Source organism: Panicum virgatum, chromosome 3K, assembly GCF_016808335.1.
Source record: "Panicum virgatum strain AP13 chromosome 3K, P.virgatum_v5, whole genome shotgun sequence".
NCBI lineage: Eukaryota > Viridiplantae > Streptophyta > Magnoliopsida > Poales > Poaceae > Panicum > Panicum virgatum.
This window is the reverse complement of record NC_053138.1, coordinates 215,864-336,831: the sequence shown is the minus strand read 5'-3', so window position 1 is coordinate 336,831 and position 120,968 is coordinate 215,864. Positions and strand designations below refer to the sequence as shown.

Below are 120,968 nucleotides of genomic sequence, written 5' to 3'. Positions count from 1 at the left end.
AGGAGAGGGCGCGACGCTAGAAGGAGGCGGATGACGAGGAGGCGGAGAGGCGGTGGAAGGAGTTGAACCGGTAGATCGCATCTCAAAAGGCGCTCTCCGTCATCCTACGACGCGAGGCCACCAAGGCCGTCCTCGACAAGCGCAAGCCCAGCAAAGGGACCCGCCGCCGCCTCCCCCGCATCATCCTCAAGACCCTCCACGACCATGTCGCCGCCCTCCGCTGGGATTCCTCCCTCAGGGTCCTGCTCCGGCCGGGGGGGGGGAGGGGGGAGGGGCTGGCTGCGGCCGGTGGCGGCCGGTCAGCTGGAGCCGGGCCGAGACCGGCAGGGCGAGCTTGGGAGAGCAGGATGAACACGAGAGAGATGAGAACATGGGAGAGAGCCGAACAGAGAAGGGGAACAGATCCAATCGGTCCAAAAAGATAGGGTGATGGTAGAACAGAAACTTTATGTGCCCAAAAAAGAGAGAACATAAATGAAATTTGTGAAATCACACAAATGAGCCGAAATCATAGGTTTTGAAAAAATTCGCATGCTCGGTGTCATATTTTGAAAAACCTGCGAATTTAATGTCAAAAGAGGTGAAGCCTGCGTATTCGATATCAAATATTGAAATTCATCGTTGGATTCGGGAAGAACAAAGAAAAACAACCTTTGAGAGCATGAATTCTTCTAGTTCCTCAAAACAAAGAAGCCAACCCGCACAAATCATCAGGCTGCTTCTGCTTCAGTGAACATCCATCCATACATCTCTATATTTATTGGTCTGCTCAAGCTCAACAGGTGCAGGGAGTACACGCATGGATTATTCTTGTTCCTCAAAGCAAAAGCAGCCATATTTATTAGATCAAAAGGGTGCACAATCTTTTCATCTCCATGCATGGACTTGAGCAGTTCAACTCTAGCTTGTTCATGTACTAATAAAGAGTTTAAATCAACACTTTTGTTGTATGAAGGGATTGTGGTACTAATTTTGGCTGTTGCTGTTGCTAGTACTTGTACTAGTCAAAGAGGAACAGTGCCTTATATGATCGTTCGTACCAGATTTACCTTTTCTTTATCATGCTCACTATATTTTTTTTTGAAGAATAATCTTACTATTACTAATTGGAGGCTCGTTTTGAAGCCTTCAGGTGAAGCCACCTAAGATCCTAGGTGGACAGTCTAAAAAATAGAGAAATCCTACAAATTCTCACAAAAATCAGAAACATCTGGCCATCAATTCGGCAACTCTAATCATAATAGCCATTGGATCTATTATCTTTTTTCATAAATTACCCAACTTTGCCATTATGAAAATAGACTAAAGTAACCCTCTAAACATGTATCTAAATTACCCACCTCTGCCATTATAAAAATAATCTAAAGTAACCCCCTAATGTTTATATAAATTATGCACTTATGCCATTATAAAATAATATCAAATAACCCCTAAATTTTCATATATATTATCCAATGATAAGATAATAAAAGTTAAAATCAACCCCAAATCTGAAACAAAATTATGTTATTATAATAAAATCTTAAAGCGCATCAATATAAAATTCTAAATTACTATTCATATCATTATTAATACATTATTTATGTTATTATTTGTATAAACATATATACTAATCATGAGGTGTTTGCTGCCATATATTCATGTACAAGAGAAGAGATAAGAATACCAATTTTCATGTTGTTCACATAGCTCAAACAAAGTGTTCAATTAAACACATATCAAACTTCAAACATATATGGAGGTGTGATGCAAAGTGAGAAAAATTGTTAGTAACTAAACCTATAATATTTATTACAATTATATAATGATAAATCTGTATCTTTTGTAGTACTGGATTAGAATATTTAATTGATTAAAGAGAACGTGAGATAGATAATTATTAAATATATCTAACTAGCCCGTGTGGGAGCACGGATTGATAGACTAGTAATGCAAATGCTTGCTGAGCATGTACCGCTAGCTAGAAGACATGGATATGCAGATGTGTGCCAAGGCTGTCAACCATGGCAGTGTACAGCCAACTGCCGCAGCACAGAGAGAGAGAGAGGTGGGCAACGAAAAAAAGAGAAGAAAATTGGAATTTTGTCCATATGGGAAACGGATTTTTCTATAGTGCCATAAAAATTGTGGACTTAGCTGGAATACCTTTACGAACGTTGTTCTTCATGCTATAATGTCATTTCAGCTCATTTAACCATTTTTTGAGCTGTACACTTTTGCCCCTACCTCATCTCTCTTATCCTCTACTTATCCGTCGGGAGCTGCTATTCTTCTTGTTTCCTCGACGCGTGCCGCCTCACGGAGCAGTTGGCCAGTGCCCCCCCACCCGCCACCCCTGCTGCCAGCGACCTCCGTCCCTGCTGCGCCGCCATCCCTATTGTGTCGCCCCTGCTACCCGTGGCTGCCACCCCAGGAGCCGCCGTCCCTGTTGCCCTGTCTTGCTGCGTCGCCGTCGGCCATGGGGGTAATGGAGTAACATGAGTTAACGAGAGGAGAGGATAAGAGAGATAGAGGCAGAGGCAAATAGCGTCCATGTAGATCAATAAATTGAGATGCAGATTTTGTGAAATGGTCAAATGAGCTGAAATGACGTTATAGCATGGAGGACAACCTTCATAAAGGCATTCCAGTGAAACCCGCTTCCCATAAGGGCAAAATTCCAATTTTCTCGTAGCTCTTGTGTTGAGTTGGCAGCACCAACTCTTGCTTTGCATGACACAGGTCAAGTCTGTTTATGAAAATTTATTGTGGAGTTCAAACAGAGAAGAGTAGGTCCAGTTCTATTCTGGATCATTATATTTTTAATTTATATTTGGAAAACTGTTGGTTTGTATCACCATTTTTGTTTTTGTTCGATGTTTTAAGTTGGCAGCTTGGTGTGAGGGCTATATATTGTTTTAGGTGCACACAGATTGAGTGGAAATATATTATTTTTTGTTTCGATTCTCAATGAAACAATCCTGGTTTTTGTGCTTACTTTGATTTCTAGGTGTAGAAACAGTACCAACGGTAAATTTTAATGTTGAGAAACTAATCTCAGATGCACAAACTGCTGTGATGTGTGTGACAGATGGATTATTCTACAGAAAAGATATGATGGTTAGAGGAGGATTAATGTGAGCTGTACCACCTATTGCTACCATTGCATTTCTTAAGGTACGGTGATAACTTAGTAAAATTGGGATCTTGAAAAATAAAATAAACATTGATCCATTCGGACAGAAATAAAGAATATTGTCACTTGATATTACTTTGATATTTGAAGAGTGTTGACGCAAGTAAGGAAATTTGATTCTTTCTTCAATAAACTCAAGCGATGAATTTGATCAGTTATGGAGCTGTTCTCTAGCCTATGGAATATCAAGCTTGGTACCGTAATTATTCCATCAAGAAAGATGCATGATCAGTGGATGAAAAAAAAAGACAACTATGGAGAACTGAGTGTAGCTTAGCTGGTAAGGTTCCATGTGGTGAAACCTACCCACCAGGGTTCAAGTCCTCAACTCAGTGCTGGTGCTTGCATTTTTATTTTTGATTCATTCTGTGATTAATCAATGCTATTCTTTCAGTGGTAGGTGACATATCTGTCGATAGCGAGCCACCAGTGGTGACTTTGTCAATTTTGAGGATCTTTGTAAGCGTCTGCGTTTCTACTGTGTTTCGCAAAGAGAAAACAACTAGGGTTCACACTCATCTTTGTTGATAGCGGCATCCCCAGAGGGTGTGTTTTCGGTGTGTGCGGTCTTCGAATTCAACATAGCAGTGTGGAGGACGCTTCATGCTCTAGAACTTACACATCATTGTCCCTGCTTGAGAGATGATCTTCTTGATGGTCTTTCTTTAATAAGATGGTATGATCCCTACCCTACTAGCTCGAGCAACAAGGGGTGACAGAGGGGAAAGGGGTTGATGGGAATCTAGCCCTCCTATGCTAGATATATCCTCATTAGTGCACATGATTTTTCCCCGTACAATAAAAAAATAAGTTTGGTACCATCATGGTATTTTTCTGGCTTTCCCTTTTCAAGAGATAAATCCCACAATGGTACTTTTGCTGGCACTAAACATGCATTGGTTCTGCCAATATGATCTGTGATAGTAACATATTTATCCAGGGCTAATCTTTTCAGCTAGCTAAAATTTAGATATAGTTGATCCAAACAAGAGGGCTGTACATGAACTAAAAATTAGCTAACCGTCAAACTAAAGTTCATTTCATTAGCTTCGTGGTGGAGTACATAAGTGGGACATACACATGGATAGCTTGGTACATACACAATGAGTCCTGACTAGACCATTACCATGCCCCTCACATGGTGCGGTCGATGCATAACTTGTCGTTTTTCAATAAAAATATTCGAGATAAGGATAGCTCCAGAGTCCCTCAATAGTGGCTCCGAAATTCCAGACGGAGACTCCCCCTCCCCCTAGGCCCTAGTCATCTTTTGGCGAGTGTTCGACCATGAGTGCGGCAATGTGTTTTTCTATTAGAGGATATTATTACCTCTTGGAAAATTTCTTTCTAAACTGCTCATCTACTCTCTCCGTTCTGAAATATAAGGTATTTTGATTTGTCGTAAGTCAAAGTAGTCTATGTTTGACCACATTTATAGAGAAGGATACTAACATCTCACACATCAAACAAGTAAATTTTAAAAATATATTTTGTAATAAATCTAACCGTTCTCATTTGATATTCAAACTATTATTACTTTTCTATGAAGTTGGTCAAAGTTTGAACCATTTGACTTAGAACAAACCAAAATACCAGTATGTCTTATCCTTTTGGAACCACACATTATGCTTATATCCTAACTTTGTCCTTTAGCATGTATGGCCTTGTATTGTAATTGATAAGAAAAATTGCATAAGTTAATTTAATGATACTTTTGATGATTTAAACACACACCTACTAGTTTTTAGTTTATTATTTAACCATTCTCATGCTGGATAAGAAAAGTTTCTACTGGTAAACTTGATGGATACAATCGTAAGGATTTCTTAAGCATTATATTAGATCGTCAATTTAAATATCAGTTATTACTATTATTATAACTATTTATTTTATATTATATATTTTCATGAATTTGGCTACATGATAGCAGTGAAATCATAATTTGAAGGGACGGGTTGGTTCAAGACTTCAAGTATATATCCTAGAAATACGTATGTATGTGCATGTGTTGCTAGGATGATAAGAAGCAAAGGAAAAATATCTCAAACGCCATAACAACATGCTAATACCTGCTATTGATAAGGGCATTCCTGTTTTTAACCCGAAAAAAAGTCTGATAAAATATTCTTATGTCTAGCACTGCACATGCATGCAAAGAAAATAAGAGAGAAAAAATATATATAGTCATTTTCTGTGTACCACGCATGCATGCAAACATGATTTTTTTTTCAGAAGATATATTGCAAATGCAAAAGTTCACAAAAGATTCCATGGTCTCCCCTATATGTGGGAGTTTGCATGTTAGTTCTGGTGGTGTTAGGGATGCCAATCGTTTTAGATCTAGATGTACCTTCAGATCTTGGAAGACTTAGATCCTTCACCGAATACATAGGTGCATGTGGCTAATTCAAGATCATTTTTTTGCTAGTTTCAATCTACAAGTAACTAACTGTTAGTTCAAGTTGAAATAGTCCAAGCACTTGTGCGGCTGCGTCATTCTATATTCTATTATTAGCACTTCCATCCTCTATAAATGCAAATACTCCTAGTCATTTGTCACTTACTTGCTACAAAGTATATTCTACGCTATCTAAGTTCAATTATGGATGCAAGATATGTTTCTCTGTGCTTCTTCTTAGTCCTTGTCTTACATGGAAATCCTACTTTGGCAGGTTTGTGTTCCTTGGATCTTTGTATTTACTTTTTCATCATATTCATGTATATTTGATAATACATTGATGCATGATAGACTTCCATCGATTGGGTTCTTTAATCTAACTTGTGCTTAGTCATTTATTCTCTCTTTTTTTTAAAAAAAACTTGGTGTTGAATGCTGCTATCTATTCAATTGCTACATTGTTTTCATCAAAGTGAAGTGTGATTATCGACTAATGTGTAGATATATTTCTTTCAGAAACTTGCAGGCAATTTGTTAAAGTGCATCCATTCTGCTTTAAGGCATATTGCAAGGCAAATTGTTTTATTCAGGGCAAATACACTGATGGTTCCTATGTAAAGGGATACAGATGTGAAGGAAACATATTCCAGTCCGTGTGTGTTTGCCTTCTGTGCAAACATTAGTTATCTCAAGAATTGAAGACATCATCTCGTACTCTAGTCCATCTTCAAGTAGTGTTGTCAAAATAATTATATGGTAGCATAGGTAACTAGTTAGCTTTCTTCTAGCAATAGATAGTACAAGTTAACTAGTTGTTGTTTTTTTCTAAATGTGTCATCTCTATTTGGTTTGATAGTTCTTTGTTAAGAAACACATGTGCTTTAGTTGCCGGACATTGTAATAATTTCTCTCTTTTTAATTTTTTTTAAAAAAATTTGGTGGTTCTCACCTTTTATTCTTGTCACCTCAGCCAAATGATGAGTCACATTGACCTTAACTCTATGTGAAATTAATCCGTGTAGTTTCCTTTATTTTACCTAGAGTTGTGTGTATATTTTGATAGTTTATTGATACCGTTGGCTTCGACCTATCACTACCCAAATTTATCCGTGTAGTTTCCTTTATTTTACCTACAAATACACCACTGCACTCATCACTACCCAAATTCTATTTACTGTGATCCCTTCCTTTCAACTATTTCAACTATGAATTAAATGATCTCTTATTTATGTGGCATTTTGAAAACATCAATATGAAATCCCTCACTGAGAATGGCCTAACAAAGTGAGGAATGAGCAGTACTCACTCCTAGCATGGATGAGTGAATTGTCAACCGTGCGGTGTGATCATGTGCTTGGTCTTTGGTTGCAGGTACATGGGTGTCGAGTGTCGACGGTGAGCTGCCGTGGAGGTGCTGTGGCCAATGGACCGTGCGGTGGACGGCGGTGAAGGGCAGCCGGGACCGGAGCTCGGGCCAGGCGGCAGCTGTGGCGTCCACTCCTAAATCGAGGGCGCAAGCACCTGTGGATGGCGGGTTTCTTGGTTTGCGCCACAAAACCAAGCTGGCGGACGGCGGTTGAAGACGCCAAGTCGTGGAGGCACGGGCGTCGGTCTCGGGACTGGCGGAGGAACGGGCGTCGACGGCGTCTAGGGCCTCACTGCGGGCGAGGAGGTGACAGGCGTCGGGCGGCGTCTAGGGCCATCAGAAGGCCGAGGCGGGAACGGCGTCCAGGGCCACGACGTGGAGGCGGGAATCTTCCCGCGCGTGGAGTTTTTGCGGTTTTCTCAAAACCGGCCACCTCACCGGATTTCGCGGACCCCTCAAAACCGCGGATCAGATCTGCATCGACGTGGCGGCATCGCGGAGAAGGCTTTGAGTCGAAGAAAGAAACTCCGCCGTCGGATGAGATCTTGTACCCTTTCCGGTTTTGCCCCTACGGGTGTTTTAGTGTACGAGTCAGGGTGGAGGTCATTTCTGGGAAGGGACCGGTCTGACCGGTCTGTGAGACCGGTCTGACCGATCGGCCCCGAGATGGTATAAATACCTCTCACCTGCCCCCTTGGATAGGTGAGCCTCCAAGTCACGAGTCTTTTTCTGTTTTTCCTTGCTCCTCTCTCTGTTCTAGGGTTAGGCCGAGGTATCCATGGCAAAGTGGTCTAGATTATAGTTAGGTCCACAAATTTGAGAGGGTGGATGAATGGGTGGAGGTCTAGCTCTTGTATAGGTGAATTCCTCTGTAAATCACGATGAATTTGAATGAAATAGAGGACCCTTTTGAGCAGCTCTCTTGTGTTCCCGTTCATCTTTTGTTCTTGGATTGATTTCCTCTCTTTTGGTGGTTTTTGAGATTAAAGCTTTCTCTTGGTGGGTTTAGAGACTCCGTGATTTGCTTCTCGGCCATCTAGCCTAGAACTAAACCCTCGAGAATCACGAGTCCCTCGAATTGAGGTTTTTAGAGTTTTTGGAAAACCCTCTTTTACCTCTTTCCCCCACGAAATTCTTGTGATCTTTTGCGTTTTGGGTTGCCTTTTGTGGAGAGGTTCGTCTCTATCCCAGGAACCTCCTTGCAAATTTTGAGACCATTTGGTGATGATTTGAACGAGTAATCTTGAAATCACCTTGAGTTCGCGGGCTGGAATTCTGTTCTGGGCAGAAGCGGTCTGACCGGTCGGAGCAACCGGTCTGACCGGTCTAGAATTTCAAATCCAGCCCGACCGGTCTGACCGCCCAGAGCAAGCGGTATGACTGGTCCCTGACTGCTAGATCTGCAGTTTTTCTCGATCGCTTCTGTGCTTTCTCTCGCTCGTTCCTAGGGGTGATTTGTGTTGGTTTAGCTCTTCTATAGCTACTCCACACCTCATCTAGGATTTGAGGGTTTGTGGTGATTTTCGGGATATAGGCCGACGGATCGATTTCAAAAGAAATTTTGATCGGCTCCCATTCACCCCCCTCTGGTCGCCAGTTTCGGTCCCTCAATTGATATCAGAGCTTGGTTGAGGTTTTCAGTACCTTAACCGGTTCGAAAACCACTTGGCGACCATGGCGAGTCTTGGTAAGATCCCAGTGTTTTCTGACGAGGACCATGCTTATTGGAAGGTTCGCATGCGTGCCTTCTTGCAAAGCATGGGAGCCGAGGTCTGGGATATCACCAATAACCAGGCGTACGAGGTGCTTGCCGTTCGGACCACTCCTCTTCAGGTGTCCGAGCACGAGGTGAACGCCAAGGCTGTAAATGCCTTGTTCGCTGGTGTTTCTCGTGCGGAGTTCTCACGCGTCCAGGGTTTTCAGGAAGCCCACAAAGTCTAGACGTGCCTTGAGAACTACCACGAGGGCACACCGCAGGTGAAGGCTAGACTGTTCGAGACTCACCGGCGTGAATATGAGAACTTAACACAGGGGCCGGGTGAGAGCATTGGCGATATGTTCAGTCGATTTCAATCGATTGTGAACAAAGTCAATGCGAACAGATCTACTGATGCCCTTGACTACACAGAGCACGAGAAGGCCCTCAAGTTGCTCTATGTACTTGACCGCTCTGTGTGGGATCTCAAGGTGAACACGATCATCGAGTCTGCAGGCTATGAGACTTTGACCGTGAATGAGCTTTTCAGGAAGCTCAAGGCCACGGAGGTGGATAACCAGACACGAGCCAAGCTCAATGGTGCCCCTCCTTCCAAGATCATCGCTCTTATGACTGGCCCAGGTGGATCGAGCTCTAACGCTAACTCTGCTCTTGGCTTCTCTCTTGCCTCTTTGCCTTCTGTTACAGATGAATAGTTAGAGACGCTGGGCGACGACGACTTGTGCCTCCTCATCAACAAGTTCCAGTGTGTCTACCACAACAGGCAGAGGAAGAAGAACCCCGGGTGCTACCACTGCGACGATCCGAACCACTTCGTCGCCGACTGCCCCAAGAAGTCCGGCGGTGGCCAGAACAACAACCTTGACTACTACCACCACCACGACCGCGACGAGGGAGGCTCCAACAAGGAGCGTCGGCGCCACAAGCACCGCAGTCATGACCGGGACAAGGGAGGACGCTTCGACAAGGAGTCGCTCAAGAAGCGCTTTCAGTACAAGGACAAAAAGCGGGAGAAGGCTTTCCTGGCGCAGCTCAGCGACCTCGACAAGAGCTCCGACACCGACCGCTCTTCTTCACCGACCTATGACAACGACGACAAGAAGAAGATGAAGTGGGACAAGGATGCCACCGGCTTCATCGGCCTTTGCTTGGCGGCCGGTCGGCGCAAGGGTTTCTGCACCATGGCGGGTGAGGCCAATGGTGCTCGTGCATCTCCAGGTGGACATGCTACACCGACGCATAATGGCTCTTCTCCTGGATCCGAGAGTGATTCAGAGGTCAACTCAACTATTGACCTGCTTGATACTGAGGTTAGGGAGTTGTACGCCGCTCTCGACAACCAGAACTGGCTGCTTAAGGAAGCAGCTAGAGAGCGTAGAAAGCTTAGGGCTGAGCTGGCTTGTGCTAGAGAGAAATCTAGTGAGGATGAGTGCGCTGGCTACATATCTCACATGAATGATCTTGTTGCTCTCCGTGCGAAGCATGATGAGAACATCGCGAACTTAGATGTTGCTAAGACTTCGCTTGCTGACGTGTCTCGCGAGCTAGCCAAGACCAAGCATGAGCTTGAACTGGTCAAGGACGCTCCCATAGTTAGTGATGTGCTTGAATGTGATGAGTGTCCCATCTTTAAGTCTGATCTAGCTGCTTTGCAATCTAAATTTGCTACTGTTGTGTGCGAGATAGAGGAGATGAAGTCTAGGCCAGTTTTGCTTGGTGTGTGTAAGTTTTGTCCCACGCTTAGGTCGGATCTAGATGGGAAGAACGCCTTGATTAAGTCTTTGGGGAAGACTAAGGTCGTGGAGTCTAGCCCACCTATTGATTGCCATGTTTGCCCTGGTCTGATTTCTGATTTGGATAATCTTGCGGTAGAGAAAGCCAACTTGGAGAATGAGAACATATATCTTAGGGCGATTCTGAGTTGGGTTTCTAGCAGTGAGCCGCAGTTGGGTATGATGATCAAGCAGTTTAAGCGTGGTGATGGTTTTGGGGTCGGTTACACATACACGAAGTCAGACTTTGACAAGTTGTATGGTAAGATCGGCAAGGATGCTGGAGTTTCAAGTGCTCTAAACACTGCTAGCACGAGCACGCATTCTTCGCTTGTTGACCACGTGGATGGTGTGCTGAAAGAACAACAAAAAGCAACTCCACAGAAGCAGGTTTGGGTTCCAAAGCCCAATGAGCTGAGGAATCCCCTCGATACGCTCCCTGCTGCCGCAGCCCAAGTTGCCCCGAAGAAGGGGGCCGCTCCTCCCCATCCAAAGGCGGGGCCTCCACCTCCCAAGAGAGAAGTGAGGTACCACTGTGAGTTCTGTGACAGAGATGGTCACTTGGAGGAGTTTTGCTTCAGGAGGAAGCGAGCTATGAGGCATGAGCAGGAGAGACGCAACTCGGACATGTACTCCGCTCGGGTGCATGGTCCTCCTCGGCGTGGTGGTAGGCAAGATGCTAGGGCACGCCGTGTAGGTGGAGGACAGGGAGACGGTGGAGGTTACCGTGCTCCAGCGGATGGTCGCTTTGCCGGTCGTGCTCCTGGTCGTCCTCAGTACGGCTATGGACCACGAGACCGAGGCTTTGGAGGAGGTTATGATGCACCACGCTTTCCTCGCGGTGGTGGTCGTCAGCCTTGCGGTAGACTGGACGGGGGATACGCTTTTCCTGAGTTTGCTAACCCCTCTGTAGAGCAAATGGCTCGACACTGGTTTGCTTCACACTTTGCTAACCCCCAGTGTTGAGACATTTGCTCACCCTTTGTCTCACTACTGATGTGCAGGTTGGAGGCTTGAAGAATAGGTGGATCATGGACTCCGGTTGTTCGCATCATATGACTAGGAATGACAAATGGTTCTCCAGCCTCACCCCAATGCGCCACAAAGAATACATCATATTTGGGGATAATGGTAAGGGCAAGGTACGTGGTGTTGGCGCTGTTAGAGTTTCTGATCGCTTCACCCTGAGAGAGGTTGCTTTGGTTTCGAATCTTGGCTTTAATTTGCTTTCGGTTTCGCAACTTCTTGAGGATGGGTTTGAAGTTCGCTTCAAGGAGGGTTGTTCTCGTGTTTTGGATTCCAGAGGAGACCTGGTTTGCCGGATCGTTCCTCGTGACCGAGTTTTCTTGGTCGATTTCTCTGAACTCCTTTTGGCCTTTCTCGCTGCTTGTTGGCTGGTCCTTCTTCTGATCTGTGGAAGTGGCATAGTAGGCTTGGACATCTGAGCTTTGACTTATTGTCGAGACTTAGCTCACTTGGCCTGATCCGAGGATTGCCCAAATTGAAGTTTGAAAAGGACCTTGTTTGCCACCCGTGTCGCCACGGGAAGATGGTTGCCACCTCCCATCCGTCTGTTAATCAAGTGATGACCACTCACCCTGGAGAGTTGCTACATATGGACACAGTCGGTCCTTCTCGGGTGATGTCGGTTGGTGGGAAGTGGTACGTTCTTGTGATCATGGATGACTTTTCTCGCAATTCTTGGGTCTTTTTCATGAGAACCAAGGATGAGGCTTTCGAGTTTGTTCGGGACTTGATCTTGAGGTTGAAAAATGAGCTACCCCAGGCCATGAGAGTGATTCGCAGTGACAATGGCACAGAATTCAAAAATGCTCATTTTGACACCTTTTGCAGTGATCAAGGTCTTGAACACTAGTATTCTTCGCCCTACACTCCATAGCAGAATGGGGTTGTAGAGCGGAAGAATCGGACGCTGGTGGAGATGGCTAGGACGATGCTCGATGAGCATATGACTCCTAGAAAGTACTTGGCTGAGGCGGTTAACACAGCTTGTTATGTGTCCAACCATATTTTCTTGCGTGCTTTCATGCACAAGACTTCTTATGAGTTGCAATTTGGACGCCAGCCCCGTGTTGACCATCTCAGAGTTTTCGGTTGTTGGTGCTTTGTGCTGAAGGAAGGAAATCTTGATAAGTTTGAGTCTCGATCGTCTGACGGTATTTTTATCGGTTATGCTTCTCACTCTAGAGCTTACCGTGTGCTGATTATTGATACTAACATCGTCAGAGAGACTTGTGAAGTCACTTTCGACGAGACTGCACCGTGCAATTCTTCTGTCTTTGAGGTTGCAGGAGATGATGAGCTCGGCACCCCCATCTTTGAAGATGAGGAGGAAGAAGCTGCAGAGGGTGATGCTGAGGCTACCACGCGTGCTGTGGACCCAGCCGCCTCCGCCACGAGCTCGGACGATGATGACGGCCCCGACCCGACTACATCCATTTCCCGGGGGCCGATCGAGCAGGTGACTCAGCCTTCCCCAGCCGCACATGAGGAGACACCAGCTTTGGTTGAGGAGGAGGTGACTTTGACAAGGGAAGCACCGCGACACATTCAGTGTTGTCACCCACCTCAACAGATGCTAGGTGACCTCAACGAGCGAGTCACACGGTCCAAGGTAACAAGTATCGCTGGCTTTGCTCATTCGGCATTTGTTGCCTCTTTTGAGCCCAAAGATGTTGGACACGCTCTTTCTGACTCCAATTGGGTCAATGTCATGCATGAGGAACTCGAAAATTTTGAAAGGAATCAGGTTTGGGTTTTGGATGAGCCTCCGCCTGCTTGTAATCCCATTGGAACCAAATGGGTTTTCAAGAACAAGCAAGGTGAAGATGGGTTGGTAGTGCGGAACAAGGCTCGGCTTGTAGCCCAGGATTTTTACCAAAAAGAGGGTATTGATTATGAGGAAACTTTTGCCCCATTAGCACGCTTAGAGGTGATTCGAATCATTCTTGCATTTTCTGCTTTCAAGGGTTTTAAAGTTTTCCAAATGGATGTGAAATCAGCCTTCTTGAATGATTTTATTGAAGAGGAAGTTTATGTGAAACAACCCCCTGGAATTGAAAATCCCAAGTTTCCAAACCGAGTTTCCAAACTCCAGAATGCTCTTTACGGTTTGAAACAGGCGCCTAGAGCTTGGTATGATAGACTGAAAACCTTTTTGCTGGCTCAGGGTTTTAAAATGGGATGTGTGGATAAAACTTTGTTCCTCATGCGATCTGGCACTGATTTTTTGTTAGTTCAGATATACGTGGATGGTATTATCTTTGGTGGCTCTTCTCACGCTCTTGTCTCCAAGTTTTCTGAGCAGATGTCCAAGGAGTTCGAGATGAGCATGATGGGTGAGCTGCAGTTCTTTCTCGGGCTGTAGATCAAGCAAACTCCTCAGGGCATGTTCATTCATCAAGCCAAGTACACTAGGGACGGACTTGCTGCGGAAGTTCGACATGAGTGACTTGTCTCCTCAGCCGACTCCGATCAGCACTTCGATGGCGCTTGATGAGGACTTGGACGGTGAGGCGATGGACCAGAAGGAGTACAGGAGCATGATCGGCTCTCTCTTGTACTTGATGGCGACGCGGCCGGACATTCAGTTCGGCGTCGGCCTCTGTGCACGGTATCAGGCTTCGCCGCGCACCTCCCACAGGCAGGTGGTGAAACGCATCTTCAGATATCTGAAATTCACCCCTGAATTTGGTCTTTGGTACTCTGCGGACTCTTCTCTGGTTTTGGTGGGTTTTTCTGATGCCGATTTCGGTGGGTGTCGTTTGGATCGCAAGTCCACATCCGGCACTTGTCAATTTCTCGGTACATCTTTGGTGTCTTGGTCCTCTCGCAAGCAAGCTAGCGTAGCGCTTTCTTCCACAGAAACTGCGTATGTTGCCGCTGCAAGCTGCTGCTCCCATATCCTTTGGATGAGACAAACCTTGCAGGATTTTGGACTGAGTTATGATAGGGTTCCCTTTTTCATAGACAACATGTCTGCTATTAGCATTGCAAAGAACCCTGTTCTACACTCCAGAACCAAACACATAGATATCCAGTTCCATTTCCTGCGAGACAATCATGAGAGAGGCCACATAGACTTGATCCATGTCCCTTCAGAGAGGCAAACCACAGATATCCTAACCAAACCGCTAGAGCAGGACACCTTTGCTCGCTTGCGAGGGGAGCTTGGGGTTTGTTACCCCTTTTGATCGCTGACTTTTTTTTTGTTAGCTTTGTAGGTCTTGTTTGCTCTTCTTTTTGTTTTCTAGGTTTGGTAGTTGCATTGTGCATATGCATTGTACATGTTTACATTTTGTATTGCCTCACTTGCACTAGCATTCTTGTATACATTGTTATGATCTTCTAGTGTTTGCTAGTGTGAGTTGATAAACTTGATCATGTATAGCTTGCTCCACTGTGTATATAACATTATCTGAGTTAAGCTATTTTGATTTGAAAATCTGAAAACATGATCATCCTATTTTGGCTACTAGCATGTTAGGGCGTGTTGATATGCTTTGCTATCTTATTCATGCTAGTGTAGCTTTTTCGTTCAGCAATTCATACTTGAAATGATCTAAATTTGTTAAAATTGCTTGAACTGTTCTTGAAATGGATTGAAAAGATCCAGGTGGGATTGCTTGTCGCACTGATCGAGTTTTCGGGACGGCTTACTTTGCACTTGTGAGAACCCGAGCAAGGCTGTGCATGACTGAAACGAGTGTCTTAAGCTTCTGATTGTCTTTGGCATAGGCTTGGCCTCGTTGCTAAGTAAAGCATAACAAGCTTTCAACCCCTGGCATTAAGAATTGCTTGATATAATTTGATTGAAAAATGAATGTTTGCACCATGCTTTGGCAGTTTTGGCTCACCTGTATGAGTATGATTAGCACTGTTTTCTTTTCCCTACTTGTTAGTGCTAGATCATGGGTGGTGCTTTTATTTCTCCTAAACTGAACTTGTCTAGCTCTAGACTGATTTGATATACCCTATGAGCTAGATGCAGGTCTTATTTATGGATGCACACGTGCTTGTGACTAGATGTTGCTCATATCCTTGTATCTCTGAATGCTTTCACTTACACCTCCTGCATTGCATTCATTGCATAGCATTTGTTCAGGGGGAGTCTCAGCTTCAGGGGGAGCTTGATGTGTGCATGTGCCAACAAGGGGGAGAATTTTGGGAGAAGTGATCGAACAAGGGGGAGACTTGTTTGATTTTTGAAAAACTTATTGTGCACAGGTCTTTGAGAGTGCATCATTTTTGGAGAGTTGCACTTGTGGGAGGGAAAAGCTTTGGTTTGTGAGTATCTGCTTTGTTTTTGGCTCCTGGTTTTCCTCGTTTTCCTACCACTTCCAGCATGACTGCGTCGAGCGTTACCTCTGTCTTTGAGGAGTCATATTTTGGCTTTTGATCGATTGCGTCGAGCCGTTGCCCTTGTCTTAGGGAATCGATTTGTACTTGAGTAAGTGACAAGTCTTGACTTTCTGAGCTTTTTGTTACTTGCTTGAGTTCTTCACTTTCTTGTTTCTATTTTATCACTTCTCTGTTTTCAGGTGGTGTGTTGACAATGCACTCATCAAGGGGGAGATTGAGGAACGAGAGTACTCTATCCTGCCTGTGATGAGTGAATTGTCAACCGTGCGGTGTGATCGTGCGCTTGGTCTTTGGATTGCAGGTACACAGGCGTCGAGTGTTGACGGAGAGTTACCGTGGAGGAGCTCAGGCCGGGCGTCAGCTGTGGCGTCCGCTCCTGGATCGAGGATGCAAGCGGCGACGGAAGGCGGGTTTCTTGGTTTGCGCCACAAAACCAAGCAGGCGGACGGCGGTTGAAGACGCCAAGTCGTGGAGGCACGGGCGTCGATCTCGGGACTGACGGAGGTGACGGGCGTCGACGGCGTCTAGGGCCTCGCTGCGGGCGAGGAGGTGACAGGCGTCGGGCGGCGTCTAGGGTCGTCAGAAGGCCGAGGCGGGAACGGCGTCTAGGGCCATGGCGTGGAGGCGGGAATCTTCCCGCGCGATGAGCTTTGGCGGTTTTCTCAAAACCGGCCACCTACCCGGGTTTCACGGACCCCTTCAAAACCGTGGACCGGAACTTCGTCGACGTGGCGGCATCGCAGCAAAGAATTCGAGTCGAAGAAAGAAACTCCGCCGTCGATTGAGTCTGTACAGCGAGCTACTACAGACTCGACCAGTCTGTCCGGTCTGGCCGCAGCAGCTGGGTATAAATACCCCTACCAGCCCGTGGCTGGTTGAGTCTCTTGAGTCTTTTTGTATTCTCTTCGTTTTTCCTTTTCCCTGCCCCTGCTCCAGGTTAGGGCCAAGGACTCCAACGCAATAGAGGGTTAGTGTTTAGCTAATCTCTCAATTTTAGTGGGTAGGATGACGGGCGGATGGCTCTAGCTTTGTATAGGTGAATTCCTCTGAAATTTATGAATGAAATCTTGTTGAGATCATCTATGTGTGCTGAGTATTCGTTCTCCCCTTCCTCTCTTGCGTTTTGGGTTTGATTTCTCCTCTTTTGGGATGCTTCGTGTTTAGAGGAATCGAGCCCTTGGATTCGTGCTTTGTTGAACTCGTTGTAACGATTCCGATGCATCTAGCCTAGTGCCAAACCCCCTGGAATCGCGAGTTCTCACAAATTGGAGGTTTTGTGTTCTTGAGAAAATCCCAATCCACTTTGATTTTCCCCCGAATAATCAAGATCCTTTAATCTTTTGGGAGAGATCTCTTGGGGATATGTTCACGGGACAGGTGTGAAGGTATCCTCCAAGTTTCGTTGGATTTAGACTTCGTTTGCTCAAGATTTGCCATTTGGAACTTTGGTTGCGGACTGTCTGGGAGAGACCGGTCTGACCGGTCTGACTCATCTGAGCTGCTGTTTGGGGAGTTTTCCGTATTGCTTCCGTTTCTCTTCCTAGGAGTTTTTGCTTAGAGATAGTCCATAGCTTTTTTTTAACCTAGGTTCGAGGGCTTGTGGTGATTTTCGGGATATAGGCCAACGGATCGATTTCGAGAGAAATTTTAATCGGCTCTCATTCACCCCCTCTGATCGCCAGTTTCGGTCCCTCGGACCATGGCACCGGAGCGCCGCCGCCACATTCGCCGCCGCGTTCGCCGGCCACATAGGATCGAGTTCGAGGAAGTCGTGAGCAGTAACGACGACATAGCTAGGCCGCCACCTTCGCCGGTGAACGTCGGCGGCAGGAACGATGATGTGCATGCAGCAGGATCATCATCAACAAGACTTGCGGCCTGCGCTACTGCCGCTGCCGGACGACGACGCGTACCAGGAGCAGGAGGCGCAACTGGTGGACGATGAGGCGGCTTACAACAAGAAAGCTCATCTTATTTTTTTCTGTGCGTGCATGTAACATTCATAACGTTTCTAGCTTTCTTGTATATGATATACACTCATCGATCCATGCAGTAAATGATATCAGCATATATTCTGGTGGGTGCACTCGATCGATCAATCCGGCCCCTTTTAATTTCGTAAACGTCCTACATTTGTATATGCAAGTATGCTGAGACCAACTCTTAATTTATGATGTAGAAAGAAGGTAAGTAGACAAGGACAAGATGCACATGCAGTGAAGCTGTTGCTGCTTCGGCAAACAGCTTTAACTCAAAAGGACAAAGCTCAGCAGAAAGAGTCAACAAGAACACCATTACATAATACCAAATATCCATTCATTCAGTTTAGTACCGATTCCGATTCACATCCCATGTTTGCTGCATCATCCATCCAGACAACACAAACAACTCAAAGTTTTACGATGCATCTCCGAATAAGAAGAGTGCCTACAGCTGTCAGTTCATCCTAATAAAGAAGAGACTTCCAAGTCTCAACTGTTTCATGGTCACTTGATTGTCAGAAGCTACGTCAATCCACCATGTCAATATACTTCTAGACGGTCAGTCACGTGATCCACGTACTAAACTTTAGTCTCTGTCACATTAAAAAGAATTTTACAATTTAAAAATATTAAATAAAGTCACATTACAAAATTAATTGCAGAACTTGGGGCTAAACTACGAGATGAATCTAATAAGGTACATTAATTCATAATTAGCGAATGGTTACTGTAGCATAACTCTTATAAATTATGAATTAATTAGGCTCATTAGATTCGTCTAGCGAATTAGCACTCATCTGTATTTAATACTCTTAAATAACAAGATTCTCTTTGATATAATGAGTACTAAATTTTAATTCTCAAGAAACAAACAGGAATTCTCATGCTGCCCACCCCAACAGGCCGGCGGCTACGTGTGCAGTGCAGTGATAGGAAGGAGGCAGAGCCACAGCACGTCTCCCCTTATTCCCTGTCCTTCCTTGACTTCTCCTCTCTTTGGATGTAACGTAACTACCTGGCTCCACTTAGACCTGTTATTTTTTTAAGAGGCAGAGCCACAGCACGTCTCCCCTTATTCCCTGTCCTTCCTTGACTTCTCCTCTCTTTGGATGTAACGTAACTACTTGGCTCCACTTAGACCTGTTATTTTTTTAAGGACGTAGTGGTTATATTAAAATATGCGCGTTATTATGGAGGTAGAATGAGAAGTTATAGAAAAATGGTGGTAATATTATATTTTTAGCAATTTAAGATGTTATTTTGCACTTTGAATTTAAAAAACTTTGCTATATATTAATAAAGTTGTAGATTTTGAAATTCTAGGCAACTTTTGTATTGATCATTTTTTGATTTGAAGACGTTTTGATATTCAAATTGTTGGTGCAACGGGCCGTATGCAAACATTTGTGCAATGAATTACGAAAACATTTTGAATTTTAAAATTTCACTCTATAATGAAGTTGTAGTTTTTGAATTATTAATCAAATTCTACGTTGAGCAACTTTTGATTCCAATATGTTTTGGTGTTCAAATTGTACGTATAATGTTGCTCGTGTAGAAATAACGGATGTAACATATTGTGATTTGATTTAATTAAAATCCGAGGGTTTTTTTCTGAAAACATCACGACAGAGGACAGAACGGCGGGTTGATTTTATGAAAAGTTAAGATTTTATTTGCGAATTTTCTTATACCTGCATTGTTGGACTGTGGGTTGATTTTGAGAAAAGTTGAGGGCTTCTTTGTAAAATTTCCTTAGAGAGGAGGCCGGACCGTAGGTTGATTTCTATAGAGTCTGAGGACTTTTTTGTAAAATGGTCAGAAAACGCAAGATCCGGACCGTCCGCTTGGCCGTTGGGCCGGTGATGTGGCCACACTGGGGTGCAGAAATCATATATAGAGATTATTATAATACTAAAAAGCTCATAAGGGCAAAAAAGACTTTCTTGGGCACGTATGGAAAGGACCTACTCCTAAGATTTCACTGCTCCTCTCTCCAACCATATAAAGATAAGAGTTGCCAGCGTCTCAAGTGATTTACTGCTCCTCTCTCTCCAGTCCTAAATGGCCCAACAGCAATATGACAGTAATCGATGGAAGTAAATATCAATGATTTGCATGCAGCTGATAATAAACGATTAGTTTGGTTTTTGCCCACGCATCAAAACTCAGAATCAGAAAGAAAGCGAATAGAGACAATAGTGAGTCTGTCAATAGAGACAATAGTGATACTCCCTCCGATTTTTTTTAAATGACGTTGGGACATCAAACTTTAGTTTATTTGTAGTGTAAAGTTTTGTCTGAAACGTCAAATATTAAGGTACGGAGGTAGTATATGAGTTGATCAAACCAATTGGCGAATTATTAGTTGACTGCCTATATAGGAGAAGCAGCATATCAATCTTAATTATAGTACAGGACAGGAACACTATTAATTATATTGCTCGTACATAATACAGACAGCACAAACACTTGCCCTGTGGAGGAAGCAAGTGAATTGAAGAGCAGGTTAATACTAATTTTCTGCTACGCCTGAGCCGCTGACGCCTGGCCCTGGCTATGGCGAGGTGAAGGGTCCTCGTACAAGTCTAAACGTTCCCGAAGAACACATAACGCAATCATAAAGATGAAGATGACCAAAGAGAAAACCAGCTCCAGGTAGTCCCCGACACTTGACGCCATAGCAGGATCGAAGAGGTGGCCATAGCTACAGTTGAGGAGGTCGAGATGGAGGAAGAAGAAGAAGGGAGAGGAGGTTAATTTGGAGGATTAACTATATATAAACAAAATTTCCATGGCTGCAGACAGACACAAACAAGGTTTGTCGAGTGATGGCTTATCTCGAACCAGAAAGTTCCTTCTGAAATGGAGTTGATACCTTTTCTATATCCAAAAGCAAGCAGAAGACCGGCCGGAAAAGCCGACAACATGGCCGTTAAGGGAATACTAGCGTAAAGCATCTTCATTCATGTTATGTCATTCACATTGATTCGATCTCAGAAGCTACGTCAATTCACCATGTCAATATAAGGTCAGTGAACAATGGCGGAGCAGTAGCATCTCTTCCCAATTGACTTCAGACCAGTAGTCACCCAGCCACAGCCTTCCTTGTATCGCTCCACCTGTCCACAATTGTATTGCCCCAACAAGAATCAGAAAAACGAAATGATAAAAAATGGTGTTTTTTTATCATTGCTCAACCTATCCACAATTGTATCACCACAATTGTTCTACGAATCATTGCTCAGTGTTCCAATGAAATGCAGCAGACACTTCAATGCGAGACTGATATGGTAACAGATCACATATGCAGTAGAAGAGACAAGAATAATGAAACTAAGTGCTTAATGAACCCAACAATCCATGTCCATCTGAAGCTGATGCAAGCTGATACGATAATAAACGATATATGCAGCCGATGCAGGGAAACCCTTGACAAGTACTCGTTCAGTGTCTGCCTCACAATCAAAAACATGCAATTAAATACAAGGATTTTCATATTTGATTCTTGGTGCCAAATTAGTTGAGTAATTAATGCAACACCAACAGCAAAATGGACATGCTAAGAAATTTGTCTCTAGGAGTAGGTACCTACCACATCCAAGATTGTATCTCCTTCACCTTTCACCCCGCCAAATGTGAATATTGAGCCACCAAGCACAGCTGAAGAATGGTATCCTCTGGTGTAGCTCATGGGTTCAACCATCACCCATGAAGGCATCCTTGGCTCGTACATCTCAACGGTAGCTACCATTGCTTTAGCCCCAGTATCATAACCACCAATCGAGAATCTACAAGAAAATACAAGACCAAATTACTTCAACAAAAGATATACCCCCTGATGCACATCTGCATTTGATTTGACAGGTACAAGTTCTATAACATTTTTTTTAAAAAAAAGGCACATTCAACGTATCTTCAGTTCATTGTTTTAACGTACTATAAAGAATCAGCTACTAACTTACATCTTCTCATTAAGCACTGCAAGCGTATGACAGCCCCTTCTTGCACTCATCATTGGGAGCATTTTCCAGTTAGGCTCTCGAGGATCAAGCCTCTCAGCAGAGCTGGTGACACACATCACAATGTTAGTAGAAAAGTTTTCTTGCGTTCCTCTCACTTCAAATAAGTAATAATTTCGCTGCCATGACAGATCAAAACTGAACCAATCAAGTACTAAGTACAGGCAGGAAAAGGACAGTACCTCAGATATTGAGCACCATTGAAGCCACCAACTGCATAAATCACACCATTAAGTGCTACACCAGCTAGAGAAAAGCGCTGAAAAACAAGGTGACAAAAGTCAAGCAAATTAAAGAATTCATCATATTATGGAGAGTGTCCATCAGCAAATATTTTTTCCAAAAAAAGAATGACAGTACAGGAAACTGAAATGGAATCAGGAATAGTTTTGCATCATCATAGAATTACACACTTTTCTTTTTTGAGGAAATGCTTATTATGTCCCCTAGTTATTTATATCTTAGGATAATATGTGCACATTCCACTAAATGCTTCAGTAGTGTACTAATGTATCAGGAAAAAAACATTCCAAGTATAGAGTATAGACCAAATGAACACCAGGAAAGTGATCCTGATACCTTTTCTAGCATAGGCTGATTCTTTATCCACTTTCCATGAGGAGGATCAAATATCTCAACGTCAGAGAAACACTGACTTCCATCTCCACCACCAAAAGCATAGATTCTCCCATTAACACTAACCCCAGCAAGGCTCCCCTTGTCACGAGTCAATGATGGGCATGTGGTCCAATCATCACGGCTTCGGTCATAACAGTCAACTTCATGCAAAAGATAAATGCAAAATCAGGACAGAAATTGCAATATGAGAGCTCAGGATGGAATTAAAATTAGAAATCAATTACCAACCTGTATCAAACCAGCAAGCACCATCACCACCACCGAGAACAAATACCTTGCCATCTAATGCAACAGTTGAAGCATATGACTTCCCAACAGGCATTGGTTTGAGAGGTGTTAGTATATCCAATGAAGGGGAAAAGGAGTCTAGTGATGGCAGAAATGAGAAGCCATCAAAACCACCAACTAGATAAATGACATCTTCTGAGCCCAAATATTGCTCAACAAACTGGTTAAGTGAATCATCTAGGGTTAAAGGGTTTATTTTTGAATTCAATGTCTTCACTGTGCCCTTTAGTTCCACAATTCTTTTCAGTAACCTCTCATTCACCCCTTGTAAGTGTTGGACCTCTTTGTTGGACCAAGCCTGCATTTCGAACATAAATTAGATCTGACCCTTGTAAGAATTTTCGAGGACTTCCACGCTTTAGTCAAGAACATATGATATTCCTCACCAGAATTAAGAAACTTAAATTTGAAGTATAATCATCAGGTAAACCAATTTATGACTATGCCTCTGTTTATATAGAACCAGCTTCTAACAACCTAATAATTGTCCTAACAAACCAACTTACTGATCTAATATCTCTCCTAATCCTTATTTCTTGACTTAAAGGATAGATGGGCTGGTCCTCCGGCCACCCATAACAGAAGAATAATTTAAAAAAATCATTTAATTTATCCTGCCTTATTCTTCGATTTCTAGTAAGCAAGTAGGTGTGATGCCACTTTCTTTATTCACTTGTTCCTACTTTTAGTGCCTTTTCATGCTAAGGTATATCAGGACATCTGTTATGAAGTGCAATTGCTGGTTTACATTGTGCATATAACAGGTCATAATTTAAGCTTGCATGGCCCGGTATAACAAATGTAAGGCATTTCAACAGGTTATAGCATATCAGAAGAGACCTGCTTCTTCTCCATCAGCTCTATGCGCCCAGATAACTCTTTAACTACATCTATCAGCTGCATAAACAAAATTTGTGTGAGAAATTTGGAAAATATAGACCAGTAAGCATTTTAGCAAGACAAAATGAACTTATTCACAAAACAAGGATGAGAACATGAGATGCAGCTATAAGCTAAGTCCAGAGTTCTAACCTTGGCTTCTGTACATGATTCAGAGTCTAATAGTTGCACCAGCAAATTAGAAGGGCCCATGGAGAGCTGATTAGCTTCAACATCTAAGGTTTCTGGCAAATTAGAGTGTCCATCCAGAATTGCACATTTGACCTCCTGGGCATACTTGAAGCTATATGCATCATTGTCTTCAGTCTCAGTAGCATTGGCATACAAATCAGGATTACACTGCTGCACAGGCAAAGCTGCATGCCCTTCTAACACTTGGTTGAAACTAAGCACATTTGTCTTCTTATCAGAGTGTCGCTGTTGTTTCATTTCAACCTCCTGATCTGATAATGCACACCCCTCTCTCTCCGTTGCTGTGTCTCCACAATCCAGATCATCAAAACCATTAGAAGATTCATTATCTGAACTCGCATGTTCCTCATCCACATCTCCTTTCACGACTTCCTCAAATTTGTTCTTCTTTACCATGTCTGCATATGAGTTTGCAACCTTTCCTGGTTTGACCTTCGCTTCATGCTTTGGTGCCCATACAGGTGACGATACTAACTCTCTCACATGCTCATCAGCTGGTGTTGCAACAGGGGGCATCCAAACATTGTTGGGAGGAGGAGATGGAGTAAACATATCCATCAAAACACGTGTCTGAGCATGATCCAATTCAAATTGAAAAAAATGCAGCTTCTTGCCAGGGACACTAGTGGGTGTGTTCTGATAGTAGTTGGCTACAATAGCATTTCTGAACTGATTCTCTGCTAGCGGAAAACACCACACCCTTACCCGCATCGCAACCTAAATAAACAAAAGGGCATTACATGCACTTAGGTTTTCACTGAGAGTCGGTAAGAAGATGGCATTCATAGATACAAAAGCAAGGGATTGTACCTGGGCAGGAAAACTTGTCTTTCCCTGGCCATCATTTGACCATGCATTTGATTCAGGACAGAACTTACCACTGCCTGCAGCTTCATATATGCCATACAATCTGCGATCATCATAATTGAATAGGAAGAGACGCAGTCCTTCCTTAATGTTTCGTACATAGGAGATATGCGCTCTTGGCAAGCCTGAAATACCACATGAATGGTTACTAAGTCAGCGGATTACCTAACAAATTGCTATACTTTGGTATGCATGGCATATATTCCCCTTGGAGGAAAATAAAACAAATGCACTAAAGGAGTAGCTTAGTTCTGCAAATACAAAATTTAGAGAATAGTCGTGGTTAAGAGAAATACCGAAAAGTTGCCATGAGTGACACTCTGCAATGGTATTGTTTGTGCAACCAAATATCACAGCTCCAAGATCTTGTGGTTGGAGGTTTCTTGCGGAAATGGACATGTTTGTCGGCCTGGTACTTTTCACAACCTGGCTCCACAAGGATTTGCTCTTCGCCTTTGTGCTGGTGCTAGCAAGATGAGAAACAAAAGGAACCAAATAGTGTCAACAATGTCTCAATGAAGCTTAACCCTGTGAAATATGCCAGGTGCATTATATGGTCAGGGCCTCAGCGCAGTAATAAAGTGCAGCAACAAATGCAATTGTCCCTCTTTCCTGACTGCTGATATGTACTAGCACATGGAGATAAATAAAGCAAGAAACAAATGAAAGGTGGAGTGAAGCAAGAGGTACAGTTGCATTGCATTTTTTTGGAATTGGAACGGAGTACCAAAATCAGTTGAGTGAATGCCTCAGTACTAGATGGAATTGTTACAGTAATTTCCCAGTCCAAGCACAAGATAAGATTTTTCACGTGGGTCTGCGGGGCAAAATCAATGAAGAAAGCAAACAAGTTGGACATGAAGTCACTAATAATTATGACAGGAAGAGACATGCTGAATTCATGAACAATCAGAATTAGGGGGAACAACCTAGACGGCAGTTGATGAACCGCAATCCCCAGCAAACCCTGCTCTGTTGTGGAATCAGAATCAGTGGCCTACATACACTAGATACGGCTGACGGGTACATTGCATTGCATTATCGGAAAGGAGAAGTAGTGAAATCCCATCTAGAATCATGAGCATATATATAAGCACAAGAGAGAAGGATTTGGGTGGTGAGCGGGGCAAAAGCAAGAAAGAAGTGGGGGTTCGAAATGCAGATGGGGTATACAGACAGTGGTACCTTGAAATCGGAGGAGGAAGAGGAACGGGGCGGTCACACTGCAGTGCACTGAAATCTCGGCCACTTGGGGTGAGTCCAAGAATTCCGGACCTCGTTTCCTCCTCCGCTTGCGCTTGCAGAGGAGGGGTGGGGCTTAGCGAGTTGGCGTGGGGCTTGCAGAGGAAAGAAGGAAGAGGATGGGTAAAAGTAAAGTGAAATGGCAGAGAGGTGGGTGGGTGCCGTCATGTTGTATGCGTGTCTCAGTGTGTATGATAACTCTGTTCGGCAGCTCCAGCAGCCTCCAGCCCAACAATTTTTTTTTTCATCCAGCTCCAGCATCAGCTTCCAGCCACCAGCCAGTCAACAGTATTTTTCTCTCACACCACTCCAGCCACCAGCTCCAGTTCCAATCCAGCGAACAGAGTGAATGTCAGTAGATACAGAAGAAGACGCTGCTATGGCCGGCCCATGGGAATGGGATGGGAGCCCAACAAAACTTTGGACGGATTAAATTGGCAATGTTTATGTCTTGATTGATGCCCAGAGCTAGGCTGTGATTTGTAATAAATAATCCTGTGAATTGTTACAGTAGGAATATTCCAAATAATTAATCAGCATCAGGCAATAAGCAGACGAGATGAATCTGAAACTGTTAATGCTGGCTCATTCAGCAGAGCGGGAGGTCCGGTGGAGGTGCCTCGAGAGACTGCAGCTCCCCGACGCCGTCCTCGACGAGGAAGGCCATGGCGAGGCCCCAGGTGATGTGCACGTCCAGATGGCAGTGCATCAGCCACACCCCCGGGTTGTCCGCCACGAACCGGATCACCGCCCACCCGTTCACCGGCACGCCCACCGTGTTCCTCATCGGCGGGTCCTCCAGGTTCAGCCTGCCCGTGTCCCTGGCGGCGTTGAAGTTGCCGAACCCCTCGCCCAGGATGTAGAAGTCGTAGCCGTGGAGGTGGATGGGGTGGTTCTCGCCGGCCAAGATGCTGGTGCCCTGCAGCACCACCTGCACGGCGGCGCCGTACCTGAGCCTGTACACCTTGGTGCCAGGTGCCGGCTGCCACAGCGCGCGGCTCACGTTCTGCGCCGTGTAGTCGAACTGCACCGGCGGGGTGCCGGGGAAGTCAGCGCTGAACACGCCGCCGCCGCCGCCTTGGTAGCGCGCCGCCTGCAGGATGGACAGGGTGGACGGCAGCACGAAGGAGACGTTGTTGATGCTCGCCGCGAACCGCGTGTTGTTGGGCCCGCCGCAGCTCTGCTGGCCCGCCGCCGAGCAGTTGATGAGCCCCACGCCCACGGTGAAGAAGAGGTTCTCGTCCATGCGCGACGGGAGCTCCGCCTTGCGCAGGCCGCGCAGGCTCGTCGTGAACGCCGTCGCCGTGCCCGTGTCGTTGTAGGCCGGGAGCGTCGGCATCGCGGGGCTGCCGCTGCCGCTGCCGCCGCCGTAGTCGAAGATGGCGGTGCTGGTGGTGTTGTCGAAGGGGACGCCCTGGGCGCTGGCGTAGGCGCGGGCGGCGAGGTAGTACCGGCCGGGCGGCTGGTCGAAGGTGACGAGGACGTCGGTGGTCTGGCCGGGCGCGATCATGAGCACCGACGTGGCGTGGGGCTTGGTGTAGGAGGCGTCGGCGCCGACGACGGTCATGGTGTGGCCGGCGAGGGAGACGAAGAGCTCCGTGTTGAGCGCGGCGTTGATGAAGCGCAGCAGGTTGGTCTCGCCGGACCTGACGGGGAACGTGGTGGTGTCCTTGGAGGAGCACCTGTAGAGGTCGCCGGGCTGGCCGTTGACGGTGAGGGCGTCGGAGATGTTGGGCGCGGCGCCGGTGCGGGTGGCGGTGCGGACCACGTCCATGGGGTTCATGTCCCACCATTCCCCTGCATTCCCATCAACACTCTTTCTTGTCAATAAATTAATTAAAGTTGCAATCCCGATTAGTACCTCCGAATTTTTCTACACCAATTTCATTAGGATTTTAATTGACAAATAGACAATGGCTAAAATTCTGTTTGTTTCTTTTCCTTCTTCCGGAGGACTAGTGAGTCAGTCTAGCTTGTTCATCAACACCTAAGCTGTAGGACGGCGTGCCTACTGTGGAACGAATGTGGGCCGCAATAACAGCCCAAATAAATAAAAGAAGCATCCTGCTAATGATGCAATTTTGATTATGGAGCTTGAAAAGTGATGATGGTACACTATAACCCTAGATATAGATTAATTTAGTATACAAATTAATCCTTTCTGCTTCCAGACAACTGAAGCTACTCTGCTTCCACAGGGAATAACTCTGAAACCAGTTGTTTGGCTTTGGGAATGCTTTTTTTTTTCGAGAATACGCATATAAAAAAAATATTAGCACAGACAGAGTGAGTTGTCCTTATACAGTAATACATTGATCTAATGACCCACTATATATGTTATACTTTTCCTTTCAGAGAACACAGTTTTTATGTATGAGGGTTGTTGGACCCACAAGTCAGTGGCATGGCTCTGAGTATGTAACAAAATTAAGAAGACCGAGCAGCAGTCGATGACGCTTCAAGTGTAAAGGTGTGTTTACTTTTAATTTTGTGATAGATCCAACATGATGACGATGCGTGTTTGACTCTCATGTGTGCAGCAGCTAGGGTAGTAAGCTATAATGAGCAAGCTGGTATCAACCAACAACTAACAGAATGATAACACTGACTAACATGCGTGAAAAGTGAAAAAGAAATGCTAATCATGCATCGTCTCTATTCTCTAATATATTTTCTAGCTCTGGCCCACACCACGTACACTTGCATTGCGAAACCTGGCCAATCAAATGGCTGCATGCTTGCTTCCACAAGCTAATAAGCTTGTTAGGTTAGTTGGTGGGAGAAGCTTTCAGCTCCTAGGTTGAAGCCTAATTTTCAACTCCAACTTCAGGGTGTGTCATTTGTCAGCATCAAAGTTATATAATGCTGTTGATCCAAGTTTTTCCTTGTTAATTTGGGGATCGGAAGAAATAAAAAGGATACATTAATCATTTGTGCGTGCAAGAATTTGTCAGAAAATCAATGTCATTAGCTAGCTAGTAGCAGGTTGTACCGAGCAGGATGGGGATCTCCCTGGCGGGTGGCTTGCCGGCGTTGAAGGGGTAAGGGACGCCGGAGCGGGGGCGGATGATGAGGGCGCCGTGTACGGTAGCCCGGAGCCAGGAGCTGTGGGCGTGCCACCACAGGGTGCCCTCCTGCCCGGCGACGGTGAAGCGGTAGGTGAAGCTCTGGCCAGGGCGGATGGGGCACTGCGTCACGTACTCGGGCCCGTCCGACCACCCCGTCCGCATCTGCCGGACGCCGTGCCAGTGCACCGTCACGTTGTAGCCGCCCCGGTTGATGACCCTCACGATCAGGGAGTCGCCCTCGCTCACCTCCAACGCCGGCCCCGGGAACTGCCCGTTCACCGTCATGATGCTGTGCTTCCGGCACAACCTCGTCACCGCCGCCTCCTGGACCTGCAGCAGCCGCATGCCATTGCCATTCAGATCAGATGGATCACCAAACAGTAATTACTCCTATCATCTATATTGGTAATTACCACGAACTCATGGTACTGCTCCTTGGCAACTACTGTCTGCTGCAGCAGCCAGCAGAGGAGAAGAGCAGCAACCTGCAGGGTCATCAGGAGCACTGAGGACGTTGACATGCCGGATGCTTGCTTGCTCCTCTCTTCTGCTTCAGTATTGATTAGAATTGCTTATGCAAGGGTCTCTTTATATAGGAGCAGCAGTAGCAGGTGGTGGTGGAGGTGCAGAGCAGAAAGCAGGGGGGATACAGAGATCATGTTACAAAGAAAAAGAAGATCCTGCATTCCTGCTAGCTAGCTACAAAGTCATTAGACAGCGGTGGTTTTGTGGTTGGCATACATGACCAATGCATCCTCCTATGGTGGTGAACCAATGCATGGAACGATGATGGCACGCATCATCTTTTGACACTCACATTTGCTTTCTCTTACTTTCTGCTTCTAGCCTTGTAGGACGAGTAGTACAGTACACAGCAGCAACGCTTCACTTGCTTCACGCATGCATGCACTCCGTTATTCAATGTGCATGCCAATGACAGTAACAACCACACTCCAGTTGGTCGGGACAACCACTGCTGCACCATATGTATGTGCTTCCATTTCAACCTCACAAAGAAACAGGCTTCTCCGTCCCAGTGCTAACTTGGCTAACTCATCACCTCCTTTCTCGGCCAGCTAATAACTAGCTACAAGTCTATTGCATTTTCCTCTGCGTATATGAAGATCGATGAAGCTCCTCAGAGGACAGTTTATAACTAACAGGGCTTTCCAAAGACTAAATAATGCGTGTGGATTTGTATTACTCGGCAGGTCTTTTCCGAAAAGGAAACAAATTACAAAGACATACATGACCTTATCATCTATGGCTGGATACTTTCATCATACATAATGTTTTGGCTAGGTAACTCCTGTGATCATGCTTCCATAACTAGCTTTAGCTTTCCTCTCTCAAGGACTGACTGAAACATCATCATAATAAGATAGAGCCTACCTTCCAAGATCAATGAGAGTATGGCATTGGTCAGCAGATCTTATCCTACAAGGAAACCTACAAAGGACATAATCCCCCTATCAGCATCATGGGTTGCCTCCAATGTTCACATGTGTGCATACCCAAATTACATATTTGTGTACATGGATGATAACTGTCCACCGTACGTCGATGGAATTTTATTACTTCATTATTTATCACTTGATAGCTGAATCAGGTCCAGAACCAACACGCATCAACTTCACCATTTGGAGTTTATGCAATATCTCAAATCAAATGAAACAGGCTAAGTACCTAAACGTTTATTCAAAACGAAACAGAGAAAGAGCTTTAATGCTCATTTGATAATCAAGCAGAGCTCTAAAAGCCAAATGTTTAGGCAGACTCCAAAAGCAGACTCATGGTCAGAAGCATTGCAATATTTCGATTCATCAGAAAAGTAAATGCATATCCTAACCAAGGGTCACATGCATAGACCTGTCTGCAACTTGCATTTTACCATTACCATTGTTGCAGCACATGCTCTTTTATCATGAGTTATCCCGAGCATGTTTCCATTAGAAGAATCATTATGCATGAATTAAGGAATCATGGCCAGTGGGGCCACTATTCCCACAAATGTTTCCACTTGCAACAAAGATTCCTTAGCTTTTGTTTCATTTTATTAGAACTAAATACTTCATTCCTAATTCTTCCCTTCGTCAACCTTTTTCGCATCCGAAATCCCATGAAGACAGTGAGATCACTATTCAGTAGCAACTTTCTTTCGTCCTTTTGACTGCCGAATCTCTTTGTATCCATTTTTTTTCCGGACATGACTAACTGAATCTTTACTTTGGCTGTTTGGCACAGGTTGTTAATCTTGCACTGCCAAATTTCAAATGGAAGCATAACTACACTGTTTGACCATAACGACCTGTCTTTGTTGCTAGGATCAAAAGCGCATCACTGCATATAGATTGTCTCCTTTTTGTTGCTTGCACCACAGAACAAAGTACTTGTTCTATCAAATGATTCATGCCCACGAGCTGTGGTTGGCAAAAGTACAGCAAGAAGCGTGCTGTGTGCTAACCACCAAATACTGTTCATTGATTCAGTAGGCAAGTACCCAATCTGTTCTAGCTTCAGACGGTTTCTTGCAATTCAAGGCAGTCTAAAGTCAAACAGAAAGAACAGCAAGAATCTTGAAGAAGAAGGAAGAAATGCAATTTGGCATAAAAGGGAGAGATTTGCTTGGTGGCAAAGGGCTCAAAGATATTTTAATAGGCTGGGATGTAGCACGATGCTAATTTGGAGGCATCTAACAACTCTTGTGCTCCATTGCTTGTCCTTCAAAAACTGAAACAAGGAACCATGGTTTTCTTCAACTTCCATCCATAATTCAAAACAAAAAGGAACAGATTTCATGGCGTGGGATTGCTACTTCTTGGATAAAGCACTTCTTGGATAAAGCTCAAGAACTGTGATATGATTTCTCATGTCCAGAATGACCAAGCTTAAATCTGAACATTGTTGGCGATGCAATGAATGTTTGACATGTCAGAAAAATCTCGATAAACAAAGAATATGTTGGAACAAATGCCCATAGTCCCAATGAAATAGTGCTTGTGATTAGTTGAAACACCAGAAAACTTAATATACTGAGTTGCATGTTTAGCATGAAGTAGGGAGCCAAAGAGATTCTGCAATTGTGCAACCAACAACTTCCAGTGCAACGAACAAGCTGATGGTGCCATGCATTTGAGAGTACTAATTAGCAAAATATACCTTTGTTATGAACCTTTTTAATTGGAAATAATTGAAGCAAAAGAATCTTTAAATAGCATTTGTAAAGTATAATTTGTATGATTTTAAAATTCTGATGCAATGATATTGCCCCACTTCTTTGAACCTGTGATCGGCTGGCAATGTCATTCTGCGACTAAAAGCCTGTTTGCATTGGTATGATCACAAAAATAGTGTAGCTTTAGGGCCGTGCGAAGTGACTGGTATAAGCTGATTGATATAACTGAACTGACGATGTATTATTTTCAGTATATGCGTCTACTTTGCTACCTTTTGTAGAATGTGCGAACACAGTAACTCAGCTGCAAACTAGACACAGTGCCAATCAGTTTTTTTTTTGATGAAGACAGTGCCAATCAGCGACCGTTAGATTCTCAGAGTTGTTGATGTTGGGTCTCCATCTGGTTGAACCAAAAGTGTGGTTGGATAGTTTTGTCGTTTTGTGGCATGCAGGTTGGTATACTCAGGCTGGAGCATGGTTACTTATTTACCAAAGGTTGTTGCAGTAAAATGTTTTGTTACATGCTGATGGTGATTCCTATTCTTCCTCTCATTGACTAGCAGTTAGCAGGTGCTTTGTTTGTTGCACCCCAAAGTTCTCCCTCCACCTGTTGTTCCAGGGACAATACATTACATTTACAGCAGTGTGGTTAGTGCAGGGATCACCTGAACTCGGTCTGCACTCTGTATCGTCTGCACAATCTGCTGTAACCTGTAATAAACACAAACACATCCTCTGTTGGACTCGGACAGCTTGAACAAAAACAGTATGGCAAATTCAGTATTCTATTCATCATCGTCACTAATTCACCACCATCCTCACAAACATTGATGGACAAGTAAATCAAATAGAAAATGCATTATTATACTACTAGTAATATTTCTCCTCTTTTTCCATCCTTGTTCCTAGGCTGCTACATACAGCCATTGATTCTAGTGCAAAAATAACATTTGCCTATACAAACTGAAAATTACTACCTAGCAACGCCAGTGGTAGAAGTAGAAGTAATACTTCGCGATCAAACGAATCAAAGAATTTCTAGATATATATATATCTCTCTCTCTACCTAAACGATTCCTTTTCTTCACGTAATTCTTGCCTTTGCGGTTTGCCTTGCACAACTGGTGCTAGCGGCGCTACTCGTCTCCTGCAGAAGCCGCCAGCACATGAGCACCACCACCTTCCTCGCTTGGCCCGGCGCCGCCATCTGACCCCGGCCTGATCTGCTCGAGCTGCCGCAGCACCTCCCGGGCCTCAGGCCGCACCGACAGCACCGGGTCCACACAGTGGAGCGCTAGCTTGAGCGTGTCCATCAGCTCGTCCCCGACGGGATCTGCCGCGGCGTCGCGCATCAGCTCCAGGTCGAACACCTCGCTGGTCCACTCCTCCTTGACGATGGAGGCCACCCACTGTGGCAGGTCCATGCCGTTCGTGCTCTCGGCGGGGGTCTTGCCCGTCAGCAGCTCCAGGATGATCACGCCCAGGCTGTACACGTCCGTCTTGGCGTTCGCCTTCTTCAGCTTCGACAGCTCCGGCGCGCGGTACCCCAGCGCGCCCGCAGCGGCCAGCACGTTCGAGTTCGCCGCCGTCGTCATCAGCCGGGACAGCCCGAAGTCGGAGATCTTGGGGTTGCATTGCTCGTCGAGGAGGACGTTGCTGGCAGTCAGATTGCCGTGCACGATGCTCATGTCGTCGTGGAGGTAGGCCAGGCCACGGGCTGTGCCCTTGGCGATTGTCATCCGCGTCGCCCAGTCCACCGGCGTGTTCGGAGCGCGAGCTGCATCAATGCCATTCCATTCATCAGGAAACATCAAGTGTTAGTACACAAGTTCAGAGTTTCAGTTTCACAGTGTCAGAAAGTGCAGAGTTTCAGAAATGAAAGGCATATCAGGTTGGGAACAATTTATCAATAGACTTCGTAAAACATAGATGAACAATGCTGATGAAGCAGTATTGTTGAAACAAGAATTTACCCTTTACTTGGACAAATAATATCTAATTCGTTAACTGTTAGCAAACAAAGTGTTAAGACATCTTCAGAGTTACAGTTAAGGCACTGAACACAGCAAAATACTGAACACTTGTTGCATACTATTGACTTGTCTGCATAGGTCATGATTCATGAGATGCTCTGAGTGACAGGTTTTTTGACATGTTAAGGTTTAAACCGAGTTCACTCTTATATCTGATTAATCAAAAGCGGCTGTAATGCAAAGTTGGCATGCAATGTCTGAATGTGCAAGTGTTCAGAATATGCCCTCGCTGAAACATACTAGCAATTAACAAGCTGCAGGAGCACATCACATTCCAATTCACTAATAGTTAGCGAAACTCCCTTGTCAATTGGCAGTGTTCCTAGGCAGCAAGCATTTTAAGTGGGATTTCTCAATCATATATCAAACATTCAGAAATTAGTAATGCTGGAGATAACAAAAGCGAAGAAGATAGGGATAGGAAGTCTGACCGTGCAAGAACGAGGTGAGGCTGCCCTTGGGCATGTAATCGAAGACGAGCAGCTTCTCCCCCTTTGGCCCCAGGTAGTAGGCCCTGAGCGGCAGCAGGTTGGGGTGGCGGATCCTGCCGAGCACCGCCGCCTCGGCCTCGAAGTCTTTGTGTCCCTTGGTGATCTTCTCCCTGAGGCGCTTGACGGCCACCAGGCTGCCGTCCTCGAGCGTGGCCTTGTACACGGTGCCGTAGGTGCTCTTCCCCATGATCTCGGCGGTGGCGCACAGCAGGTCGTCCGCCGTGAAGGCGAGCGGCCCGTCGAAGTGCACGAGCTTGCCGCCGATGTCGCCGCCGGACTCCACCTCCGCGGCGCCGGAGCCTGGCTTCTCGCCGCGTCCGGCGGCCGCGGCTCCGGCGGCGGCATCCTTGGGCGCCTGCTGCTTGCCGCTCGTCCTTGCTCCTGCTGCGGCGGTAGACCTCTTCCTTGTGAGGAAACAGAGGAGGAGGCAGCAGAGGAGCAGCAGGATGAGGACGCCGACGACGATCCCGGCAATGATGAGTGCAAGCTCCTTGGTGCTGAACTTGCGGCGGCCGCGGGACTCCTCGGCGGGTGAGGACGGCGCTGACGGCGCAGGGGATGGCGGGGAGGCCGGGCAGGGCGTGGAAGCAGAGTAGCCGCAGAGCTGGATGTTCCCGGTGAATGCGGGCTCCCCGAACTTGCGGGCGAGGGCGGCTGGCACGGCGCCGGAGAGGTTGTTGTAGGAGACGTTGAAGGAGCGGAGCGTGGCGGTGAGGTTGGCGGGGATGGTGCCGTTGAGGTTGTTGGCGGAGAGGTCGAGGTCCTGGAGCTTGGTGAGCTTTGCAAGCGAGTCCGGGATGGGCCCGTCGAGGGAGTTGTGCGCGAGGCTGAGGAAGGCGAGCTGGTATGCCCCGGTGATGGCCTCCTTGTTGTTGTTGAGGAGCTTGGAAGAAGGGGAGTTGGTGGAGGCTGCGAATGCGTCGGGGATGGGACCGGAGAGGTTGTTGTAGGAGAGGTCGAGGACGAGGAGGGAGGCGGAGGCGAGGACCTCGGCGGGGATGTCAGCAGAGAGCGCGTTGCGGCTGAGGTTGAGGCGGATGAGCTTGGTGGAGTTAGCGATGGCGGCCGGGATGGCGCCGGTGAGGCGGTTGTTGCTGGCGTCGAAGGACTGGAGCGCGAGGCATGCGCCGAGGGAGGCGGGGAGGGCGCCGGAGAAGCGGTTGTTGAAGAGGTAGAGGCCGCGGAGGTCGGGGAGGAAGCCGAGGGATGCCGGGATGGGGCCCGCGATGGCGTTGTCGTGGAGGCTGAGCCTGCGGAGTCGGGTGAGCTGGCCGAGGCCCCGCTGGGAGAGGGTGCCGCCGAGGCCCCGCCAGGGGAGCGTGATGGCGACGACGCTGCCGAGGACGCACTTGATGCCGAGCCAGGCGCCGGAGCAGGCGGTGAGGCCGGAGTCGTTCCAGGAGCGGAGGAAGCCGTAGGGGTCGGAGAGGTCGTGGCGGATGGCCTGGAGGCCCTGGTAGTCGGCCTGGGAGATGACGACGCCGTCGCCGGCGGGGTGGTGGTGGGCGGCGGCGGCTTTAGCGGTAGGCGGCGGAGCGAGCAGGAGGAGAAAGAGGAAGAGGAAGAGGAGGGGAGGCCTGCTGCGGCGCGGCAGCGACAGCAGCAGCATGGTGGTGGATTTGGAATGAGATGGAAGCAGGCCAGCCAGGGGAATTGCAAAGAGTTACGTGGATTGAGAAGAGAGGGGAGGAGGAAGAAGCAGGAGGAGAGCGCGATCAATGAATGCCGTGTGTTTGTGATGAAGTGGGCAGAGCAGAGCAGAGGAATGGGCGCAACGGCTAGTCGGAGAGCAGCAGCAACGCACACTGCACTGCACTGCACTGCACAACCAGTTTAATTATTTATTTTTATTATTTTGTGCAACGGCTAGTTCCGAGTCGGACCCGAGGAACCAGGCCAGGCCCACAACGCAACGCAACGGGCTCCTTTTGTTGGACTGGACTGGACTGTCCCAGACCAGATAGGAAGGAATATTGTAGGCCCTACCCAGCCCAGCCCAACAGAGGCCCTAACCCGCACCATACAAGCAGTTGATGCATGAGTCTGCCCATATAACAAACAAATATTGTTATTAACACTCTCAAAAAAAATATTATTATTAACAATATCAAAGTCACATCACACAGCATATGCTGCTTTGTTGAATGTGAATCCCAATTCAGACATCCATAAAACGGTGACACCACTCCCTCAACATATGCCAATCATCCAAGCAAAACTATATACATAACAACAACGCCAATCTGAGTCTGCTCATGTTCCATAGCCTGCGTATCGCCGGCGCTTCGCTCGCTGTTGAGAAACTACAAGCTTGCCCTACTGCTAGACACCCGATACCTATCCGTTGACCCATACGAGACTACACTCGACCATGTCACCAAGCTCATCTACCCGGCTTCCAAACTTTTCTATAACAACTCTTCAAGTTGGATACATTAATCAATCACAGTTCAGCAAACATGTTTGTTGGAATCTTTGCTTCTTATATGCCCAGACAGGGAGCATGAACAGTATGAAAATAGCAATAGAAGTATGTACTTATTTCTCTAGTAAATGACCAGAAAATTCAACTCTTTACACTGTGAAGAGAGGGGGGCTATTTATACCTCTGGCCCTCGGCCAGATATCCCCAATTTGCCCCATTCCAACTCATGTACAGCTCATTTACAGACGGTTTCAGGGTAAAATCACAAGGTGAGAGATGTACAAATCTGACCTTCTCACGTATTCACGTTTTACACGCACGCCTATTCCCGACGAAGGTCCTGAAGTCCTTCGTCTGGCTTGTATTCTGTATTTGATATCCTTCGGGCTTCGAGATCCTTCGCAGGTCCTGGTCCCGACGGTTTTGTTTTCGAGCGATCGGTCGTCACCTTTGTTACCGAAGGTTAGCTTCCTGGTCCTTCGCGGGTCTTGCTCTCCTGGCTTGTGCTTCCGGGCGATCGATTGCATCCTTCGGTCCTTCGAAGGTGGTTTCCCTGGCCCTAAGCGCCCTCGTGGGCGGCAGTCACCCTTCGGGTGTGCTTGTTTCCCTTCATCGGAGCCCTGCAGACAGGTTAGGAGGCGTTTTCGAGGGTGGGATCGACCTACGGGTGCTTATCCGAAGGTCCAATCCCCACCCCAACAGTAGCCCCTCGAGGGCGAGGTCCGAAGCCGACGGTCCGAACCCACGTTGTTGAAGAAGATTGTGCGCATCCTTCGGGAAGCTCCCGAGGAAAAACGTCTCCCGAACCATCGGCTGCAACGGTCGAATTTGGGTGTGTACGTGTCAGGCTCCGATTGCGCCGCTGGAGCGGCCGACTCCTCGATTTTACCGTTGGTACTGTGGCTTTCCCCTGCCTATATAAGCGGAGGAGGAGGGGGGTAAAACCTGTGCCCTCTTGAGCTTCGCTTACCTTCGTCGCTTTTTGGAGTAAAGCGCTTCTTCAGGTTCTGTTTCGTGCGAGATCAACCTGTTCTTTTCTCTCTCGGTGTAAGTAGTTTGGTGGTTCATGGCTCGCACTAGGCAAACGGCCAGATTGATCGAAGGTTAGAATTAACCCTTTTATCTGCTTTGACTTTCTTTGCTTTTCTGTAGATATGGCATTCATTAAGAAAGGGGTTCTCCTCTAGTAATCACAAATTACAACGACATATATTCAGAAAATATGAATACATTTATTAATCTTTTGCTCACCATGGTTCACGGGTAGATTGGCTGGCTGTCTTCTTGGTCAATGGTTCAGTGCCCGTGCGCCCCTGCTGGCCTGCCCCTGGGCGGCCCTATGCAGTGCGGAGCAGGGGCGCGGCTCGCAGCGGCGTGGGCACGCGACAGGCGGCCGGAACGGCGGAATAGGGGCGGACCACGAGCGGCGAGCCGGAGCCGGATCCGGGCTCGCAGCATGTGCGCGCTGGCCTCGGGCACCGGGGGTGACGAGCGCTAGGGCCGGCGGCGCGCTAGGGCAGGCGCCAGGGCAGGCGTGGAGCTGGGGAAATTGGCTGGGAGGGGCGTCGTCGGGCTCGGGTAGGAGCGTCAGGAGGCTGGGCGAGTGGGAGGTGTTAGGGGTGGGCTGCTGAGGTGTTTTGGCGGCTAAAAGAGAGATTGAGACTTGGTTTGTTGTATGATTTTCATTTTTTTAAAATCATATACATGGAATATATAAAATTTTTGTTCAAAAATAATTGGTATTGAATTCAAACGTAAATCGCGGAAGTCCATAAATGTTTATATTTTGGGACGGAGAGAGTACATTCACAGCAAGAGTTGAAGGAAGTCAATCTCTCAACCGACATGTTTGCCGGTAAGCCACGACATGGATTTCTAGAACATGTTGTTCCTTGGACGTCGACGTGTACAACATGTGATTTGTTGTTGGACGATGCAGGCAATAAGAAGCTTTGCAAAGCAAGAAGCTCACAATGCAAGCCCGCCGAGGGCTTCACGTCCTTCGGCGTCCTCGCCGCGGTCCTCGGCACGCTGGCGATCGTCGACATGGCGTTCGTCACGCCGCATAACCAGCGGCAGCGGGACAAGACCATGAACATGTCTACATGGAACCCCCATACTATGGTGTGTATGATTGGCTTTTTTTTTTTGATCGAGAAATATTCCTGCTTATGGAGAAAGCATATAGTTTGGACATGGGCGCCATTTCCATTTTCCAAAGACAAATGTGTAGCAGCTTTCTCCCCCAAAAAAAGAAAAAGACAAATGTGTAGCAGCTGATGCATGAGTTTGCCCGCCCCATATGACATCGAGTCACGTCGCACAGCATATGTTGCTGCTGCTTTGTTGAATGTGCATCCCAATTCAGACTTCCATGAAACCCACTCCACTCACGATTCCTCCAAACTTTAAAATTTCAAAAGATTTGTAAAACGTCCGTATGGTGTACCAAATGTAGTTGAAAAAAAATTCGCATTACACAAATGGACTGCGAGACAAATCTAATGAACCTAATTAGGCTGTGATTAGACACTAAATTACTACAGTAAACATGCTCTAATGACAGATTAACTAGACTTATTAGATTTGTCTCGTAGTTTACAGACGAGTTCTGTAATTAGTTTTGTGATTAGTTTAGATTTAGTACTTTAAATATGAAAAAATTTCCTTTCAAAATTCAAAAAAGGGGAACTAAACACGGCCTTATATTATTATACGCTGAATGTATTCTTCTTCAGTAATCGAGTCGCAATAACAAAAAAAGAAAAGAAAAAAAAACCTCATTCATATACGGAGTAGTAGATCGAGCTGCCAGAAGAATGCTAGTAGTAGTAGTACGAATCAATCAATCGATTAAAGCAACAAGCATACTCAAATAAGTTATCACATCCAATTCTCCAATTGATTCTCCATCACTCACACGCGTCCTCCTCCTGTGCTGCCTGCTGCAGTAGCCAGGAAGGACATGAGCAGCTCCTCCGGCACGCGGAACGCGCCGTGCGCGCACACCACGGCCGCCCCCAGGGCCAGCGCCGAGAAGATGAGCGACCCCACGGAGGTCAGGAACACCACGAACGCCGAGGACGCGATCAGGCCCCCCAGCACCTCCTTGTCGGAGAAGGTGCGCCCGAAGGCGGCGAGCGGCGCCGCGTCGGCGGGGCGGCCGCCGGGACGACGGCGGTGGTGGGGAGGAGCGGAGGGGAGGCCTATCCTCTTGATGTGTCTTGTGATCACTATATTTATTGTGTCAAGTGCTGCTAGGATCTAGTAATTTCCTATCCTCTTGATGTGTCTTGTGGTGGTACTCATTTCGTGTATCTATATATATGTAACAATTTCAGCTAAAACTAAACCAAAATTTTGTACAAGCTAACAATGATTTTTCAAAGCAGCAAGGCACTGGTCAAGGAGTTTCTCTGTTCAACTGGAAACTTGGTGCTTACAACTTGATCGACCAGCAGTAGTAGCATAAGCTGGTTTTGTTCTTTTGAATAGGACTATGCTCGATGCTAACCCCAGCAATGTGATGCAACCCCACACGAAGAAGGTGGTTGAGTAGCACTTCGCCCCCATGCACACAATCATGGTGTCAATAGTGCCAGTGCGGTTATCCATTACTGACATTCTTTGGCCATTCGAGTCGTATACCATGGCAGCAATCTGGCCATAGAGGAATGAGCCCAGTGGGATATTGGTGATTAGGATGTTGTGATTCACACCGACGCTATTTGGTCCAAAGAGCTCGGAGGTCACCGATACTGCTGCAGCGAAGATGAACCCTGAGCTTAAGCCAACTAGGGCTGTTCCTACTACCAGAGCACTTCCATCTTGTTGTTTCCACATAAGGAAAAAGGCCATTGGCATTGGCACCAAGGCAGCAGCAAGCCACCCTGTCCGAGCAAGTGACACCGTCCTGTATACAGATTGTATATATAGTTAGTTAGGAGGCCATGTGATGATGATTGATAAGATATAGAGCAAGATAGAAGAACCTGTGAAGGACGTCGGGGAGTGCAGAGAGAAGACGGCCGAAGAAGGAGAAGGATGAGTAGACAGCAAGTAGCATGGTGAGCCGTGACTGCTGGTGCAATGATTGCGCAATCTGCCCCAAGTTGTTGCTGTATACCAGCCCAACAGTGGCTCCACAGAAGTAGGCTATGTAGTAGAGCCAGAAGTCCACACACCCAATGAGCCTCTTTGCACTATGTTCGTCACCGAGCACCGCCAGGCGGCCCTTGTGTAGTATTGTTCCACAACAATTGCCCTGCAGCTGGTGATCCATTGTTTTTTCCATCACGGCATCAGCCACTGTCTGATGATTGTTGCTGGTTAGTAGTGGTTTATGTGGGTCGTCATGGTTTAGTGGAGATGCAGGGTCAGGGCCATGTGAGCAACTGGAACAGGCAGGGATGATGAGAGGAAGGGCGAGGAGAACCATGGCACCTGTGAGGATAACCCGTGCAGCGGACCTGGTTGCGGTGAAAGATCCAAAGACCACCAGATATGTGCCAGTGACGAATGCGAGGATGTAGAGGCCAAGGAAGACACGCCTGTCATGATTGGGCATGCTGTGGAGATGGCTGTCTTGCTTGTGGCAGAGGAGTATAGCTGGGAGCGCAAGAATAGAGATGGCAAGAGGGAGGATGGCATTGAGGAGGAGGTAGACAGATGGGGACAAAGGTGATAGGGCATTTGCAAAGAGAGTGTAGAAGGCGGCGCTGAGGCCATTGAAGCTTATTGAGAGGGAGAGGGCCAGGGGGCGGTTGTTTGCGGAGAAGCTGCGTATGCAGAGAACAAAGCAGACTGTGTTGAACCAGCAGATGCTCAACCCTGCTATCAAGCAGACCAAGAACACCTGCAGTGCAACATATGAATCAGAATTTGATCGAGTAATTAAATTCACCATAAATTGCATGTTGCGGCATCTTGACAGTTTAACGTGTGTTTGTGTCTGTGTCGGGGCTTCATACATTTGGGGAAAGTCACCCTCCTGTCAAGAAAATTTGTGAGCTAATATATAGGTTTATCTGCTGAATACTGGAGGAGTGATTTGTATGCTGGGGGGGTGGCTATTTGTCATATGGAAGGCATTGTACTGGTATAAAATTCTCTGATTCTGCATCGGGGGCTTGGGATTGTGGAAGTTTGTGGTTCCATTCGTGTGCTGCTCCTGATGTATATATGAAATGAAGGTGTGGAGTAGGTGGATGATGGTGATGTTGTGAGAATGGCGTGTGTGATATGCTTATTGTGGTCTGGTCGTTAATAGAAGCAACAACAAATCAGTTGGCCAGGATGCTGATGGGATATCTGGTCGATCACTGTATGGCCTGATGGAGAAGGTTTTTATGTTGGGCACACCTATCTATCAATCAACAAGGTTCTTGTATACCAGAAAAATATGGGTAAACAGTTTGGAGTGTGCGGCGGCATATGGTTAGCTAGCTGCAGGAGAAGCGTGTGTGCGTGTGTAGGTGGCTCATCTAGCAGTCAAAGCAGAGCATGGTTTGGTTGGGAAGCAGAGCTGACTGGATGGTATTTTCAAAAAAAAATAAAATAAAAGAGTGGACTGGATGGAAGTTAATCGAATAGTCTGTGTCTCTCTAGCTCTGATGACCCCATCTCATCTTATGTATGCGACGCATCTCTTTATAAAAGTTGCAATGTCATAGTGAGTCTTAAACCTAGTATATAGTAAACTAATAACTCGTGTGCAAAGTCTCTATTAAAACTAAGCTTTAGTAGTAACTAAAATGATGAATGAATAGATGAACAAAAGGTGAGGATCGGATCGGATCATCGTAAATAAATAAATGTAAGGAAGAAGGAGCCGAGTCTTGTTCCATCCATGAAAACGAAAGGTAAATTTTACCCCACTGGTCGTATCTGGCTTAAAATTAGTAACAGGAATCAATGCTGCTGCATGTTGGTGGCGGCCGGGCAGCCACACGAAGGAAGTGAAGGAGGCAGGTAGTTTCTGTCCTATTCCTATGAAATAAATCCTCTTCCCTCCCTCCCTCCCTCCCTTTCAGCTCCGCCATGGAAATGCATACATACTGGATGCATGCAGCGAGCAAATAGCAAATGTCCCTTCAATTCCCTATCATCAGTCGCCATTGCTATCGTCCTACCCTTGTTCAGTTTGATTCTTCTTCGTTCAGAGCAAATAGCTCAATGATACTTGAACAGCAAATGGACACGCAAATAGCTCTAGCTAGCTAGCGGATTGCTGCTATTGCTTCTTGTCAGAAAAGAGAATGAATGAATGAATTGAAGCAATGGAACACATATATACCAGCGGGTATGGGATTGCGGCGAGGTTGACGGAGATGAGGCAGCCGTACTGCAGCGCGTACGCGGCGAGCCCCAGCACGGCGGCGACGAGGAGGACGGCGTGGAGGGGGATGTAGAGCAGGGCGAGGCCGGAGGACCAGCCGAATGCCTTGCCGAGGTCGGAGGCGGTGGCCAGGTAGTTGAGCGCCTCCTGGGAGATGCCCAGCGACGATTTCAGCGCCGACGAGTAGGCCGAGAAGTCGAAGTTGGTCCCCGTCAGAGCCTGGATCCACACCGTTGCAACAAGAACAGCCCACCGCCGCCACGCATCATCATCATCCCCTTCTAATTCCATCCTCCTCATCTGGTCGCCGCTCCGCCGACGGCCCTCCTCCGACGACGACACCTCTCTTGCCATTGCCTTGCCAAGCTACCACCTCCTCCTTGCTTGGTTCAGGAACAGGAAGGAGGCTGCTGCCTACCTTTAGCCTATAGGAGTATATATGTGCTATATATACACATCCATGGACCATACCAGCGCATACTTTCCATCTTCAGCCCCGCACATGTATCTTCCCTCTCTTTTCCAATCAAATCAAAGCTGCTGTCTTTTAATGCATGGTTGACTGGCTACAATCCTAGCTAATAATACTCCCTCTATTCACTTTTGATAGCTATATTTCAAAAACTTAAATGTTCAAAAATGATAGCTATATTTACTATTAGCATGGTATTGGCAATAAATAGCACTAGTTACAAGGAGTTCCTAGTTAAAACATTAGATGACCAACAAAAAAGTCTGTGGCATTTATTAGATTGATAAGCACACTTGTGGTGCCCTTGGTCATTGTGTCATATGGAAATATATCTATCAAAACTGAATGGAGGGAGTATAAGGAGGCTGCTAATTTACAGCGTGCGGCCGCACCATTTTTGGAATCCGCAACAGCACATACTACTCCATCAGTGGACCCAAAAAAGATTCCCACTAGAGAAACAATGTCCAAGTTAAAAAAGGCGTAGTTTTACATCTAAGCAACAAAATTCAAATCGGATGGTAGCATTGTGCTGGTGTCACACACGGTTTTAATGACAAAACCAAATGCATAGCTATATGTATGCCAGGATCAAGTTTCATACATATAGAAACATCATAAGTGAATAATCAGTAACAGTATCACGTAAAAGAGAAAAAAAACACAAATAAAAGATTATCAGAGTTATACAGCTTATCCTGAAAACGAAGACTCCAAACTTCACAGGCAATCGACTGGGGGTTGCGTACGCCTAGAACTCAGCAACATCTTCAAAAAAAAATCACCACAACTTTCTCCTTCTGAGCAGCAGTAAGCAAGGGTGAGTACACTTATGATTGGTACTTAGCAAGGCCACAAGAAATAACCAGAAAGTGATTTAAATTCATCTTTAAGTTTATTAATCATGTGAGGGTCCAAGCCGCTCTTGACCGTGAGCACGGCTGATATATCAGTTTTACACTCTGCAGAGGTTGTACACTTTCACCACAATTCGCGTAAAAGTTCTGAAGAACTTTGAACCCAACCACGTAATGTGCTAGCTAGGCACAATACCACACTTCCGAGGTGTGATTGCATAGGGACGCTACGAGGACTTTACAAAGATTCACTAACCTATGGCAATCCGCTAAGGTTTCAAGTCAAAGCAGTCATAACACTGTCCTAATGAGGTGGTACCTTGCCAAAGGACCATTAAACAATACCAATTGCCCCAGGAGGACCGAGCTATACTCCGTCGATGCATCCCCTCTTGCCCTTTCGGTAAGATTGTCACAAGCTAGAGTCTCTAATTAATCAGCCAAGACCAGAGCCATATAATATTGTGATTGTACTGTTTTCTTGGGTGGTTCTCCATGTTCCAATTAAATCATCATAACACTCTTGGAAATAAGCATAGACAGAAAGATGGTTAGGGTCACTTGCCTTTCTCCAACGAAAATCTACTCTTGCTGCTCTTCAGCTTTTGCTCACTTGGAAAACTTGATCTTCAATCTTCGAACAATGATCCTTCTACTCGGAGCAATCAACGAGCAACCATACAAAGCAAACAAAAAGATACATCTAAGAACAATACACCAAAATAAAAGAAAAACTTTAAAAGAGCGTACTAAAGGATAAGGCTCGCTGCTACGATGACGGGAGCGCAAGAAATGCGGAAAACGGAACTAAAACGGCGATTCTATGGGACAAACGATGCTTCAAGGATCTAGTTGCGATTAACTATAGAGTTAAGAGCTAGCGGAAAAGATTTGCAAGACATAGAAAACTGTGCTCACAGAGGATAACAAGGTCATAAAGCTATCGCACACGTTGCAAGGATCACGTGAGCGCGACAATCGATGGAAACAGAGTTAAAACGAAGAAGTTATGGCTAAAATAGTGCACCAGGGACTTGTTTGCGAAGAAACAGAACTTCCAGGGGCTAGATTTGAAGAAAACAGGGACTAAAATGAAATTAAACCTAAACTACAGGGGCTAGCTTGCAAAACAACGCACTAAGGATGGCAGGTCCTATTTCCTAAAAGGTCAGGGTCTAAAACATAAATAAAAGGGCTCTTTTGTAAATACTTTTGAACTACACCAGAGCGTGGGTTGATTTTGAATAAACTGAGGGGTTCTTTTGCAAATATGCCATGGTTCACCGGTAAGGTTGGGATTGACTTGGGTCGAAACGGATCTAGACCGTTGGATCTAAATCCAAGGGCTGGGGCTAAAGGGGACGACAACCGGCGGCGCAGAGGTCCGGCGGACGGCGGCGCTTGGCCGGGGGCTCACCGGAGTAGGCGTTCTAGACGCCCCGGGCTCGATTTGGCTCAGTACTTGGACGGGGAGCACGAGTACGCCACGGCGAACTCGATTAGGGCATCCGCACGGGGTATTGGCGCGCGGACAGAGCTCACGGCGGCGAGCGGCGGAGCGGCAACGCCGATGAGCAAAACTGTGGGGAGAAAAGCGGGAGCGCGAGGAAGAACGGGTTGGCGAGCTTCACAACCTCGACGCGAAGCTACTGGGCGACGAACTCGTCGACGGGAAGCAGTGGGACGGCGTCGCGGCGGCGGGCTCCGAGAGCTCCACAAGGCGGCGCGGCTAGGGTTTCTTGTGGGGCGAGGACGGCGGCTGCGGCTTGGTGCGGGCCAAGGGCGCAGGCGCGTGCTACTTATAGAGACGGCGGGGCACCCTGGAGTGCGGGCCCAAGCACGGACGTCGGGGCGGGGCAGGACTCGGCCGGGAGTCCGATTCGAGCACGGGGAAGGGGATGGAGCTGAAGGCCGGGTCCCACACGGCAGTGAGGGGAAAAGGGAGAAGGTAGGGCGGATCGCTGGGCCGGGGAAGGAAGTGGGCCGACGGGGCTTCCTGGGCTGCGGGAGAAAAGAAAAAGAAAGAAAAAGAGAGAGATGGAGGGGTGGGCCGGATGGGCTGGAAACCAAGAGAGTGAGAGGGAAAAGCTTTCCATTTTTTTCCAAGAGAAAAACAAACACATTCAAATTTAAATTTGAACACAAGAATTCAAATTCAAACTGAACAACAAACAATAAAACAATGCATTACGGCATGAAATGCAACACAAACAAAACAACCTCGTTTAATTTAGAAGACAACCAATTATTTTTTATACTAAATTCCCTGTAAAGAAAATAAATGTTGGCAAAATTTTAAAATTATGAGAAAATTATTGAATTATTTTTAATTTTAATCACATCCAGAAATCCAAAAATTTCAGGGTGTTACAACTGGCCTCAACAAAAACTTTAAAATAAGATCTCACTTTAATATTTTTCGATCTCTTTACAGTAAGAAGCATTTTTGTTAAAATTTGAAAGCATATTATAATAACAAATCAGCAATCTAGAATACATGTACAAGCAATTGCACATGATTCAAAACAACATTGTTTCTTCACCAAAACAGGGCAAATCGAGATGAAATCCCTGCAAAAGTAGAATTTTACTTCGTAGACAGCACATCCACTTGAAATCTGATCTCATCGTTGTTTAATTGTACATGATAAAAGTTAAGCTGCAGTTGCCTTCATCTGCAAAAGTAATTAACAAAATAGTACTAACAGTGATATTTCTAAATTGCCTACATTAAATTACCAAATTGTCAAGAGTGAACAATAAATTGCTAAAAAATGCTACCAACAGTAATGCACAACGATATTACTAAATTGCCTATATCGTATTACTGAATTGGCAAGGGGTAGCCAATAAACTGCTTAGCTTCAATTAAAAAAACGCTAGCAGCAACGATGTACAAAAATAAACTACTAAGCTTCAGAAAAAGTGTTAGCAATACCAATGTACCACGATAGTACTAAATTGCCTACATCATATCACGATACACCAAACGGTGAACCAATAAACTTATACGCTTATACGCTTCAGGTGAAAATTATACAACTCAAAACAAAAAGACAAAAAGATGCGAAATCAAAACAAAGAAAGGCAACAGATGACCTCACCTTCCCGTGCACAGCCTTGCCAGGGCTCTCTGATTTCCGCTCCCCACTGCATCACATCAGAAACATTAGAAAATAAATCAAACCTGGCCATCAATTTGTGCAGCTAGTTGAGAATTTACTTGGGTGCAAGTTTTGAGATATAGTTGGTCCCTCTGTTCCAAAACTGGTCTTCTCTAGAGAATTTACTTGGGTTCAATGTCCTTCAGCTCACAGATCTGCTCCTCTCCCATGGCTGACTGGACAGTCACCAAAAGGTCCTTGCCCCTCCTCAAATCCATCCTTGATCTAAATAACGAAGCATTGGATTAGTAAGCATTCTTTTACAATCTTATCACGGATTAGAACCGCAAAATGTACTCAAATATGTGTTCTCCAATTGCTAAATAAATTTACTTCTAACTACTCAAAATACCTTCCAGTCTGCATTCATGTTCAATACTCTAGTCGCCTGCAATGTAATGCAAAAAAACAAACAAATTAGAGAACATTTAACTATGTAAGTAATGGAGGTTAAAAAGAACATTCCCTAATTAGTAGGCTGAAGAATTATTGCTTGTCTTAGCATTGCTAGTAGTTATATCAACTATTTAATGAAGGCAGCCATAAAAATAAATTGTAAGATACTCAAATAAAATTACTTAATGAAATATATTTTATGCCTAGATAGAACTATATTATTGCTTATTGGGAACCAATATTATTGCCTATATAGGACAATTTTTTGGGGAATCAACATTACTGCCTAAATTTCTTCAATTGCTTATTATTGCCTGCATAGGACAATATTATTGCCTAATTCCTCCTACACTATGTGGCAGTCCCGCCTAAATTAATCCGGCTTAAGTGCGCTAACCATCATCAAAACGACAATCAGGGTTAACACGCACTTAAAACGGAGTAATCTGGCAGTGCTGTCGGGTAAAATCCAGATTAAACCACTTGAAACAGGATCGACAAAGCAGTCCAGATAATGTAACATTCCACAAATTTTACAGTACAGAGTATAAAACTGAATTATTATTATTACAAACAGAGTTGAAATCATAAAGTATAACAGAGTTCGAGAGTGGCGGAAAACGAACGATAGTCTAGCGACGAAATAAGACGTCATGATGAAGCCCGTACATGACGTCATCCATCCTCAAATGTACCACCTGAAAACAAAGCCACAAGCAATGTGAGTATACTAATACTCAGCAAGGCTTACCCGACTAAGGGTATACTTAGCCCTTTATCTAGACATGCAAGGCTTTTGGCTTGAGGAGTTTGTTTGCCGAAAAGCAATAAAGAGTAGATCCTTAATTTCAGGTTTTAGCTTCCAAATTCTAGTTCAATTCAGTCCCGCCTAAATATCCTAGGGTGCTCTAACCATCATCACGACATCAGGGTTAACAACGGCACTTAAAACGGAGTAATCTGGCAGTGCTTGTCGGGTAAAATCCCGATTTAAACCACTTGAAACAGGATCGACAAGCAGTCCAGAGAATGTAACATTCCACAAATTTTACAGTACAGAGTATAAAACTGAATTATTATTATTACAAACCGAGTTTGAAATCATAAAAGTATAACAGAGTTCGAGAGTGGCGGAAAACGAACGATAGTCTAGCGACGAACAAGACGTCATGATGAAGCCCGTACATGACGTCATCCATCCTCAAATGTACCACCTGAAACAAGCCACAAGCAATGCTGAGTATACTAATACTCAACAAGGCTTACCCGACTAAGGGTATACTTAGCCCTTTATCTAGACATGCAAGGCTTTTGGCTTGAGGAGTTTGTTTGCCGAAAAGCAATAAAGAGTAGATCCTTAATTTCAGGTTTTAGTTCCAAATTCTAGTTCAATTAACCATTCTAGTTGAGCATCTATCCAATAGCATACATGGTGGGAAACGATTATCTTTCATCTTCCAACCAACCATATTCATCATCATCATCATCTTTCACTTCTTACTCTATGTGGTAAAAGGGTTAAGCAGCCCCAAACCGTGAGAAGCGGACGATTCGAATCGAATTTGTTAACCTGGCCAGGCAGACCTAACACACACGTATGGGAACCAAGTCACCCACACGACTTTTCCCCTTTCTTTCCGGGTTGTGGATCAGGGTCACCCACTTCGAGTACAAGAATACACGCCACTGTACGTTGGGTCGTGAGCCTCCTTGCACCCGCATGTGGCCGCATGAGAACAACGTTCAAAGAGGGTGAGAGTAAAGCCCACTCGCCAGGCCGATCAGGTACTTAAGCTTACCGATTACCATATTTCTCGGCATGTGGTTAGTACGTTCAAAAGCTTAACCACCACTACCACACACACTGCGGCCTTATCCATTTTCACTAAACAGACGGGGTATCACAAGTACCACAACCCCGCCCGTGAGCCTTATAGTTGTAGTATGTAATAGACATTCAACTCCTATAGTTCTCGCGAGTGACAGAAAATCACTCGACTTCTACCGAACCATTAGCCTAGCCATCTATCGACCTACCCATACTAGTGTTCAAGCATAGGTGCCTAGGATTATGCAGCTAAGGTTCCAAGCAACTCCTGTAAACTTAAATGCGCAAGTAGATAGAAACACTAATAAGTTGCATAAATTTAAAATAGATAGTATATACTCCGGGGCTTGCCTGGAAATAACACTAGGTCAGTGTTAGTTAGAGAAAACTCGCTCGGCGAACATCTTTCTTCGGTCGTGCACATCGGGACCCATCCGTCCATCTTCTAAACGTGTCCACCATTCACCGTCTTCTGGCTCAGCTTCAACATCACATCCTTCACGTGGTACATTTATCGTACCTAAATGAAATGCAACAATGCATATGTATGAATGCATAGTTTCGAGTTGCTCAACAATGTAGATGTTATTATTTTTCCTTCACGATAAAGTTGTAGTCCAACATGATGTGAGTTTGGATGTGAACTTCTTAATTAACATCTCCTGGGCAATCATTTATAGAGTAGTAATTTTATCTATACTAACTCATAAAAGAGCTGGGTGTGTTGCTTTTCTTTTATATTAGTACATAAAAAGCATTTCTACCCAAAAATAATTCTCCGGGCTAGGGAATGGAAGTTCTGGTAATGATCTTTTAACTGGGGATTGGATTCCTTAAGATGAGCTTGAGGTAAATTTTTCAGGATTAAAAGAGCTACACAGCAAGCATGAGAATTAAGATTCTTTTTCTAGGCATATATCTAACTAAAAATATACAGAGTAAACTACCAATTTTCAGTGGCTAAAATTTTACAAGAATTATCATGTACTGAAAACCAAGCTCTAGTAAAAATATGAGATTTTTCTAATAAAGGAAACTAGAGCTTTCGATTTACAAAGTTTATTCATGAATAAAACAAAAGGACTAGTTATACATTACAAAAAATTACCAAAATTTTTCTGTAGCATATAGAAATAATTGTAAGGTTGTTTTAAAAATTTCAGCTCAAGAAAACTAATTTAGAACCCTGTGAATTTAATTCTATTTAACATAGGCATAAACCAAGATCTAATGAAACATATATCTATATTTGTCAAAACATCCTCAAATTTTTACAGTAAGCTATTCATCTAGGGTGTAGCATATTGTACAAAAATCAGATACAGATCATGGGCAGAACTTGAGATACATACAAATATGGATTAAACTAATATTTAATATAGAGATACAAATATTGGTCAAATGCAAAAGTGGATGTAACAAAAGTTGTAGGTTTTTATCTAAGGATTCCAAAACATTTTTGTTTGCATTTTTATGATTTTTCTACGAATTTATAGGCACTTTCAAATTTCACTAATTTGGATTCAATAGTGTTCATGTCATTTTTCACTCTAACCCCTGAACTTTCATTTCTTTTAACCCGAGGTCCCTGGACGAACTGAGAATAGGGGAGGGTCTAACGGCGCCGTTTCCAGCGAGGTTCGGCCCCGGCGGCGAGGGGAAAGTTGGGGAAAAGGGAGAGGAGTTCGAACCGCACCTGTAGATGGTCTCAATGGGGGCTGAGGTGGCATGTGGCGGCCTGTCCGCGGGCGCCGGCGGCCAGCGGCGGCCCTGTGTCGCGGCTGCGCCACACCGACGAGGGGAAGGCGGCTTGGCTGGGCTGAGAAGCTTCACAGAGAGGCTAGGAAGGTATTGGGGTACTCGATTTGGGCCATGGGTGAGCGGACGGGTGGCGCCACGGCGAGCTGCTAAGGGGCGGCGGCCATGGCTCGCGGCGGCGGCGTTCCAGTGGGTCTGGGTGGCGATGGCCAGGCCGAGGAGCTGCAGAACGTCGAGAAGAAGCTCGCTAGGGGTTTGGTTGGGGGGCGAGGACGAGCGGAGGAGGGGTCTCCATGGGAGCAGAACGACGGCAATGGCGCCTGCGGCGCGCTGAGCGATGGGGAGGAGGGGGCTCGGCTTTGGAAGAGGCGAAACGGAGAGTAGAAAATGAACTTGGCTTTGTTGGATGGTTAAGCGGCGACGAGACGGCTCGACGAGGCGACGCGTGGTGGTGCCGGCGACGAACGACGTGAGCAGAGAAGGAGATGGAGTTGATGGCAGTCTCGTGATTAACTCGAAGTTCAAAACTCCAGTTCGTAAACTCTATTTTTCTCCCTATTCCAAAGGTCAAATGAAAAACTTTTGAATATCAAACTTGCTTAAAATTTCGATACCTACAACTTTCGTTTTAGGAAAAAGTTCATTTGAAAGATAAAATTTGAAACTTGAGTACATTTGAAAAGGTACTATATGCTTCGAAATTCAAATTTTTCTCCCATTTTTGTGTGGCATCTTGAAAAACTTTGAACACAAAAGTTGTTCGTCTTTTGAAAACCAATAACTTTGGTTTTGGGCAAAAGTTCGTTTGAGCTATATTTTAGAAATTATTTTCAAAGCATATTTGTTTAAAATTTGAAAGAGTGTTTAAAACCTTGAATTCTATGATTCATTTGACCTGTCATTTTATGTGCAAAATTTCATATACACATACATACACATGCATATTCATACATACACATATACTATTTTCCAAAAGAAATACATAATTTGAGTTTTTCTTGCTTATTAAGCATGAAATCATAATTAATATTTCTTGATTAGCATCTTAAAACTCTGGGATGTCACACACTATTGCCTGATTTAGAGCCAAGTTATTGCCTAATTAAAAATGCAACGGAAAGATATTCGTTGCTGTTCAATTTTTCTAACAAAAAGTCAAGCTGTAGGCCTACATCTACAGAAAATACTAGTAAAAGGTCAAATGAGATGAACAAAAGCACATAAGCTTAAATTCATTATGATGAATAAAATAAATAATTATTGAATTCACGGCCAAAAGCAAGCAAGCCATGATAAAAAAATGTAACCAACAGTTGCATCACTATAGCATGAAAATGACATCTGGTTGACTAGCCCCTAAAGTCCGATCACTACTACCGGGGATACAGGATTCTAGCGAGCAAAAATAAAGGACAGCTCCTCGTTTCTGGTCCGAAAATCATAAGCCACTTGGTGGATTTTTCTAGGACCTGAGCTAGATGAGCTAGTCAACCAGTGCTACTCAACTTTGCAAAAAAATGATAGCATATGTCCTACTGGTAGCAAAAAAAAAATGACAACCAAACTTTTATCCATCCAAATGATAGCATACATCCATTTGATAGCAACAAAAAAAACTATCTCAAAAACGCCTGAGCACACATAAGGATTAAAGAGAAGGTGCTCCAAATTTTGACAGTGATATCTCAAAATGCATTTCCTAAAAAATGCTGAACCAAAATGAATAATTTGCATATTCATTTAGCATAAGTTGACTACATGAAACCCAATAAATAATGAGTACGAACATTGAAAAATGCTAGAATTAGAATGCAAAAATGTGAAACTGAAATTAACAATTTACTTGATGATTTAGCAAAAGTTTTAATGGCCAAATCACATATTCTTAAGAGAACATAAAAAATGAAATAAAATGACTAGACAAAAGAAAGACATGATTGGTGTCAACCGTTGCAGAGGTGCATTAGACATCTCACCATAGGAGCCGACCTCCATGGCAACTGGAATGGCAGACTCCAGGAAGACCTGAAGTTTTGGGGGCAGACCCAAATCTCTCTGCTGGCTGCACCTTCATGGACATCACCTCCCAAATGCTCTCTGATTTTTTTTCTCTCCACTGCATCTAAAACATTAAAAAGAAAATCAAGCTATAGGATGGCAATGAATTTGTGCAAAGGGCTGAGCAAAATCACCGCATGAAGCAAAATCATCTCGAAAATAGCACGGTGCACAATCTCACCCTCACCTGATCGTTTGAAAGCAACCTCTTGCCACTATGCCTGGAACTTCTACAATTAGCAGCATAAAGTAGTAGAATCACCTAATTGAAATAGTAAAATTGTCTAGTTCAAAATAGTAGGATTGCCTGGACGAGAAACATGAAAAATATATTAAAAACAGATTTGGTCCTACAAACTATGGTACTAATTGCTATGCTATAGGATCTAGTTCTATGGTTCTACAAATTATGAAATATGTGTAATGTAAAAACTGATCTAGTACTTTGTCATATCATATTTATGTTGACTCAATGGATTTGCATCAAATTTCATGGGAGATGATCTTAAGCAGAATAGCAACACATCTGATTGAACTCTTCACTCCTAGTTACTGTTTAAGACCCCAAAATCAACATCACGATCTACACGGAGCTGCTATATTGGTGGCAGAATTGGAACATATAACTGTTTTTTTAGGGAAATGACCTAGAAAAAATGGGGGAGAAATTCTTACGCACCTAGTGAAAATATTCGTCATGCTCTTCGCTGCTTGTTGGGATGAAAACTTCAACGCTTGTGACTTGTCCCTGCATCCGCGCCTTCGTGCCGCGCCTTGCCATTGCCGTGCTCGCCGGGGATCCGTTCCTCCGCCGCGGCCCCTAGCTCCAAGCCACGATCCCCAGCTCCGCACCGCGGCCCTTCATCTATGCCTTCGTGTCACGCCCTGCCATCGCCATGGTCGCCGGGGATCCACGCCGCCGCCCGCGGCCCCTTGCTCCGTGCCGCTCTCCACGGCCGCCGGCTCCCGCACCGCGGCCCAGCATCCGCTCCGTCGTGCCGCACCGCGGATCCATGCCCCCCCTGCCGCAGATCCTCCATCAGGAGAGGGGGAGGGGAGGGTGGTGTGGGAGGGGAGGGCAGGGGTGGCTCCGCGCCTCCGCGAGCCCTCGCGCTGTGGGCGGAGCACCGAAAATTAGGGGGCTGGAGGCGAGAAGAAGAACAGCTCCATTGGGGAGTGAAGGTCGGCAAGTTGGGTAGGGGATGGGAATGGGATGGCCGGCGGGGGAGAGTGGAGATGCAGAGGACCGTCGGGTAAAGAGATAGGAGATGTTGGGGGATAATTAGTATGAGGTGAGCCAAACACAGCGCGTGGCTAGATAGAGCCGGCCGTGCAAATGAATTAAATTACGGCAGGCCGGTTTGAAGTCATTACCAATATATAAACCGGCTTTTTCTTTGCAATCCCAATGAGTATATATTGCATTTTGTAAATACAAAAACCAATTTGTTCAGTCTTTCAAAAGAAAACAATATGTACAGTGTGCAAGCATCCTTAAATATATGAGAAATTTTATTATGATTAGTTTCGCTAAATGGCAGTGATCAAATATACGAAATTTGCCACCGTGTATTTTCAGGCCCAAATATATAAGTACATCAGTTATCTTTACACACAGTGAAATGCTTGAACTTGGTTCGTAGTGTCATCTAGGTCCTCAACCTTCCAAACTGCACATTCAGACCTACAAACTTACTAATTATGTCACATGAAGTCCAAATTACCATTCTTAAGTTATAAAGCTGAAGTATTTTCTGCTGATGTGGGAGCTTTCACATGGGCCCAAATTTTATTTTTGATTTTTTACGCTGCACTCAAAGTTTGTCCAAAATTTTGTTTGAAAACTTTATGTCAAAATACTTATTTTTCCAATGTTTCCTCCAAAATTTATTATTTTCTGTTTTCTAATTGGTTACAAATTTTGTCATATAAGTTTCATTTTTCCTACAAAATTTTATACAGATATTTTGTATCTGAACGTATTTGTACTAGTAAATTTGTTATAATTTTTTGTGTATATATTTTGTGCATAATTTTATATATTTGAGTAAATTATATAACTTTCAATTTAGCATAAGCAAGTGTGATTTGGATCTCACTCGATACGATTGACAAGTTTAAGAATCCGAATGTATACTTAAATTTTGAAAGTTGGGGGAGCTGAAAGACTGCTCGAGCCAAGTTTAAGACCCGGAGGTCTAGCAGACTTGCACACACCTTGTTTATTTTCAAGCAACTGGGACTGCTCTGATAGATCTGCTGGTTGATCAATCAATAATACAATGGAACATCCGAACATGCAATCCATGCGAGAGAATATTATTATTACAGTCCAGGCGAGCTTACATATAGATAGATCATAGATAGATATACAGAAGCTTATTCTGCATGCATGTGATGGATCATGCATTATTAGGTGCTAATTACTAAGCAATTTGCATTGGACAACAACTAACATGGTCATTGCTGTATGCATGCTACGGGCGGCGCCGCATCGATGATCGATCCATCCAGCCATGCATCTATAGAGAATCCGATCCATCACTGTTTAATTTTGTATGTAGGTGAGTGCCCGGCGGTACGGTAGACGGAGGCAATCAAATCCAAATCAAAATCAAAATCAGGCCAAATAATAAATTAAAATCAGCAGCGGCAAACAGCAGCGTCATGGAAAGCTAGCAAAGAAAACCAGCTAATAATAAGCTAGGCAGCGCCGTGGGAATGGACACGTGGTCGTCCGATTGATGAGTCCATCAGCATCAGCATCTATCTGGATCTGTCCCTGACAGATACTTGTCTTCATTTAAAAATATCAGTTGCAGTGTAATGACAATACTAATTAGGCTGCTGCTGCTGCTGCTAGCTCAAACCAAATTAGGGTCGGAGTGTGACCTGAAAAAACAGCTGCTGCTTCTGCTGCATGTTTTCAAGCGTTCTTCCTTAATAATATATACAAAGATGCACAATTCTCTTACGTATCTGCTAACAACACACAAGTATAATTGGCTATACATATACTACGTCGTCATACATCAACATCTATTTGCTAGTTGCACTTGTATTTTTACTCATCCTACCACTACTAGAAAAAGTGCCATAGGCACCGGTTGAGATTGCCCTTTGGTACCGGTTTCTTGAACCGGTACCCCGAAAGTGGTACCAATGGCTCGAGCCTTTGGTACCGGGTAAAATAACTGGTACCTAAGGCCTCCAAAATGAGACAAAATATTCTTTCGCTGGGATTTGAACCCACGACATCTAGCCTCGCACGCTGCCCCTTTACCATCTCAGCTACACAGTTGTTCTGATTGAGAAGGAGATATATTCCTTTTAAAGTAACCCATGTATGAGCCTAAGGTACCGGTTTGTGTTACCAACCGGTACCAAAGGCTCCTAAGGTACCGGTTGTTAATACCAACCGGTACCGAAGGCTCGTCTATAGGTACCGGTTGATGGTACCACCCGGTACTAATATAAAAATTACCACCCGGTACCTATGGAGAGACTTAGGTACCGGTTGATAATACCAACCGGTGCCTAAGGCCCATTCAAAGATTCCATCCACCCCAAAAGTACCGGTATGGAGATGAACCGGTACCTATGCTACTATAGGTACCGGTTCATCTTGATACTGATACTTTTGGGGTGGATCTAAGGCTTGTTTTCTAGTAGTGTACTTTTTGTAGCAGCCCTAGGTCATGGTCCATATGGAAATCCAGTTTCCACAAACTTTTCCTCGCCGTGGACATGGGTTACAATGCAAGCCGTCGGCGTTTTTATTTTACATCAACATCAATCTACCTGCTGCTCTTGTGCTCGTTATTTGACTACTACTACTAACATAGCTGAAGCCGCCTCTGGCCAGTCTGCAATCAGTCTCTCTTTTTTTAGAAAGAGCATGCAGGAGGGGAAAATCCCCCTTTTTTTCAGTGTCTTTTACAAAGTAATCCCTCTCTTCTCCAACCAAGAACTATAGAAAAGTGCATGCTTGCTATTTGCCAATAACCAATAAGCAAACTATATATTAAGGCTGCTAGCTTAGTTTTAGTGGTACCAACCTCCAAGCAACGACGACTGGAAAAGGCATTATATATATATATATAACAAGCTAATTAAGGGGCTGCTATATATTCCCATTGACCTCGTATGTATAAAAAGTGTCAGATCAGCCCTGTTAGCAATTTTATATTTAAAGAGTTAAATAAATCATCATTGTCAACAGCTATGACGTCAGAATTCATATCTTTTATGCGAAAAAAAGCAATTGTGTATTTAATTTGTGTGGATGGGATTCGATATTGTTTGGTTAGGCCTTGTACTTATGACATGGGTTAGCCGGCCCACTGGGCCTCCTTCCCTCCCATGGGCCATGCCATGTCGTCTCTCCTCTTTGCTCTCCGTCGACCAACTCATCAACGGCGGCGGCGGATAACCAGGCTTTCCAAAGCAGCGGCCATGGCCGGTAGAAACCTTCCCTTGTTGATCTGTTAAGTTTGAGCAGCTAGCCATCGAGTCTGGAGGTGGGCTGCGACGGCGGTTGTGCTGCACGCGGCGATGGCGTCCAGGCTCGATCTACCTCCGCTGGGGGCTGCTGCTGCTGCTCAGGTTCCATTTTCGTTCATTCCAATGCTGAAACGTGGTGTTTTTTTTTAGCTTGCTTTACTGCTTGCGCCAGGTCTGAATGAATTCTGCCTAGCCTCTGCTACTGATTAGTGATTAGTGATGGTGGTTGAGGCAACTACTTCCTGCTAGGTGCTTGCCTAGCTTCAGTGAGGCAATAATGTCGGGACTATACATCTAGGATACCTATTAATTCGTAACTTGTTTCTTTGCAAGGCAGATTTTGTGTGGAGTCTTCAGAATTACTGTATGTTGCTCTGTCTGCCTGTCGTAAGCAAACAACTGGTTTGAATCTGATACGCACTAATTTGAGTCCTCTCTCTTCACATGTAACTAACTGTATGAATTTTGGACCTTTAATTTCTCTGAAACAAAGCAATCTACTTTTAATCTAGACGGATTATGCCATTTGCACTTCATATATTCATATATGTACGTACTCTGACTGGCGTAGTTGGTCATTTGTACATGAGGTAGCCGTACAAGAACTCGTTCCAGACATCAGGAACACCCGGGAGGCACCAGTGCGTGCAATCCGCGTAGCTGGCTGGGCTCGCCATCTGTTCCTTTGTCAGAGGGGCGAATTGTTTCCTGAACACCGTCGGGTGCCCGTCCTTACGGTAGTCAGACAACTCGGTGATATTCAGTATATCGACGCGTATGCCCTTCTGCTCCAGCGTCCCAAAATATGACATCGCCTTCTCCATCATACTGTAATCTGCCTCTTTATATCCAACTTTGTAGATCGGTTCTGTCTCATTAAGGCATTTGTTCCTGTCCACTCCACCCCAGTTGCTAGCCCTGAGAAACACACAATCTTTCATGGGCATGCTGGTATTGTACTACTGTTTTACATGTCTTGGCACAAGATATATGCATGAGTAGTGCTTTCTATTGAACTCACCAGGAATGTGTTGGTGATGATCCCGCGAAAAAGATTCTAGTCTTGTTCTTATCGATGTTCTCACTCAGCCACTCGGTTAATTTCTTGAGAGCTATCTCGAAACCATCCACCATTTCTACTTCCTCTAACCTTGCATCACCATTCTCAAATGAACCATACCTGCTCAAAACAGAGATGTATTTTTCTCAGTTCTGGAAACTTTAAAACTATGTGAAATCGGTAATGTGATAGTATAAAGTTACATTACCTCACATCACCTTACCTAGGTATGAGTAGGAACTAGGAAAGGGGAAACGAATGAACTTACATGACCTTCATCCTCATGTCAGCCTTATGCTTCCTCCACCACACGTAAGAATTGAAGATAATGATGTCAGCATCCCTCCAGGCATTAGCATGCTTCTCGATTCTGTCTGCCCTTATGATCCTGTACTCCACACGGTGGACAATGGGGTCATCACTGTTGGACTCCACCAGCAGCGGCGACCAGTAGAAGTCTACTGTCGCATTGTATTCCTAAAATAATAAATGAATAATGGTTTCTCAAATTGGCTGATGGAAATCATTGGATTTTATAGTAGCCTGTAGATTTATGAAGGAAAAAACATACAAATGCCTTGAAGGAGATGAGTGAGCCATTGAAAACACGCATCTTGAGCCTGTTGTCAGGTATAGAAGCCTCCACCATGCACACCAGGGAAACCCATTGGTTCCTGTTGAGTGAGTCGCCCACAAACACCAATCTCTTGTTTCTCAGCTTTTCAAGCAGTCTGGTGGCATTGAATCTGTTGACATAGCAAAAATCCAGGCATGGTTTCATATACACCATGCATTTTAAGCTTTTATCAATGGCTGAATTTTATGCAAGATATGATCTCCTTTCTAGACTTTTCAAGCACATGAAATTGAACAATTTAAAACAAGATGGGATTTTTCCTCCCCAGTGGGTTTTCACTGTTAGTTAATTATCTAACCACCACAATCAGATCAATTTTCCTATCTTAAGAGTATCAATTATTTTTTTTCCTCTCAGCAGTTTCTATCCTGTGTTTTCTATTTCACCTACAAATGAAGTGAATGTTTCCCTGCTTCCTTGCATAAAACACAAACATCTACTTTAAAGAATCACAACTCTCTGATTTTGACACATCTTGTTGCTGTAATACTATACTTCACCTCCAGATTTTTCTTTTTAATTGCTGTTTTGACAATGACATGAACAAAACTGAGCTAGAAATACTCCCAAACTGGGGAAATCTGTTATGATCATACCTAGGAAGGTCGCATCCATAAGGTTGCCATCTCCAGTGCTGGTACATGACATCCTTCCTGCCATATTTGTCGCATGACAACTCAGGGAAGATGAAGGAGCACTTGAGTCCAGAGTACAATGGCCGGGACAAATTGTCATACACCCACCGTCCTGTCGACCAATTGCATTCCTCCTTTCTGGCATCTGGGAGCTCAGCTGTCAACGGCACAGGTGCTTCCGTCACTCTCAGTTGTTCATGGTGCTCAGCCGCCATCTGCACCTGCATTTTTGGGTGTTCATGCTCGATCACCATTGGCACCTGCCCTTCCTGGCCTTGGTAGAACAATAAGGTGACGGAGCTAACAATGATGGAGAAGGCAACTAGGGAGTTGATGATGCTCCTCAATCCAACAGGAGAACTGAGAATCGTCATCTTGGGATTGGCTTCTGGCTTCATTCTTCTTCAGAAAACTGTGGTGCAGTGCATAGCTCCCTCTTTTATTGTGCGCTCTCTAGGCCAAGTGGTCCAGGTTCATTGCTAATCAAGTAACCTGATACCTGAACACTGACCCTTGGGCCATTCATACCAAGGGAAGCAGTCTTGGAGTGTTTGGTATGTATATGGAGATGAAGCTGAAGCCCTACCGTCACTCAAACATTTTTCTAACTAATTAGTGCAAAAAGTATACATGCATCAAAGTCAAATATTTTACAATAACTATTTCAGAGGGTACGGTGAGAGGAAGGCATCTTTTCCAACATAGTGGTGCCACCAATGTCTGCAGTCCTTTCTAAACTGATCATCAATTATTTGCCGTGGCTTCTGTTTTAAATAACAAAATCAGTTGTACCAACATGATTATTCAGTATGATGCATATACCTCATCTTGTTAAATGGAAGACAATATTTGTGCATCAATTTGGTTTGGTGGTGTCTTCAGATGGTGGACTCTATTTGGTGCTAATAGTGAGTGGGTTCTTTTGCCTTGTGCAGCTCCAGCGTATGATATAACTAATTGGGTGCCTCCAAAGACCAAATACAGGGTTAGGTGAAATTGTGGTCTGCTTTTTGCAGTGTTTGGTTTTGGTACCATGTTCTAACCATTGGGGTCTATTCTAATGACAGTGCTTGGGCTTGGCTGTTAAGCTGCACATATGATGCTAGATTGCTTATCATGTGTGGCCATTTTCTCAGCAAAAATTGTTTATTTCTGGCAGGTACGGTAGCTCTTTAAAGCATGGAGGGTGAGGAGAAGCATTCTGGAAAACATCTGCAAGCAACACTGGAGAATGGTAAAATCGTTACAGGTTTGTAGCGCATGAGATGAGGGGGCCTTACAAGGCTTAAGATGAGCTGGGTACACACACAGTAGCAGTAGTGAGCTGCCAACATGGGATACCTTTACCTAATGCTTGCTACTCCACATGGTTCCCTCGGGGATCAGACTGGGTACTTACTGAAAGTCCAAGGAGAGTCAGTACAACTGCTATGGACTTGAGCAACATATTTATTGTTGTGGATAGAGAGCCATGTAAAAGACAACAATTAAGTGGGCTTGAGCTAGCTGCAAAGGCAAGTAGTAGTTGAATGCTTTCCACCCCATGATGCCCAATACAATATGCAATGAATATATCTGCCATCCTGGATCATAACTTAATTCGTTTTAGATTATTATTCTCCGAATGCAAGTTTTTACAGGAATTGGAGAAATTTGTTCCCCATTTTTTTCTCATACATGTGCCCTTTCAAAAGTCTATCTTTATCATGAATAAATGAGGCGGCTTGCAATTCACTGGGGAAAAAAGTCTATCTTTAGTGCTGGATGAGGTCACAAGGGATATACAAGGTGAGATCCTTTGGTGTATGCTTTTTGCTGATGATGTTGTGCTAGTTGACGAGAGTAGGACATAGGTTAATAGAAAGTTAGAGCTTTGGAGACGCACGTTAGAGTCGAAAGGGTTTAGACTTAGTAGGACCAAGACCGAGTACATGATATGTGATTTCAGCGCGACTAGCCATGAGGGGGGAGACGTTAGTCTAGATGGGCAAGCGGTGGCCCAGAAGCATACTTTTCGGTATTTAGGATCAGTGCTACAAAAGGATGGCGACATTGATGAAGATGTTAAGCATAGAATTTCAGCTGGCTAGTTGAAATGGCGTCAAGCTTCTGGCATTCTTTGTGACAAAAGGGTGCCACAAAAGTTAAAAGGCAAGTTCTATAGGACAACAATTCGCCCGACGATGTTATACGGTGCTGAATGTTGGCCTACAAAAAGGCGACATGTCCAACAACTGAGTGTAGCAGAGATGCGGATGTTGCGGTGGTTTTGCGGGCACATAAGGAGGGATAGAGTCCGAAACGAAGCTATTCGGGATAGGGTCGGAGTGGCACCAATTGAGGAGAAACTTACCCAATATCGGTTGAGATGGTTTGGACATGTCCAACGGAGGCCTCCTGAGGCGCCGGTGCGTAGTGGGGTTCTTGAGCGGGTCGATAATGTAAAGAGGGTTAGATGTAGACCTAAACTGACTTGAGATGGGTCGGTTAAGAGAGACCTTAAGGATTGGAATATCTCTAAAGAGATAGCTTTGAATAGGAGCATTTGGAGACTAGCTATCAATGTGCCTGAACTATGACCTTTATTTCTTTTGGGTTTCATCTCTAGCCTACCCCAATTTGCTTGGGAAAAAAAGCTATATTGTTGTTGTATTGGTGATCCCGAGATTGATTTTAGTATACGGGTAATCTCTGGATCGCCAGGCCTAACAAGATAGACAGACGCATGACTGCCAATTATTCATGTGTGGCCCAGCATAACTTTGGCTGCATATTGGGCCCTAACGGCAAATTAATGACCAGATCGTAGCCCGTAAGCCCATGGCCTGGATATGCGGCGGCAGCTAACCCAAAGCTTCCACCGATGCCCATTCCACGGCGGCGGAGGCCGGCAGCTTATCCAAGTAGCCATGGCGGTGCGCTTGGCGGTGGGCCTGCGCGCGATGGTGGCGTCGTCTACCCCTCCGCGGTGCCGTATGCTGCCGGCGAGCGTGGAACCTGCAGCTGGTTCAGTGACTTGAGCCCTTATTGTTCAGGTCGCTCTTCTCTCGTTGATCCACCTCTCCAATGTGTAGTTTTTTCTTGCTTGCCTGCCTGCCTGCCAGTCTGAATGAATTGAATTTTAGAGACGTTTATGACAGTGTTTCACTCTCAAGATGAGTTGTTCTTTTTCATGGTAAACTTTTGTTAAAATTTGCAGAGTTATGTTGCTCTGTCAGATGAAAACAAATAGCACACTGCTATACACTGTTCACTTTGAGTGTCTCCTTCTGTGATTTAGTGAGATGGTACACAGACAGACCCTTTTATCTGTCTCTGCATGTAAATGTGTTGGGGCCAGCCATTCTCTGCACAAAGTAAAGCAGCCTAATCTAGATGCAGTATGTCATTTGTACATTATATATGTTGGGGGGATAAAATCTGGCATGGTGTATCATTTGTACATGAGGTAGCCGTATAAAAACTCGTTCCAGACATCAGGAACGCCGGGGAGGCACCAATGTGTGCAATCCGCATAGCTGGCTGGGTCCGCAATCTGCTCTTTTGTCAGAGGAACAAACTGTCTCCTGAACACAGTAGGATGCCCGTCCTTGCGGTAGTCGGACAGCTCTGTTATGTTCAGTATCTGAACATGTATGCCTTTCGGCTCCAATGTTTTAAAATATGACTTAGCCTTGGCCATCAGACTGTAATCTGTAGTTGCGGCTTTGTATCCAACTTTGTAGATCGGCTCCGTTTCGTTGAGGCACTTGTTGCTGTCTTCACCACCCCAGTTGCTAGCCCTGGAAAATACACATATATCTTTCATCAGTTCCACCAAGAAAACCACCTGATATCATGGAGATGTAGCTAATGTACTAGTAGTTATGAATAATGCAAGGGTATCTCTCTTACCAGGAATGTGTAGGTGATGATCCTGCGAAAAAGATTCTTGTCTTGTTCTTGTCAATATTCTCTCCAAGCCATTCAGTAAGTTTCTTGAGAGCTATCTCAAAACCATCAATCATTTCCATTTCGTCTAACCTTGCATCTCCATCTTCAAATGAGCCATACCTGTACATACAAATTATGTTAACAAATCCATTGCGCTTGCGCCTTAGACTTGTTAGTTTTTATTCCATTTTGTTAGTTCTCATAACTATTCTGACATGCAACACTGACAGCGTGATCCCTGTTGAGTAGGAAGGAAAGAATTGTACTTACATCACCTTCATCCTCATGTCATCCTTCTGCTTCCTCCACCACAAGTAAGAATTGAAGACAATGATGTCAGCATCCCTCCAGACACTGGCATGCTTCTCAATTCTGTCTGCCCTTATGATCCGGTACTCCACACGGTGGATTATTGGGTTGTCGCTGTTGGACTCCACAAGCAGTGGTGACCAGTAGAAATCTATTGTTGCATTGTATTCCTGAAATGATTATGTTTTCATATCGGTTAACTGAAATATTTATTTCTGTGGCCTGTAGAATTGTGAAGGAAAACATACCAGTGCCTTGAAGGAGATGAGTGAGCCATTGAAGATGCGCGTCTTGAGCCTGTCATCAGGTATTGAGGCTTCCACCATGCACACCAGAGAAACCCATTGGTTCCTGTTGACTGAATCGCCCACAAATACTAATCTCTTGTTCCTCAGCTTTTCAAGCAGCTTGGTGGCATCGAATCTGTATTGACATGGCAAATCCTGACATCAGACATCATGTCTTCCTACCATGCAGAGTAAGTTATTCGGGATATGATCTCCTTTCTACCCTTACAGGATGGTACAGATAATAAAATAAGAAGCAGGTAGAATTTTTCTCGGTTTTGATCTTTCACTGTCAGTTATTTCTCTTGCAAATTTGGTTTGTTGTTTGCCTCGCTAAGTGGCTAACAATCATAATTAGATCAGTTTTTCAATCTTAAATAAGTTTTATCTTTTTCTTCTGTGTTGTATAGAATTCTTTCTTTTGTTTCAATCAGATCAATTGAGTTTTTTACTGCTTCCATAAAAAACAAAAGAAAAAATATCCTTGCAAATTCTTGACTGCGATACTAAAAGCGCTTATTGTTCTAGAACTGCACCTTCAGATATTCTGGAACTTTTGGGTTGACAACAACAAAATTGAGCTAAAAATACTTCGGGAGCATGTAGTCATCATACCTTGGAAGGTCGCATCCATGAGGCTGCCATCTCCAGTGCTGATACATGATATCCTTCCTTCCATATTTGTCGCAAGCCACCTCAGGAAAGATGAAAGTACATTTGAGCCCAGAGTACAATGGCCTGGACATGTTGTCGAACACCCACCGTCCCCTCGACCAGTTGCACTCCTGCTCACCGGCATCGCCCGCATCAGTAGTCCCTCTCATCGCTGGTTCTTGGAGTCCAGCCTCCACCTTCACCTGCATTTCTTGGCGTCCATGCTCGACCGCCATTTGAACTTGTGCTTCCTGGCCTCGGTCAAGCAAGAAGGTGGCAGAGCTGGCGACGATGAAGAAGGCCACAAGGGAGCTCACGATGCTCCTCACTCCAACCGGAGCATGGAGCACCGTCATCTTGGGGGTGGTTTCTGTCTTCATTCTTTCTTCAGAAAAGTGTGGTGCTTAGCTTGGCTCCCCTCTTTTGTGGTGTACCTCTCTTCTCTGCAATGGGGGTACTAGACTTGCACATGGCTTAGTGACCCAGGTCTGGTACCAATCAAACAAACTGGCCAGTGACCCCTGAGCTAACCACATAACGAGAGGTAGCATGCTAGCATCCACCTGTTCTGAATAATCGAGCGAGCCATTTGGTAACTAAGAAAGAGCAGGCTCAGTTAGTCTTTTTCAATGCTGAAACTTAGACAATTGAATATCAGTTTACAGTTTGATTTATAGTCAGTCTGAATTTGCAAATCACCAACTAAATTGATCCCATGCTTTTTTCTCATATGAGCAGCGTGTTCTAACTTTGTTTAAAGGCAAAAGGGAATAAAATATGCGAGGAGGTCCAAGTGCTGGTTTCTGTTGCCGACAATCCTGTCAATCCACCACAGTATCACACCAAACATGATATAGAAAGGATGAAATAAAAAATGAAGTGAAGCACAGGAGTTTGTGAATTAAGCAACTAAAAAGCTGTGGGGAACTAAAAAAGAAACATAAACTGCAGGTCATTAAAGAAACATAAAAAAGACGGAGTTTGTGAATTAAGCAACTAAAAAGCTGATTGCCAGGAAAAAAATAACATGTTTTGCATGTTTCTTTGACAATCAATAAACTACACTTGAAGTCATTAAGCCACTAATGCAAAGCAAAGTCCACCAATGTTCCAGAAGACTAACCCAGCTGAAAGTAGCAATCATAATTGTTGTGAAGTATTAGTGAATTGCCCACCTCTTCCCAATAGCTTAAGCTTTTGGGTTCATCTGGTTGGTGCATGAAACCTAACATGGTATCAAAACCAGAGGTCTCGAGTTCGAGTCTTGGTAGAGGCATCTTTTAAGTCCTCCGCTCTCTTCTTTGTTTCCACATTTGCGCCTTGTTCCGGCTGCATGTGAGTGGGAGTGTTGTGAAGTATTAGTGAATTGCCCACCTCCTCCCAATAGCTTAAGCTTTTGGGTTCATCTGGTTGGTGCATGAAACCTAACAATAATTTCTCTTGGTGTTTGGTTGTAATATATTGTAACAATATATGTACTTTTCTAAATAGATATATATGTATATGTATTTTGTCTTAGCATCATAATAAAAATGTTATTCCTCGTGGAACCAAGTGATCTGTTCTATCTGGCGGGCAGTGGCCCGTCACCGCCGGTTTGATTCAAACTACCACCGTTGAAGCTGGGCGAGCTAGGCCGCGGCGGCGCGTGGCTGCGGTAGCGGCGGAGGCGTGCGGCTGTCGCCGGGCGTGGCCGCGGCAGCGCGCGACTGCCGGTGTGTGCCGGGTGTGGCTGCGGCGGTGCGTGGGGCATGAGGCATGAGGCGCTTTTTCTTTTTGTTATTTTAATGGCACCACCGCAGGTTCTAGAACCAATGGTGATACCCTACCCATCACCGTTGAGTTAAATCCCACGGTATCCGAACTGTTGGTGATGCACACGTTGAACCGGCGATGATGAGGGGTACGGTGCTGGAGTAGTGATGGTCAACTTGGCTATCAGTGAGTCAATCAGAGTCAATTTAGCCACCTGCCATATTTTATTTCATTTTTTTATTCATCCATGACATGGGTTACTTTTTTAGGAATGTATCACAAACTATTTTTTACTTTAATGAGTGCACAGACGGCATGCACTGACGACCCAGTCACCCAGCCTTTCTGAATGATTCATTGTAAAGAAATGTACCTGTTTTTTTTTTAGCATGGTGGCACTGGGATCGTTATTTTACGAACCATGGAGATCTGAATTTGATTTTGATAGACCGATGGATGATCATTGGTGCCGCGCCAGCACCTGCAATCTCTTTTAAAGTAATTATTGGCCACGCCTTCGATTTGCCTTTCTATTCAATCTTTCTTGGGCCAAAAGGCACGTTCAGATTTAACAATAATGAAAGGCAATTGGTGGTGGCACCACTGCTATTTAATGGTACTCTGATCTGGTACCTAGAGGCAAATGCCACATCACGATCCTCCTAACATTCTTTCATCAATTTGGTTCAGTGATGAAACGTGAAATGGCCCTACTCGGTGCTAAATAAATAGTAGCCTTCTTGTGCGTTTTCTTGTTTGAGCAAAGGACTAAATGAGTGCATTCAGAGACCAAATAAAGGGTTAGGTGAAATTGTGTGGTGATAGTTGCTTTGTTTGGTATTCTGTCCCAACCAATGCGGTCTAGTCTGTATTTCTGTAATGAAAAGGCTCGGGTGTGTTGAGCTTTGCATTATTTATACTGCTTTCAGTCATTCTTCTGATTCCGTCCGGCCATTTACAGAAAAATTCCTTGTGGCAGGTGCAGTAGATCTGAAAAGCGTGGATGATGAGCAGCAGGCCAGCAGCATTCAGTGGAGCAGCATCTGGTTGCAAGGTTGGAGATGAGTACAATGATTGCTGGTTTGCAGTAGATGGGGTGAGCGAGCCTTAGAAGGCTACTAACAGCAGAGCTGTTCACACAGAGAGAGAGAGACAGTAGCAGCAAGCAGCTAGCCTAGGTGTTGTACCATGGGATTCGTTCCTGCTAGTTGCTGGGCACATGGTTCTTGGTTCTCTGAGGAGGAATCTGATCAGGCGCATGCACAAGCCCAGGAAGAGAGCATGATGCACGCACTCGGTACGACCATTATATGATGCTGTCCAGTCCTGGATAGGATAGAGACGCTTGCATGTAAAGATTCACTAGTACATACGTCTAATTGATTTAAAAAAAGTCTACGATAAAGTAAAGTGATCATTTCTCCAACAAATTCTACGCATGAAAAGATTTTCTTCAAAATGGTGTAGATGGATTGAAGAAATGGTTACGGGAGGAAGCGTAGGGATTAAAGTCAATGATGATATTAGTCCTTACTTTCAAACTAAAAGAGGATTACGCCAAGGGGATTTGATGTCTCCAATCTTATTTAACATCGTGGCTGATATGCTTGCACTCATTATTAAGAGAGCAAAGTCCGATGGACAAATAAGTGGGGGTCATTCCTCATTTAGTTGATGATGGTCTATCTATTCTCCAATATGCGGATGACACCATCATTTTTCTTGATCATGACCTAAAACAAACAAAAAATATGAAACTTTTGCTTTGTGCCTTTGAACAATTGTCTGGGTTAAAGATTAATTTCCACAAGAGTGAAATCTTCTGCTATGGTGCTGCTAAAGAGATGGAAGATGAATATACCACCCTATTTAGTTGTAATGCTGGAGAATATCCCTTTAGATACATGCGACGGTGGCCAAAATTATGGCTTCTCAACCTCTTAATATTTCTTTTAAGAGAACGTTGCTGGGACCTAAACTGAGAGACTGGTCTAATCTTGTAGCACAGATAGCACCTTTTTAATCTAGTGGATGGGTCGGATTCTTTCAGCTGGAACTTAACCAAATCTGGGTTATTTATGGTCCGCTCTATGTATCTGCATTTAATTAATACTCATACCCCTTTCGGACATAAGGAAATCTGGAAGATTAAGGTTCCTCTAAAGATTAAGATTTTCCTCTGGTTTTTACAAAAAGAGGTGGTCTTAACTAAAGACAATCTTTCTAGGAAAAATTGGAAAGGCAGCCAGAAATGTATTGGCTGTAATTTGGATGAATCAATCCAACATTTGTTCCTAGATTGTCATTATGCTAGAATGGTTTGGAGGATGGTGTATCTTGCTACGGGTCTAACTCAACCCAAATCCATTAGACATTTATTTGGTTCTTGGCTCTCTAATCAAAATATTGAGATTAGTGATTTGATTTGGGTTGGGGTCGCAGCTCTATGCTGGGCCATCTGAAATACCAGCAATGACATTATTTTTTATATAATTAAATATAACTCTATTCTGCAGGTTATTTTCATGGGAACGTACTGGCTACGTTTTTTTTGGCGCAGTTGCAGCGTGATGAGCACAACAAGAACTTACTATCATCGTTGAGCACTAGAATTGAGATGGTCTTGTTGGAGCAGGCTAACGATGGATGGAAGCACTTATATAGGATGTGCTAGTTCGTTGTTTTTATTTGTGAACAAGTGTTGCTCTTTTTCATAAACGTTATAATAATTGGGCTGTGTGCGTATCTGGACGTATTTTATCCATTATCTAAAAAAATTATATATTGGCGGCTGACAAGGCACGCAATAGATAATTATTTGAACTCGCGCTTTAATTTGTGTCACTGATGATCGATCGAACTGCCAAGATTTAATTTTTACGCGCTGGCCAGGTGTCACGGAACTGGATGCTGCGCTGCATATTGTGTGGATCGTCCAGCTTCTGTTTGTACTGTGAATGTGATGTCGAATATCTTGAAGCTTAGCTTTGCAGCACAGCAGCAGTCCTGTGCCTCAATCCATCATTGGCATGCATAGAGTTATGACCTCAAGAGCCAGGTCGTCGTCGGCTGGAAGAACTTAACAGCATGCATCCACCCACAGCTAGCGAACATCAATATCGGTGCTCTCAAGTCAAAAAAAAGTCTGAGAATAATTAAGGTAGTCGACCACACGGGACCTACTAGTACCTCTGATGATCTACAAGGTTACAAGGAGTCGAGGACGTACGACAAGCAAAAAAGGTACTGTTGTCTAGTCTAGTGTGAATCAAGTGTATGCCAGCCTGATCCCTCTACAACCTCGCCAAACCTACATGTATGCAGCGTTGGTGACACGGCACGGCACGGCCCGGCCGACAATAATAATTCCGATATCCCTCTAGCCTCTAGCTATCTGAATGATTGAATCCATAGATGATGCAGCGTTTCCAGTTCTCTGCTGCAAATTAATACAATCGATCAGGTGCTAATTGCCGTTTTAGACCGGGCTGATGGTTGCTTAATCACACAACAGTACAGTTTCCAGTAATGTTAAGTCACAGCAACGCGCACGCACGCACGCACGTACGGTGGCATTATTCAATCCTTTGTTAATCCAACCGACGGCATGCTGCTTGCTACCATTAATTAATGATGTCCCAACCATTAGTTGAGTTCTTTACGAGTTATTATCTCCCTCTCTTCGGCTTGTCTGCTTTCGGCTTATTTCAATTTATTTTTTCTCACAAAACACTATTGCATCAGTCAAAATCAGACCATGATGGGACTATTAATCAATTGTAACTCAATTCTTTTTTGAACAAAGAAGCACATAATTAGGTTTGTATTTGTTGGTTCTTGATCACTACTACAATAACTATTAACTGAGATGGGCAAAACTATTAACCGTGATGTTTTTCGCCACCGCCTTGGACCGAAGATCACGGTAAATGACCTATTTTTTGAGGTGATTGCCTGCCCGCCTCGGTTAATCGAATAGGAAAATAAAAAAATAGAAAGCCCTTGGACAGGCCCGCCAAGCCCATCCACGAGCCCACCGAGCCCATCCACAAGGGAGGCCGTTGCCGTCGCGCCGGGGGAGGCCAGATCCAGCCCCTACTCGCGCGGATCTGGTGTCCACGGTACTAGATCCAGCCCGTGGAGGAGGAGCACCTCGGCGCTGTTGCGGTTCGCCGCAGCCGCCGAGCACCGCTCCGCTACTGCGGCCGCCCGCGCAGTTGCTGCCGTAGCCCGCGCGGGAGAGGAGGGAGGGGGAGGGAGAGAAAGAGAAAGAGAGAGGGAGGGAGAGAGAGAGAGAGATGCGCGGGAGGGAAGGGAGTGAGTGGAGGGAGGTGTGGCTAGTAGAGGGGGTTAAGATTTGGTTCAGTTATATACTCTTCTCAGCAACTGGGCTCGTATGAGTTTCTATTGGGCTCGATCTATTAACCGAGCCGGCCTCTATAAGTGGCCCGCCTCTCAAAATAAGATTATTAACGGAGACGGTCATTTTAATGGTGACCGCCTCGGTTAGTCGATTTTGCAAGATGATTTGTTTAACCACTTCGGTTAATTCTTACCATTAACCGAGGTGATTGGAATTCCTGCCCGTTTTGGAGCTATTTAAAAAAAGTTGCAGTAAATTATTTCTTTAGTAGTGGATGACTCGGAGCACATAAGTGTTTTAAGATCCAGTTATTCAGATGGCTTGGCATTTATCAAGTACTTTGTTAAGCCAGGTAAGGGCCTTGTTTGGTTTCCTGCACTAGAGTGTACTAGGAAACTTTAACTGCTAATTATGGTGTTAAATAAAATCAATTTACAAAACTAACTCCAGAACTCTCGTGCTAGAAATCCTGAAGAATCTAATGAGACATTTGACCGCGTGATTAGAGAATAGTTATTGTAGCATCACTGTAGCCAATCACCGATTAATTGCCGTCATTAGATTCGTCGCGAAAAATTATACTCATCCCTAAAAAAGTTTTACAAATATACTTTATTTACTACTCCATACATGTGAGATTCTTTTCTCGACTTGTGTGCACTGGAAACCCTAGCGTGAAGCAAACAAGGCCAAGGCCTTGTGCAACCCAGCAGAGCAAAGTAGGACACACGTCGATCTTACAGAAAGCTTAGGAATCTAGTAGGTGAGGGACTGAGGTACTCGATCAGGTCTTCCGATCCATTTGGATGTGGCAGAGTGATGCAACTTGGGCGTGCATTTGAAAAAGGCTTTCGTGATGCTTCATGTCCAGTTGTCGACGAACAAACTCAGGGATCCCATCCTACTGTGCACACATGCACATGAGTACAAATGCCTGCGGTCACATTATCGCTGACCCTCACCAGCAGCGTCTGCAAAACAAACTGGAACTTGCATACTTTTAACTTTTGATGATGATCTATAAAGAGGCACGAAATCGATGAGAGCAAGAGAATTCAGACGCGGACCTGGAGCACCCTAATTGAATTATCTCTAGATGTGCAGTGGTATATATATTTTTGTCATTTGTACATGATGAGGTAGCCGTATAAGAACTGGTTCCAGACATCAGGAACGCCGGGGAGGCACCAATGCGTGCAATCCGCGTAGCTGGCTGGCTTCGCAATCTGCTCTTTCGTCAGAGCAACATATTGTTTCCTGAACACCGTCGGATGCCCATCCTTGCGGTAGTCAGACAGCTCTGTGATGTTCAGTATCTCAACATGTATACCTTTTGCCTCTAATCTCTCAAAATACGACTTCGCCATGGCCATCAAGCTGTAATCTGCGGATTTGTATCCGACTCTGTAGATCGGTTCTGTTTCATTCAGACACTTGTTGCTGTCTTCCCCACCCCAGTTGCTAGCCCGGAAATGTGTTGGTGATGATCCCGCGAAAAAGATTCTAGTCTTGTTCTTGTCAATATACTCACCAAGCCATTCCGTTAGTTTCTTAATAGCTACCTCGAATCCGTCCATCATTTCCATTTCATCTAACCTGGCATCACCATCTTCAAATGAACCATACCTGCATGCAGATACAAAATGGTTACCCAATTCATTGAGACTTTGTTGGTTTATATTTTGTTTTTTATGATCCTCTAAGATGTTTTTTTACCTGGTATATGTGTAAATTTAATAGGAGAAGGAAGGGAAGAAATAATGCACTTACATGACCTTCATCCTCATGTCATCATTCTGCTTCCTCCACCATAGATAAGAATTGAAGACAATGATGTCAGCATCCCTCCAGACACTGGCATGCTTCTCGATTCTGTCAGCCCTTATGATCCGGTAGTCCACCCGGTGGATAATGGGGTTGTCGCTGTTGGACTCCACCAGCAACGGTGACCAGTAGAAATCTATCGTTGCATTGTATTCCTGTAAATAATTAGAGTGCGTTCATATCGGTTAACCAGAATTATTGTTGGTTTGTGTAGCCTATACATACCAGTGCCTTGAAGGAGATGAGAGAGCCATTGAAGATGCGCGTCTTGAGCCTGTCATCAGGTATTGAAGCCTCCACCATGCACACCAGGGAAACCCATTGGTTCCTGTTCACCGAGTCACCCACAAACACTAATCTCTTGTTCCTCAGCCTTTCAAGCAACCTGATGGCATCGAATCTGTTCCGGAAAGCAGGCCGGTAAAATTCAAACATCATGTCATGAATATCACGCAGAGTAAGTTGTGCCAGATATATGTATGATCCTCTTTAGTTTACAGGCTCATGAGATGGTACAGGTAATACAATAAAAGGTAGGTACAAGTTTTCCTCGCGTCTGACATTTCACTGTCAATTAGTTCTCTTACATGTTTAGTTTCTTGTTGGCCTCTAGCGAACAACCGTAATAATCAGATCAGTTTTGCAACCTCAAAGTAATAGCTTTTTTTCTCTCTCTCTGCACTACTATCCTCTGTCTTATATTCAGTTAACAGATTATTAGCTGTATGTTTTTCTGCTTCCATGAAACAAAAAAAAAAACATTTACTACCCTTGGAAAATCCTTGACTCTGATACTGACAGAGCTCATTTCTCTGGTACTGCAGCTTAAGACATGCTGGAACTTTTGGACTGACAAGAACATATCTAAAATACCTGGGAAATCTGTAATTGTATCCTACCTTGGAATGTCGCATCCATGAGGCTGCCATCTCCAGTGCTGGTACATGGAATCCTTCCTGCCATACTTTTCACAAGCCACCTCAGGGAAGATGAAGGTGCACTTGAGCCCGGAGTACAATGGCTGGGACACATTGTCGTAAACCCACTGCCCCCTTGACCAGTTGCACTCCTCCTTGCTGGTGTCGGCGGCCTCAGTTGACCCTCCAAGGAGCCCAGCTTCCGCCTTCTCCTTCACTTCTTGGTGTCCATGATCGACCACCATTTGCACCTGCGCTTCCTGACCTCTGTCGAAGAGGAAGACGATGGAGCTGGCAACGATGAAGAAGGCCACTAGGAAGCTCACGATGCTCCTCACTCCAACCGGAGCATGGAGCACCGTCATCTTGGGAGTAGCTTCTGTCGTCAATCTTTCTTCAGAAAAGTGTGGTTCATAGCTTGTCTCCCCTATTCTATGGTCTATCTGTGCGTCAATACAAAATTACAAATAAGTGATGTCGGAGTGCATCTCATTTCCACACGGTGCGGTGTGAATTCCTTTAAAGAGTAGGGTGCTGAAAAATGTAGCTTTGTGCAAACACCATCAATGATTAGCCGTGGCTTTTTCTTTGCGTTCCTTTCCATCACTATTGCATTTGTTTGGAGGCACTATGATTATTTTGACCTGATGCAAGTACCTAGAGGTAAATGACATATCACAAAACAACATATTCTAGCTTTGATTTGGTTTCCTGCTGGATCTTAAAATGACCTTTTGCATCCTCTTCCTTCAGCATAGAAAGAAATTAGGCCTTGTTTAGATCAAATTTTTTTGCTCAAGAACATCACATCGAATGTTTGGACACATGCATGGAGTATTAAATATTGACAAAATTAAATAAAAAACCAATTGCACAGTTCGCGTGTAAATTGTGAGACGAATCTTTTGAACCTAATTGCGCCATAATTTGACAATGTGATGCTACAACAAATATTTGCTAATGATGGATTGATTAGGCTTAATAAATTCGTCTCGCAGTTTACAGGCGGAATCTATAATTTGTTTTGTTATTAGTCTACATTTAATACTTCAAATGTGTGTCTGTATGCTTCAAAAACACGTAAAGAACTAAACAAGGCCTTAGTGGTTCAAAATGCCAAAAAAAGGCTAAGTGAAATCCTGCGGTCACGTTTGCTTTATGGAGTATCTTGTCCTATCCAGGTGGGGTCTATCTAGATGAGAAATGCTTGGCTGATGAGTGATAATATATGTGTGGTGTCAATCTGATATGCTTTTGCATTTTCAAAATTTTTTTTGATAAAGAGATATTTTATTAATATTCAGTAGATACTGCTATTCTACCAGGTACCTACAGGTAAGAGAAGCATGAACAATCAGCAGCAGCATTCTACAAAAAGGTTTTGGGGGGCAAAAGCATGCTTTTCAGGGTTGCAGGATGGTACAACTATTACTGCATTGTACACCAGCTGATTGAGCCTTGGAAGGTCCCATGCCCGTGGGGCCCGCATGTCAGTGGGAGAGTGCCCCTTCAGTAACTGCAGAGAGACCCCCTGTAGCAGTCTGTTGTTGCAACCGAATGCATGATTCCCTGCAGGATCAGGCACAAGTTGCTTCCGTTACAAGTCCAAAAAGAAGCCGTGCAACCAGTATTATTCGGACGCTTGTAGCTGTGCTCTCGTTCCTGAATTAATAACAGTCCATGTGAAAAGTGTAAGATTGAAGCATGAATGAGCGAGCAGTTTAAGGCACGTATTAGTTGGAACATTTGCATTATATATTATTGCCATATTGACGAAACATGCACTGAATGTTAGCATAAATAGAGGGAAGCTTTGGTTTTGACCCTCCACCAAATACACTGGGATCTGGAAGCTAGGTTGCTACTACAATTTGCAACGCACTAAAAGTCACTGATTGTCGGCGGATGTTGCATCTGAATGTTCTGGAATGCATCTTGGGCAGTCGTCGGCAGTAGTGTACAAGGACGACGGAATTGGTCCTCAACCACCTGTGTCACCAACCATGTCATTTAATTGGTCCCAATAATAACTAACAGATCAATTTGTGGGACTCAGAAACTTTATTCATCAGCATCGAATCCTTTTAATCCACCGACGATATGTGTGGACAATGGGCGTCAAACATTGATTACTGCTGTTCCCACTAACATTCTGAGCATTGCAGTATCAATCAAGATACGCATGCATGCATGGCTTCAAAGAGCTGCAGCTCCTGGAATTCCTCTCCGCTAACTATTCAAGAAATGGAAGGCAACTGGGTATCAAGCTAGGACGGCCAAGGCCAAGACGCCAAGTACTGCTCCTAATTTGTAATACAGGCCTACTACACTACTGGTGCGAAATGACAATAATAAGCTTTGTTAGTCCAGTAGATGCATGATGCAGCTAGCTGTTCAGAAACAATGCCATATATCTTTTTTTTATGGAACAGTGTCATTGCCATATATCTAGATCTTCAAGGACTATTCAGAGCCCTAACGACCCACACAAGGATATGCATACATGCTCTAAGCAGGCCCGCTTCTTTCTGAGCAAGCCAATATATATGTCTTTTGCCAAGGCAGGCCCATTACTACTTGCCAGTCTTATTTGGTACTGTAAACAATGAAGAATGTCGCAACATGGTCATGTGTGCACCATAAAAATGCAGTAGAAAGGACAAAGGGTTGAGTTTAGCAGTTGACTGACGTTTTAATTTGTTCCCCGTGTGTTTTAGTTTAAATTAACCACCCGTCATCATCATTGGTCTTGGTAAATATTACTAGATCACTCTCGGACTCAGGTGTTGCATGCACTAGCTAGCTAGGGTCCAATGCAATGCTCTCTGTCAACAACTACATATGCTACTTACAGCAGGGTGCGAGCGTCCTCGCAATGAAGTTAGTTGCAGTTCATAGGACCAAACAAGAACCATTGTCTGCCTCTTACTATTACTAACCTCCATGCTAATCCTCACTAGACACGCTAGAGAAATAGAGAGATCTTAAAAATTCTTATAAAATCAGAAACATCTAACTATCTACTCGAGATACTTCTAATCATGATAGCCAATTGCAGATCTAAGTGATTGGCAGGTGTTTGGGAGCCGACAATACCCCACGGGGGCTTGCTCAATATAAAGACTGGATTCAAAGGTGTATGCCGAGTGGTGGAACTTTCCACACCTTTGGTCTTGCAGTGGTTTGCTGGGCTATTTGGAAATGCCGAAATAGGGCTTGTTTTGACAGAAAAAATGATAAAAAAAACTCTGCTGAAATCATATTACATGCTTTGTGCTTTTATGAATTACTGGGCAGGACTCTACAACGCGGAGCTCCAAGGGATGCTGGAGGACGGTGTGAGGGTTCTTCTCTCCTACGCGTACAGAGCTCTGTCGTAGCAAGGACAGGCGATGCCGCTGCTTCAACTGACTGCTCCACCGGACGTCCGCGACGATGGCGACAACGACGAGGAGTGATTGAAGCTGGAGAACAATGTCTGGAAGAGTGTCTGAAGAGCTTCAGTTATCTTTTGTTCGCATGCCCGAAGTCTGCAAGCACTTTTGTGTTGCTTTCCCTAGCTTCTAAGTCTGTATTCTGTAATACATTAAAACTGTGTTCACTCTGTCTGCAGTCCGGGGCCTGGGAATCTAGGTTCCCTGTCTGCCGTTCTTTACCTGTGCTTGAATCAAGTCAGGATAGGACGCGTTCCGTAGACTTTTCCCCTCATCCCTCCCGCTGGGGGCGCGAACGCTTGTATTTCCGTTCTTGTTAATGGAAATGGGGTTAAGGCCTCGGTTCGAAAAAAAAATTGCAGATCTATGGTACTTTTCTAAATAATTACCTACCATTGTCATTATGAATATGGCTGAAAGTAACCCCCAAATTTATATATAAGTTACTCACCTCTGCCATATAAAAAATAATCTAAACTAATCCTCTAATATTTATCTAAATGACCCACCTATACCATTATAAAAATACGTTATAATAACTCCTAAACTTGCATTTAAATGAGTCGATTATGAGCAAATGATTTTTACTGTTCATAAATAGCGCATTGTGATTAGTACACAACTAAAAATAATTTCGTATGGAAACAAACATGAAAAGTTTTGATCAAACAAAAAGCCAAGAACTCTACCCCAAGGTGAATCCATATATGCAAACACTGTGGGGTCTACAACTGATTCTTATATGTTTGTCCTAGATTTCACTTCCTCATGCATGCATGCACCTTAGGTTGCAACTTTGACAATATCAAAACCGAGCCAATCATTGCCAAAATATATATAAATAGTAAAAGCACCTAGCCTCCACGTACGAATCATTTAAAACAGATCCATCAAAGCTACTTGCAACTCACTTCCTTATTTTAGCAAATTAAGAAACAAATTAGGTTTTTGTTTTGATGATTCTTGATGAATCGATGGGAGCACCCCCAAGTATTTTAAGATCTCCAGTTATTCTACTTCCTTGGCATGCATTTATCAAGTACAATAGGACAGGTAGAATATCTGTGAAGCCAGCTGGTAAGCCCTTAGCTTGTGCAGCCCAGCAGATGAAGGGACACACGTCTTGCGCAGAAAGCTTAGGAATCTAGTAGGTAGGTATGTAGCAGTCATCCAGTTTCGGCCTGGTTTGAAAAAGGCTCTGCGTGATGCTTATTGTCCAGTTGGCCACGACGAACAATCCGACTGTGCATACCATGTGAATCCAAACACACGCGTATGTACTGTATTCACATCTCTGACTCTCAACAAAAAAAGGTTTGATCTATCTTTACAAGCAGATCTATCGGTTTTGCCTTATTAACTCTTAATCTAGCTTTGAGTAAAAATGGAGAGGTTATGATGCTCATGTGATGCCCCAATTATCTCGGCCTGTATGTATCAATTTCCCATCTTTTCGGAAAATAACAGAAGTGGGCAGAAATATAAGTTCACGCCCAGAGGGACTCTTTCTTGAGGCACGCCTCCTGCAGCATCATTGCAGCAGTTGCAGTGCTCCCCGAGGAACCCAAGCTGCTGCCCAACATCTGCTGCTGATGATGAGCGGCACTACTGCTGTTCATCAGGGTATTTTGCATGAGCAAGCTACTAACATAAGCCTCGCTTTCCATGATCTGCTGCTGACGTTGTTGCGATGGCGATGATGGTGATGATGAAGCAGTTGCATGGACGCAGAGGATCTCGGCCTTGGCAAGGGCGAGCTGCACCTGGAGCTGGGAAACCTGCTGCTGGAGGTAGGAGATAGCGCCGACGCAGCCGTAGACCGGGTCCCTCATCCGTGCGTTGGCCTCGTACACCAGGCTGCTCACCGCATCCGCCCTCTGCTGAGCAGGCAGCTCCTGATGACCCAAGTTACGAAAAATGGAGGGGATGCATGCGTTAGTTTAATTTGCCTGCTGCGCTAGCTTTGAGATGCAGTGATGCACTGCACATTCAGTATAATGGATGGATGCAAGCAGACGGTAAAGACCGTATGTACCTGAAGCATCTTGCTGACATTGCTGGCGCCAAAGACCTTGTGGACGATGGCAAACTTGTGAGGATCCTCAGGAGGGAAGTAGGGCGCGAACACGCACTCTTGGGTGCACCGCCGCCGCAGCAACTTGCACGATGCGCAGGGCGACGAGCTGCTGCTGCTGCTGCTGCTGCTGCTCCCGCTCCCGGCCATGGATGCCAACCTCACAGCAGGGCTCTAGAGCGAGCGTGCAGTGAAAAGAGGATGGATGATGATTATCTAATTGCAAAGGGATGGAAGGAAAGAAGAGGGGGAGACTGCCGGGTGCATAGCCTCCTCTTTTATAGAGCCAGAGAGGAACAAATAAAGCCTCCGCTAACTAGCGGGTCACGACAAACATGATAAATTATTTGTGTTTAGTATTGCATTGTCATGCTGATCTATCAGCTAATGACCTTTCTAAGCATGTGTATAGGGGCTAGCTGTAGTGGTAGCTAGGGCACGCAGTGTGTATGGTTCCATGGCTTCTTTGTCTGTATATAGCAGCTATAGCAACGAGAAGATTGATTGGTCGACAGCAAGCAAGCATACATACAACAACCGATCGATCAAGTAGTCTGCTCTATCTCTCCTCAATTAACTACAGTACTAGAAACAACAAACAAAGCTAAAAATTGGTGTACGCGTTCATTATATATTTCCCAATCAGCACAGCACAGTTGTCAGTTGTGGCATGGAGATATATACTACTACCTTGCTTCACCTTTCAGTCCACGCAGCAGCTGCCTCTAATGCATATTCTAAGCATCACTTCATACTTCAAACACTGTCACACACAAGACAGATTGTAAATTTCTTGAGGAATATATTGACCATTTGAGATGAACCAATATATAGCGGTGCCCTACACCTAGACTCTAGAGCAGGTTTGTTTTACCATTTGAACAGGACTTTTAGTCCCATGCACGTTGGGAGTTGAGTAGTTGACCTTATGTTAGCAGGGATGGAATACTAGTGTTGTTTTGGAAAACTCTAGAACTCTTCTTGTTCCTTGATAGGCTACAAATATATATACATAATACATGGGCCATTGGGCCTCCACACACACATACATACAGTCCAACACTCCCCCTCAAGATGGGTGATAGATATCTATCATTCCCATCTTGTCACATGCAACATTACAATCTTTTCCTCCCAAGCCCTTAGTTAGACTATTCGCTATTTGACCTCCAGAGTTTACATATCTTAATTCTATAGTTCCATCATCCAATTTTTCCTTGATGAAGAAACGATCTATCTCCACGTGCTTCGTTCTATCATGCTGAATTGGGTTATTTGCAATATTGATTGATGATATGTTATCACACCAAACTCTCAATGGACCTTTTCTCAACACATTCAACTCTGATAGAAGATTCTTTACCCACAACATCTCGCTTACCACAAGAGACATAGCTCTATACTCAGCTTCAGCTGTTGAACGAGACACAACTAATTGTTTTTTTGCTCCTCCATGACACCAAGTTTCCACCAACAAAGACACAATAGCCAGAAGTCGATCTCCTATCATCAAGACAGCTTGCCCAATCAGCATCACAATAACCTTCTATATTTAGATGACCATGACTCTTGAACATAAGTCCCTTTCCAGGACTACTCTTCAAATATCGTAGTATCCGATAAACCACATCCAAATGTCAACTTCTTGGATCATGCATATAACGGCTTACAACACTCACAGCATAAGAAATATCAGGTCTTGTATGACATAAGTAGATGAGTCTTCCCACAAGCCTTTGGTAGGTCTCTTTATTCACAGGATCACCAGATTCAGCACATAACTTGTGGTTTGGATCAATAGGTGTTGATAAAGGCCGACAACCAAGCATGCCAGTCTCACTAAGTAAATCTAATACATACTTTCTTTGTGAGATGACTATACCTTTCGGAGAACGAGCAATCTCAATGCCAAGAAAGTACCTGAGTTGACCAAGATCCTTCACCTCAAATTCCTTACTCAAAATTTTCTTTAGGTGATTAATTTCTTTTTCATCATCACCTGTGATGATGATATCATCCACATATACATTCAGAACTACAATGCGCCGCCCAAAGTGTTGATAGAATACGGTGTGATCCCCATTACATTGTTTGTATCCCATTCCACACAAAGCACGTCTGAACCTATCGAACCATGCTCGTGGAGACTGCTTGAGGCCATACAAAGATTTCTTCAGTCTACAAACCTTCCCGACTGCCTCAGGTTTTGAAAAACCAGGAGGAATCTCCATATACACCTCCTCTTGAAGATCACCATGCAAGAATGCATTCTTAACATCCAGTTGGTGCAATGGCCAATCAAAGTTTGCAGCACAAGAGATCAATGTTCTAACAGTGCTCATCTTTGCAACCGGTGCAAATGTCTCATCATAGTCAATTCCATATGTCTGACTATATCCTTTTGCAACTAACCTTGCTTTATATCTCTCCACCTTTCCTTCTGGGTTTTGCTTCACAGTGAAAACCCACTTGCAGCTAACAGCTTTCTTCCCCTCGGGCAGTTTTACAAACTCCCATGTTTTATTCTTTTCAAGAGCTCTCAGCTCCTCCAACATAGCTTCTCGCCATTTAGGATCATGCTTTGCTTCTTTCCAGTCCTTAGGGATTACTACAGACTGTAATGACGCAACAAATGCTCTATATGCAGGGGACAATGACGCATAAGAGACATAGTTACTGATGTCATGCTCAAATCCATACCTTGGTGGAGGCATACCAGCCTTAGCTCGTGGTTCTTTCCGTAATGCAATGGGCAAATCATCCAAACCAGATTCTTCAATCTCAGTCGAAGAGGTTGATGACACATCAACAATCTCTTGAGGGGTTGCTGATTCAGGAGTTATTCCTGGAACTTCTTCTCGAGATGTACGCGTCCTCCTCTTATACACTCTCAATGGGCCCTTATATCGGGGATTCTCACCTACAGAACTGTCCTCTTGACAAGGAGTTGGATCCAAGTCACTCGTCATTGTCTCCATTCTTGGTTGAGGAGTAGAGCCAATAATCACTGCTTCCATTCTCCTTTGATTTTGCTCAATTGGACTACTTATGACATCATGGTTCTCCCCCTCTCGATCATCCTGATTTATGCTCAGATCACCAAGTTCAAACAAGGAGCTTAAATCAGTCTTCTCACCATAATAAGGTTCTGATTCCCTAAATGTCACGTCCATACTTATAAATAGACGACGTTCAGTGGGACACCAACACTTATACCCCTTTTGACTTGATGAATAACCCACAAATATGCATTTCACTGCTCGAGGATCCAACTTACCCACCGAAGGTCTATGGTCCCGGACAAAGCAAGTGCACCCAAATACCTTAGGTGGAATAATGAACTCATTCACTCCTCTTAACATCTCATAAGGAGTTTTCCACCCAAGCAATCTCGAAGGCGTACGATTGATCAAATAAACTGCTGTCATCACTGCTTCACTCCATAAAAACTTTGGCACATTCATAGTATACATGAGTGAGCGCGCAACCTCCAAGATATGGCGATTTTTCCTTTCAGCTACTCCATTTTGCGGAGGTGTATCAGGACATGTGGTTTGATGCAATATTCCCTGAGCTGATAGAAAACTTTCAAACTCATTGTTCACATACTCTGTTCCATTGTCTGTCCTTAGTACCTTAACCCGAGCATCAAATTGATTCCCAATAAGTGAGCAGAAATCACGAAAACATTTAAGAACCTCATTCTTCTGCTTCATAAGATATATCCAAGTCATTCGAGAATAGCAATCAATAAATGTTACGAAATACTTCATTCCACTAATTGAGATGACTGGGCATGTCCAAACATCAGAGTGGATAAGCATAAAAGGAGATATGCTCCGAAGCCCTTTGCTTACATATACTGATCTTATATGCTTTCCATACTCACATGCATCGCAAACAAGTTTTCTTTTATCCACCTGGCTCATGATCTCTGGGGATACTTTGGCCATGGTATCAAATGACAAATGTCCTAGTCGACAATGTTCTAGTATCACCTTAGCCTCATTTTCACCCATAGCAGCTGTCAAAGCAGTGCACGAGGTATCTTCTCTCCTATCCAGGAACCATAGACCATTACGTCTTACACCACTACCGAGCATTTTCCCTGTCTTTCTATCCTCAATTAAACAATTCTCTCGATCGAGAGTCACGCGACAATCCATATGATCCACCAAAGCACTTAAGGACACCAGATTAACAGGAAAGGAGGGGACATATAAAACTGATGACAGATTTATTAACGGAGTGCACTGGACTGTCCTGGCACCTTTAATAGGCTGAGCAGTTCCATCAGCAGTTTGAATAGTCTCTTTACGTGTGGGAGGGAAAGAACTATATGATGCAAATTCACTTAATGTACCCGTAACATGTCTAGATGCACCTGAATCTAGTATCCAATTTGCACAAGACATACCTTTGTCAGGATGAGCACGACTGACAACATTACCCAGGATTGTCGCTATCTCCTTTGATTTAATTGAATCTGACAATAGTTCTGAGCTCTTCGCCAAAAATATTTGAGCCAACTCCACCAGTTCCTTCGCTGTGAAATACTCTGCCATCTTCTCTACCTTGGCCTTTTCCTGGTTAATCTCACTCTGGAGTCCAGCCATTTCAGTGAACAATGCGCTGTGCTTCTGATCCACCTTACTCAGACTCTCCAATTCCTTCATTTGCTCACAAAGCTTCACCTCCATCTGCTGCTTGTACACCTCGCCTTTCTTCTTGTTGTCGTTGAGGCTTAATTCCAACACTCTGTTTCGGGACTGGACAGTACTAGCAAATGCCCTCAAAGCCTTCAAATGCGTCTCCAATTCAACAATTTCAGCCTGTAATCCGGCCACCTGTTCAGCTGCCGCTGCTTGCGTCTTATTCACCTCCATCTTGTCCTTCTCGACCGAGCTCTTCAGCTGCGCCCTGATGCACGTCTTCATCGCGCTCATCGCCGGAGAGTCGCACTTCTCCAGCGCCACCTCAGGGGCCTCCTCAATGCTGAAGTCAGCCGATTCCACCTCCCTGGCCTCGCGCGCCGCCTCTGCTTGGGCGCGCCCGAGCGAGCCCGCGCCGCTGCGAGACGCCCCAACAGCACAGCTCGCTCCTCCTTCGCGACCTCCCCGTCGCACCACTTCAGCGAGGACCGCTTCGGCTTGTCCGGCCCCGCTTCCCTATTGGCCGCCAGCCCCCAAGCCTCGGACCCATCGGTGGCGGCCACGGCGGCGCCGCGTCTGGCCTCTATCGCCGCCTGCGAGTCGGTCGCCGTCTCCCACTCTCCCTCCGAATCCACGACGTCCTCCTCTACCTGGCTCTCCAACAGCTCGATCTTCCGCGCCGCCTCCCCGCGCCGGCGCTTGGGCTCGTCCCGCGCCCGCGCCTCGCGTGCCGCCTCCGCCTCGGCGCGCCCGAGCGCCTCTCGCGCTGCCGCGAGGCGTACCCCCAGCGCCGCGCACTCCTCCTTGGCGTCCCTAAGCGGCGGCGCGAGCGCCGCGTGCAGCACCCCGCGCTCCCTGCCGTCCCGCTCCGCCGCCGCCTCCGCTCGAATCGCCATCGGCTCTGATACCATGATGTTTTGGAAAACTCTAGAACTCTTCTTGTTCCTTGATAGGCTACAAATATATATACATAATACATGGGCCATTGGGCCTCCACACACACATACATACAGTCTAACAACTAGTCAGATCACTCTTTAGACTTTACGCTGCTAAATCTAGCTCTAATTAACACCACAATAGCTCTACTATAAAAAAAACACCACAATAGCTCTAATACTTCTAGTAATCTGTACTAGCATATGCATTGTCTTTCTAGACATTCACGTGGTCACCTCTCCGAATCTCATCTCTCCATTCCATTTACTATATTTATCGACCATGACCACATACACCATATATATATACTTGATAGCTAGCTTTAATAAAATCCTCAATATATATATATATATATGTAGTAACATAAAATGATTGCGAATTAACTAGCGATTACGAGAGCTAGCAAAGGAAGACAAGTAAACGAAGATGACGAGGAAAGCTGACACCTAAGTCGGCAGTAGGTCAAGAGTGGCACAAGGCCAAGACAAGAGCAAGATTAGGGATTTGTCGTGCATTGCAACAGTAGGCCAGAGTTGTAGGTAGAGGCAAGGCAAGAATTAATGCTATACATCTGTACGTAGTCATATATACATGGTGTCCAATCAATGCAAGGAGAGTAGACCTCCGTCCACCAGTTGTGGTATGGCATCGACGACAAGAACAAGTGAGGGGGTACGGTGACACGCATGCACGCCCACCAGCAGCTGCGACGCAGACTCTACAACGAACAGCCTTGTGTATATTTTAACAACATCTGTTTCCAGTTCGCATGACACAACAAATTAAATTCGGGTCGGAGGCTTGGAGCCAAGGCCCGACTCCTGCGCCATTCACTGTTGGAGAAACGCTTATCGGTACCAGCACGTTAGTGCCGGTCACAAGGGAGCCGGCACTAATGTGCATCTACAGTACACCACAGTCACGTTAGTACCGGCTAGACTCCCCAGCCGGCACTAAAGTGTCACCCCCAACGGTCAGCAGCCAATTTAGTGCCGGCTGGACCCTCCAGCCGGCACTAACTTGGCAAGGTGCAGGTTAGTGCCGGCTTAAGGGTCCAGCCGGCACTAACTGTCTACAGTTTGTGCCGGCTGAATTCACTGGCCGGCACTAAGTTGCCCCGTATATACTGTCCCCTCCCTTCTTCCCCAGCCCGACCCATCCATTTGGCCGAGCTTCTCCTCTCTCCCATGGCGTGTTAGAGGGGAGGTGCTGCCCATTTTCTCCAAAATTTGTGAGGATTTCACCCATCCAAGTGCATTAAAGGTTAGCAGCTTCTTCCACTCTTCTTTCACAGTGTTTATTCTTTCGTTTCATGCTTTCTAGGTAAAGAAAATAGTGATTTTAAGGTTGAGGAACAATGAGCATAATTTTTCAATTTGTTCATTAATTTGAACAAAATAGAATTGATTTGTTGTGTTTTAGAGAAGGATTACTAGATAGTTTGAGTATGACACATTTAGATTATTTTTTTTGAATTATTTCATGGGAACATGTCTATATGTTATTATGCAAAATTTTAAGGATGAGGGAAAATGAACATGATTTATCAATTTGTTCATTAATTTGAGCAAGGTAGAATTATTTGTTGTTTTTTAGAGAAAGTTTACTATATAGTTTGACTATCACATATTTAGAATGATTTTTTCGAATTATTTCATGGTGACATGTGTATATGTTATTGTGTCAATTTATTTTGCTATTTACTTTAGGTTTACTAGATAGGTGGCCTATGACACATTTACAATTTGTTTTCGAATTACTTCATACTAACTTGTTTTGATATATGTAGAATTGATTTTTGTTTTTATACGGTAATTAATTACAGATGGACCGGCAATGGATGCACGGCAGCCAGAGCACCTCGGCGTGGATTCAGGGTTTAGATTCTTTTCTCAAGGTGGCAATGGCAAATAGGACGCCAAAGGGTTTAATGTGTTGTCCATGCAGTATTTGCGAAAATAAAAAGGAATTCCGGAAAAGAGATACTCTATGAAATCACCTGGCCTTGAATGGATTCATGAGTAACTATACCATTTGGACCAAGCACGACAAAGTTGGAGTTATGATGGAAGATAATGAAGAAAATGCCGATGATGATAACAACCTTCCAGATTGGGCATGGGTTCATGAAGCAGGTGGCTTTCAAGATGAACCAATGGACGAGGGTGAAGCAAATGTTGCACAAGAGGAGCCACACGACGAGCTAGGTCAGGCGTTACTTGATGCACAGAAAGACAGTGAGACTGTGAAGGAGGCATTAAAGTTCGAGAAGATATTGGAGGATCACAAAAGGCCGTTGTTCCCTAGTTGCAAACCGGAGCAAAAGAAGTTGGGTACCACGCTGGAGATGCTGAAATGGAAGGCAACTAATGGTGTCACCGATAAGGGATTTGGTGAGCTATTAAAGATTGTAAAGAACATGCTTCTTGAGGGTAATGAACTGCCGTCAACAACATACGAAGCTAAAAAGATGGTTTGCCCTCTTGGATTGGACGTGCAGAAGATTCACGCATGTCCTAACGACTGCATCCTGTATCGCGGCGAATACGAGAACTTGGAAGCTTGTCCTGTTTGCAGCGCATTGCGGTATAAGATTAGGCGAGATGATCCAGGTGATGTTGATGGGCAGCCGGTAAAGAAGAGAGTTCCCGCAAAGTTGGTGTGGTACTTCCCTATAATACCACGTCTGAAGCGTTTTTTCAAAAACAAGGATAACGCTAAGTTGATGTGGTGGCACAAAGAAGATCGTAAGGAGGATCACATGATCAGACACCCAGCAAATGGGTCCCAGTGGAGAAATCTTAACCGAGAGTATCCTCAATTTGACAACGACCCAAGGAATATAAGATTTGCTCTAAGTGCGGATGGAATGAATCCGTACGGTGAGTTTGGCAGCGCTCATAGTCCAAACAATCGATCCCTCCATTGATAGTGCCGCGTGAAGAATGTCCCGATGAATCAAGAGATCCGTTGACCATGGCTGGGATGATATTGCAAACTGATCTAACAAGGGCTCAATTGCTTTGGGAGGCCCTACAGAATGCCCGCGGCAAGAAAAAGTTTGTACTTGGTGAACCTTTGATATGGCCAGAGTTGCTACCATTCCTACCAACGAGAATGGCCGAGTTACACAAATAGTATGCTGTGCAATCTAAAGCTAATCAATTAGAGATGTTCCCAGCTCGGATTAAAGATGAGCATTTCTGGCGGTGGGGGGAGATGATGTATATATCGAGTTTGCAGCACTTTACGATTTATACCATCAAGATGCCCTTCACAAGTCCCTCGTCAGTGTATGGTGTATGTAAGTATTGTCTCTCGTTTCATTATTTTAGCCTTGTGTGTTGACTGATCCCCATTTTTCTTGTGTCCCGTAGGTCAAAAATTCAAATTTGCCGAAAGAAGAACTTCCATAACGTCGGGTTCTTCGACCCCGATATTATACACGAGAAATCGTTAGCGCAAAATCCTGGAGACATAGTCAATGTTATATACAGGGGGTTGCGTAAAAATAGCATGTGTCCCTTCATTCTCTTGCCATACAACCATCAGTGAGTCGTTCTTTGTTAGCCTTTTTTTTCAATCCCTTCGTATTAATAATACTATTTAATAACTATTATAATCAACATTAATTGGTTATGCGTATGTATATGCACAACTTTCATTGGATATTGCTTTGTATTCGGATTGAGGAGCACAAGGTCTTGGTGTACGACTCGCTAAGGCAAGATAAATCAAAGTACAAAGATATCATCGAGGTGGTAAATACTGCATGGAGTCGCTACCTCCACAAACACATAGGCTTGCCCATAGGTGAAATCGAGCCTCTTCATTGGGTGACTGATTTTCCGGTATGAATATACTCTCGCTACTAATGTCATTCGCAATAAATATCAGAAAAATTCTATATCGTAACCCACATTTGTCCATAGTGTTGCAGACAGGGCCAAGGAAACAATTTATGTGGATGAAAGAAGAACTCATTGAAATCGCTCGGATCAGGGCAATTCAAGAAGCTATATGCGGATTTCTACTCGATGAAGTCATAAATCCTAAGGGCGAATTTCATGGCGATCTCCGTATAAGCGTCGCCCAAGAAGATCCGACGACGAGGAAGTTGATACGTTACTATAGTTGATGTGCTTAATAATTTATAATATCTCATGTACTTTTGAACTCCTAAGTGTTCCATACATGACAAATATATATATATATATATATATATATATAATGTTAGTGTAATATGTTGTTCTAATAAGACTGTGCAATGCAAAGAGTACATACGGTATAAATACGCATAGCCATACGTATAAAAACGAAAAGAAAAGAAACATAAAGAAGAAAAAACATTTAGTGCCGGCTAGTTATATCAGCCGGCACTAACTTTGCTGTTAGGACTCGGGCGGGGTCGGGCACGTTAGTGCCGGCTGGTATTACGGACCGGCACTAACATACGCACGTTTGTGCCGGTCAGAGTAGCCGGCACTAACGTCTGTCACGTTAGTGCCGGCCATTTAGTGCCGGCCACAGGGACCGGCACTAATACGTCCTGTGACCGGCACTAATAAGCCGTTCTCCAACAGTGATTCATTATATTCCTGGCGCTAGCTAGTATATATGAAAACGAAAAAAAAACACAAGGCCACAAGGGAAAACAGGACAGAGCACCTTTTGTTTCCATAGTGTACTGCACCATCCTGCGATGTTCTGTTGCTTCGGATCAACAATAAGCAGCTTATAAGCATGCACAATGATTGATTGATCTTCAGACAAGACCTCCTAATTACTAGTACTATATGCTGTCTGATGGAGGATCAGCTTTCTGATCTTCTTGCCGAGCGCATGCATGGCGTGCCTTGCATACAAACTACAACTAGTCTCCCCACCCAGAGGAGGAGGCAGGACTTCTAAGGGAGGGTGCTGCGATGCGAGCGTGCACATGCGGTTGCTATCAAAAGCTACTACTACCCTTCCAAAGGACAAAGGTGTGATTGAAGCCTAATATGGATGGATGCCATGCCAGTCAAGTACAATCGCGGCTGCCCAGGCCACTACCACTAAATAATGCTTGCCGACAGTGTTGTTTTCACAGGCAACTCCGTAAAACTACTACGCAAAGTCTTCGCCTGACATTTAAAGTCAAATTTGATCCATCACTGAGAGCTCACCCACATGGCTAGGCCACATGCACCTCTGCATATATCCTTAGTCCATACTGCTCGTGGTTATTTTCTAAACTCTTTTACCTAGCATCCCAACAAATATCCTTACCAGAATATGTATGCAACAGACATGTCCTTTCCTCAAACACGACCACTTGTTCCCATCTAAGCAATTCCTGTTCAAGAGACTCAGGATTCATTCTACAAAAGCATGCTTATTATTTCCAGCTACAAACCTTCTAGATTTCCAGGTAAGTTTTCAACATCATATATATCAAGAAAAGGTCCAAGTTTTTGCTGAACTGCATTATATCATGACAGATTATTCTATTGTGCATTTGTGCCGAACAGCACATTTCTAAAGAAAAACATAGACCCTGCCCATTTCTATTTTTTCTTTAAAAAAAACAGATGGTGGAGCATTTCCCAAGCAATAGTATCAAAAGAAAATGCTTCACATGCACCTTTTTTTTCCCAATATTTGCCACACTCATCAGTCAGAAAAAAAAATCAATTCATATTATAAGGCAACATGTTAAGCATGACTTTATTGCTATTTATTATTGTCCTGCACATGAACAACGTTCTGCAGATATGGAAAATAGCAGCTTCGTCTTAATGTTTGAATCAAAGACTCATACATGAACTCCACTTCATGTCTTCCATTGCAAAAAATTCTCACCTAATTGAGTTGCACGTAAAAAGCAAAGTTCAACATTTCTGAAATATATACCAAGCTGAAACTGTACACTGATGAGATGGGCCAGAAATCAACCAGCAAGAAAAATAATGGTGGAAAATGTAGTTAAATAGTATAGTAATGTAATCACCAAATCATTTATAGCGAATATGCCAATGGTATGATACCGCCATGTGAGCGGCTTATTTTCGAGGCAATTGACTTGTCATTAAACTTTTGAGCTCAAATAAGAGATGATGGTCTAGCCACTGTTTTTTTTTAAAAAAAAAATCTAGGATCCAATGTTATAAAAGTAAGCTGAAAACTACTGTATTTTTAATTCGGGGAACTGATGAACAGGGGTTCCACATGAACTGATGATGTGGATTACTAAAGAAAATGAGGACGGCTGGCATGCACATGCTATCAATGCATCCCCCACATACTTCAATAATCAGATGAACGACGTAGTTATCTGACAACAAGGCTTCAATGTGGCCTTATGTTCTAATCAAGGATTGAGTATAGAAAGGAATAACTGAATTCGTAAGACTTGATGTGTTCGTCTATATTGTTCCTATGAGATGGTACTGATACTGGTACTGCAGATGCTCAACTAGGCATAAGAGATTGAAGTGCAGATGCGCTTTGTTAGGAAGAAATAAGTTAAAAAGAATAGAGTTCCAGAAATAAGTAAAATTAAGGCATTAAACTCACCTTTTACAAAATGACTCCTACTACAGATCATGCTCATTCTTGTCAGTCATGTGGAAGATGCCATACTAAGATTGCTTCAAAATATCCCCAAAATTTCTTTCACGGCTATGAAGCAGTTTCTTTATGTTCCTTGTTTTGATCCCTAACATATACATTGAAGTGCCAGGTAGCTTTGGTTTTCCTGATTGCAAATTATACTTCTCATGAACACCCGACTTTCTCCTTTTCATGTATTCAGCTGACTCTGTCTGAACTGTCATGGTAGAAAGAGTAGTATCGGTTAGTTACTTGGAAAATTATTCAAACATTTCACTGGTGTATATATAAGAGAAGATTCAGCGTCCTGAGTTGTGAGTTGAGCTATGCCTATGCTCCAGGGTTAAAGAGATCAGACTCGATCCTAATAGCCCTGCAACTGTCGTAGATAACAGAAGTTTGATAAAGCAGGTGGTCAGATATTTTATTCCTGTTGATTGCATGTATGTATCGCTCTTTCATTTACTCAATTTGTAAAAATAAAGCAAGTTGAGTTTCTCACATTTGGTTTTCGTCAAAAGTCAAAGCGAACTCAGTTTGTCTGCATGTAATTTAAACAATTGATGGCATTGCTTGCAAAACTCACCAGAATGCTTTGCAGATAATGACTCGGCCAGGGTTTGAAGTCCAGTTATATCATTGATCATGTCCTTGTCAATGGAATCAGTGGAGTCAAACTGCCTTGGGTGGCTGCGATGAGTGTGTGCAGTAGCATGTGCAAATGCCTGAAAAAGTTACAATGCAGGCAGGCCAGTGTCAGCGTACAGGGACACTTTCTTCAGACATTGTAGTAAGAGATGATGCTTGTCCATTTGAATAATATAAATTGGTTGGTGCCCGGGGGAACTGGCATACCGATTAGCGAAAACATAAATATGGTATTACTATTTGCTGATAGAGTTACTTGGATAGTTACTGAGCTGAGACATTACTGGGCCTTATCGCCTTAACTGGCAAATATCTATCAAAGAGGACTGTAATGGGGAATTGAAGTACCTTGGAAGCAATGGTGTAGAAGCCGTTGTGAAGAGCATCCTTTGCGAAAGTTAACCACTCCTCGCGTGACACTTTGAGATGGTGGCTGTCAGAGAATTTAGCGTCTCGCAGAAGCAGAGCCTCATATCTCATGGCAAGGCAGCTCTGTGAGTGCAGATGCATGATAATAGAGTTAAGGATTAGCAGTGTTGGGAGTTGAGTTAAGGATCCTGGCATGGTGGAGGGGAGGAGCCTGCGCGGCGGCGAAGGCGAATGCCTCCTTGGCGCGGTCCTGAAGCAGGCGGCGGGCGGCGGAGCGCGTTTGTAGCAGAGCGGGGACGTCGGGGCCAGCGGAGAGCGCGGCCTGGAGCAGGCGGAGGAGGTGGTCCCCGTCCCCGTCCCCGAAGGTGGTGGAGGGGTGGGAGAGGAGGCGAGAGGCGAAGAGGGAGAGGGCATCGTACTCGTCCGCCATTTTGCTTTGCTTTGCTTTGCTTTGTTTGGTGGGGATTTGGATTTTGGAAGGATGGTCATCGTCGTCGCCGGAGCGGAGGGAGATGGCCAGGGCCCAGGGGATGTTTGCCTTTGCTGGGCCGAGCCGGCTGCAGTTGAATGGGTGGGCCGGGCCGGGCCGTCCAGAGACAACAACCGTAAGCTTGGAATGGATCCGCACAAGCCTGGCATTTGGGTCCCTTAGCATTGTGTCCTAGTCCTAGCCGTTGCTGTTCAGTGAGGAACAAATCATGCTGGACAATGGGTTTTTTCTGTACTTCACACTTGGCACTTGTGTAATTTTCTCCGAGTATGTTGCCCAGTTGAGGAGAGTGGGCAAGGGGCACAATTAGTTAGTATGTCTATCGGTGGTTTTTCATCGGGCGCTGCTCGGGGTCACGGGTCAGACTTGTCACATAGAGCGCCCTCTCCCTCCAGATTTAGTGTTTTGAGCCTAAACCGGCTCACATGTGTAAATTCGGTTAGATTTGTCTCAGAACAAAAATTTTTTGTTGCGGAATAATTTTCTAATTGTTCTGGCAATAAAAAAATTTTATTCCGAAAAAATTGTTCCGCCTTGTGTGATGATTTGACTGGTGACTCCTAACATTTGCTTGCTTTTCATCTACCACTCGTATAGAGTAGTCCCTTCTTGATATGCATACGGTTTGAGTGCTGGGTTGTGCTACTTCGATCAAAAGCTGCTGGAGGAAGAGGCCTCAAGGAAGGAATGAAATTGTAGTGGTGAGATAGAGGCCCACTTTGCAGCCTCTCCTTTTCTGAGCTGGGCCTGGGCGCCGGCTCCTGCAAGGAAAGCACATCTTGCCGCGACACTGACAGGTGGGTCCCTGTCCATGCCACGAGGAGCTACGACCAAACTTTTACAATTGAGCCCTCCTCCTAGAAAGAAATTGTCTCTCGCCTCGCTTCCCCTGTCAAAACCCTAGAGGTGAAGAAGCAGGGCGGCGTCCGGCATCGAATCCAACAAGGTGAGATAGAGAGATTGAGATCTCCTCCCCCCACCCCCACCCCCACCCCCACCCCGACCGAGTAGAGCCTCACCCCCGCCCGATCCGATCCCTGCAGGTTCCCGCCCGACCTGGATCTGACGCGCCTCCCCTTCCCGCCCCAAGCCCTCGCGGCCGCCGCCGTACTCGGGCTCCTCGCCGGCCTCCTACTCTATATGCTTCCCCGGAAGCGGGGGGTCGACGCCGGCGAGGTCCAGGACTTGCACAACAAGGCCCCCCGACCCGCCGCCCCCGCACCCGCCCAGGACGACCCCATGGCCGCCAGGGCGCCCGAGATCGATGAGGACCTCCACAGCCGCCAGCTCGCCGTCTACGGACGCGAGACCATGAAGCGACTCTTCGGCTCCAACGTCCTCGTCTCTGGACTACAGGGACTCGGCGCTGAGATTGGTATGCCCTGCCAGATTAACCTTATTTATTTATTATATATATTACTCCTCCTGCTCTTTAAAAATTTCGAGCTTATATAGATTACATAGATGCACAGTAATAAACTGATAGGGCGGGCTGGTCACCTTTTTTTACACCTTGCCCAATCTGATCTTGCAAATCAGACTATTAATGTTGTGCTTACCATCCAAATCTTGATCCTTTAACATGTATATCTTTTTTTATACTTTCATTCCCTAGTTAGTTACTACCACCTGCTGATGTGCTTTATGATTTCATATACCTAGTAACTGCCTCACTTCACATCACTTAGATCATCTCCAACAGGAAATACCTCAAGAATCTTACTGATTTATTCCCACGATTGTTTAGATACTTCAATAGCAACTTGCAGAAACAGTAAGCTTCAATAGGAGGGATACTTGTCTTAAAAAATTTCGATTCAACTACAAGCGAACCCTAATGGACGTGTTCGATCTTCAACCCATAAATGTATAATTTATTTCCCCTATTTTTTTCTTGTGCTAATGCTTTACGTCATTAGGCATGAATATAATGGCATGATGCACATCAGTTACTTGAGCTGCAATCTTTATCCTTGTTCACTGAATCTGTGTCAGCGCAGGGTCACCCCTAACTTTCAGAATGTTGGTATCTATAAGTATCTTATTATTTCAAAGCTTTCTGCAGTGCACATGTGCTTTAAGCTAACCATTAGCTTTGACAAACATTTCTTATTGCCATCCTGAAGCTGCACTGACTTGATTGTCGCTGGTCAGTTATTAGATCTGATGTGTTACGTGACTGATTTTTGAATTTATGGTGCAATGCTGGTAGTCACAGTACCAATTTGGGAGCTTCAGATGTTAAAGCAAAATATGTTTGCAATTTATCTTGTTTAGCTTTAGAGTTTTTGAAGTAGTTTTGAGAATTCAGATTGCTAAATTTTATAAGGCCTTTGGGTTATCTTTTGTTCTTTCTATTTTTGATACACTACTTTCTTAATGCCACTTGATCATTGCAGCAAAGAACCTTGTCCTTGCGGGTGTCAAGTCCGTAACCTTGCATGATGATGGCAAAGTTGACCTATGGGACTTATCAAGCAACTTCTTCCTCTCCGAGAAGGATGTTGGTCAAAACCGTGCTCAAGCATGTGTTCCAAAGCTTCAAGAGCTTAACAATGCTGTTATCATCTCTACCATAACTGGTGATTTGACCAAGGAGCAGCTTTCTAACTTTCAGGTACACAAGCATGAAATGAGCTGTTGTGCGCATATATGTGTATTGTAAAAGACATGTTTCGATTTTGTAACTTGATCAACAATCAGGATAAATATTTTAGTTCAGTGATACAAAAGTACAAATTCTTATGGTTATAATACTGTAACTACAATATGTTGAAAGAGAAATTTATGTTCAGAATACAACTTAGAAAAACAGTGGCATGTCTAACATGCGTTGTAAAAATAGAGTCAAACGGCCCAATTGTATCATACCACAACTACACAGTAGAAAAGTCATATAGAAAACTACAAAATGGTTTATCAGCATCTGTTCTGTTGACACACATTATCAGTTTAGTGCATCTTTTGTTGCATATATATTCTACCATATGCCAGCATTGTCTCAAAGAGTTGTCGCGAAGAGTTTCAGAGCCATGTTCCTATTTCAAGTGATGGCAACTATTTTTGCATGATGACTTAAGTATGTTGATGACTTAAGTATGTTTGGGAGAGCTCCAGTGGATCTGGGCATCTCTAGTTCTATGAATTATTTACATGGTGGCTCATCTACATGGTATTTTAGATTAGACTAAAATAAATGCTTAAACCACTTTATTTGAGCCTATAAGCTCCATAATGTGATAAATTTTGGAGCTGGATCTCTCCCAAACCGGCCTTTACTCGTAAACCTAGTTGATTTATTTTATGGTGCTCTATGGAATATATTATATATGCCTTTTGATTTAGACTTAGTAATATTTGTCTGCTCTGTATTCTCAAAGACTCAAGCTGATAGCTTCCTGACCAACTTACAGGCTGTGGTTTTTACTGATATCAGCATAGAAAAAGCAGTTGAGTTTGATGATTACTGTCATAGCCATCAGCCACCAATTGCTTTCATTAAGTCGGAAGTTCGTGGTCTTTTCGGCAGTGTTTTCTGTGACTTTGGTCCTGAGTTTACTGTTTTGGATGTTGATGGTGAGGAGCCGCATACAGGAATTGTGGCATCAATCAGCAATGACAACCCAGCACTTGTTTCTTGTGTGGATGATGAGCGTCTGGAGTTCCAGGATGGCGATCTAGTTATTTTCTCTGAAGTGCATGGAATGACTGAGCTCAATGATGGAAAACCAAGAAAGATTAAGAGTGCTAGGCCTTATTCTTTTACTCTAGAAGAAGACACCACCTCATATGGCACTTACATTAGAGGTGGTATTGTCACACAAGTGAAGCCACCCAAGGTTCTTAAGTTCAAAACCTTGAAGGAGGCAATCAAGGAGCCAGGAGAATTTCTCATGAGTGATTTCTCCAAGTTTGACCGCCCACCTCTTTTGCATTTGGCCTTCCAAGCTCTGGACAAGTTTAGGACTGAGTTGCTGCGATTCCCAATTGCTGGTTCAGCTGACGATGCACAAAAGCTTATAGATTTTGCTATTAGTATTAATGAAAGTCTTGGTGAAAGTAAGGTTGAAGAAACTGATAAAAAGCTCCTGCAGCATTTCGCAAGTGGTTCCAGGGCTGTTTTGAATCCTATGGCTGCAATGTTTGGTGGTATTGTAGGTCAGGAAGTTGTTAAAGCATGCTCAGGGAAATTCCACCCACTTTACCAGGTTAGAATCTGCTGGTGCTTTCTTGAATATAATATTCTACTCGCTTCTAGCACAAATGCTTGACATTTTATACAAGATCATGCGAAACATTTGAAACTTTTCGACAACTTTAACATATTTAGTTTGGAACATGAATGTCATATTTAGACTGCCTTAACTTTCGTAATACATAAGTTTATTAGATTACTCTAGTAGAAAATAGTTGCCAAAATCACAACTTGGTGACTATTATAAGTAAAAAATGTCAAATATTTTGATCAGTGAGAATATATGTTTGCAGAAAATTTGTAATGTTAATGTACTTTCTTGATTTTGCAGTTCTTCTACTTCGATTCTGTTGAATCACTGCCAGTTGAACCGTTGGAGGCCAGTGATTTGAAGCCGGAGAACAGTAGATACGATGCACAAATTAGTGTATTTGGGGCTAAGCTTCAAAAGAAACTGGAGCAGTCAAAAATATTCATGGTTGGTTCTGGGGCTCTTGGATGTGAATTTTTGAAGAACCTTGCATTAATGGGCATTTCTTGCAGTGAGAATGGGAAGCTGACTGTGACAGATGATGATGTTATAGAAAAGAGCAATCTCAGTCGCCAGTTCCTCTTCCGTGACTGGAACATTGGGCAGCCCAAGTCCACAGTTGCTGCTACTGCTGCTATGGCAATTAATCCTAAGCTTCATGTTGAGGCCCTTCAGAACAGGGCAAGTCCTGAGACTGAAAATGTGTTTAATGATGCCTTTTGGGAGAGCTTGGATGCTGTTGTCAATGCCTTGGACAATGTGACTGCAAGAATGTACATTGACTCCAGGTGTGTGTATTTCCAGAAGCCACTTCTTGAATCTGGGACTCTGGGTGCTAAGTGCAACACGCAGATGGTCATTCCTCACCTAACAGAAAACTATGGGGCATCCAGAGATCCACCTGAAAAGCAGGCGCCTATGTGCACTGTACATTCATTTCCTCATAATATTGATCACTGCCTAACGTGGGCAAGGTCTGAGTTTGAGGGTCTACTAGAGAAGACTCCCACTGAAGTAAACGCGTTCCTGTCAAATCCTAGTGGATATGCCACTGCTGCGAGAACTGCTGGTGATGCACAGGCTAGGGATCAACTTGAGCGAGTTATTGAATGCCTTGACAGAGACAAGTGTGAGACATTCCAAGATTGTATTACCTGGGCTCGGCTTAAGTAAGTTTGTCTCTTTTGCACAATTTGTTATGGTCCATTTTGGAGCTTCATACACCAGCTTAGTTTCATGTTTATACGTTGTATTACAATGAGCATGCAAGTTCTTAAATGTGGGAATATGGCATCAAAATTGTTTGATTATGCCATCTGGCATCTATTTCACAGTGCTCCTGTTGAATTATAGATCTAATGTTTCTTGCTCTGTTTTCTGTTGATGGCTTATTTTAGGTTTGAGGACTATTTCGCCAACCGTGTGAAGCAGCTGACGTTTACCTTCCCTGAAGACGCAATGACAAGCTCTGGTGCTCCTTTCTGGTCTGCTCCTAAGCGGTTCCCGCGACCTCTGGAGTTCTCATCTGCTGACCCAAGCCACCTCAACTTTCTGTTGGCTGCCTCGATATTAAGGGCGGAGACATTTGGAATACCCATACCTGATTGGGCCAAAAACCCAAAGAAACTGGCTGAAGCTGTTGACAAGGTCATCGTACCTGATTTCCAACCAAAACAGGGGGTTAAAATAGAGACAGATGAAAAGGCTACTAGCCTATCCTCTGCATCTGTTGATGATGCTGCCGTCATTGAAGAGCTTATTGCAAAGTTGGAAGCAATTTCCAAAACATTGCCACCAGGATTCCACATGAACCCAATACAGTTTGAGAAGGTCAGTGTGTCCAATTGATCACGAGAACATGTCTCTAGAATTAGCACTCACCAATTGATCACGAGGACATGTCTCTAGAAATAGAATTAACACTCATGCTACATATTTAGAAATCAGTGAATTGTCTTGAGATTGAGAATGCTGAGCTAATTCTTTTATATGCAGGATGATGACACCAATTTCCATATGGACTTGATAGCTGGCTTTGCTAACATGCGGGCACGGAACTACAGCATCCCTGAAGTTGACAAGCTGAAGGCAAAGTTCATAGCTGGAAGGATCATCCCAGCCATCGCCACCTCGACCGCAATGGCCACCGGCCTTGTCTGCCTGGAGCTTTACAAAGTCCTCGCTGGGGGTCACAAGGTTGAAGACTACCGGAACACATTTGCAAACCTCGCAATCCCCCTCTTCTCCATGGCGGAGCCTGTGCCACCCAAGACCATCAAGCACCAGGACATGTCCTGGACCGTGTGGGACCGCTGGACCATAACTGGCAACATCACGCTAAGGGAGCTCCTAGAGTGGCTCAAGGAGAAGGGTTTGAATGCTTACAGCATATCCTGTGGCACCTCACTGCTGTACAACTCCATGTTCCCCAGGCACAAGGTGCGGCTGGACAAGAAGGTCGTGGATGTGGCAAGGGAGGTGGCCAAGGTGGAGGTGCCCTCTTATCGCCGCCATCTGGATGTCGTGGTGGCCTGTGAGGATGACGATGACAATGATGTGGACATTCCTCTTGTGTCCATTTACTTCCGTTGAAGAGTTTACATGATCCTGTGCGATATTTGCCAGAAGGGTCAGTGTTACAAGTTGTTGCATGAGTGACTTTTAAGCCACATACTGCTGATTCCCGTGCTTGCCATCAGGGTAGAGTTGGTTGAGATTTCTCACGGAGATTGGTGTCACCGTTATGAAATTTTAAAGCATAACATCGTGATAGTTAATGCATGGTACTGTGGTCGGTAAATATTTGCCATCGCCGGGATCTGTTTTTCTGGGAGTGTAATCTATGTGTGCGCGCGGCATCATCGTGTGCGCCTTTTAACGCAACTGCCTTTTAAACAGAAATTGGAAATTGTAGTTTTAGTTTTGCAACATCGAACCCCACGGAATCGTTGCAACATGCAAATGCCGGCCTTCCATGCCACGAACAAGGAAACTAATATCAGTATGTCCAATACAACAAACGGTATACCTGAACGAATTTATATAAAAACAAAAACTACAGACGCGGCAGAAGCATAATCAAATTCGAAAGCAAGAGAGAGACGAATGTAAAAACACAAATAAAGAGGGGTGTTGCGAGAATCGAACTCGCGACCTCTCGCACCCGAAGCGAGAATCATACCACTAGACCAAACACCCAGTTTTGATTTGTATTTATATCCTATTTTAATTAACGTTTTTTTAATGCCCAGTTTGCTTGGGAACATGCATGTGTGACGCACATCACATGACCATGTCGAATTTAATTTTGCATATTCTTCGTTCTAACATCATATCATATGATATCCAATGTGCTACACGTCCTTTTTTTTAATATATGATTTATGGCTGACACATCATGAAAGGTACACCACATGAAGTTTTCTTGTAACATAATATTTCGACTAGTGCATATGCACGTATATTGGAAAAACTATATATACGTAAGTACAGTAGGTATATGTGTGAGAAACTTCTTTAAATGTCATTTGACTAAAAACAGATAATGTATTATAAATCACATACTAGTTGGATAGGTACCTATCGTTCATCACTAGCCCATGCCACTCTAATTCATTTCTCCGTCCAAGTTATTTACGCAGAATTACATTCTAATTTATTTTATCATTTTTTTGGTCGACCTAATAACTCCAAATATATATAACTTGCAAGTTGCAACGCTAGTGACAAGTGACTCAACATGCGTGTAGGGTGATGCTAAATTGGCACGAAACTGCAAGCGGACGGCCGGGTCCATGCATACGTATAGGGGAAAAATGGCTCTCTTGATGGCGACTCGTACTCTACCCCACATGAATAAGTCCACAAAGTACAAATGATTTCTCTGACATGAAATTAACTAGTAATGAAACAGAAAAAAAAGGAAACTCTCATCAGAAGAGAAAAGAAAATAAAGGAAGGAAGGAAGGTTCCATGCATCATCGAGTTGGGCAATCATCGATCTGCCAAGCGCCCAAGCAAGATGGCTTAGTAGGGCATGGCATGTGCAACTATACCTGGCATGGCTCTCGGTGGCCACAAACGACGGACGGACGGACGGCCTGCCGGACAGACAGGCTTCAAGTCCAGTCCACCAAATTGTACTTGAATATTGGTTCTGCATCCTGCAGTTGCTTCAAGCCTTTCTTTACAGGGAACAGGTACTCCGCCTCCCTATGCTATGATTCCCAATAAGCATTGGCTGTAGCTGTTGCCTCCTGCCCTGATCCCTGACATCGATCGGCTGCTTGCTTGCTTTCTCTGTCCTCAGTAGTGTTTCTTTGCTGCTTGCTCGGAGTTTGACTTGTGTGAGTCCATCCTTGTGTGCCTGTTCTAACTCTGATGACTCTTAAATCCAATCTATCTTCCGAGTGTGGTGTGGATTCTTTACTTGAACATACAGCCGCACTTCCAAGATCCTCCCCTACTTCTCTGTCTCGTTCTCACAAGTTCCACATCTGCTATCCCTTTTTCATCCTAGGAATTGACCAAGCACGCCCTTAGCTTTATGATACGTACGTATCTTGCAGGGGAGGGGACGGACAAATCACAAATGGAGATTATTCCATCATGGCAACTCGATTCGTTTCTTGAGGTGCTATGCAATCCAATCCAATCCAACGGCCCCTTCCACAGCTACCGCAAAAGATGGATGTGGTGAGCTTTCCGACATCTAGCTAGCTTTGCTTGCTTGCTTGCACAAGTCCGTCCGTCAGTCAGTCAGTCAATCCCCACTCTTCACAGGTAAATATTCGATTCGATTCGAATCTATGGTGGTGGTGGTGGCGCCCCTCTTTTACTTGGTTCCCTTGTTTTACTCTCCTTTTAACATCCTGCACGCAGTAGACTAGAGAGAAGAGATCAGAGCTCTGATCTTGGACTTGGCCACAGAAATGGAGAAGATCAAAGCTGCGGCCTATTTGCTATTCTTCTCCTTGCTTGTGTCTCACACACTTGGCTCATGTGCTTCCATCAATCAACAAGGTGTGTCACAACAACATTCATACCTTCATGGTGGTTGCTAGCTTCAAATGGATTCCTCTCTAAACATTTCTATTGCTATTATATTATTTCAGGGAAAACTCTTTTCAGATCTGGAGCAGATACACCAGCTGGATCTTCCTCAAACCGGGGACTGAGTTGCTCAGACGAAGGCAAGGCGGTGACCTTGTAAGTCATGTTTTTGTTCCATCATCAGTTTTCTTCTCATAATCCCAGTTCTTAGTACATTCAGAATTCATTTTTTTAGTAACTAGTTACCGTTGACAATAGGACTATTCCTATTAGTACAGCCGGTAAAATAAAAGGCTAAAAATTGCTGTTGATGATAGGATTCAAGGAATTAATTCTTATTTAAGGGAAAACAGCATCAGAAAAACTCTATATTAACCGAGAGAAAAGGAGAACAATCTACGCCTAATTTTTTTACCAATACATGGAGAACCAGGTAACTAGCAACAGGAGCTTTTGCCTCAAGGAATGAAGTCCTTCTCCTGTAGGAAAATAACGCCTTTAAAACTGCTATGAATAAATATTTAGATAAGAAACATTAAATCCCTTTGATTACAACGTGGCCAAGTTTATTTGTTTAGCTCATGTCCATCCATGATGTTGAACAGAAAAGGTAGGAGTGTCATCCAGAGACGGCTCCTACATCAATGGGATCACCAAGTTGCAGAATCACCCAAGTCTAATGGAAATGGATCTGAAAGAAGGACGATACCCCACTGGGCCATCCACACATTAGCCATCAGTGGAGCAGTTCTCTTTGTGGTTGCATCTGCAACCGCCATGTATCTACTCTTTTCTCGTCGAAAGAAGGATAATACTGTCATGCCTTGGTCTACTGGGCTCAGTGGACCGCTCAGGAAAGCCTTCGTGGCAGGTCAGTTCCTCCTCATCATCATCTGAAGCTCTAAAGTTATGGGAAGAGCACATTGCATCAAAATTTCCTATAATTTGAGTTTTCAGGATAGAAAATACTACCAACTTTTTTTCCTAGACATAACCTAAGTTGTTAAATTTTCTGTACCTTGTGGACAGGTGTTCCTTCTCTTGGAAGGACAGAGCTTCAGACAGCATGTGAGAACTTCATCAATGTGATCGGCTCTTCATCCGAATGCATAGTGTATAAAGGAACTCTGTCAAGTGGAGTTGAAATAGCGGTAGTCTCCACTTCAGTTGACTCTGCCAAAGATTGGTCAGATAGCTCTGAGGAGCAATTTAAGAACAAGGTAACATGCAATGGGCACAACTAGCTAGAATGTTACTCGTCCAATGTATGCTTATACTACTGCTATATATCAGCTTAGCGATCGCTCTTGTTTCAGATCTCTATGTTGTCCAAAGTGAACCATAAGAACTTGGTGAACCTACTTGGTTACTGCACATGCGACGAGCCGTTCACAAGAATGATGGTCTTCGAGTATGCTCCGTGTGGTTCCCTCTTTGAGCACTTGCATAGTGAGTGATCCATCTCCATCTCTGTATCTTACGCTTGCAAAAAAAAAATAACGTTTTTACTTTTTGCTGAATAGCAGACAAAAGCAATGGTGATAACAGACATGCAAGTTGACTAGAATGATTGATTGTTCGCTGAATAATTTGTTGCCATGTTTTGTAGTTCGAGAAGCAGAAGATTTGGACTGGCCTACACGGCTGCGCATCATCATGGGAGTAGCATACTGCTTGGAGCACATGAGCCAGCTGGACCCACCTGTGATGCCAGCAGCCCTGAGCTCCTCATCCATCTACCTCACCGAGGACTGCGCGGCCAAGATCTCGGACATGGAGTTGTGGAAAGTTGCAGCGCCGGGAGATGAAGAGAGCATCGTGTACAGGTTTGGCATCCTGCTGCTGGAGGTGATCTCCGGTCGGCTGCCCTTGTCCGAGGACCACGGCCTGCTCGTGCTGTGGGCGTCCAGCTACCTGGACGGCAAGAGGCCGCTGAATGGCATGGTTGATCCGATGCTGAGGTCGTCCGTGCGTGACAAGGATCTGGCGGTGCTGTGTGACGTTGTGAGGCTGTGCATCCACTCTGACAAGGACAAGAGACCGGCCATGGCTGAGGTTGCCAGGCTCATGAGAGGCGCCACCGCCGTGTCGCCGGAGCAGGCGACCCCGAGAGACAACCCGCTATGGTGGGCCGAGCTTGAGATTGCCTCCACCACGGTGGAGTCCGGGTGAAATTCACAACCAAACGGGCACGACATGCATGATAACTAGTACTATACTGAATTGCCTCTTTGCTTTCGTTCTTTGTGTCATCAATCAGTTCCTTTTGCTGTATACTATGTAGTATAACTTTAGCTGCTGATCACGGTGATTCTGCAAATTTGTACAAGTGGAGAACAAGAAATAGCATTTGTTGTTCCATACATGGTTTCTCTGCATCTATCAGATATCTATTGCTATCAAGTTTGCAGGTGTACCATGCAAACCAAGTAAAAAATATCACAAATTAAATCTCATCTAAGCTGAGATTCCTTCTTTTCCCCGTCACAGATACTTTCACCATTTGCCAAGTCTTGTTTTGGGCCTTTGTTCTGCAGCAAACGTTACCCGGTCCATTTCATTCATTCGTCAGAAAGCATTAAGCAAGTCCCAGCTCTCCACTCCCATAGTCCAATGGCCACCGCATCCAACACCACCCACTCGCCTCCTTCCATCATCCCCCACCAACAGGACGAGGATGACGACGACGAATTCGACGACGACGACCTCGATGACGAAGCCGACGACGAGCCCTCCGCGTCCCCGTCCGAGGAGGCGCGCCACGAGGCCGTGCTCCGGCGGCTCACCGCGGATGAGGTCCGGATCCGGGTATACCAGGTCACGATCCGGGGCTGCGCCCGCACGCGCCGCGCCGCGGTCGAGGCCGCGGTGGGCCCGGACCTCGCGCGCGCCGCCACCGTGCGAGACCTCGTGCGCGCCGCCGCCGCGGCCGGCGACCGCCTCCGGCGCCTCGGCGCCTTCGATACTGTCTCCATCACGCTCGACGCGGCTCCGTCAGGGATCCCCGGCAGCGCCGTCGTCGTACTTGTTGACGTCGCAGAGGCCCGCGGCCGCGCTGCCGCTGGATTCGGCGTCTTCGCCAACACCCAGGTGCGCATCCAGCAAAAAAGTGTCTTGGATGATTGGAAGAGCTACTAGGACAATTGAGTAGTAGTACCTGTTTACATTAGTTTGACTTGTTTCGGAAAAAGATGGAACATGTACTTCTTGCATTTAGTTGGGGGTGGATCGGGCTATCTTCAGGTGCATTGTGCACTGCTCTGGTTCTGGAGCAAATCAATTAGTCCCCTGCATTTTCTAGTACAGAATTGCAGTGTTTCTAATATTCTGCATTAGAAGACTTTTGCATCTTCTGTTATAACCCTCTATGCCAAACTCATACGTGGTCCACAAAATAGCTTGAACGAAAATCATGCCAGGATATGTCTCATGGATTCTCCATCTCTTAGCATAATCAATCTGCAGAACCTTCTCTGTAGGTGTAGGATGCCATGATGGCTGATAATTTAGTATCACTATATCAGATGGATGACCCCAATTGGTTCCCAAATTCACTTTCTCAACTCCCACCAATTTTTTTTTTTGCCATGTAAACATTTTTGCAGACTCGATCGTGTTCACTTGAAGGTTCACTGAAGTTGAAGAACTTATTTGGATACTGTGAGACCTGGGATGCAGCAGGTGCTCTTGAATTAGATAAGACAACAGAACTAAGTGCTGGAGTGGAAATGCCTAGAATCGGAGCGATACCAACTCCGCTGGTGGCTAGAATATCATTTCTGTCCGAGGACTGGTTGAAGTCCTCACTCAAAGAACACCTGATGGGCGTTTCTGTTGGCTTGCTCTCCACCATGAACCACAACCTTTCTTACAATTTGACATGGCGAAAATTAACTGATCCAGCACGCATGTCATCCAATTCTGTACAAGAACAGTTAGGACATAGCCTTTTGTCCTCTGTTAAGTATGCATACACGGTTGACCAAAGGGACTCGAGCATAAGGCCTACACGTGGATATGCTTTTCTCTCGTCTTCTCAAGTAGGAGGTCTTGCACCAGGGAGCAGATATTCACGGTTTCTTAGACAGGTATATCTTGACTTCCTTTGCCTTGACTGAAAACTAGAGTTTACACACTACACTTTTTAATTGAATCCTGAACCGCCTTTATTATTGCCTTTTTCTTCAATAATCTGTATTGTATTTGTACCTCCGTCTTTGCCAACTTCATGACCATTACAAACAATGCAAACTATGATCAGTCTGCATTTCTCCCTTTAGATACACATTTTGTTGTCTGACCGCGGGCCAAGGTCCAAAAACTTCCAAATTTCTATGCTCTGTTAAAGCACCCAAATGGTAGATACCTTTTGTCCAGCCCTTTCTCATTGCACAAAAAACATCTAGTTCAAATTTCAATGAGAATGATTTCATCACATCTATTTCTTAGAATCTAATGCACTGTACATCAGTACTTTTCTTTATTAACAACTGAACTGATTTGAGATGAAACATATTCATTCTTTTCATGGTTCACTGTTAGGAATTTGATCTTCGAGTGGCTTTGCCTCTGGGTGTGCTTAATGGTGCTCTCAATGCCGGAGTTGCAGCAGGAGTCATCCATCCATTGGAAAGGGGTTCCACGGGATCTGTGTCACCACTTTCAGAAATGTTTTACTTGGGAGGTAACAGGTCCCTTGTATGCCGCTTGGGTGGACCATCATCACTCTTAGGCTTCAAAACAAGAGGACTAGGAGCAAGGGAGTTCAGGGTCTGTAACCCCAACAATTCTGAAAATGGTAGTTCCAGTTGTCCTGAGCTAATTGGTCTTGGTGGTGACATAGCAGTGGCAGCATTTGCGGACCTCTCCTTTGATATACCTCTGAAGCCACTCAGGGATCTAGGAATTCATGGCCATGCATTTGTCTGTGCTGGAAATCTTGGTAAATTAACTGAGTGTGATTTACGGAAATTTCCCCTTACCGACTTCCTACAAACGTTCAGGAGTTCTGCCGGATTTGGTGTAGTCCTGCCAACCAGATTGTTTCGCATAGAGGTTTGCCCTTGACATTCTACAGCTGCACCACTGAAGTTATGAATGAAGTACGTTATTTTGTTTTCACTTGCTCTAAACAAGTGTTTCCCCTCTTGTCCAGGTAAATTACTGCCACATCCTGAAACAATTTGACCGTGACAAGGGAAAGACAGGCATACAGTTTAACTTTGCTTCACCCTAATTTCATTGGCAAGAAGTTCACATCAAGATGAATAGTTGTATTTTTTCCCTCACTACTCTGATTTTTATCCTTTTGACAGAGCTTACCTTGCGCACTCTAAGTGATAAATTGCTTGTTCTGGGCTGTGGATTTGATGTTGTGACTTGTAAGTGAAAGGGGCTCTAGCCTATTTGTTCGAGCACCTGGGTAGCACCCAGCATGCATGCTAGGGTCCGAATCCTCACGAGAGCGAATTTATGGGGTTGCTTTTTGAAAGAAAAAAAAACTCTCGCCAGCTACACCTGATTGAGAACTGATTGGCATGTTTTTCAGAATTTAACAGAGGCTAGAAAACTAATACTAAACTCCTGATTGGCGTGTTTGTCAAAATTTGACAGAGACCTACTAGGTGCTAATCAGGTGCTCTAACCACTACACTGCAGGGATAAACCAGCTGGCAGATGGAGACTTGTGGATCTGCCCCTGATGTGATGTTCTAGTGTCTCAAAAAATATGTAGCAAAGTCTTTTTTACCAGATTTTGGAATGGAGCCTATGAACGTATAAACATGCAGAAAGGAATTAGAATCCCTAGTAAAGCTCTTTTGTATGCCGCTTGGTTGGACCATTGTCACAACAGAATTGAGATTTGCGGCCTCTATAACTCTGAAAATGGTCTTGGAGGTGACATAGCAGTGACAGGTGACAGCATTTGCTGATACCTTTGATATACCTCTAAAGCTGCTCAACGATCTAGGAGTTCAGCCATGCTTTTTGTTGCTGGAAATATTGATAACAAACTGAGTATGATCTTTGGAAATTTCGGAGTTTTGCAGGATTTGGTGTAGTTGTGCTAACCAAATTGTTACACATAGAGGTTTTCCCTTGTCTTCCTCCAGAGAGTCGCTGAAGTTACCACAGGCACTGGAAGTGAGAAATTGTTTGTACTGTGTTCTGGATTTAATGTTCTGACTTGTAAAGCACAAAAAGCAAAAAGCAAAATCAAAAGAGGTAGGGAGCTTTAGGTTTCAATGCTGATGTGAATGTTGTGGACAAGAATTGATGAAATTGGGTTGTATACAAATTAAAGATCTGTGTTGCCAAGCTAAAGATAGCAAAGCAGTTTAGGTTGTGAGTATGTCTGGGAGTGCCCGAGTTGGGTATTGCTTGGGCACGCTCAACCATTGTCATCATAATGAACCCTTGTCACATACATACATACATACATTTGTTATTGTTGGACAAGAGATCAGATCTGTCGTTTTCATTCATTAATAATATATTCTGGAACATTTGTGTTGCTGATTTCAAACTGAAATTGTGATATTTGTATATGCTGGAGGCTGGATTAATTGGAATGGGTGGTGGACAATATAATGTTGTGACACCATAGTCCATCTATCATCCAGGCAGAAGAGAAAGAGAGCAGCACCGTACCTTCCCATTTTTTCAGCAGGAGATGATGGGGACATTTTATTTCTATCCAGGTTAGTTGTATGTACAGACCGAGTGGCATTTTTTCAGCAGGTGCAGGTGAGGCAGCCACCAAGCTTTGACGAATCCAATTAGTTTGCTGGACAAACGGATTAGTGATTGAGTGAATGTATGTATCAACGCGCTGACAAAGATGTTTCTTGCACTATATTGTTCCCCGATCACGTGTCCAGCCACAATTATATTCAATTTGGATTAGTGATTCAATTGAAGCAGCTTATACATGCATAAGACTAATTCAAAACTTACTACACGATAGTCACGCATGTCACTTTAATTGTACTGCGCATCAGTAGTGTGTGTGATGGATGATTATTTGATCATTAACTCAACACATTCAATTCATACATAAGAATTTTGGAAATATATAGAAACAAGAGTCAAAAGAGGAATTAATTGATTGTGTACAAGACGTACCGAAAAGATAAAGTGGCATGAGATTATTAATTTACATGCATCGTTCAACCAAATTTTAGTTAAGGTGTCGTCCCGTGTGCCATAAGTGCTAGTCACTGTACATTTATCCATATGACTATGATTGGCGATCTACTAGTGACATCTTTCAAGTACGTACTGTTACGTTGTCTGGCCAATGCATATATCTTTATCTATCCACAATAACTGACAAGGCATTGTGAAATTTTTGTTTGAATCAAAGTTAGCAAAATCTCTTTGGACTACCCGAAACCGGAATTACCTTGACGGCTGAAATAGAGCCGCCAAGGAATATAATATTTTCTTGGTGGTCTTACTAAACAGCCAAGAAAGACAGCCTAATTAACCCACACTAGCCTATTAACCCGTGCTCTGGCACGGGCTAATTAGAATTAATATAAAAATAAAGCTATAGCTAATAATTATAATTATTTATCTCATGTCATCTTTCATCTATTAAATATTTTAACACATACTCTAAAATACATATATATCATTATCTAGTTGCAATAGATTTCGTTTTGCATCACACCTCCATGTGTATTTGATATATATTTAAAGAAAAAGTCCGTTTGACCCCTCTGAAGTTACGTGCGAGTTTGAAAAATCCCCCTCAACTCAAAAACCAGAAATGGATGGTCCCCGAACTTCCAAAATCGGGCAAATAACCCCCCGAACTTCCGAAACCAGGCAAATAACCCCCCTTGGATGGTTTTCACGGTGGTTTTTGCTGATGTGGTAGGTTATCCCCCCTTGGATGGCGGTGGGCCCCACATGTCATCCTCTCTCTCTCTCTCACTCTCTCCTCCCCTCCCCTGCCTCCCTCCTTGCAGCGCCGCCGGCCTCATCTCTGCTCCGGCCTGCCAACCCCACCTCTGCCGCTACCACCCGCCGCCGCCCATCGCTGTCGCTGCAGCCCTCGCCGCGAGCCGCCAGCCGTCACCCCCACCCACGTTGCGCTGCACAAGGCGCTGGGCTACCAAGCCACGCCGCCTCGCAAGCCGCCCTCGAGCTCCGGCTATGGCAGCAGCTCTCGAGGGCGTGGTGGGTCTCACGTGGTGCGCGTGCTTGCGAGGCAAGGCGGCAGCCAGAGTGCCTCGGCGGCGAAGGGGACGGAGGTGGCTTGGCTTGGCGGCGGCGTGAACTAGACTCCGGTAAGGTGGGGCAGGGGAGGACGGCGCAGCCCGCGGCGAAGGGAGCAAGGGAGGGCAGCGCTGCGCCCTCGGCGAATTGAAGGGAGCAGGGGAGGATGGCGCGGCCCCGCGGCGCGTGCGGCGAAGGGAGCTGGGGAGGGCGGCGCGGCCCCGCGGCGCGCGCGGTGGAGGAAGGGAGGCGTCGGCGGCTGACCAGAGCAGGAGAAAGGAGAGGAGGGAGGGAGGGAGGACTGACTTGTGGGGCCCACCGCCACGTCAGCAAAACCACCGTGAAAACCATTCGGGGGGGGGTTATTTGCCCAGTTTCAGAAGTTCGGGGACGATCCATTTCTGGTTTTTGAGTTGAGGGGGGTTTTTCGAACTCGCACATAACTTCAGGGGGGTCAAACAGACTTTTTCCTATATTTAATTGAGCCATTTGCTTGTGGATTGGTATTATTATCTCTTCCATCATACCTGAATACATGGCGACACATATCGTGGGTAGTATTTTTATATAAATAATAACACAAATAATATATTAATAATGGTAGAAATAGTAATTTAGAATTTTATATTGGTGCACTTTAATATTCTATTATAATTATATAATGTAGATCCAGATTTAGGGGTTACTTTAACTTTAAATAATGACATAATTGGATAATTTAATTGCAAATTTAGGGGGTTATTTGTATTATTTTTATAATGGCATATGTGGGTAATTTATAAGAAGATTAGGGGATTACTTTAGATTTTTTATAATGACATATGTGGGCAATTTAGATACATATTTAGGGGTTACTGGTCTATTTTCATAATGAAAGAGGTGGGTAATTTATTAGAAAAGATAATAGATTTAATAACTATTATGATTAGAGTTGCCAGATTGATTGTGTCTTGATATTTCTAGGATTCCTCTATTTCTTAGGTGGCTTCACGTGAGGCTTTAAAATGAGCTTCCGATTAGTAATAGTAGGAAGAACTGCACTTGGCTTCAACTGTAGACACATGACAAATTGGATTACTAGTTCATCAGGGAAGGAACTGGTTAGTTTTTCATCAGATCAGGGAAAGAGCTGATATATTATGTATCCATGATCAGTGAGCTATGTAAAAGCAGGATTAGTGTGTGGTGCAAACCAACCCTTCGTGCAAATTATGCAGACTTTAATCTGGACCACCGGATCAATGCAACATCCAAGGGGATGCGTAGGGGGATTTGCAAAAGTATGATTAGAGGCGGACGGTTAATTGTAAAATTATCCAATCCTCGCACGCCCCTTGGATGTTAATCCGGTGGTCAAGATTAAAGTTTGCATGGTTTGCACTTTCTGAAACCACCTATATACATGGGATGCAAGTGGGTACCCATTATTGTTTTTGGGTTTTTCATTTTAGTTCATTTTCTCTTCCAAATTAATTACGTAGTATGTCATTCTAGTTCATTTTATCAAGTTTTGGGTCGACCCAATGACCCAAAAAAAAGTGGGACATCCCTATAAATGCTGATCGAGATGAGCTAGACTTTCCGGTCATGCATGCATCCTTCAATCAATTATTCCCACGACCCGAATTATATTTCTTCATTCTCCCGGCCTCTCTTCTGGTCAGTCGTCTACACTGCTCCTGCTACCAGCTGATCGATGGAGACATGCAGAGATAAAGCTGCCTGCTACAGACGAAAATATCAGTTACTACTGGTCACGATCAATAATATTCAGAAGCCAAAGACTTTAGGGCAACTGCTGATTATAGTCCACTCAGTACTATTTTTTCTATAGGCAAGGTTGTCAGTTAGTAGGATCGATTAATTGTAGTTACCTTTTTCCCAACTTGTCTTTTTTTGATGAGCTAGCTAGCTAGCTTCTTTTTCAGAAACCCATTTATATAAATATGAGATGGATCGATCACCTGTCATGCATCTCGATCCATCTCATATGCAGACATACATGTATCTTAGTCAGATAGATAGATAGATAGATAGATAGATAGAATGATCCATGACCTCACGCACCTTTACTGGCCCTCTCTCTGAGTCTCTTCTCTTATTAGCTTCTTCTGAGTTCTGAGAGTTAGTTAGATCCATCGGCGTGACCGGCCGCTATGATCGATGCAATAGCAACAAGCTATAAGATAATAGCAACCTCAGCTCATGGAGGGAAGTAATGGCAAAGAGTTGGAGTACTACAGCTCTGCCTCTACTACGGATCATCCGCTGCAGTCGTCGTCTGCCGATGTGCCTCACGACGGGAGGAGCTCCAGCAATAATAGCAGCACGGTGGAGCTGGATGAAGCCGGCGCCGGTGACAGCAGCAGGAAGACCGCGGCCTCTCCATCGTCGGTTCGCCCCTACGTCCGCTCAAAGAACCCTCGCCTCCGCTGGACGCCGGAGCTGCACCACTGCTTCCTCCGGGCCGTCGACAGGCTCGGCGGCCAAGATCGTAAGAGCGAGATCACCTCTGTTCCATGCTATGTTCATGCCCAGTCCTTTAATCTTTACCACATCGTGCTTGTACATACACATGTGACATGTCTGGTTGTAGGTGCAACTCCCAAGCTCGTTCTTCAACTGATGAACGTTAAAGGGCTCAGCATAGGCCATGTCAAGAGCCACCTCCAAGTATATATATCTATCTGCGCATCTTCTTCAATTCACCCTTCTCTTCTTTATCATGTACTCCAATAGATAGACTTAATTGATTGTACCTAATTTTACTACTTGTTTCGTATATCCCCTAGCTAGCTTCCATTCTTATTATTAGAGATCTTAATTTCACCATGTGCCTTTTTTTTTTCGGTTTTTGGTGATTTTCAGATGTATAGAAGCAAGAAGATTGACGGCTCGGGGCAGGGTATGTAAGACTAATTCATGGATAAACATCTCGTTTTTTTTTATTTCACTCTGTTCTTAATACATGTATAAATAACTCTGCTGATCTGGTAGATATTTTTTTTTACTACTCGTGTCGTTTGCAGTGATAGGTGGTTCATGGAGAAATGATCATCGGTTGCAAGAGGGGGGGCAAGTGTACAACCTCAGCCATCTTTCCTCGCATCACGGCCAGACTGGTGCTAGTACTACCCTATTGTCAGCAAGGTAGTTGGATCCATCCTTGGCTGCTCATGTGGATCATCTCACTTGCAAACAAAATCCATTAAATTTCTATGCCTTTTTGTTGCGTCCATAAATAAGCAGGCAGCTCGCACATGATCTGACTAATAATCTCATTATTGATTTGTAACGAATGAACTAGGTTTGGTGCATGGCCTCATTGGAACAATTTCCATCAACCATACTGGCTTCATGGTCACCATGTTCTTGGATCGAAAACCTACTACTCATCAGCAGCTGAAGCCGACGACCCATTCCTTAGAACACGAGCTGATCAGTCTGTTACTGGAGCTTCGATTCTTCAAGGGTGTTCATCATATCAAAATGATCGATCCATGAACAATCAAATACGACTGCTGCGCGATCAGGAGAACATTAATAACCACCATGATCCCCTTGATCTCGAACTCACACTGGATATTGGGACACGGCGGGATAAGAGAATAAAGAGATCAGGTTCTAGCTGGGGCAGAGAAGATGAGAATGCCAGGGATCAAGAACAAGAAGTGGCTGATACTGGGCTCTCTCTTTCTTTCTTCTCATCTCCTCCTGCGAGGACCAGTAGTGGTAGGTGTCAGTATGGATAAAGGAAAAGCTCACCCAACAAAGGACAAGTACTCTTGATCTCACCATGCATGATCTACTTCGCCGTCGGTGTGGTGATATCTTGTGGTACTTATCCATGTATGTAGAGGAACATACGTATGCATATAAATATATATCTTAGAGCGAGCTATTAATTATTTATACATATTTTGATCTTTTGAGTTTAGCTATGTTTGTAAGTGGCTACATCTGAATTTATTTTTGATGTACTCTTTCAACCATACCGCGGCCAAAGGACATCGATACGTCAAATGTTGTTCAAGTAACGTGTGTCCTTAATAAGAGAACACTTACTTTCAACAATTATGCGCACACGCACACGAATATGACATGTGACCTTGGATCCTAAATGGCCCTTAAGTTGTGCCCAAATGGTTCTATGTGTAGTAGTGTTCTTCAAAAAAAAAATTATTCTATAAAAAATGAAAAATAGGTGCGGAAATTAGAAAAAATACAGCTCTAAGTAGTATATCAGCCACCCAGCAAACTGACTAGAGAGATATCGGCAAAGCGAAAGCCAAGATGCAGTTATCGGCTAGGAAATACATGGCTTGCCAAGTCAGCATCGTGGTTTCCACGTAGACCATTGGGTGCATGTAGAATTTATCAAATAAATAGATTTGCAATTTCCCCAAATCGATCGGCACTCATTTTTTCAATTAAAATTATATCATTTGAAAAAAAAATGGAACCAAATGCCCCATTTTACTAAGTTTCTTTCTTTTTTGCTGTTAGCATATCCCATGAAAATGTAAGTCGAAAGAAAAATCCATGAGAAAGATATAACTAGAAAAAATGAAAATTAAATAATATAAATTTGGCTGCTATTTTTCTTGAAGGAAGCTGTAGGTAGCCTTGTTTAACCAATTGAGCAAGGGATTGTATTACTTAGAGCCCGTTCGGAAGAGCTCCGCCAAAAACGACTTCAACTCCATGCTATAGTGAAACGGTACTGTAGTGATGCTGTTCTGCACTGTAGCAACAAGCCGAAACGCAAATTGAGGTTAAAAAATGAACTAGAAAAGAGGTGGAGCCGATGGAGCTGGAAAAAATAGCTCCAGCTCCGGGACACCACCGTACCAATGGGGGGTGAGGAGTACAATTGTTGGTAAATTGGTTCTGTTTGGGTACTCTAGCTAAGTTAGAGGTTAGAGTTAGTATCTAGCTCATGAGTAGCTTTGAAGTAACTCAAACTAAAGAGACGTTTGGATGAAAGAGTTAGATTGGCAATAAATGTACTTTCTCAATTATTTGGCTCCTTTAAACTCTCTTTTCAGCTGGATTTGGTGCGGCTAGCTCTTGTGTGGCGGCAATGGAAGGGCGGCGGCAGCGCCCCTGGATCGGGTCAAGGGGAGTGGCGGTGCCCCTGGATCGGAAAACTCGCGGATAGGGGAGGGCGGATGCAGAAGGATCAGAGGGGGGAGAGAGAGAGAAGGGGGGAAAGTGGGGCCCACCTCAAATAACTCCAACTTGGAAGGCCACCCGTGCATTTGCGCGGCTAGTTGTTACCATATCTAATGTTATATTTTAAAATTTTTAATTATTTATATTTATTATTTGTGCGGTTAGGTGTATATTTAAGGTTACACTTTTTTAATCGGCTTTCATAAAGCAATTTTTTGTTGACGAAAATCAAGATCTATTAAAGCTATTTTGAGGATCAATAATTTGATTTTATTTTCATACTCCTTCTAGATTTGAATTGGATACCATTTTGAGATAGTTCTAAGTTTGTCGTTATATATGTTGATTAAAAAATATTTAGTTTCCCTAAAGTGTAAACTTTTAATAGTACTCAAAGTTGTGTTTTGAGGATCGCGTCAATGGAAAACAAAATTTTGAGCCTATCTAGTTCTTTCATCTACCACATGTCTATCTATCTTTTGCCCAAGACTATTGTGGATAATCTTGATAAACAAAGAAGAAAGTTCTTCTGGCAAGGAGGAACCAGAAGAAAGTATCATCTAGTCAAGTGGGATACCATTTGTAAGAGCAAGCCAAAAGAAGGTCCGGGTGTCAAGGATATTTCCAAAATGAATATTGGTTTGCTTTGCAAGTGGTGGTGGAAATTAGAAAGAGAAGAAGGTGTGTGGCAAGAAATTATTGAGAAAAAATACCTAAAAGGGAAACACATCAGTACTGTAAAACACAGACTTGATGACTCCCCTATTTGGTTTGACCTGCTGAAAATCAGATAGGTATATCTGAGTGGGAGGCAAATACAGATTAAAAATGGTAAGAACACTTTATTTTGGGAGAATATTTGGCTAAAAGACAAACCCCTTTGTGTCCTACACCCCACCTTGTATGAATGGTGTGATGACAAAATCATTACAGTTTTCTGTGTGCTTGACAGAAATGGTCATTTGAATTTCAGTAGATGGCTTTCTCCTATTCTGTTCGAAATCTGGATGGATGTGTTGGAGGAAGTTTTCTTCTTTCAATTTGTTAATATGGATGACATTGTTTCTTGGAAATGGAGTAGTAAGAAGGTGTTTACTACTAAATCTGTGTATGATCATCTGACCCCTGGGCCCAGGGGCGGATGCTTCTCTCATATCTGGAAGGCGAAGTTACCATACAAACTTAAAATTTTTACTTGGTTAGTGGAACAGGGGGCTGTACTGACTAAAAGTAATATGGTCAAGAGAAAATGGGCAGGGGACCCCACCTGCGTGTTCTGTGATCAAATGGAAACCGTGGAGCACCTATTCTTTCTCTGCACGGTTTCTAGGTGTATCTGGGGCTTGGTTGGTTCTTGTTTTGGGGCCGACAACATTCCTGCTAGTTGTGGCCAATATAGACAATGGATCATGAAGTGGCTGCCTGATGGGCAAAATGCTCATCACTTCGGCTTCGCCGCTGTTTGCTGGGCGATTTGGAAACATAGGAATAAAGCGGTGTTCGAAGGAAAGCTCATCAGATATCCGTCTGAGATTCTAATCCATGTTTGTTCTTTCATGTCATATTGGGCAGGTCTATACAGCGTGGAGTTCCAAGGGAGGGTGCTGGATGGTGTCAAGACCCTGCTCGCGTACGCTCATCGGGCGCTGGCTCTTCAGAACAGGGCGGCACCTCTGAGGCTCCCTGCCTCTTCTGATGATCGCGAAGAAGAGGAAGACGAAGTTTGAAGCTGGCAGTTTTCTTGTGCTGATCATGGATCGTCCGTCGGGTCCTGTTGAGCTGTTCCTCTGTTGGTTTTGTTTTGCTAGATTGTTAAAAACTTGTACTACCTATCACATTTGGTAGCTCCTACCTAGGAATCCTAGTGTGTGAGGTTGTTCGTTGAACTTTCTAGCTTTAAAGTTAGGCTCAGAAAGGCAGGCTTCTCTCCCCTCCCGCTCTTTCGTTTTTGCTTATTATTGTTTCTTTGCCCTCCCTGAGAGGGGTAGGAAACAAAAACAGTGTAATTCCATTTCGACTGCAATGGAATTGAGGAGTTGCCTCGCTTCAAAAAAAAATTTGAGCATTTTTTAGGTTTATATATTACAGTTAATGTTGTAGCGTAATGTTTTTATTTATTTAATTTGGATTCTAAGTCAATGATTTGTGGTAGCTTCCTGGTACTCACCTGCTGGTGCTGCTGCTTTTTGTTTGCTGTTATCTTGGTTGCTCAAGGAGAGAGACAAAAAGGAGAGATTTACACTCTCATTCCCATCTTAATTCGTAGAATCGATTGAGCGTGTGAATCATATTCACCCCCAATCATTCATTTCTTCGTTATTGCCCCTAATCCAATAATAGTTCCTCCACACTCCACACTCCACTCCTCCACGTCGTCCACTCCGTATTCATACTGGCTTATGGTCTTTTTTCTCATTTTCCTTTTTATTTTTCTTATTTTTTCTCATCCCCTTATTGTTTCCAATGGAATATGAATTTAGTGCACCTATTTTGTTCCTCTCTTAGCTTTGGGTACTCATTTAATCAATTTAAATATGCTGATTTGATTAAGACAGTGAGATAAACAATGGTTGACCGTTGACATAAGATTGTTTCTGGTTTTTTCAGCACCATTTATTAGTTTCAACATGAATTTTGACTGAAATGTTAGTAAATAGAACATATTAACTTTGTCTATACATGTTTCGATTGTATACTAAAAAATAATATTACAATTATTCAACTAAAATAATAGTATTTCTCAGTAACTTGTGAGGCTACAACTTTTTTACTTTTTCCAGCGTGGTGTTGTGGTATACAAATATTTTTCTGAAACTTGTCCGAATTTTTTTTATCAATGTTTATGCCTATAGAAAAAATGAATTAAAAATTATGATAGTAATTTTTAAGAATCTCCTAGCTTACCCAACGCTAGTTGTTCGGAGTCTTATTACTGTGTTACATATTGGATTAGTTTTTTTATAATGGCATGGTGGGCTATATTTAGTGAGACACAGGGATATTTTGGGTCGATTTTTATTATAATGACGTGGCTGGATTAATTTCTTTATAATGGCGTGGTGGGCTATATTTAGTCAGACACAGGAGTATTTTGGGTCGATTTTTATCATAATGGAAGTGGTGAGTAATTTTAATTTCTCTGATTAATGTGGAAATTTCTAAATCTTGAGAGCGAATATGGAGGATTTGTTTGTTGGCCAAATAATAAGATAATAGATAAGCACTTCCCTGGAGGGATTTTTTTAACTTGGGAGATAGTTTTTTTGGATAGGTCAGGTGCAAATAATTCCAATCTAACCCTCACATTAGGATAAACTCTAACTCTAATGCATGGATCCAAACGGATTTTCCCAACACTGCTGGCTGACTCAGTCCATGGCTCATGATGGAGCACCAAGCAGTAATAATATAACATTATTTATGTAATAAAATAAAAAATAACGAAAGGGAGATCGAGGAAGGAGAAGAGACTCTCAACTAGATGTGAGCTGCAGCATCCCTCCTAATTTTAAGGTCATCAGAAGTCCACGATAAGAACCGCAGAGTCTTCTTGCACGACTGCAGGCGCGGGCACTGGCAGGAGAGGAACAGCTCCATCCGGTCCACCAGAAACAAACAGCAACAGCTGATTGGGTATCCCGGGACCATGTGGACGGAGAACCCGCTGGTCCGGGACGCCGGCGCCGCCGTGCTCACCGGACTCGCCGTGGCTGCCGTGCTGCGCTTCTGGGAGGAGGTCGCCAATCGCGCGCTGCTGGAACAGGTCATGCTTGATTGCCCTCTTCCTTTCCTCCTCGCACAACAACTTGTGGACTTTTCCTGTCGGAGATTGACTTGTGTTTGTCCCACGACCAAATCAACTCTGTCCTCCGTAATTTGCTTTCCACTGCTTGTGCTAGCAACAGATTCGAGTTGTAAACTTGTGGTTCCAGTTCGTTTGAATTGAAGCAGGGCAGCAGGCCAGAGTGAACCCCCACCTTCACTACACAACCACCAAACTCTAGTACTGCAGCTTTACCTAGTCTATTCTGAACCATGAAAACTCGAAACCTTATATGCAATTAATTACTACTCCAGCTTATCATTTTTTTCAAAAAAAAAGGATGAAATTATTGATTAGTTTTTTTTTGTGCCGTGCATTCTAGAAACTTTGCAGGAAACTGGTGCACATAACTGTTGGCTTGGTGTATTTGCTCATGTGGCCT

General features: G+C 44.3%; 15 protein-coding genes, 3 long non-coding RNA genes and 1 other non-coding gene across 23 annotated transcripts in view; 8 read left to right on the top strand and 11 right to left on the bottom strand.

Annotated features, from left to right (window-relative positions):
- Window positions 1-20,209: 20,209 nt before the first annotated feature.
- On the bottom strand, window positions 20,210-26,334 carry LOC120700298. The gene is made up of 13 exons (XM_039984528.1): window positions 26,331-26,334; window positions 25,886-26,017; window positions 25,630-25,672; window positions 24,997-25,166; window positions 24,644-24,825; window positions 23,774-24,550; window positions 23,582-23,638; window positions 22,682-23,039; window positions 22,394-22,593; window positions 21,997-22,073; window positions 21,758-21,859; window positions 21,388-21,583; window positions 20,210-20,914 (listed from the first exon to the last, which is right to left on the bottom strand). The coding sequence occupies exons 1-13, from the start codon at window positions 26,332-26,334 to the stop codon at window positions 20,825-20,827; spliced, it is 2,388 nt and encodes a 795-aa protein (XP_039840462.1). The 3' UTR covers window positions 20,210-20,824.
- Window positions 26,335-26,371: 37 nt separating this feature from the next.
- On the bottom strand, window positions 26,372-30,131 carry LOC120696512 (laccase-23-like). Its single transcript, XM_039979444.1, has 3 exons — window positions 29,424-30,131; window positions 28,935-29,340; window positions 26,372-27,739 (listed from the first exon to the last, which is right to left on the bottom strand). The coding sequence occupies exons 1-3, from the start codon at window positions 29,529-29,531 to the stop codon at window positions 26,532-26,534; spliced, it is 1,722 nt and encodes a 573-aa protein (XP_039835378.1). The 5' UTR covers window positions 29,532-30,131; the 3' UTR covers window positions 26,372-26,531.
- Window positions 30,132-32,957: 2,826 nt separating this feature from the next.
- On the bottom strand, window positions 32,958-36,466 carry LOC120696511 (probable leucine-rich repeat receptor-like protein kinase IMK3). The gene is made up of 2 exons (XM_039979443.1): window positions 34,653-36,466; window positions 32,958-33,965 (listed from the first exon to the last, which is right to left on the bottom strand). Exons 1-2 carry the CDS (start codon window positions 36,319-36,321, stop codon window positions 33,325-33,327), a joined length of 2,310 nt encoding a protein of 769 aa, XP_039835377.1. The 5' UTR covers window positions 36,322-36,466; the 3' UTR covers window positions 32,958-33,324.
- Window positions 36,467-40,452: 3,986 nt separating this feature from the next.
- Window positions 40,453-44,046, bottom strand: LOC120696510 (protein NUCLEAR FUSION DEFECTIVE 4-like). The gene is made up of 3 exons (XM_039979442.1): window positions 43,433-44,046; window positions 41,130-41,992; window positions 40,453-41,050 (listed from the first exon to the last, which is right to left on the bottom strand). The coding sequence occupies exons 1-3, from the start codon at window positions 43,826-43,828 to the stop codon at window positions 40,558-40,560; spliced, it is 1,752 nt and encodes a 583-aa protein (XP_039835376.1). The 5' UTR covers window positions 43,829-44,046; the 3' UTR covers window positions 40,453-40,557.
- Window positions 44,047-47,773: 3,727 nt separating this feature from the next.
- On the bottom strand, window positions 47,774-48,430 carry LOC120700502. Its single transcript, XR_005685925.1, has 3 exons — window positions 48,320-48,430; window positions 48,027-48,192; window positions 47,774-47,953 (listed from the first exon to the last, which is right to left on the bottom strand). It is a non-coding gene; the product is annotated as an uncharacterized LOC120700502 (long non-coding RNA).
- A 9,797-nt stretch (window positions 48,431-58,227) lies between these two features.
- LOC120696509 lies at window positions 58,228-62,505 on the top strand. Its single transcript, XR_005684204.1, has 2 exons — window positions 58,228-58,612; window positions 62,002-62,505. It is a non-coding gene; the product is annotated as an uncharacterized LOC120696509 (long non-coding RNA).
- Window positions 59,032-61,417, bottom strand: LOC120696505 (protein trichome birefringence-like 34). The gene is made up of 5 exons (XM_039979438.1): window positions 60,804-61,417; window positions 60,142-60,316; window positions 59,839-60,047; window positions 59,532-59,690; window positions 59,032-59,428 (listed from the first exon to the last, which is right to left on the bottom strand). Exons 1-5 carry the CDS (start codon window positions 61,238-61,240, stop codon window positions 59,086-59,088), a joined length of 1,323 nt encoding a protein of 440 aa, XP_039835372.1. The 5' UTR covers window positions 61,241-61,417; the 3' UTR covers window positions 59,032-59,085.
- A 1,556-nt stretch (window positions 62,506-64,061) lies between the features above and the next one.
- On the bottom strand, window positions 64,062-66,535 carry LOC120696506 (protein trichome birefringence-like 34). The gene is made up of 5 exons (XM_039979439.1): window positions 65,987-66,535; window positions 65,333-65,507; window positions 65,046-65,254; window positions 64,737-64,895; window positions 64,062-64,624 (listed from the first exon to the last, which is right to left on the bottom strand). The coding sequence occupies exons 1-5, from the start codon at window positions 66,403-66,405 to the stop codon at window positions 64,276-64,278; spliced, it is 1,311 nt and encodes a 436-aa protein (XP_039835373.1). The 5' UTR covers window positions 66,406-66,535; the 3' UTR covers window positions 64,062-64,275.
- LOC120696508 lies at window positions 64,950-69,210 on the top strand. The gene is made up of 3 exons (XR_005684203.1): window positions 64,950-65,089; window positions 65,313-65,562; window positions 68,760-69,210. It is a non-coding gene; the product is annotated as an uncharacterized LOC120696508 (long non-coding RNA).
- Window positions 69,211-72,700: 3,490 nt separating this feature from the next.
- On the bottom strand, window positions 72,701-75,465 carry LOC120696507 (protein trichome birefringence-like 34). 2 transcript variants are annotated; one of them, XR_005684202.1, is made up of 5 exons: window positions 74,867-75,465; window positions 74,193-74,367; window positions 73,914-74,122; window positions 73,211-73,769; window positions 72,701-73,126 (listed from the first exon to the last, which is right to left on the bottom strand). XR_005684202.1 is itself a non-coding variant. In XM_039979441.1 (4 exons), exons 1-4 carry the CDS (start codon window positions 75,247-75,249, stop codon window positions 73,265-73,267), a joined length of 1,272 nt encoding a protein of 423 aa, XP_039835375.1. In that variant the 5' UTR covers window positions 75,250-75,465; the 3' UTR covers window positions 73,198-73,264. The 2 variants fall into 2 exon arrangements, 1 of the variants encoding a protein (XP_039835375.1); XM_039979441.1 differs by lacking the exon at window positions 72,701-73,126 and having other exon boundaries at window positions 73,198-73,769.
- A 4,109-nt stretch (window positions 75,466-79,574) lies between these two features.
- LOC120696504 (LOB domain-containing protein 12-like) lies at window positions 79,575-80,859 on the bottom strand. The gene is made up of 2 exons (XM_039979437.1): window positions 80,354-80,859; window positions 79,575-80,213 (listed from the first exon to the last, which is right to left on the bottom strand). Exons 1-2 carry the CDS (start codon window positions 80,540-80,542, stop codon window positions 79,806-79,808), a joined length of 597 nt encoding a protein of 198 aa, XP_039835371.1. The 5' UTR covers window positions 80,543-80,859; the 3' UTR covers window positions 79,575-79,805.
- A 10,728-nt stretch (window positions 80,860-91,587) lies between these two features.
- Window positions 91,588-94,101, bottom strand: LOC120696503. Its single transcript, XM_039979436.1, has 3 exons — window positions 93,574-94,101; window positions 93,164-93,302; window positions 91,588-92,794 (listed from the first exon to the last, which is right to left on the bottom strand). The coding sequence occupies exons 1-3, from the start codon at window positions 94,081-94,083 to the stop codon at window positions 92,607-92,609; spliced, it is 837 nt and encodes a 278-aa protein (XP_039835370.1). The 5' UTR covers window positions 94,084-94,101; the 3' UTR covers window positions 91,588-92,606.
- Window positions 94,102-94,920: 819 nt separating this feature from the next.
- LOC120696502 (ubiquitin-activating enzyme E1 2) lies at window positions 94,921-101,119 on the top strand. 2 transcript variants are annotated; one of them, XM_039979434.1, is made up of 7 exons: window positions 94,921-95,030; window positions 95,128-95,459; window positions 96,484-96,701; window positions 97,498-98,292; window positions 98,611-99,479; window positions 99,708-100,140; window positions 100,306-101,119. In XM_039979434.1, the coding sequence occupies exons 2-7, from the start codon at window positions 95,225-95,227 to the stop codon at window positions 100,900-100,902; spliced, it is 3,147 nt and encodes a 1,048-aa protein (XP_039835368.1). In that variant the 5' UTR covers window positions 94,921-95,030; window positions 95,128-95,224; the 3' UTR covers window positions 100,903-101,119. The 2 variants fall into 2 exon arrangements, with proteins under 2 accessions (XP_039835368.1, XP_039835369.1); XM_039979435.1 differs by lacking the exon at window positions 94,921-95,030 and having other exon boundaries at window positions 95,114-95,459.
- Window positions 101,120-101,436: 317 nt separating this feature from the next.
- On the bottom strand, window positions 101,437-101,508 carry TRNAP-CGG. The gene has a single exon. It is a non-coding gene; the product is annotated as a tRNA-Pro (tRNA).
- Window positions 101,509-102,349: 841 nt separating this feature from the next.
- LOC120696501 lies at window positions 102,350-104,402 on the top strand. The gene is made up of 5 exons (XM_039979433.1): window positions 102,350-103,092; window positions 103,192-103,332; window positions 103,425-103,518; window positions 103,968-104,233; window positions 104,269-104,402. Exons 2-5 carry the CDS (start codon window positions 103,242-103,244, stop codon window positions 104,304-104,306), a joined length of 489 nt encoding a protein of 162 aa, XP_039835367.1. The 5' UTR covers window positions 102,350-103,092; window positions 103,192-103,241; the 3' UTR covers window positions 104,307-104,402.
- A 360-nt stretch (window positions 104,403-104,762) lies between these two features.
- Window positions 104,763-105,534, top strand: LOC120700297 (protein MALE DISCOVERER 2-like). Its single transcript, XM_039984527.1, has 2 exons — window positions 104,763-104,811; window positions 104,972-105,534. The coding sequence occupies exons 1-2, from the start codon at window positions 104,763-104,765 to the stop codon at window positions 105,532-105,534; spliced, it is 612 nt and encodes a 203-aa protein (XP_039840461.1).
- Window positions 105,535-105,920: 386 nt separating this feature from the next.
- LOC120696500 (SAM50-like protein SPAC17C9.06) lies at window positions 105,921-109,674 on the top strand. 3 transcript variants are annotated; one of them, XR_005684201.1, is made up of 5 exons: window positions 105,925-106,452; window positions 106,968-107,450; window positions 107,905-108,417; window positions 108,518-108,743; window positions 109,021-109,665. XR_005684201.1 is itself a non-coding variant. In XM_039979431.1 (4 exons), exons 1-4 carry the CDS (start codon window positions 105,976-105,978, stop codon window positions 109,024-109,026), a joined length of 1,479 nt encoding a protein of 492 aa, XP_039835365.1. In that variant the 5' UTR covers window positions 105,921-105,975; the 3' UTR covers window positions 109,027-109,674. The 3 variants fall into 3 exon arrangements, 2 of the variants coding, with proteins under 2 accessions (XP_039835365.1, XP_039835364.1); XM_039979431.1 differs by lacking the exon at window positions 108,518-108,743 and having other exon boundaries at window positions 105,921-106,452; window positions 109,021-109,674; XM_039979430.1 differs by having other exon boundaries at window positions 108,518-109,608.
- Window positions 109,675-113,420: 3,746 nt separating this feature from the next.
- LOC120696499 lies at window positions 113,421-115,525 on the top strand. Its single transcript, XM_039979429.1, has 5 exons — window positions 113,421-114,082; window positions 114,185-114,261; window positions 114,457-114,493; window positions 114,618-114,738; window positions 114,896-115,525. The coding sequence occupies exons 1-5, from the start codon at window positions 113,794-113,796 to the stop codon at window positions 115,338-115,340; spliced, it is 969 nt and encodes a 322-aa protein (XP_039835363.1). The 5' UTR covers window positions 113,421-113,793; the 3' UTR covers window positions 115,341-115,525.
- Window positions 115,526-120,215: 4,690 nt separating this feature from the next.
- Window positions 120,216-120,968, top strand: part of LOC120696498 (probable phytol kinase 2, chloroplastic) — a 6,234-nt gene continuing 5,481 nt past the window's right edge. The window contains exons 1-2 of the mRNA XM_039979428.1: window positions 120,216-120,526; window positions 120,909-120,968. The exon at window positions 120,909-120,968 is cut by the window's right edge and continues 8 nt beyond it. Of these exons, the coding sequence (XP_039835362.1) occupies window positions 120,410-120,526; window positions 120,909-120,968 (177 nt within the window). The 5' untranslated portion in view covers window positions 120,216-120,409. The remainder of the gene's footprint in view (window positions 120,527-120,908) is intronic.

Coding starts and splice junctions, on each gene's coding strand:
- LOC120696500 (XM_039979430.1), top strand. CDS start 105,976: ATGGCCACCGCATCCAACACCACCCACTCGCCTCCTTCCATCATCCCC. Junction 107,451..107,904: donor ATTCACGGTTTCTTAGACAG/GTATATCTTGAC, acceptor GTTCACTGTTAG/GAATTTGATCTTCGAGTGGC. Junction 108,418..108,517: donor CCAGATTGTTTCGCATAGAG/GTTTGCCCTTGA, acceptor CCTCTTGTCCAG/GTAAATTACTGCCACATCCT.
- LOC120696501 (XM_039979433.1), top strand. CDS start 103,242: ATGGAGAAGATCAAAGCTGCGGCCTATTTGCTATTCTTCTCCTTGCTT. Junction 103,333..103,424: donor TGCTTCCATCAATCAACAAG/GTGTGTCACAAC, acceptor ATATTATTTCAG/GGAAAACTCTTTTCAGATCT. Junction 104,234..104,268: donor CAGGAAAGCCTTCGTGGCAG/GTCAGTTCCTCC, acceptor TGAAGCTCTAAA/GTTATGGGAAGAGCACATTG.
- LOC120700298 (XM_039984528.1), bottom strand. Junction 22,594..22,681: donor TGCTTGCTGGTTTGATACAG/GTTGGTAATTGA, acceptor TTTTGCATGAAG/TTGACTGTTATGACCGAAGC. Junction 21,860..21,996: donor AATGGTGCTCAATATCTGAG/GTACTGTCCTTT, acceptor GTGTGTCACCAG/CTCTGCTGAGAGGCTTGATC.
- LOC120696511 (XM_039979443.1), bottom strand. CDS start 36,321: ATGCTGCTGCTGTCGCTGCCGCGCCGCAGCAGGCCTCCCCTCCTCTTC. Junction 33,966..34,652: donor CCTCACCTCGTTCTTGCACG/GTCAGACTTCCT, acceptor GCATTGATGCAG/CTCGCGCTCCGAACACGCCG.
- LOC120696505 (XM_039979438.1), bottom strand. CDS start 61,240: ATGAAGCCAGAAGCCAATCCCAAGATGACGATTCTCAGTTCTCCTGTT. Junction 59,691..59,838: donor GACATGAGGATGAAGGTCAT/GTAAGTTCATTC, acceptor TGTTTTGAGCAG/GTATGGTTCATTTGAGAATG. Junction 59,429..59,531: donor TCATCACCAACACATTCCTG/GTGAGTTCAATA, acceptor TGTGTTTCTCAG/GGCTAGCAACTGGGGTGGAG.
- LOC120696510 (XM_039979442.1), bottom strand. CDS start 43,828: ATGGCAAGAGAGGTGTCGTCGTCGGAGGAGGGCCGTCGGCGGAGCGGC. Junction 41,993..43,432: donor CCGCAATCCCATACCCGCTG/GTATATATGTGT, acceptor GTTGCACTGCAG/GTGTTCTTGGTCTGCTTGAT. Junction 41,051..41,129: donor CTCCCCGACGTCCTTCACAG/GTTCTTCTATCT, acceptor ATCTGTATACAG/GACGGTGTCACTTGCTCGGA.
- LOC120696504 (XM_039979437.1), bottom strand. CDS start 80,542: ATGGCCGGGAGCGGGAGCAGCAGCAGCAGCAGCAGCAGCAGCTCGTCG. Junction 80,214..80,353: donor ATGTCAGCAAGATGCTTCAG/GTACATACGGTC, acceptor TTGGGTCATCAG/GAGCTGCCTGCTCAGCAGAG.
- LOC120696507 (XM_039979441.1), bottom strand. CDS start 75,249: ATGACGGTGCTCCATGCTCCGGTTGGAGTGAGGAGCATCGTGAGCTTC. Junction 74,123..74,192: donor TCATCTCCTTCAAGGCACTG/GTATGTATAGGC, acceptor AATTATTTACAG/GAATACAATGCAACGATAGA. Junction 73,770..73,913: donor GACATGAGGATGAAGGTCAT/GTAAGTGCATTA, acceptor ATCTGCATGCAG/GTATGGTTCATTTGAAGATG.
- LOC120700297 (XM_039984527.1), top strand. CDS start 104,763: ATGGTCTTCGAGTATGCTCCGTGTGGTTCCCTCTTTGAGCACTTGCAT. Junction 104,812..104,971: donor CCTCTTTGAGCACTTGCATA/GTGAGTGATCCA, acceptor CATGTTTTGTAG/TTCGAGAAGCAGAAGATTTG.
- LOC120696506 (XM_039979439.1), bottom strand. CDS start 66,405: ATGAAGACAGAAACCACCCCCAAGATGACGGTGCTCCATGCTCCGGTT. Junction 65,508..65,986: donor CATGGATGCGACCTTCCAAG/GTATGATGACTA, acceptor ATGTCAATACAG/ATTCGATGCCACCAAGCTGC. Junction 64,896..65,045: donor GACATGAGGATGAAGGTGAT/GTAAGTACAATT, acceptor TTGTATGTACAG/GTATGGCTCATTTGAAGATG.
- LOC120696512 (XM_039979444.1), bottom strand. CDS start 29,531: ATGTCAACGTCCTCAGTGCTCCTGATGACCCTGCAGGTTGCTGCTCTT. Junction 29,341..29,423: donor AGCAGTACCATGAGTTCGTG/GTAATTACCAAT, acceptor CGGCTGCTGCAG/GTCCAGGAGGCGGCGGTGAC. Junction 27,740..28,934: donor GGAGATCCCCATCCTGCTCG/GTACAACCTGCT, acceptor ATGGGAATGCAG/GGGAATGGTGGGACATGAAC.
- LOC120696499 (XM_039979429.1), top strand. CDS start 113,794: ATGGAGGGAAGTAATGGCAAAGAGTTGGAGTACTACAGCTCTGCCTCT. Junction 114,494..114,617: donor GATTGACGGCTCGGGGCAGG/GTATGTAAGACT, acceptor TGTCGTTTGCAG/TGATAGGTGGTTCATGGAGA. Junction 114,739..114,895: donor ACTACCCTATTGTCAGCAAG/GTAGTTGGATCC, acceptor CGAATGAACTAG/GTTTGGTGCATGGCCTCATT.
- LOC120696503 (XM_039979436.1), bottom strand. CDS start 94,083: ATGACCATCCTTCCAAAATCCAAATCCCCACCAAACAAAGCAAAGCAA. Junction 93,303..93,573: donor TCTACACCATTGCTTCCAAG/GTACTTCAATTC, acceptor TAACTTTTTCAG/GCATTTGCACATGCTACTGC. Junction 92,795..93,163: donor ATTATCTGCAAAGCATTCTG/GTGAGTTTTGCA, acceptor CTACCATGACAG/TTCAGACAGAGTCAGCTGAA.
- LOC120696502 (XM_039979434.1), top strand. CDS start 95,225: ATGCTTCCCCGGAAGCGGGGGGTCGACGCCGGCGAGGTCCAGGACTTG. Junction 95,460..96,483: donor GGGACTCGGCGCTGAGATTG/GTATGCCCTGCC, acceptor TGATCATTGCAG/CAAAGAACCTTGTCCTTGCG. Junction 96,702..97,497: donor AGCAGCTTTCTAACTTTCAG/GTACACAAGCAT, acceptor ACCAACTTACAG/GCTGTGGTTTTTACTGATAT.